Here is a 135,388-nt window from a genome sequence, read left to right as displayed (position 1 = left end):
CCTGTCCCTCTCCGCTGTAAATCCGTAGCATACCAGTGCACGTGTTTGCACTTTTATTGATCAGAAAGTCTTATGCCCCATTAGCAACGAAACCCAGCAGCCGCTCTGCAGAAAATATGACCCCAATAACCCTAATTGGTCGAGCAGCATAATGAAGTCATCACATTGGAGGCCAATTAGCAACCACGCCTAATTTGAAAGGGCGCCTCTTGGCCCATATGATATCACGGGACAAAAACGTTCGGAATGAACCCAGATTTCTCAGGAAGCCATTTGTAACTATGAACTGCAAAGGAAATTCGCTTAATATGGACAGGGTGGGATGACCTGCAGCATATTGTTCATAGACCGCGAAGGCTCGTTGATTCAAGCCGAATATGGGTGAACGTAGTGCGTCCTTGATATAGCCAGTAATTGCTATAATTGCAGTGAACAAAAAAGAGAAAACGAAGAGAAAGAACAACTAAAACTAAAAAATAAATAGCTAAAATGAGTTTGAAAATAAAAACAAACAAAAACTCCTAACGAGGCATTCATGCTTTCACATTCAGAGCACAAAAGCAGTAATTGCCTCCGTAATTATTTATCTTTAGCGATTATATTTCGCAGTGAAAGGGAAGACAAACATTGTCGGCTAGTCGCCGAGGAAGTCGATATGCTCAGCCTCTAATTTTTGGCCGAATAAAAGTCTATCACCACCACTAATACTACTATACTAACACCAATACCATCACTGCCACTATCATCACAACCGCTATCCCTAAGATGACACAGGGCACACTCACGAAGGTTGTCGTCCAATTACCCCTTTCAGGGAAGTTTTCTTTGGTTAGCTTAGCATGCATGTGAACGAAGGAGCTTTCGCTTACGACGAACTGCGCCAAGTCACGGGGCATTGTTCACCTTGATGAAATTCTGATGCTTATACCATTTTTTCTGTAGGGTTCTCTGTAATTTAGTTTGCCCATGACTGGCCCACAACAACTGAAATTAGAGGTAAATATGTTTGCCGCGGTGGATGGAACATGCTTTTTACATCGGCGATGAGAGTAAATATAGCTGCTATTATGGCTAGTTCAATTAAGGGTATAAACCAGAGGCACCGTAAATCTTCCAACTGAGTGTCAGGTGACAAAAGTAAAGAATCTGCATGTTGCTTCCCTGCCGATGTCATGCATATGGGATGCAATGGCATGAGATAGGAGAATATGCCACCCCCGGTGGTGCCACCTTCATGCCCTCGTGTGACCCATAAGAAGTATTCACGAGATGTCAACCGCAAGGGAAGGTAGCGGCCGCTGCGGCATTCGCTATGTGCCAGGTCGTGTGTACGGGCTTCGCAACCAGCCAGAATATTCAACTCGTCGTGATCCGTGTGTGCACCTTTCGAGTCTCTTCAAAATTCCTGCGTGCGCCAGCGAAAACCGCGAGAGTCAGGGGCTACACCAGTGGATTGCGTGGAACAAGAAAAAGGAATTAGGTCCCGATAAAAATTTGTACGACTGCGGTAACTCCATCGTGGTGTTCGGCGTATTACCTCCTCACATTGAATTCACCGACATCGAAGCCTGCCATGTGAAGTGTGGCCTTCCAATATCAAGCGGGCACCTGGCAGCGAACCTGAAACTGCGCGACCCGACGAGCGCCCATGCCACCGACGACCACCAACATGGCGGACAAGGCGTGACGATGGTTGCGCAGTCTGACAGCACGGCCTCAGTGAATACATATCATAGGCGGAGCTTGGAATGGGAGCCAGAAACCCGTACGTACGGTGAAGGTAGTGTGCGATGCCGGCATCGCTATCATTTCTTAGCCTTTGAGGCAGGCTCAGAATCAACAAGGATATTCAGACGGGAATAGTTACATATTGGGTTTGCGTGTGTGTGCGCGCGCGTGCGTGCGCATGTGTGCGTGTGTGCGCGTACTCGCGCGCGCGCGCGCGCGTGTGTGTGTGTGTGTGTGTGTGTGTGTGTGTGTGTGTGTGTGTGTGTGTGTGTGTGTGTGTGTGTGTGTGTGTGTGTGTGTGTGTGTGTGTGTGTGTGTGTGTGTGTGTGTGTGTGTGTGTGTGTGTGCGTGTGCGTGTGCATGTGTGTCTGTGTGTGCGTGTGCGTGTGCGTGTGCGTGTGCGTGTGTGTGTGTGTGTGTGTGTGTGTGTGTGTGTGTGTGTGTGTGTGTGTGTGTGTGTGTGTGGCGAGGGGGGACCTCTTTGCCCAAGAAAACACTCCGATGGTCTTTTTAAACGTGGTACGCGATCCTATGAGTAATAGCTGTATAAGGATAGCTCCATGACGGTCTTCTAGCGTGAATGTAGCGTGGCTGAAACATGAGAAGGGAGCACAGTTAAGAGTATCACTGATTTCTTCCTTTACTATGCGACTGATATTTTTTTAACCAGGCAGTATTTTGCGCTGCACAGCGACGTATTTAAATTTTTGTGATGGGCTTAAAACGGTTATTTAACTGGCTTAGAGGGAACAAATGCATGGTATCTGTTCCACCTATTACTAAGGTGTGACAGAAGGAAAGTGAAAGCGGAAAGAAAGAAAGAGGCGGCGCAGTGCAAGGTTCCAATGTAATTTGGACTTCCTGGGGATCTTTATCGTTCACTGACTTTGCACAGCACACGGACTAATTTGTTTCGCCTCCATTGGAAAGTAGCCTCCAGAGGTCGGGTTCTAACTCGGGTATTGCCACAGCAAGTTAGACCTAGGTTTAGGTGAATCTGATACTGCGGTTCAGTAGCCTGGCGTCTTATCACTCGAGCCGCCACGACGTGGATGTAAAATAAAACGAATCACTCTTCTTTCCGATATCTTGACGTAACGCTCGAACAAACCACGAAAGAGGAGAGCTGTTACACCGAAACAAGACGATATATATATCGTGTCTTGCGGTGTACTGCTGCATGCTCCAGACAAAAATGCTGAAAAGCCTCTGCGCGTGTTGCGAAACAGCCTGCCCCGGCAGACTCCGACCGAATTTCAGGCTTATCACGCCTGCCATCTTTCCGCTGAATCAAGCCTATAATGCCCAAAAACACGACCGGGGGATCTACTGAATACGCATAAGAGAACATACCTTAAATCACGCTGCTTGTGCGACGTGCTAAGCGAACGCTAGAGGCGAAGTCGTTGTCGGCAAAGTCCTGCTGCGTCGAAATCCTGCGAAAGCTGCCAATCGATCGATTCTTCTTCTTTGTACCTTGCTCGCGCTCCGCGAGTTCTTCGTCTTCTTCTACCTTGATAAATGGCGCATGCCTACGAAGAGGGATTGACCCATAGAGTTCCTTACACTAACTAGAGGGAAAGCTGAGGGCGCTGCACTTCAGCCACCATGGGCGCGCTAAGAATCATGGGCCGGTGTGCTACTTGTTGCGGGACAGTCGGTTTTTCTCGAGTACGTGGAGTGGCGTTACTGCGATGTTTCTTTTTCGTCATCATCATCATTTGAAGGTGCGTACATAGACCGCGAAAGCCATAGTAGCGAAGGCGCAAAAGCAGACGTCGCCAATAAATGGTTTCTGTTTCCCGAAATGCCGCTAAAAACTTCCTTAAGTGATTGCACAACCATAAATATTTTCATAACGTTTTTTTTATTTCAAAGTTTGCCTATTAAGTGCGAAATTTTGGTATTTGTGCTGCTCAAAACTAAGCCAATAGGAGGAAGAGCCATCGCTTATATTGGATAAATCTCGCACTGGCATTCTGTTTCTCTCTCTTTTTGTAATTTTTAGTCACAATATTCAATCTTAGGACATTATTTACGGTAGACCAACGTTTATCTTTGCATTAGTTTTGGCCAAAAGTTGTAGTTCTGCACTCGGTAGCTCTCCGGCCCATGATGCTTTGAGCGCCCATGGTGGCTGAACTGGCTGTCTGGTAACTCCATGTAAACGCCCATAGACGGCAGCACAGCTTTCCCTCTAGGTAAGAGTAAGAAACTCTATGGATTGACCAGGGTTCAGCGTGGACTGTCAAATGTACTACAGATATTGAATCATCGTAATAGCTCAAATATATGAAATAAACAAAAACCTAGGATTTAATATCGCAGGATTGAATAAAATGGAAACATATACGGAACAAAAATTTCGACGTTTGTAAATTTTGAATACAATTAGCAAGGGAATATGCCCTTAATTGTCATGTAGTTATGTAAATAATAAAAATTTGAGGCAACGCAAATCCTCTCACAATCGCACCGAAGGAGAGAAGAAGCGGTACTGACAAAGTAAATTCTAATTGTGCTATTGGAATTTCTGAACCTACCCTTCTCTGATGTAAAAATATTCGGTAAGCGAGAAGGAAATGCTCAATATTTTCCATCTCACCGCAAGCCTAATAAAGGTTTGTGGGACTGAACCCGCATCTATATAAGTAAAGGTTTAAGCGGGGGATCCTACATCGCATGAGTCAGCGTTACCTCGCATTGCCGTGATTGACATGAACAAACTCTCCATGAGCACATGAGATGCTGGTAGTCAACTGTAGATAAGAAGGGGTCATTGCATGAGGCGGCTATGTATTGATTGCGCTGAAAACGAGACAATCCAAAAATGATGATATTGGGGATGGCACCGGTGCGGACAAAAGTAAACGGAGCACGAAGTTTCCTTCTAAACATTTTCACACGTTGAATAATTGAAACTTGAAGCCGTGGTATGTGCGTAGTAATAGTAGAACCCACTGCCCTTTCACTTGGACAAATATTGCTTTCTTATCTCTATCTACTTTGAGCGGAAAAGCATTCTCGGTTTACTTATTTCTGCATCTGTATATGTAACACGTGCATCATGAGCTGATTTAGTGAAGAAGTCGGCCACTTCACTTTGGAAAATATTGCATTGACCTGGGACCCAGACGAACCGTATTTTTTTCACCCATCTCCGAATGAAACACTTTAGTGAGAGGCTCAAAAGAGCATTCCATATTGACTCCAGTGACAATAAAACAGAAAGAGAATCTGATAACAAAATTATTTTTGACTGATCCCTGACAACATTTAGAAGTGCGAGCCCGACTGCCATAAACCCTGCTAAAAAGATCGGTGTGTAATCCGGGACGCGCACTGAAAATCTCCAGGAAAGAGATTGAAAAAAATTTCAATCACTGCCTTCTGTGCGGGGCCGTCACAGACGCATCAATGGCGATTACAGTGTGATCCAGGAACTTTTCAAGCTCGTCAGATAGAAGACTGAATATTGAATTTGAAGGTAATAGTGCTTTACATTAGATGGAACTATAGAATCAAAATTGATATCCACAATGGACGTTGTGTTAACCAATAGGACCTATAGAACCGAGGTCCACACCAATGTTGGCTAAAATGCTATGTGAGAAAACAGCCTGAGGCATGCAGAACCTTGGCCACTGGTGAGTGAGAAAGAGGGCGGGGTTGGACACAAAAATAGGTATAACCACCCCGGGAGTAGGCTGAAATGATCACAAGAATGATCTGACAAAAGGCGAAAACGGGAGTTAAGGTCTGGAATACGAGCCTCCAAGTACAGAACAACGCTGGAAGCCGACTGTGAGACCGGGGCAGAGGTACAGCGCCCGTCGCTCTAAAAGCAACAAACGATGCAGCTGATATTTTGGAGAACCAGAAAAAAAAATAAATAGGAATGCAGTCAAATAATAGAGTCGGTCTCACATAGGCTATGTACAGAAGTAGAACTGTCTCGGTACACTCCAAATTTGCTGTTACTTATGCGTATGAGCCAGCAAGTGCGCGCTCGCCTTCTGAATATTAGAATTAATGCGAGGCCTCCAATATATGCTAGCATCAAAAGTAATGCCTAAATACCGCACAGATTCGACTTTACGTATGACGTCTGAGCGGTAGTTTAACGAAACATATAAGGTGGTTTTGGTTGTAAAAACAATAGCACGTACTTGTGCACAAATTTAAAACCCCGCCGGGGTGGCGCAGTGGTTACGGCGCTCGACTACTGTTCCCAAAGACGCGGGATCGAATCCCGGCCTCGGCGGCAGCTTTTCGATGGAGGCGAAAAGCAAGGCGCCCGTGTGCTGTGCGATGTCAGTGCACGTTAAAGAACCCCAGGTGGTCGAAATTTCCGGAGTCCTCCACTACGGCGTCTCTCATACCCTGAGTTGCTTTGGGACGTTAAATCCCAGAAACCAACAAACCAACCAAAACCAAACAAACTTAGTTTTGATAATACCTTAAGTGCATTTAGGTAAGCCTGTAGTGAACGATACAAGGAATGAATATATTTTGCAGAGGCGAAGAATGCTATGTCATCTCCATATGCATATACAGGGACAACTGGATGAACCGGAATATCACACATCAATATATTGAAAAGAAGTGGCGAGAGTACAGAGCCCTGGGGAACCGCTCTTGTCTGTGCATAGGTATACCTGAGGTGAACGAGCCATCACTGCAAAAAAAAAAGAACCTTCATCCTTTCAAAAAATTACCTATCCACGCCTAAATGTAGAACGGTCGATAATGATAACTTGAGTAGAATGGAATCCTCAATGCTGCCGTACGCCTTGGCAATATCGAGCGCAACGCTTATACCTCATGGTAATGGCAACCCACTCCAGTATTTCGTGCCAAGAAAACCCTATGGCCAGTCACAATACCATTATTGATATGGCGCCGGAAAATGAGCCCCTTAGGTTGGAAGGCGTCCCACATGTTACTGGGGATGAACAAAGGGCGATTCCTAGTAGCTCCAGGACGAATGAAGCGGCTGGGCTAAAGCCAAAAGGACGCTCAGTTGTGGATGTGTCGGGAAGCGACCGGAAAGTCTGATGTTGCAAGGAGATATATCACATAGATATATCACAATCTATGACGCAAGCTAAACTGGATGTCGTCAAGCGAGAAATGGACAGATTGAGCATTGATCATATCTTGGGTGTCAACGAGCTCAAGTGGACCGGAATGGGAGAATTTAATTCCGGCGACCATTATGTCTTTTATTGTGGGCACGAATCCAGGAGAAGGAATGGGGTCGCTCTCATAGTAAACAGAAGAATTGGCAAAGCAGTGCTAGGGTACAACCCCAAAAACGACCGAATGATTTCACTTCGGATCCAAGGGCACCCTTTCAACATGACAGTTATCCAAGTCTATGCACCAACCACTACTGCTGAAGAAGCTGACGTTGAGAGATTTTATACTGACCTGCAATGCCTTTTAGACCGCACCCCATCATCAGACGTCATTTTTCTCATAGGAAACTGGAATGCTAAGGTCGGGAGTGAAGAAATATCCGGAATTACAGGCAAGTTCGGTCTTGGTGAGCCAAATGAAGCTGGGTAGAGGCTAGTAGAGTTTTGTCAAGAAAACAACCTGACCATAGCGAATACTCATTTTAAACAGCACAAGAGGCGCCTGTACATATGGACTTCACCGGACGGTCTGTACAGGAATCAGATCGATTACATTCTTTGCCGGCCGAGATGCAGAAGCGCTATACAAGCAGTAAAAACAAGGCCTGGGGCCGATTGTGGCACCGATCATCAGCTTCTTGTTGCCAAAATTAAGCTTCGATTGAGGAAAACGCAGAAAACTAGAAGGCCTTTGAGGTATGATCTGGATCAAATTCCATTAGAATATGCTGTGGAAGTGAGGAATCGATTTCAAGAATTAGATCTAGAAGACAAAGAGCCCGAAGAGATGTCGACTGATGATCGTGATATAATACAAGAAGTTGTTACTAAGGTAGTTCCAAAGCAAAAGAAATGCAAGAAAGCAAACTGGTTATCTGAAGAGGCTTTGCAAATAGCTGAGGAAAGGAGGATGGCAAAAGTTATGGGGGAAAGAGAAAAATACAAGGTTCTCAATGCGGATTTTCAGAAAATAACAAGGAGAGATAAGAATGCCTTCCTGGGCATACGGTGCCAAGCAGTTGAGGACAACAGCCAATTAAGGAACACAAGAGCTCTGTATAAGACAATCAAAGATATCAAAGGAAGCTTCTGTGCTAAGCTGGGCGTGATAAAGGACAAACGAGGCAAGGACCTCACTGAAGCCTCAGAGATAAAGAAGAGGTGGCAGGAATATACAGAAGAATAGTACAAGAAGGACTCGAATGTGCAAACCCAACATAAGACGGTTGTGATTACTGATCTCGAGCCGGGCATCCTGAAGAGTGAAGTTGAATGGGCCTTAGCCAGTCTTGCTAAGAACAAAGCTAGCGGAAGTGATGGCATTCCAGCTGAGTTGCTTCAAAACCTCAACCATGACGCTGTTAACATTCTGCATACATTATGTCAGAAGATTTGGACAAAGCTGCAGTGGCCACAGGATTGGATGAGGTCAGTTTACATCCCCATTTCAAAGAAAGGCAGTGCCAAAGATTGTTCCAACTACCGCACGATCGCGCTTATTTCGCATGCTAGCAAGGTGATGTTGAAAATCCTCCAAGGTAGGCTGCAGCAGTATGTGGATCGGGAGCTTCTGGACGTGCAAGCTGGGTTGCGCAAGGGCAGAGGAACTAGAGACCAAATTGCCAACCTTCGCTGGATCATGAAAAAAGCAAGAGAGTTCCAGAAACCAATCTACTTCTGCTTTATTGATTATGCGGAAGCGTTTGACTGCGTAGATCACAGCAGATTGTGGCAAGGTCTCCAAGAGATGGGAGTTCCAATTCACCTCATCTGTCTCCTCAGGAACCTGTACGAAGGGCAAAAGGCCACAGTCAGAACTGGGCATGGTCTTACTGATTGGTTTCCGATTGAGAAAGGAGTGAGGCAAGACTGCATACTGTCGCCCTGCCTATTCAACCTATATGCAGAGTGCATCATGAGGAAGACCGGTCTGGACGAGTCTTCAGCTGGAGTGAAGATTGCTGGAAAACGTATCAACAACCTTAGATATGCGGATGATACCACTTTAATGGCAGAAAGTGAAGTAGAACTGAAGAGACTTCTGATGCGCGTACAAGAAGAGAGTGAGAAGTTTGGGCTTAAACTGAACATTAAAAAGACAAAGATCATGGCGTCTTGCCCTATCAAATCCTGGAGCATCAAGGGACAAGAAGTGGAAGCTGTGACAGATTTTCTCTTCTTGGGCTCCAAGATTACCTCGCAAGGAGACTGAAGCCACGAAATTAGGAGACGTCTGCTTCTGGGAAAGAGAGCAATGATTAGCCTTCACCGACTAGTAAAGAGCAGAGACATTAGTCTGCCAACCAAGATCCGTATAACTCGTGCTATGGTCTTTCCAGTTGTGATGTATGGATGCGAGAGTTGGACTGTGAAAAAGGCTGACCGCCGAAGAATTGACGCGTTTGAATTGTGGTGCTGGCGAAGACTCTTGAGAGTTCCTTGGGATGCCAGAAGATCAAATCAGTCGATATTGTCGACCATAAACCCTGAATGCTCATTGGAGGGTCAAATTATAAAGTTAAAGCTCAGCTACTTTTGTCATCTGATGAGAAGAGAGGAGTCGCTGGAGAAAGATTTGATGTTGGGAAAGGTTAAGGGTCGCAGGAGAAGGGGTAGGTAGCGAACGCGATGGTTAGATGGCATCCTCGAGGCACTGCAGATGAAGTTATGATGTTAGGAAGATAGTGAGAGACCGGAAAGCGTGGCGTGACATGGTCCATAGGGTCACGAAGAGTCGGACACGACTGAACGACTGAACTGAGTAGAGCATACGCTGTAAAGAAGGTTAGCATAGAGGGTGGACAGTGAGAAGCGTCCTCTGTAAATAATTCCATTGAAGGCTGCTGCTTGCTGCTCGAACCGTGTCTACCAGGTTCCGCTGGTCGTGGAGGTTCATGCTGGACAGCACTTCCTTGCTCTGTTCATTTTTCGGGTTTGGGCATTTTCACTTTTGGTTGGTTTTTAACGTGTCCAAATCAACTGTTTACTCCGCGGAATGGAAATGTGTTATCATCGTTGGACGTATTAACGCGATGGCGTTCAGGCCCCCGTGTCGCAGAAAAGTCGGTGTCGGCGTCGTGGTTGTAACGCGAAAATCAGAAGAAAGTTAAGAAGCAATAAACGTCCTGTGGAAACCCGCGGAGTCAAACACGGTTCTTTCGCAGTCCGAGGCAAGCTCGCAACCACTCGGCCATATAACTTTTTTTCTTTATTACCTAATTTATTTTCAGATTTTACACATAACGAACATTACTCTACACACACAGATAGAGAATATTACGCGACAAATACACAACAAACCACGCGATTCGGGCTGCGTGATATATTACAAATCAGGCATTTGGGGTGGTGGTGGTACAAACTTTATTCATTGAAGGCCAAAAAATTAAAAAAAAGTAAAATTATGTTGCCACCGTTCCGTGGGTGGCCTTCCGGCTGCTGGTCGTGGCCTCCAGGTCACGCCTGGCGGCGACTTCCGCTGCCCAGGTCGTAAGCCGCTGTTGAATATGCGGCTCCGAGCTGGCCAAAGCAGCCTCCCACAGCTGCGGGCTGTTTATTTGCCAGGAGACGGGGGGAAAGTGCGCCGGGCAAGAGTAAAGAATGTGAGCATAGTCTGCTCGGGGAGAGCTGCAAAGCGTGCATTGGGGCGAGAAGGCACCGGGGTGAATAAGGGCAAGGCGTGCAGGGGAGAGGGAAGTGTGGACCTGTAAATGGCGCCACGTATTCTGTTCGATTTTAGATAGGGACTTGTGAGGGGGAGGGAGGGATAATCGGGAGTTGCGGTAGTGGAGGGTGATGTCATGGAAGGTGAGGAGGGAGTCACGCGTGTCCATCCCGGGGTGGAGGGGGCCAGCTCGGTCGGTCATTTCGCGAGCGATAGAATTTGCCGCCTCATTTCCAGGGTGCCCCGCGTGAGCCGGAACCCAAAATAGTTGGATAGATCGGGAAGGGGGGGAGGAGTGCTTAAGGATATTGAGCGCAGAGGAAGAGATTCTACCCTTTGCAAAGTTGCGGACTGCGGTCTTAGAGTCGCTAAATATGAAAAGGGCTGGTGTGCTGGCAATGGCGAGGGCGATGGCTGCTTCCTCTGCGGCAGTGGGAGTGAGAGCATGGATAGTGGCGACGGAGAGGGGGGCTCGTGTATTAGAGACAGTGGCCAGGGCATAGGCGGGATGCGAGAGGTAGGCATTTGGGGCAACACTTCAATTCTCGGAAGCAACTCAGGCACTTCGTCTTGTGTCTTGAAAACTTCAATAACACTCGCAACGGCTTCGCGAAAATACTGGCGTATTTTCCTCGCATCAACGTCTGCATGCCTGAAAGCCATTCTTGATCGCCAGATACTGTGCATGCCCAATAACATGATCATGTCCAGTGGTAGCCCATCATCATCTGCAATGGTAAAAATCTAATTTCGAATACATCCACGGGTAGGTCTTTTTTAATTTTTCGTTATAGATTGTCCCAGAAGAAAAAGGATTCCCAACAGTTTAAGAAAACGTGTTCGATAGTTTCCGGTTTGCGGTATATGAAACACTGATTTCCCCAAGGTACAAAAAAAGCCCTTCATTTCTAAAGATCCACAGAACCTTGTTTTTTCTTCATTGCCAATTTCAGCATTTATTAGGAGAGGGGTAATGCGGCTCTGTAGCAGATTCACTTATTGACTCCGCCAGAGAATCGCATTGCTCCTCTCCGAATAAAGGTGGACCCAATGTATGTATTGCCGTATTCAGCTAACATTTAGGTGCGTCAATAAAAAGAAACTAATTACTGAAATAGTAGTTAAACAAGTAGCAAAGAATATTACTACTTTGCGTACCTGCGTTGCGGTGCTCACTGGAAAGTTGTTTCGATCGTACGGCACTGCGGCAACAGATGGAACGAGACGCCGCCCACTTCAAAGCCTTATACATCTATCCATCGTCTTCAAAGCATTATGGTTTAAGAACCGCGACGGGACCCGGTAATGGCGTTGAACTGAAAGGCGAAGCTTAAGTGTCCTCCAATACTTGTGCACTAAAATGGGGTCAGGTATATGGTTGTCTGCAAGCGTCCGATGGCTTCTGTGGTCAATGACATTTTTTTTATAATGCTGCTTATTTGTTCCGGGCATAAAATGGATTTGTTAGGGGAAAAGGAAGTTATAGACAAAAGAAAAAAGGTTGCCTGATCTAGCGAGGTCTGGGAGAGAGCGAAGTTGAGACCCGCGTCAAGGGATTATAAGATGGCAGGTTGTTGGCGACAGATCCGCTGCTGCCCGGTACGAAATTCTCGTTGGCTTCAGCGCCGGGAAAATCCACAATGGTTGGTTGGTTCACAGGAAGGGAAAGGCGCAGTATCTGTCGCACTTGCTCTGTGGACACCTGAACCGCGCCGTAAGGGAAGGGAGGAAGGTGGGAGTGAAAGTGGAAAGAGAAAAAGGGGAGCCGTAGTGGAGGGCTACGGAGTAATTTCAAACACCTGGGGATCTTTAACGTGCGCTGACATCGCACAGCACATGGACGCCACTTCGTTTCGGTTTGGTTTGGTTTGTGGGGTCTAACGTCCCAAAGCAACTCAGGCTATGAGAGACGCCGTAGTGGAGGACTCCGGAAATTTCGACCACCTGGGGTTCTTTAACGTGCACTGACAACGCACAGCACACGGGCGCCTTGCTTTTCGCCTCCATCGAAAGGCTGCCACTTCGTTTCGCCTCCATCGAAAAGCAGCCGCCGAGGTCGGGTTCGAACCCGGGAACTCCGACACAGTAGTCGGGCGTCTGACCACTGCGCCACCCCGGCGGGGCGGGAAAATCCACAATGGTGAACAAATATATTTTTGCTTAGATTGGTCTTGGGGGAAGAATGCGCAGTATCTCATTTCTTGGTGGACAACTACATTTACAGTTAAACGCTTAAAATTGGAGGTACGGTGGTTCAAATCCATCCTACCGACTCGCGGCGTAGACACAACAGGAAGGTCGTAACAGGGCTTGAGGCAGTCAATGGGCATTGTTTCACGCCTGCGGCGACGCAAATCCGGCGTCGGCGCAAGCGGTTCAAGAATGTAGTTCATTGGACATGTCTGGCAAATAATACAATATGGACCGTGGTATTAAAGCAAATGTGGTAGAGAGTCCAGAGGAAATAGCAGGAACCCAAAGCCACACGAGGGTCTCCGGTGTATGAAGGAGCTGGGCATGTCGGTGCGCGAAGAGACTTCTAGGTACTGGCTCTGGGTTGTGAATAATCGGACAAGCTAGCACCGCCTCTTCGTTTCGCCTCCATCGAAACGCAGCCGCCGAGGTCGGGTTCGAGCCGGGTACTGCGGCACAGGGGTATCGTATCCATAGTAGAGGTAAGTCCACGGCCGTAGAGGAGGAAAAAGAGAGAGAAGCCGGTCATGCTTTGTTATACCAGTATTGTAAGCGTACGTACGTGACTAACGGGAGAAGACGGTCCCAGTTTGAGTGGTCGGACGCAACATACATGACCAGCATATCCCTCAAGATGTGTTTAAAACGTTCCGCCATGCCATTTGTCTGCGGGTGGTAGGCCAAGGTAGAACGGTGGACAATGCGGCACTACTAAAGGAGGGGCTTCAACGGTCTCGGAAAGAAAAATTTATTTGTTGTTTAAATCTGGTAAACCCTTGTTGAATTGCGATAGCAACAGTGGAAGCATCTTTTGCCTGCTACATTATTCCCCTATCACCATTTATCACATTCTTATTTTTCTTGCGGATGTTCAAGGTGAAACGTGGCCTCCGCCAGAACCACGCGACGACTCGCAACCTGGTGCAGTAGTGCTATCGCAATAAAACATGGCCACGGTCACTGAGCAATTTTTTAGGCGAACCGTGGCGCAGAACGAGATGGTGAAGGACGGAAGACACAACTTCTGGCGCCTACGCAGAAGGTAAAGGAGTTGTTTCTGCGTAGCGGGTAACAGGGTCGACTACCACAATGACCCAACGCTTAAAAGCTGGATTCATTGGTAGTGGCCCATAAAGATCAATGCGCAGATGTAGGCAGCCATTCGATGGCAGCTTTGCTTTTAATAGGCAGTGATTTGATGGTATGTGAGTACAGCCCTTCAGATTTCCTGCGTCTGAGTGACGGCAGCAGCGAAAGCATTCCTGACTCGGATCATCCGAAGCACAAACTCATCTGCACGGCTGACACCGCGGGGGAGGCTACGGTTACCGCACACAGACGGGACAAGAACACGTGTGCGGCGCCGGAACGCTGACAATAAGAGTATGGCATCATCCATTTTAAGAACCTAGGTATTGATGAGGGTTAGGTCGCCAGGATGGTTGCAGAATCTGCAACCCCGTACCACCGCACCCAAGCTCTTGAACAATTAGGGATGGACCACCTCGGCCCTTCCTTGCATATGAACGGGCAAAATACAGGTCATCATGGCCACCGATTATATGACCTGCTACGCCGAAGCAAAAGCCCTGTCTAAAGGTACAGCAGCAGAAGTTGTTTATTCTCGATCGAATTCTCCTGCGACACGGTTTCTGAAGTGCTCATCACGGACAGCGGAACTGCATATACGCCGGAGCTCACGCATTCTTATAGCCTCGGTCTCTTTGGGACGCTAAACCATATAAACCAACAAAGCTTAGCATGCAATGTTATCACATGATCATTATGTCGAAATGTGAAAATATGCACTGATTTATATCCTGCGGAAACATCAGAGATATTTATTTCGTGCCTATTTAATTTAGTTCGTGGGATTTAACCTCTCAAAGCGACTCGGGCTGAGGGGCACCGTATTCTCCAGCAATTTCGACCACCTAGGATTCTTTAACGTGACTGACATTGAGCAGCACACGGACGCCTTGCTTTTTGCCTCCATCGAAAAGCGGCCGCCTCGGCCGGGATCCGATCCCGCATCTTTGGATACAGTAGTCGAGCGCCCTAACCATACACCAGCACGGTAGGGATTTTTATGCTTATTAACATAACACATTTTTCAGGTGGATTAACAGTTATATCGCTGTTGAAATACATGATCAGCACGTTAAATCGCGTGTAATACCAAGCCAAAGGTGAAAGCTCAACAAACATATTGAATCGTACGAAGCGGAATAGTTCTCTGGGCCTATTGCACGTATGCTGCAATTGTTTCACCAGGGCACGCAGTAGAGACTGCCGGGTCCTTGCATCAGCTGGAAAGTTTACAGTACAACTAATTGTCATCGTGATGCACCCTTTTTTCGAAACTGCGTAAACAGGCTAAGCGTGGGAAAGCTGTAAATGAATGAAATTATGAACTGGGTCAATATGATTTACCGAACCTCGCGTGCGAACCCACGCGAAATGCATATATCAAACTACGCGGCGAAGCTACTTACCATGAATTCCCAAGCACTGCTTCATTTCTCACCGTTAATATTTGGTTTGTAGAAGCTGCATTGACAGAAGACTGCGTGTCTCATTCTATAAAAATATTTCATACACAGCCGGCAGCAACACAGGGGGTACCATTCAGACGTTCATATATCGTATGTTAGGAGCATTGGAAATTAATGCGCGGGCAGAATCCATGTTTTCAGAAACGGAGAAGACAGAATTATCAACGCGCAACTTATCTGGTATCAAGCCTTTAAAGCGACCTCTGCGATTTCCGTGCTGCGCGTGCGCAATGAGGGTTTTTCTTCGCGCTTTGTGCGTTACTTTTTTTCTGGCCATCATAACAATAGCGGTGGTGGTGGTGGTGAAAGACATTTATTGACTCAAAAGAGCATTCACAGGAAGGTATGACTGGACCAACCCTCAAAAAGCCAGTCCTCACAATCATTAGGGGGGGTCCCTAGTACTGGACTCCAATGGCGTCGGCCGCTGCCCGGGCGCGCTCAACCAAGGCATTTTGGGCCTGTAGGTCAGAGCTTCCGAGCAGGGTCGCCTCCCAGTCCTCCCAGGTGGGGTTGGGATGAGGAGGATAGCAGGGTTGGAGGGGCAGGCCCACACCATGTGGTAAATGTCTGAAGATTAGTCCGCACAGTGCGGACAGCTGCCCGAGAAAGAAGAGTCAGAGTGTTTTAGAGCTGCCGTGCACAGCAAAGTATTAGTATAAAGGCAGAGCAGAAGCCGCTCCTCCGCCTTTGCGAGGCCTTTACATATGGGCGGGGATAAACGCCGTGGCCAGATTGATATAGTAAAACAATATTTTTGAAAGAATAAGCTGGAACGAATTCGAGTTCCTGATCATCGGGGTGTGAGGGCGTCCGTCGCGCCGTGTCGTTGCAGTATAGACATCGGTTTTTGGCCGAATGCCCGGTAGCGTGTGGGCGGCGTCTTCAGCTGCCTTATTTCCCTCGAGGCCAATGTGAGCCGGAGCCCAAACTATATTCCGGTGAGAGGGGTCCCCGGTGTAAACGCTGTTTTGGAGAGGGCGATAGGCTAGGTACGGTACCCAGCTGTGCTCGACATTCCAACAGGCCACCCGCGAGTCGGAAATAATTGTTTTGGAAGTGGGATGAGCTGCAGCTAATGCAATGGCGACCTCATCCGCATGTGGTATGTCACGGGCTAGAAAAGCAAGTTCGTTCACTAGTTCGGATTGGCGGACGACTGAAGCCGTATACCATCCCCCATGGTGGGGACCGCAGACGTCTACGTAGAATACGCCGGGTTTCGATCCATAGTGACGAGCCAGGGCCCCCACCCGCCATTATGGTCCTCACGGGTATGTTTGAGAGAAGAGGGCGCACGTGGAGGGCGCATCTCCACTGGGATCCCGTATACACAGTACGCGAGGACGCTCGTCTTTAACACGTTACCCTATTCTTTCGAAGTTCATATTTGACCCAGCCAACACATAGAACACTAAAGGAATAGTGAATTGGTGAAGGCCATAAAGAACACAAGCATCGTCACCACAACGTTACAATTAATATTCCCTGTCTTTCAACAAATTTTGCAGCCTGCCCTTTTCCTTTTATATAGAGTACTATACTGTATAGTTATGAACTCCACGGCTTCATTGCTTACCTTGTCCTTATTAGTAATTACATTGCCTACCTTATCCTTTAGCGCATACCATTGTCTGCCTGATTACCTCTTCACCGCCTTAAGCTACCATCATACTTTAGAACATGCACGATTTTCTCCCTAGCGTAACTTTTTATGTCGAAAAAATAGGCCTATGGATTATTTCTGATTCTTCTGCAAGGTCTGTCCCGTCTTTGGGGGGAGGGGGGTGGAAGCTTCCAAAAGTGCCGTTTCTTAGTCAAAAGTATTTCTTTTTGCCGGCATCCTCTCTAAATATCCTGCCGCCTAGTTCTACCGCACACTGTAATTATATCTTTGACGTTATCACGCATTGCTCCTACACTAAGAACATCTTTGGTTATAGCTACAAATCTATTCCGTAGTGAGATCCTGAATGATACCTTATTCTCCCTCAACATTAATTCATTGCTGGACTTCTTCCTTGCTAATCTTTTTCGTTCCTTTTCAAATCTACACTAATTCGAGACAGCATCATCAGCTCACCTTTCTAATTACCCTGCGTCCTGCACGATGGCAGGGTTAAAACAAATTTTGAAGCCAATTTCATTTTTAATCACCTCGTTTGGATTTTCTATATATGTTTCCGGTTTTCCTGTTTCATGAAGATAGTATTCATAATTCGTAATTATAATATGTTCTGCGAACTCAACTAATAACTCCAACCTAGCATTCTATTAGAGTCAGTGCCATAGTCTCCAGTCTGTCTTTTAACTACATGACTAATATTTTAGGGCATGGCACGTCTGTTGTTTATAACGTTATAAACAACAGGTGTGCCGCGCCCTAAAATATTTTGCTTACATTTCATTTTGCTTATTATGGCGCGCACGCGCCACAGTAAGCGAAACCAGACGCGCAGCGGTCTGACTGACTGAAATATTACGAGGGACTTAAGCGACTAAAGTAGCGAAAGGCGAAAGCCTGAATGCCGCACTCTGCTACGAAACTGGTACTAATTAATAATTAATTATATTATTTAGTCACGAGTTAAGTTTATAGCATTTAGTCATCAATTTGTTAATCAATTATTTGTTTAATTAGTCACCAATTACTAATTAATAGTAATTGATATTTGATATACATATGGCCATATAAGGCACTCATTCGCGCATACTGTGGTGGTGCTCCGCCTCGGCCTCGGTCATCAGAGCCGCCGCAAACATGGGACACATTTTGTCCACGACAGCATGAGCCATTAAAGGCTTTCGCCCTAAAAACTTTATTCACAAGAGATAATGGAGGGGGATGTGTAGGTGGGGTCCCTAATCCAGGACTCCAGCGGCTGCCGCTGCTATCCGCGCGCGTGTCACAAGAGCCCGTTGGGTCTCTAGTCCAGAGCTGGATATTGCAGCCTCACTGTGCAAATGTTCTCTCGTCCTCATATTGAGCGCGCGTCGCCATTGGCCAAACACGGAGATACTTTCTGAAGACTATGGTGCTTTTTTTTCGACCACTCGCCGCCGCATCTTAGCGATATGGAGAGGGGAGGCTATTTCTCAGTGCCCCGAAAGCTACGCACTCTCCACTCGTAAACAAATGTATGTTAATAACAATTATCTACACGGGAAGTAGTGAGGTGCTTTTAACATGCGCATGTGCGCCTAGAAAGGGGACTCTAAGGACCTTAAAAATTACAGACCAATCAGCTTACTGTCTGTTACGTATAAGGTATTTACTAAGGTAATCGCTAATAGAATCAGGACAACCTTAGACTGCAATCAAGCAAAGGATCAAGCAGGGTTTCGGAAACGGCACTCTACTATCGATCATATCCATACCATCAATCAGGCGATAGAAAAATGCTCGGAATATAACCAGCCCCTATACATAGCATTCATTGATTACGAAAAAGCATTTGACTCAGTTGAAACCTCGGCGGTGATGCAGGCATTGCGAAATCAGGGGGTAGACGAGCCGTACGTGAAAGTGCTGGAAGATATATATAGTGGCTGCACAGCAACCATAGTTCTGCATAAAGAAAGCAACAAAATTCCCATAAAGAAAGGTGTTAGGCAAGGAGACACAATCTCCCCAGTACTATTCACAGCTTGTTTAGAGGAAGTATTCAGAGACTTGGAATGGGAGCAGTTAGGGATAAGGGTAGATGGAGAATACCTCAGTAATCTGCGATTTGCTGATGACATTGCCTTGCTAAGCAACTCGGGGGATGAACTGCAAATAATGATTGATGATCTAGACAGAAAAAGTAGAAAGGTAGGCTTGAAAATCAATATGCAGAAGACTAAGGTAATGTTCAACAGCCTCGGGAAGGAACAGCAGTTTACATTAGGTAGCGAATTACTGGAAGTAGTAGGCGAATATGTCTACTTAGGGCAGGTAGTAACCGCAGATCCGGACCATGAAAAGGAAATAACAAGAAGAATAAGATTGGGATGGAGCGCATTTGGCAAGCACTCGCAGATTATGACTAGCAGCTTACCGGTATCGCTCAAGAGGAAAGTATACAACAGTTGCATCTTGCCTGTACTCACCTATGGGGCTGAAACGTGGAGGCTAACCAAGAGAGTACTACTTAAGTTGAGGACAACCCAGAGGGCTATGGAACGAAAAATGGTAGGGGTAACATTAAGAGATAGAAAGCGTGCAGAGTGGGTCAGAGAAATAACTCAAGTTACCGACATTCTAGTGGAAATTAAGAAGAAGAAATGGACATGGGCAGGACATGTAGTGCGAAGAGAGGATAACCGATGGTCGCTGAGGGTAACAAACTGGATTCCAAGGGAAGGAAAGCGTAGCAGGGGGCGGCAGAAAGTTAGGTGGGCGGATGAGATTAAGAAGTTCGCAGGGGTCAAGTGGATGCAGCTAGCACAGAACCGGGTTAAGTGCAGAAATATGGGAGAGGCCTTCGCCCTGCAGTGGGTATAATCAGGCTGATGATGATGATGATGATGATGATGTGCGCCTAGTTCGCGGTAGTCGCAAAGCGGTTATTGACAAATGCTCCTTTGTAGCGTCTACGGCATCGATCTCAAGTGTTGATATGAGAAATCTGTATTTGTTATGTAATGTATATTATATCTTAATCTTGTAAACTACCATGCGCACCATAGAAAAAAAAACCTTGTGACCTGATGCTGATCAAGCTATTTTGTACTTATTTTAAATAAACTCACAAGCTATCAAACCAAGTTTATCCATTTGCACGCGTTCCATAAACTGATGTAGTCACTTGCATAGGATGTGAGCAATTTCGGACGAAGTGATGCAAGTATACACCTTAGTTTCCTTAATGCTCATCTTTAAAATCGGGGCGCAGCCGCCGAAGAAGGCGCAGCAAGGTTTCACTGAGAAGGCCCTACACCACAACACCCCGCATGCAGGGTCACCCCTATCATTTTACCGAACCGCAGCCACAGACTTAGAGTACCTGAAACAAAACTCGTCTGACGTTGACCCATGAACCATGCACCTGAAAGATGATTGACCTGTGTCCCTTCTGCTTGGTCCGAGAGACTGCGGAGCACATCTTTCTTGACTGCCTAATTACCGCAGCCCTCCTAGAGCGTCTGAGAGATATTTTCGGCCTCCCCGGGATCCCATACCCCACCGTGATTATCAATATGATCACCCCTCCGCTCCCTGCCCGCCTATCAAGCTACATGCTATGTGCAGAAAGACCCAGTTGGCAGTACATAACCGCCCACTTCCTCGATGCACGCCGAGCCTCCCTAATGTGGAGGTTCGCAAAAGGCATCTTACCAATCAAAAGGCGTGCCTTCGTCCCTGCGACGTCAGGAATGATTGACCTGCTTTGCCCGAGAGACAGCGGAGCACATCTTTCTTGACTGCCTAATTCCCGCACCACTCCTAAAGCGTCTGAGAGATATTTTCGGCCTCCCCGGGATCCCATACCCACCGTGCGCTACTTCAACCCGCTTCCAAAGGAAGGGCGCAAGCAGTTTGTCTTGACACTGGCAGAGGTCAACTATCAGGTGCGGTTGGTCCGCTGCAAAGCGGCCTACTCGAACAAGACTCCGAGCCTCCATGAAGTGAAGGCCAAAATCAGAAAAAAACTATGGTTCCACCTAGAGAGAGAGAGACGCCACTTAGGGAAAAAGACGTTTTTTGGAGAATGGGGACACCCCATGGTGATCTTCAAAGAGGAAAACGGAAAACTAGAAGTGAGATATTAGAAGACTTGCTCGCGTCAGGCTTCGACCCACCGGGGTGGTGCGGACGTGGTGCATATGCACTGCGACCCCGCCCCGTTGGGAACAGGCCGGATTGCATGAGCGCCTTGGCTTGGAAAAGCCCGCTCCCCGAAACAAAAAAAACCCCAAACCTTATGGTGCGGGAGGCCTTGCCTAGGGTAGCCGTAGCATGGTGATGGTCGCAGGTTGAGGTCTGTACCCTCAAAGGAAGATCGCACCTAGTGCATCCTTCCATCCATCTGACAAGGCAAGGTTTTAGCACTTGTGTGGTCTTCTAGCCATAATCAGTGAGCGTTTCGTTGCCCGTTCGTGTGCCCCGGCGCTGCGGCTGCTGTCGTTGTGTCCAGGGCTATAGCAATGGATCAACCACCGCCGGTCACTCGGCCTTTGAAGGCCAAGTGCTTCCAATTCACCTTGCCAGAGGCTGATCCGGCGGACAACCCTATCGACGCCATCGAGACAGTCGTCGGTGTCGTGGGGCTGCAATATTTGCAGCACCTCGGCGGGACCAAGTTCCTTGCAGCAGTCAGTTCTATGGCTCAAGCCATGAAGATGGTTGCGGCGGGCAGTCTGCTTGTCGCAGAAAAGGAAGTACCGTTGGTGCAAATGGCTGCACCAGTTGTTTTTGTGGCCGTTTTCCGGTTGCCCCCGTGCGTAGGTGACGACGTCCTCGCCGCTGCGCTCAGTACTTAGGGGAGAGTTCGAGCCGTCCCAGCGCCGGTGTATAAGGGAAAGAGCCACGTCCGGAACGGATGCCAGCTGGTGGAGTTGGACATGCTGCGTGTGCCGCCCAACGTCCTCTCCGTCGCGGGCCACCGCGTAATGCTCGAATACCAGGGCATGAAGCGGGTCTGCTCCCGGTGCGGAAAGGGGGGCCACGTCGGTGCTGAGTGTAGGGCGGTCAAGTGCGGACGCCGCTCCGCCTTCGGCCACGACACCGACGCTTGCAGAGCGGCGTGCAAACGCTGCGGATCCCAGCATGTGACGTCTGACTGCGTGTTGCCCAGGTCATATGTTGCCGTGACAGCCGTGTCCGGGAAACCTGCAGGCTTCACATTTCGAGAGTCTCGGGGCGAGCCAGAGCCTCCAGCCCAGGTTTACGGGGTCTCCCCCATCGAGGTAAGGGACGCCCTCCGTGTGTCCCCCGAGCCCCATGAAAGCGGAAACGAGGACACGGCGTCTACTGCCACCACGCCGACTGGCGTGAACGCCCAGGAGCCACGCGTACCACCCGTGCAGGTCTAGGTCGTGCGGGAAAGGCGCGTTCCACAGAAAACTCCAAGCGTGAACTATCGGCATCCGATGGCAGCATGTCGCCATCCGCGGCAACCACTGCTCCCATGAAACGAGTGAGAAAGGGCGATGACGGCCCATTAATGGATGTCTCGGATAATGACACGTAGCCACCATCAAGCGTCGCCGGCCCCTGTGGTCGCTCTTTTCCCCTTTCCCCACGGCTAGCGGCAGCGCGACCGCTCCCTGGGCAGCTCCCGCCGGTCGCCACTGGCCTCTGCGGGGATTTCAGCGTTTTAGCCTCGTCAACATGTGCACTGGACGATAGACTGCGCGGGCCCTGCTGTGCGTGTGTTTCTGTGCGGGACTGCGTTTCTGCAGTCGCCTGATGTACGCAGCGCTGCAGAGACTGCGTCTTCTATTGTGGAAGCATCTCTCCGGTCAACTAGACAGAGATGGAGAGGCGCGGTTTCTGCAGCGCTGGCACAACTGTTTCTTCGTCGTTCGGGACGGCAGGTTTGTTATGCCAGCTTTGCCATACGAACCCCCCCCCCCCCCCCCCTTCTATTGTTTTCCCCTCTCTGGGGAATCATGTTTTTCATTATGTATATGTGCCATACAGTGTTTTGTATACTGCTTTGGTCTGTGATTAATGTGCGTTTTTATATGTATGTACGTACCCAATAAATTCTCTTTACATCCTGGCCCGACGGGTCTGGGACGGCAGGTCAGCGCCGTTCCATGCGCGATCACAATAGGCAGCGGTGCCAGAAGTTCGTCCGCTATGTACTAACGGTGGAGACTTGATTAGTGGCGGACGTCCCTGCGTGTTTCACGTTAGGGGCGTTCCGTGGTTTTGTCCCCATGGCACCTTCAGCGTAGACTACAAGGCTCTCGCAGCCATTGTGGTTCGGCGCTTGAGGGGTGTGATGGCCTCCCTTATTGGTTGTCATCAGATGTGCTCTGTTCCTGTTGGGGAAATAGATAGTTTGTCGTATGCCACTCGAGACATTATTGATTACACACAGAGACGCTTAGCTAGTGGCATCCTTGTTTCTTTAGATCAAGAAAAAGGTTTTGACCGGATAGAACATGGCTACATATTCGGCGTTTTTCATGCTTTTCAGTTTCCGCAAAATTTAATATGTTTAATTAAAAGCATGCATGATGGCATTCAAAGCACACTGGTGATGGATAGGTCGCAAAGTGCCCCTTTCCCTGTGACCAGAGGTGTCCGGCAAGGCTGTCCCCTCTCGCCTATTTTGTTTGCTCTCAGCTTAGAGCTTAATTATTTGAGGGCAATAATTACAGACCAAAGTATCCGTGGCCTCCCTCTCCCAGGGTGTCAGACGCTGCGTGTGACTGCTTGCGCGGATGATATTACGCTGTATCTGCATGATGAAGCGAGCCTGCTGTGCTACCTTCATCTTTTTGACAGACAGCAAGGTGTCTGGGGTTGCTATCAATTTTGAAAAAAACTAAATATATATTTAATTGGCAGGCCAGAGGCGCGCCTTAATGATGCCCTACCAATTATTCACAGCGGCACCATCCGCATACTTGGCATTGATTATGAGGTATGTGGGATAGCAGCTTCGGTGTGGACTTCCGTCTTAAACGAGGTGCGCAGCAAGGTGACTACAACCAGTTCCTTCGAACTACCCATGTTGGAGAAACGCTACCTTGTTCACACTGTTTTCTGCAGGCGAATATGGTACCTGCACATGTAACGCATCCACCTCTCAGAATTTTGCGTTGCCTTCAGTTTCTTGTAAATTCATTTGTTTGGGCAGGTCACACGGAACTAGTATGCCGTGCGGCTCTCGGCCAGCCACGTTCGAAGGGTGGGTTTGCTTTTTCTTCTTTGTCAGTCTGCTGTCGGCTGCTGGCTCTACGCTTCCTTCTTCGTTTGCTGCAGTGTGATGAGTGCCCAGCACGGATGCTTGCCTTCTATTTTTTACGCACAAATGTGAGGGAGCTTGTCCCTAACCATAGCCTCCTTTATAAAGGAGGCTATGGCCTGAGTCATCTCTTTAAACGTGTGCATGCGCTCCCGGGAGAACTCCGACGCGGGGACCGCCCGTGCCCGGCGTATTAGACCTCGGGCTAAGCTGTTGGCGGCCTCGTTGCCAGGGTTCCCCGAGTGCGCAGGCACCCAGATAAGCTCCACGTGGCGGGGCGGGTTGGCAGTGGGCGAGGTCAGTATGCAGAAAGCAGAAACATATTATTATTATGAACTCGCCCACGTGCGAAATTTAGTAGTGCAGTTTTTGAGTCTGTGAGTATATATTTAGCTCCCGTGTGGGCAATTGCAAGGGCGATCGCTGCCTCCTCGGCCACTTCTGAGGATCGAGGTAACAGAGGGGAGGGGGAGAATTGCAATGGACTGAAGGGTATTGTTCACCGCGGCTGCCGCAGCCTCATCGCCCGAGCATGCGGCGTCCACCCATACGGCATCCGTCTCGGAGCCATAATATTTGTGGAGCGCCCTTGCCCGGGCTCGGCGGCGGGGCTCGTGATGTTGTGGATGGGAGTTTCGGGGAAGGGGTTTGACAAGAAGGTTAGAGTGGATAGGGCGTGGGATGGAGAGGAGTGTGGGGTCGAAACGAAGTTGCGTCCGTGTGCTGTGCGATGTCATCGCACTTTAAAGATCCCCATGTGATCGAAATTTCTCCGTAGCCCTCCGCTACGGTTCTTCTTTCTCTCTTTACACTTTAACTCCCACCGTCCTCCCTTCCCTTACGACGCGGTTGAGGTGTCCACAGAAAACAAGTGAGACAGTTACCGCGCCTTTCCCTTCCTATAAATGAATCAATCAGTCGAAATTATTCCGTAGCCCTCCACTACGGCTCCTCTTTCTCTCTTTCCACTTTCATTCCTCCCTTCCCTTACGGCGCGGTTCGGGTGTCCACAGAGCAAGTGTGACAGTTACTGCCCCTTTCCCTTCCTGTGAACCAATTTAACTTAATTTTAAGTTCAGGTGCTTACATAGCCCAGCGGGTGGTGAAGGGTGGCTGTTCCAGGCCCTTTGGGGCTGGGACTGATAGGTCAACGCCGCTTAGAGGGACTGATAGGTCAACGCCGCCTGCCACCGAATTTGAATGCGAAAGCAATCTACGCCAGGTTTTGATCCTTCAGCGTAGTGTGGTCAGGTAGTTACGCTTTACACCACGTGACTACTGACAATACCAGCGAGAGAGCTGGGCTACCAAGTCGGCTCTTCAGTGTAGTGTGGCTCGTAGCCACGCCGGGTGTTTCGCGCTTTTTCCACTAGGTGCGCTGTAGTCTAACAGGTGGTGTGACGTCATAAGCGAGGCGAAGATGGGCTACCAAGTCGGCTCTTCAGCTATAGTGCTCTAGAATAGCACTATACTTCAGCTTAGCGTGGCTCATAGCCACGCCGGGCGTTTCGCGCTTTTCCCAATAGGTGCGCTGTGGTAAAACAGGTGGTGTCCTCCTCCATTAGACACTTCGCCTCTTTTCTCTCTTCAGTAAGTAGAGGAGGGGAGGCTGCGCTGCGCTGTATAAAGCATGCCGTTTCTTCTTGCGTTCTTCTTCCAGTGAAGGGTGGCAGTTCCTGGCCCTACGAGGCTGACACGGTAGGTCAACGCCGCTTGCGGCGGGTGCTATAGCCAGCCACCGATTTTTATTTGTTGTAGGCCGTCATTGCACCCGCCACTGCTTTGGTGGTGGGCGACGGCTGTTGTTGCGGCGCGCGTCTTTCTCCCCCTTATTTTTCTTTCTTCTCTATTTTCTCTTCTGTTGTTGTTGTGGCTGTAGGAAGACGGAAAAGAAAATACACGGGCTTGCTACTGGCTCTGTAGCTGAGCCGCCTCCGCTGCCTCGATGATGGACGACTGATGATGATGATGACCTCAGGCAAACTAGCACATACCCACGGCTATTTGTAGAACTAGCACATACCCACGGCTATTTGTAGATTGTAAATATATGGTCAAGTACTGGACTATTCAGATAAATGGGTCTGTTTAACTAGAATTTGGAAAAATAAAAAGGAAAATTAATGAAGTCTTATATTGCGACGCGCATCTTTCTCTTCCTCTTCTTTCTTCTCTACTTTCCTTTCTGTCCGCCCGAGGCAGCGGAGTTGGCTCAGCTACAGAGCCGTGCATTTTCTTTTCCTTCTACCTACACTCGCAACAAAATAATTAAGGTCAAATGCCGGCTTCAGGCATCGGGCTTTTGCGAGAATGCAGGTAGTAGTGCTGGAGCACTAAAAAAAGGGATGTGGCTTAGCTCGGCTATGTATACGAAGCGAAAGCTAAGGCATAGCTTGGTTAGCCTTGGTTAATCCTGATTGCAGATCAGGTTAGTGTGGTTGGCTGGCTAAGTCTCCAGTTCGTCGCCTTCGCCTGTTTTCATTTATGCCTTGTTTAAGCCTTTCCGATTGGCTTCCATGGCTCCAAACACGGCGGCGCCAACGAACCAACCGCCTCTTATACAGCGCCGCTACACGCGCCAGCTGCTATCTCACCTCTATAGTGAAATAAAATATTGTCCTATAGTTCACTCTGCTCCCGTCCTACATACCTTCTTATGCTCATTCTATCTTTGCTGCTGCTATGCGCTCTGATCACATGCGCGCGCAACGCACCTGTTGCTCCTCTGCGGTTTCCGCGCATGCGCACTAGTGGCCTGTCTTACACACAGTATAGCCTCCTCAGACAGCTATAGTGAACTATACACACGGGGAAATGCTCTGGTCGTATACATACACCAACGTCACTTCCGATGAGTGCGGAACGCGAGTCGGCCATGCTGGCGAACCACTGCCAGACCGAACGCTTGTGTATAGTGTTCTAGAACACTATAGCTTGTGCATCACTGCGTGGGTTGGATTGCTTGGTGTTCGCCTGCGTCTTTCCGCAGCTACGAAATGGTTTCCTGTGCTTCCAACCGAAGCGGCAGTTCGAGGAGAAAGAAAAAGCCGACAGACTTTCGCCTGGGCCGCTATTACAGAAAGCGAACGCAAACTGAACGCTTTTACGTCACCTGATACGCACTGATTTATTTATTTATAGGAAGGGAAAGGCGCGGTAACTGTCTCACTTGATTTCTGTGGACACCGCAACCGCGCCGTAAAGGAAGGGAGGAAGATGGGAGTGAAAGTGGAAAGAGAGAAAGAGGAGCCGTAGTGGAGGGCTACGGAATAATTTCGACCACCTGGGGATCTTTAACGTGCGCTGACATCGCACAGCACACGACGCCTCTTCGTTTCGCCACCATCGAAACGGAGCCGCCGATGTCGGGTTCGAACTTTCGGTGTGTAGTTTTGCCGAAAGGGAGAGGGGATGCCGTAACGTAAAAGCGTTCAGTTCCGAGGCTTTGAGCAGAAGTGCTTCCAACCAATCACAGAGCGTTCCGAAATTGAACGCAAACTGAACACAGTTTTGTGATACTACCCCTACTGGAAATCATTGCAGACATGTGCGAACGGACCAAGGTGCTGAGTTCCGATCGGCGCATGTCGTAGCTGGCTCGCATTAATCGAGCTGATCTGGACTCCAACACCCGGAATTTACGAGCGTGCGGAGAACACTTCATTACAAGTATGGCCAGTCAAAAAAAAACACCCAAAAAACAATTGAAACCAACTGGAGTCTCAATTGTTACCAATTGGACTCAGTGGGTTCTAGTTGCAATTTTCTTTCCAAATGGGCAGTCCAGTATTGGACTCTCCAATGGGTTCCAATTGGAATTCACAATTCATCTGGAAACCATTGGAAAGTCCATTTCGAAGTCACATTCCAAATGGATAGTACAGTAGGTTCCATTTGGAATTCTCATTCCAATAGGTTCGAATATGATAGGCCAACTGATCTAGCAGCTACTGGTGCAAAGTCTATAGAGTGCCCTTTGTACATATCTATAGTATTAATCAGTTCATGTTCCAAATGAATGCTCAGTTGGATTGGGTCAAACCCATTGCATCCAATGGGTCTTACCAACTGACTCCAATTGATCTGTGTATTGTGTAATTGGAGTGTATTCATGGAAACATTCACATATTTCACAAAGAAAGCAAACACAATATTCTATTCAAAATAAAATTATCAGCAGCTAAACATGTTCAACCACATTCATCATCTGTACTATCACTGTAAACAAAATTAAATGTAATAATTGCACTCAAATGACAAGCCACTAGCCCCAGCATGAAGGTGGAATGAGTTGTGCATATAAGCAGGAGCAGAAGTGTGTTTGGTCAATGTATGCAAAGATCTCATATTACATCATATTACATGTTACTGTGCAACTGTATATTGTGTTTCTTGTGTGAGATGTATGCTTGCCTGTACTTGATTTCCATCAAGCATGTAATTACCAGTTTCCACATGCCTAGTAAACATGCAAACAGTCAGTCCTCCTTTTGTCCCAATTGGTCCCATTGTATGCAATGTGTGTGGCCGGTTGGATTCCATCAGTAAATCTCGTTGGACCCATTGCACACAAATGATGTGGTCTATTGGATCCCAGTGTGTGCAATTAGTCTCGCCCACTGGTTGCAATGGGTTAAGTGTCCGAAAACGCCATTGCTTCCAATTGGGAAATCAAATGGTTCCTGTTGGAAATTTCCAATTGGTTCCAATGGTCTTTGACTGGCTGTGGCTTGCATGCACCGTGAACTTTTTTTGCAAAGTGGAAAGCGAAAGCTGAATGAAGTTAATTGCTTTCAAATATTGCTCTACCTGGACCCTCATAAATTTTGCTGTTTGGATGCTGTCTGATGCAGCACTGCTTCTTTAGGCAAAGCAGCCAGGCTAGCGCACCTACTTCACATTTGATCCCATTTGAATGCGCCTACTTCAACAACCACTATATTTGATTAACTGCAAAAATTGATTTTTTTTTCAGGGATGCTGTCAGGGGTGTCGCTGAGCCTTTGAGAGTGGTTGACCAGCAAATAAAATTATTGAGACTTACATAAAGGGGCACTTTCTTTTTTTGAGAAAAATAGGCACATTCACAGCAGATAAACTGGTCATGGATGAAACAAGTATCCACTGTCCAATGAAAACTATCTTACAGAACTTTCCATTCAACATTGAATTTAAACCTCAGTACTTTTCACAAAATATGTTTCGTTAAGAGTAACCCCGAGCAGTCACTGTTTTTCATCTTTTCCTCTCTTCAGAATCATCCCCGTTTCTTTTATGCTCAAAACTGCGTCTAACAGGAACAACCCATCTTTTGCCGTCTCCATCACGACTCCTCATACATCCAAGGATGATTGTCTTCATGTGCTGTAACTACATGCATTTTTGTTATTTTTTTTTACTCCCACTCAGTGTAATGCCTGAGCAGCCTTTAAAGTAGTAAAATAAAATGTCTATGTAGACGGCGATATGCAGGGCTTATTTTTGTTAAATGCATTTTTTGGTGTGCTCCACAAATTTCAGTTAGCAGACGTCCGATACTTTCTTGTAACAGTAAGCGCAGCCATCACAGCAAGAATTTTTTGTCTTCAAGTCATGGTGATTCATTAGAGTAAACCATTTCATGTAATTTCTTTTGAAAGCTCTTTCTTTCAGTCACAAAGCTGGATGAATAAACTAAATAGCTGACAATACCACCGTGGGTCACTTCAGGGAACACATCAGTGTTGGCTGTTGTGTCGACTCCCGGTCGTAGCGTATATAGATCCATACCACCGCACATTTTCAATTTTTCTTCATAGCGTACGCACCCCTATCCAACTAGTTCAGGGTAATTATAGCTTGCACGCAATGGCTAATTCCTCTGAGGAGGAAGCATTGCGCCCAAAAGAACACGAAAATATCGCCCAAAGCGCCTGTACAGTGGTTCGGCGTAATTGAGCGACCAGTGCAAAGCAGAAGGATGGTTTGGCACTAGTTCAACAGCATGGTCACTCGCGCTAGGCGAGGGCAGAAGTGACTTCCCGTGCAGGGAACCTGTGCTGGAGTTTTCCGCGTACTGCCACGCCATCTAGTGGCTGTCGCGCCACTATCTTGGCAGGACGGCTTAGAATGCTGCGGCTGGAGGCACTCAAGAGCGTCTAATTTATTGCAAAACTAAAGGCATGCTGCTGGGTTTAGAAACGCTCTGTTACGATAAAAAGATTGCTCTGTACTGTATTTCACTGCACCTGCACAAAACACAGTGGTGGCAGAACTCAGCTGAATCAGATGGATGAGTACGGAAAATTGTTGAGCTTCTCGTTTGAGCGCTGAGCTTCATAATGTGGCTTTGCCTGTCCTACCATACTTGTAAAGTTCTACTTATTCACTTTAATCATTTGCAAAACCTGGTGAGAACATGTTGTGAAGGCCACCTTTTAGAACTGGGTGTTAGTATGGACAGCAACTCAAAGCCAACGAAGGGCAAACGTAAGTGGCATCCTGATATGAATATTGCAGTCATCTAATACACAGTATTTTGTCGGAACTTCACAGTAAGGTAATGCCCTAACCGGCATGCTTTCAGACTTCTTGCATTACATAGAGTCACTGGACACTATCACAACTCACCTAGTCACCGTTCAGTTTTTCCATGAGTCAGTAAGTGAGCTGTGATTGAAAAAATTCCACATATAGAGAATTAATTCGTTCGTTGTTTGCTTTGAATAAAAGATGCATTGCTTCACAGAAAGTGCTTTTTGTTTTTAAGTTAGATGTTTTAGTCTGGTCGCTGCAAAAATTTGTGCAATATTTGTTTAGAACACATACAAATCAATAGGTAGATATTCATGTTCAATCCAAAACATTGTAAATATCGCACTGTATTGTAGGGCACGTATGCTGTTAACTGATCCTTACTGCTCGATCCTTTAATTTGGGCATGAAGCAGTATAAGATACGCCGATCTATATTCGCAGTCGGCGCACGGGGTGGTTGGTTAGAGCAGAGGGGGGGGGGGGGGGGGAGAGTTATACGTGAGTGTAAATCACACACTTCACACCTTTAAATGGTGCCTGCTACAATTTTCATTCTGTACAAGGAGCGAAGCATAGCAACTTTGTTGTTTCAAGATTGCACTAATATTTTTTTATGTATTAATCATCACCGATACTAACACGATTCTTCGATGCAATTCATTCTTGAGAGTGTAGGTTTAGACTAAGGAGATTTATGGTATGGCATCTCTGCAACGCTCTCTCATATTGTAGAGCACCGATAATTTCCGCCCAACATTTATCAACGGAACCATTGCGGCCACTTAACTATTTACAGTGCTAGCAGTGTGAGCCTAGCTTTTAGATGCATGCTTCACAGTGTACTTCGGTTTTATTCGCTTGCAATTGCTAGTCGTTCGCTGTTGGTCGGGTTTCGAAAGCAAGTGTCGAAACCAGACTGCAGATTTTTATTTCTCTACAGATGCATTCCACGGCGTTGCCCTTAAAAACGGTGCATTATATTTTGCGACACAGGAGGTACCACAGTTGAATCATTACTGTTCCTCAAAAGGGCAGTAGGTAAGCACTGCATGCATTCAATGCATTTGACGTGCACAGTATTCCCAAATCCTACCGAATGTTAATGTCGTTACATTTTGCTGTGATATATATTTACCCTCCACTAGCGATTCTTCATCGCAGGTGAATGTTATTAGCTAGAAAGTGTGCACGTAATTCAGGGTGCAGAGACGCTCCACTTTTTCAGCCGCCCACAGCAAAAAAAAATAAATAAAAATATATACACAGATTGAACTTGCAACCACTTCAAACCTGCGCATAGCGATATTATAGCTTCGATAATGCAGCGGCTGTGCGGCTCTTAGCCAAGTTGGCAGGCACCTGAGGTGGTTGCACCTTTGAGGCAATCAAAAAGGAAACTCCAAATTATTCAGAAAATTAAATCTGTGATAAAAGCATTATGCACGAAATTGAAAGCTCACAATCCACTGATTGGCGCAGCCGCGGCACGATGAGCGGCGCGCTCTGTCATACTACAGCTTGCTCATTTTTAAACCAGGCGGCACTGGGTGTCTGATCTCAAGAGTGCCCCCGGGCAGCACAGGTTCCTGAGAAGGTGGTTGCTAGTGGTTGCTAGGCAGCAGTGGTGAGAGTGATGCAACCATGGAGGGCGAAGTGACCTCACGTGCAAGCCATGTATACCAAAGAACCACCTAGACTTTTTGTGCACATACATGCTAGATGGCGAGGTGATTGCTAGGCATCGCGGCCAATGTAGCTTTTGCTACAAAACTGCATGCATGTCTGTGCGCACTGAAAATATCTATCAACTAACAGACACTAGTTTTACTTCATTTTGTGATACACTGTCCCAGCTAAACACGACCTCTGAGAGAGCTTTGTATTCCAACTCCAGACGGTTGCTGGAGCTTGCGAGACAGCGTCACTTAAAAAAAAAATGTGCACAGCAGACGACTTCCACCGCTATTCAGAAAATGGGGGAAAAAAGTCGCTGACGTAGAGCCACGTGGGAGCAGCAAGGCGCTGCCCAAACTGGTTTGCCATTGTTCAGCGCCCTTTTTCACATTGTAACGCTCTGACCATTGCGCTGTGTGAAAAACTGATCGCTTTTCCTGCAAAAACCGATTTATCAGTTTTTCAAGCGGCTCAGTAAATTAAACGACAATTTTTAGTGAATTTATTTTTTTCGGACTGTCTGGTATTACAGATGCTTTTTGGCCCCTTGAGGATTTTAAAAATTGCTCGGAGGGTTTGCTTGTCTCGAGCTAGAGGTGGACACATATGTCTGCTCTCTTGTTGACTGATTCCAACACTGCTTGTAATTCAGCAGAATTTTATGCTTAGCCCTCTGGGCAGTGGCTACTATGATGTGTATGATATGTCTCGAAATAGTGGTGCCACTATTTCTGAAGTGGCTGTGAGCATGCCTATATAGAGCCTGTGTAAGTAACACTGTCTGCAATGTTCTCGCTTATTATTTTCTCTGCACCAAGAAAGAGGTGGCATAGCATTCAGCACTGAAGATGGGTGCACAGTGGGGAAGTCTTATTTTCTCCCACCTTCCCCATACCACTGCACTTTCACGCAATCAGCTGTTTTCGAATCCTCCAGTATAAATGTTTGTGAGCCTACTGTCTTTCTCCAAGTGTAAGGAATATTCTTGGATGATATGTTGATATGTTCAGTGGGGAGGGGCAGGGGAGGAATTGATAATGTACGAAATTGTGCAGGTGCGAGATCGCAGTCTGAACAAAAATTGTACCATGGAGCTGTCTGAGGTAATTTGTGTGCATTATGCCGAAATCTTAGCAGGCCTCTTCGAATCGCAAGAGCAGACGTCTTGCAACTTCAGATTACTTCGTAAATATTATTCTACAACACTTTGCAATGACCGGAAAGCTGATGTGTTTTGGCAAGGTTCTCCATCGAAGGTTCATTTGTTTCAACATAAAGGCTAGATGTGTAGGATGTTCTTTATGTACTGGATGAAAGGCATAGAACTGAGATATGAACATGGTCTTGTCTTTTCAGTTGGTTGGTTTGTGGGGTTTAACGCCCCAAAGCAACTCGGGCTATGAGAGACGCTGTAGTGGAGGGCTCCGGAAATTTCAGCCACCTGGGGATTTTTAACATGCACTGGCATCGCACAGCACACATGCACCTAGCTTTCCGCCTCCATCGAAAAGTGGCCCCCGAAGCCGGGATTCAATCCTGCATTCTTGGGCACAGTAGAAGAACGTCCCAACCACTGGACCACCACGGCAGGTCTCTTAGTCTTTTTAGGCATGAAAATCTCGACGATCTACAGACAGCACATCCATAGTCTAAGGTGGAGCAATAGATGTACAGAAGGCATGCTCTATCAGACATGCAATGTTTCAGAGGGAATACTTTGAGTATTTCAGTGATTTAGAGGCTCTTTTAGTGTGTTCATGTGAAGGAGAAATAAAGGTTTATGTCAAAGGTGATGTCCAAGAATTCATGCGCTTGTTTAACTGGTAGTACAGTTCCATTTAGGTGCAGTGAGGTACCAGTCGACCATCCTCTCTTCAACGAGAAAAGAACGGCAATTGTTTTTTGAGGGGAAGCTTGCATGCATTTTTCTAAGCAAAATTACAAGTTTTTGTTTGATCCTTTAAGGGCTTGTGACAAGATCACCACTTTTTATTTATGACAGCCTGAGCTCGTCATGGCTGTTCTGCGAAGTTTCAAGGAGCTTTTGACAAGCCCAGCTCGTTAATTTGTGCTCTTCGGTTTAAAAAATAGATGCCAGCACATGTTCTGTCTCTTGAGCCTTTTATTGAATTGTAGTTTGCACACAAGATAGTGGAAGGTGAGCCCTTTGTTTCGAACACTTCCCTGCGCTTTCAAACAAACATGGCATCATCCGTGCGTCATTTCAGTGTGGGAGATCATCATCCCTCAGATGATGACAGCGCAAGTCATGAAGATGCAGACTTTGTGTTCTGTTCTTCAAGCAAAGAAGGTAGCGACTATGCTTATACTGACAATGAGTCTGAAGCGGAAGAGTGCAGCGAGGAGACGTTTACCAGCTCCAATGAATGGTGTTGGACAGACACCAACAACACCCCAGTAAGACCAGCACGATTTGATTTCAAGGCTTCACTGGGACGGACGCTCAAAGTAAGCTCCTCCACACAACCACTAGAGCTTTTTGAGGCTTACTTTGATGATGAACTCCTGGACAGCACTGTAGTAGGAACAAACCGGTATGCCTCGCAGTTGCTGAACTCGAGTAAACTGGGAAACATTCTTGCTTTCGAAAACAATTTCTGGTTATGCAAGAACTACCGTAAAACCTCATTAATTCAGATCTCATAGGAGTGAAAAAAATGTCCAAATTATCCGAATGGCAAATGAGCAACAAAACTGCCTTTACTTTATGAACCTTTACTTCATGAAGAAGTCAGTAAGTCTCGTTTGCTTTTTCACGGAAAGCTGGGCAGTGAGGACAAGTTTGCAGATATAGGACAACACTTCCAGGGCGTGCGACTACTCTAGCAGTACGACGCACCGCGGGCCCATCACACGGGTCATGCTCATCGAGTGAGCCCTCTTCGTCAGATGCCTCGCCGCACTGAGGGCATCCCCGATTATCTCATCATCGCTTGACTGGCCAGTAACAACGCTGTCATCGATGGAAGTGTAGTCGACGAGATTCACTTCGGTGGGAAAGAGGCTGACGAATGACTCGTCGTCGCCTTCCTCTGCTACTGGCGCTTCAGGCTCCAAGCTTGTGTCAGACCGCACAAATCCACAATGCCTAAAACAAATGGCCACCACTTCTACCGACGCGTGTGCCCGCACATGGGCCAGAGTGTATATGGCGCTCAGAAGCGTGATGACGCAGGCCTGCTTCCGATACATGCAAAGAAGCATACACTCCAGCACCTGCTAACGATACTTTTTTCACCATGTAGAATAATACCTGGGTCCATAGGTTGAAGCGTGGCAGCAGTGTTAGGAGGCAGAAACATAAGCCGGATCGCCTGCAGGTTGGAGCCGTTGCAGAAGAGCACAGTTTTGTTTGCATTAAAAACGTAGCTCGGATCGTAGGCTGCTACCTGTTCTTTAAGCTGGATGTTTTGCCAGTCTTTAACCACGTTTTCGTCCACTTACCCCTTTTCACTGCACACGGCTCTAAAAACAAAGCCGCGCCTTCACGCCTGTCTTATAAATGTCCAAACCAATTCTCCGAGGCATTGAATGAATCAATATTCATTCGAAAGTCATAGGTCTGAGATTTTGTGCAGATCAATGGCCCACTTAACGGGAGCTTCGCATCAATCAACTGCAACAATGTGTTCTCCAGGGATGGGTGGGCTGTGGTTCGCAAGCGCTTCCGACTTGAGTGGAACTTCTCACCTTCAAAAGCTTCCATTATCTGTTTATTTTGATGTCCATTGATGTCCACTGATCGAATTGACGCGTTACCTGTTCTCAGGAAGCGCTGTCCTTCAATGGTTTAAAGGGACACTAAAGAGAGAAAGGAAGTGGGTTTGCATCGATAGAATGCCAGTTCCTGATTACAAAAAGACGACTCTTACTGAAAACAGAGCTGTTATAAGGTAGTAAAGAAGAATAACAGAAATACAGGTATCGCCACCACAGCCAAACGGCCGAGGCTCGCAACTACAAATCACGTGACGCGCTAGGGATCCCGGAGGCTGACAAATGCGAATTACGTTGAATGTTTGAATGCGGTAGTACGTTTTTTCTCAGACATGATAACACGCTTTTATCATACGTAAACGACGGCGAAAAGACAACGTAAACATTGCAAGGCAAATACAAAAACATACTTGGAGGCGCCACATGCGCCCTCTTCAGTTTTGGTTATGTTTCGGCTCAGGCATTTCGTGCGCACTCGGATAGTTTGTTTGAACCTGCAGCGCCTGAATTACGAGCTTGGAGCAGCAGATGCGCCTTGATGGTTCCCATTTGAGCATTCGGAGGCACGAGCGAGCGAAATCCGCTACCGCCGACACACTCCTTCGTTCACACTTCTGCGCCAACATATCGCCGCCGTTGCCGCTTCGACTGCGACCTGACCGCTTGACTGCAGCTACGTACGCCACGAAAAGCATACATATGCTAAGTACCGAAGGAAAAACGCATTATCATTTAATTGCTCACTAAATCATGGCACATCTGACCAACATATACTGCGTCAACAAGACCTTCAACGTGCTATTTGCAGGCGTCGTAAACAAAAGGGGCATACTTGCCGCTCATACCAAGGAGAGCGTCGCTATATTGCGCTCGTCGCCCGACGAAAAAGGCGTCGGGTAAAAAGTAAAAACTAAAAATAACGAAGCACCAGAAATACATTACAAAAGGTTAAAAAAAAAACGATTTGTAAAAAAAAAAAAAAAAAAAAACGCCAGAAGCGGTGAGACTCGAACTTGCTACTGCTTGCTCCGTAACGTTCGGCGCTAACCGCTCGGCTACGCCGCTTTTTTTTTTTTTCTTTATTGGCTCGGCTACGCCGCGCCACAAGAACCTTGGAATTATTTCTAGTTTTTATGCCATGGCCCCATTTACAATAAAGTGATTCTACTGCCGGTCTAAAAATTACAACTTCTTGATCATCGGCGCATGCTGCCTGCTCTCACGTCTTGCAACTAATGTTCTGGATGCCTATGCGCACTGTATTGTGCACTGGATCCATTTTAACATGTGGAATTTCACAGCGCTGGCAAATGTAGTGGCGCCGGCACTTCGGTCATGTTCTGCTACCGTGGACGTAATTTTCGCTGAACACGGAGCTGTAGCACAAACCTTGAAGGAAAAAAGTGCGACGAAGCTTCAAAACTGACAAGCGCAGCAGCGAGGACACTATTTTGCTGGTAACTAAATCTTATTTGTATGTAAACATGTCAGGAAGCGTTGCGATGACCGAGGGCTCGGTTTGTTTATACACAGTGAAAGAAGGAGCGCAAAAGCTTGAGAAACATGTAAAGTATTGTGCATTACAAGCCCTCTATGTTTTTTTTTTCTTCCTTTATGGGCCCATCGCTCGGTAAATTACTCTCTTCATCGTTTTATTTATTTCGGCTGAGGCCGTCGTTGCGAGTACGCTGTTGCCAAGTTGGCCCTTGAGGGATGCGACGCCGCGGGCCGCGCCGGCTCGCTAGCTATCACGGAGTCTCCGCTTACGTCATAGTATGCGTCACTCAATCCAACTACGTAGTTGGAGACCACAGTTTGAATTCAACCGGCGGGAACAAGAAAAAACCTCAACTTCTTATCGCAATATCTCAGCAATTATTCGATTTTTTGCTGCCGGATATGCGGCGACAGTGTCACCAAATGTAGTTTATTAGATTTTCATACCATCTTTGGCTGTCTTTAGTGTCCCTTTAAGGATCTTCTTTCATCGCTAGATCATTAGCCAAGAACTGTGCAAGTTTTGCTAGCACTCTCATTGCGACAGAAAGCAGTCCAGAGTCGCCGGGCACTACACATTTCACAGACCCGCACAAAGCCCCTCGCTCCAACTGCACTATCCAACCTTCCAAGCGTTCATCACCCGAAAAAGTAAAGAAGCTGTAGTAGCGAGAGTCACCTTTTGTACGTTAGCGGAATGCAGTTACGGATGATAGATGATGGCTGTAGCGATGGGCGCTCCTAAAACCCACCTCTAATGCTTCTTTTTAGTTTTGAGCAACGCCACCTTCTGCACGTTTTTGAAATCATGGTTTCCAGCGGTTCCAGTCCTTGGGGAATGATGACGTGTTCTGAAAACTAATTTCCGCAGCAGCCTCAGACCGTCTCCAGACCAAATTAACCGGTGCGCACACAATTTAGCACCGAATTAATAAGAGCTTGCTGCCATAGACCTATGTACACTTTTGAAGGAAGGTAGTGAGCAGGCCAAATTATCCAAATTAACGAGAGCCGAATTAACAAGGTTTTATGTATGCGATTCCTGTAGCTTCTTGTTGCTGCAGGGCATTGTGCACAAGCCGACCAAAAGGATGAACTGGTCAAGAAACAGACAGACCGAGACTAATGTCTCAAAACAGGTTTCAACTAATCATGTGAATGTTGTATTTTGTGGACAATTTGACTATCCAGGACTTGAAAGGACACCTTCAGCCTCCACTCCGAAAAATCTGGCCTCTGTGTCAGGCATAGCAAACTGCGCATCTCAGTCTTGCTTTGCGCCAACATAAATGGCAGCGACAAGCGTAAGCCGCTTGTGACTGGGCGCAGCAACAAGCCGTGGTGCTTCAGGAATTCGTACCAGCTGCAAATAGAGTATGCATCCAACTGAAAAGCATGAATGACACGCAATATTTTTGGTGGCTGGCTGCAAGCCTCCGACGCGGACATGAAGGCTGCTGGACACAAAGTGTGCCTCATCTTGGACAACTGTTCCGCACACCACATTAAGGTTTTAGAGCTCGCTCATGTTGAGGTGAAATTTCTGCCGCCGAACTGCACATCGCTAATTCAGCCGCTCGACCAGGGCATAATAAGCAGTCTAAAGTGCGCATATCGCCGGCGGGTCATTGAAAAGCTTCTGCTTGACCTGCGACTGGAATGCCCCACTAAAGTGGACTTGTTTCAGGCCCTCGAAATGTTAGCCACGTCCTGGACTGCCACCCCAAAGAGTGTTTTTGAGAACTGCTTTAGCAAGGCAGAATTCAAATCAGTTGAAGCAGCTAGTCCTTATGTGGACTTAGATTTGCCCATGCTAGAAGAGGCACTAGAAATGGAAGATCTTTGAGGCGACGGTGCCATGCCAGAGGGTGTCGAACAGAAAGATTATCCTTTTGGGGACTCCTGTGCCCTCGCGATGGAGGAAATGATCGTGAACGATGCGACTGGGAACTTTCAAGAAGACAGCGAAGGCGAAGCCGATATTCAGGATGAGCGTGATATCTCAAACACTCTTGAAGTGGACGACGCAATCGATGTGCTCAGGCGCTTCGCTAGCGCAGAACACAACGAAGAGGCCATCTAGTCTCTGTGGGCATATGAACGGCGTGTAATGCCTTTGCTGATGAAAAAATTGCATAAAAAAATGAGCAGACTATTTTCATCACAAATAAAGCTTTTTACCATGCGTGCACTGCACCCACAACATGTTTTCGAAGTTTCTTTGCATGCTGGGACACAAATTTCAACGTAGAGAAATTTCAATGTATAATGAAGTAAAGTGCAAATTTTTCCGACCTTGTTATACCGAGGTTTAACTGTACCCGTGTATTATTAAAAAGCCCTCTACCATAAGTTCTGAGAGATGGGCTAGCATCTCATAATGGACTCCGTCAGGACTGTCCCTGGCGTTTAAGGGGAGACTCTTGAAATGTTATTCTTTATTTTTAAGCTAAATATAATGAATATGTGCAGACTTAATCAAATTTTTGTGCCGATTTCAATTATTAATTACTTTTCTGATATGTCAATTAGTTTTCAAGTTATCTTACATTTTCCCTCCTTTGTTTACAGAAACAGTTGAGAACAACCCACTAACCAAACAGCTCTTAACATATGGCTAAATAGCACATATATTTAGCATAAGGAATACAACATAGGAATTACACTTTTGATCAAGGCAATATCAGTCATTTTACAACTTGCTGACGTCCTATGCAATAAAAGCGGTTGAGAAGCCATTTAAATTAGAGCATGCAAAAAATTACCAAGCATAAAACGAGAAATCAGTCCCTGGGATTGTATAGTTTAATCACCTAGGAGCATGCTGCAATAAAAATCATTCCTCTGGGTGCAAAGATATCCTTGTGAGCTAGCAAATCACCAGAAATTTCTGTCTTGAGAAAATGAGGAAAAAAAATGAACTGAGATGTGATTTATTCGGCTTGTTTGCACCTTAGAAATTGGAATGAGTGATCTAGAGATTGAATAAATTAGTAGGCACGTAGAAGATGAGCTGTAGATTGTTTCCAAAATTTTTGGCCCTTCAAGAGCCCTGTCTCATGTTGAAGAGCCATATCTTCAGCGTGAATGGCTATGACAATTGCAAAGAAAGAATAAGACTTCACTCTAAATGCGTCGCAATTTTAATTCTCTGCAAGATGATGGCACTTTATGTACACCTATACTAAAATGTCAATTTACAACAGTCTGTGGTGCGGGAACCAGGCCTGGAGGGTCACATGAACAAAATAAAATGCACTAGAAAGGGGGTTACGTCGCCAGACAGCTGACTCAAGATAGGTTTCGTATGACGTTTGTTGGGACTGTTTGAAGCACCTTGCGTGACAGCCGCATCTTGCCGCTCACTGGATCTCGGCCAAAGTACTTGACGGTGATCTCCTGGCCTTCTTCTAGCCCCAAGGCACTTGGGTGGCTCACCTGGAAATCGGTGTATGGTTGTGTTTTTTACAGTTGTCTCCCATGATTATCAGTGCCCTTTCCTTACGGGTGTTAAGCACAAGAAATTCAAATTCAGCACACATTAAGCATTAATTACAATAATAATTATTAATAGTTAATTAAAATGAACAGGGAAGTTCATTTTTAGCTTTTCTACTATGGCTTGGAACCCAAGTTTCTGCAGAAAGAGTGAGTTTCTGACACAGGTCATAAAACAATTGGAACCAAATGCTTGGCCCTTTCCACCAACCAAATTCTCGGCTCTCAGCCCTTTGGCTCTAGGAATACAAGGGGCCTTTGCCACAGAGGCATCTGTTGTGCATGCTACCCGCTCCACTCACTGCTTCCGTGGCAAATGGCTACTGCGATGGAATCTTTTTGGTACCATTTCTTGGCCTCAACAATGACACTTGCTGAAAAGAATTGGGTCTTACGGGGCTCACTAGTATGGCTTTTGCTCTAAAGCATTTGGAATGCTTGTTGACAAAATCTACCACACTGGCCTGCCTTTAGTGAGGAATGCTCTCTCATCATCTGGTGTAAAGTCAACTTTCCTCTGCGTAGTTAACATTAACTACAGTCGAACCCAGATATATCAAATCATGGTTATATCGAACTCACGGAATATGCCCTTGAAAATCCCATGTAAAAGTATAGGAAAGCCGCGTCACATATCGAACTAAATTTCACCGGTCGTTCGATATATCGAACTCCGCACCACGCACTCAAAAGTGTGCCTTCCCCAAACAAGATCGCATTACCCTCGGCCATTTGCTGCGTGACGTTTTCAAGCCACGCGCGGAAGGAACGAGAGGAGACAGTTCGGCGACGACTGGTCTAGGGCAGCATGCGCATCTGTGGTTATCGTTTACCGTGCGCCAGCACGTGAAGTTTGCAAGCCATGTGCGTGAATGAGCCAGAGAGAACCAGTGGGAACGGGAGGGGAAAAACGGCAAAGAACGAAGTGCAAGGGTGTGACCATTCTTTTGTCGAGCTGTCTCTCTCCTTCCTCGCTCCCAGCCTTCGTTCGCAGTAGCATGCGCTAGCATGCGCCAAGCCAGCTCAGCCCGTTTTCAGACAGAACGTCGAATGCTTTCTTCAGCATGTGTTGTAAACCCTCTGCCCGCGGTGGCTGACGTGGTTATGACGCCTGAGGAAGCGGCAGATATCATTTTTTTTTTGTGAGAGTCGTTCATTTTTATTGTTGTGCTGTATGCACGACATAGCGTAAGATATGGCGGCTGCGGACATTAGGAAGCGGCAGTTTTTTTTTGTGGGAGTCATTTATCCTTTCATATATGAATCAATGAAAGCATGAAGTCAGCTGTGATCACGACACCGGCTTTTAGCATTTTTCGCTTCGAACAGCATTTGCAGCTATCACGCTTTCCAATGATTTTGTGGCAGTGGACTACACCCGCCCCAAGCGTGACATGATAAATTGAACCAGGCTTGTGCAATCAAGCCATCACAAGCACTCTGCCAAGTTCGCTCCCAGCCACCCAGCAGGAGCTATCAAAAGATAAGCACGCGGTGACATTATCGCTGCGCAGCATCTTGGCACGCTGCCAAGAAATGAGCTGTGGATGTGACTGAAGCGGAGTGGCGCGCGCCATCGACATGCAAGCGATAACGCTCGCGATTTCTGCCGCGGCGACAAAGAAACCTTTTTTTGAGCTGCCGCAATGGCTCGACCGGCGAGAGGGAAACAGTTCCAACAAGTTGGAAATTTTTCGCTCTGTTGCTGCCGCTCATCGCTGAGATCACTCAATCATCTGCATGTGAGTGAACTGGCCTTAACTTTTTTTTTTCCAAATTCTCGGGTGCAAAAGTGGAGGGTGGATTGATTACGAGAGTGGGTTGATTACGCGAAAAATACGGTACCGTTTTTTCGCATCATATGTGGCGTCACGAGCCGATTTCTGTACATCGAATTATCAATATATCGAACTATTTCGCGACCCCTTTCGAGTTCGATATATCCGGGTTCGACTGTATTGAAAGATGACATAAGCGTCGCGGTAGCAGGAGCACCGCCTATGGCTTAGTAATGGTGCATGCGAGAGTGGAGGGGGGTCTTTGACATCGGGTACTCGGCGCACGCGAACACATTCTCGAGGGCTCCCGGCAAAGCTAGGATCACAACAATTGTTCTCGCCTGCTCGTCCCTTCCGGCCTCAAAGATAACCAGAGATGCTCGCCCATGTGTGGGCGAGCATTCGCCATAACCTTGATGGTGAGTCTGATGACCTATTATTTAGCATGTTTTAGTGCTAGTTGGCATTATTGTTACTGCAGAAATAAATGCCCATTTGTTGCTAGCATGTTTTTATTTTTGTTCCCAAGTGCCCGGCCCATTGTGGTCGGCATGCGCTGGCAATCATGGGGTTGAGTCAGCGGCATGGACTGTCAGCCCCGATTGAATGGGGTAAACCCATATAGCCCCATATTATAACCCCGCACTTTCTAATTAGCTAAAGCACAGCTCATACATGGCATCAGATGTGGAATGTGGACCAGAATTTAGATATTATGAGAACTTAAGCTGAAGCACAGCTCACACAGGTTCCAAAACCACTGCAAGCCCTTCAGTTTATGAAAAGACGCCCAGACGTTAGGGTGGGTAGCTAAAAAGAACATAAGGAGTTACCCTGGACACACACTCACTGATCCTATGAACTGGTAATTTGGTTCTCTCTGCAACAAGTGGATTAAAACAGCTCTCGTTATTCAGAGCACTGCATACTTCCAACAAACTTTCATTTTGTTCCAAGTTTGGATACAGTAAACTGTTGTTAAAACCCACAAAAAACGTTTGAACTATACGAAAGTCATCAAATGTCCCAAGACAAACGCTGGAAACCAATTGCATCATTATCAGACGAATGTCTGGAAATAGGCTGTACGTACATTTAAGGCGAAAACTATGTGACAATATTTCGTGGTTTCGTCAAGTGCATTGCTTTGTGCATGCACACTGTCGAAAACGTCAAAGAGCTGCTCCACAATCGTAAATGTTTCCACGGCCATTTTTGCTATGCGATGTAGTAGTAGTAGTGATGCTTCTTCACAAAAAGCATCGCTGCATCTTTAGGATGCTTCCCCACATAGAGCGTACTCAAAGAGTGGTGGAAGCATGTGAATGAAAAACAGGGAAACTGGCGTTGGCATTAGAATGCCATAAGCTATTTCACAATAAAACTAAAAGACTGGTCATGCGCAGAGCAGCATCCAAAGTGGCATGATTGGGTGATGGCTGCTTTGGGATGGTGCGAGTTTAATAATAACTCGTTCGCAGGAAGGGAAAGGCGCAGTATCAGTCACACTTGCTTCTGTGGACACCTGACCCACACCATAAGGGAAGGAAGGGAGGTAGGAGAGAAAGTGGAAAGAGAGAAAGAGGAGCTCCAGTGGAGGGCTGCGGAGTAATTTCGACCACCTGGGAATCTTTAATGCATACTGACATCGCACGGCACACGGATGCCTCACCCTTTCACCTCCATTCCATCGAGACAAAAAAACTGGAGCTGTGCTGCCGAGCTATATATTGGCAAAGAGAATGTTCCCACCGCCATTATGCCCTCCAGGTCTAACCAAATTGTTTGGATTACTAAAGGCCAAATTGACAAGACTTTACTGCAGTAATATAGAGAGCTAGCTGTATAACAAGTGTAAGCTAGTACTTGAGTATGTTGTGAAACGATAACCTACAATTGAAAGACAAAAAGGGCAGTGCAAACTGCGACACATTTCTGCACTTCTTGACTTGTACACGAGTATAGTTATTCACAAGTACAGCAGCCCTCGTTCACTGTTATCAATGCAGATGCCACCTCGTACACAGACTGCCTACAACAAGGGAAATAAAATCTGTTACTGAACCCAGTTTTCTCTAACAGTTCATTAGTTGGCTGAGGACAAAGTTTAGGACCTTACACTCCTTGAGGATGACAAAGAGAAGCGGGAGATCCCCGTTGCCATACTGGTGGCATTTCAAATCTGTCTGCTCTTGGATACGTAAATTGTCTGAAGCTCACAAGACACTACACTGCAAGCAAAACAGTCAAGGCATGTGCACAAGCAAAGACAGAACCCTACACAGAGTTGTTGACAGTTTACACTTGCAAGAACAAAAGAAAACTGACCTTCCTTTGGTCGAGCTGAGAGATGTGAAGAAGCGTTGGCATCATGGTCGGGTACAACGTCACCATCACACCTGACTCCCTGCAGTTTGCACAGATGAGCAACATTCAGCCATATGCGCTCACCTCGAAAATGGCAGAACATTTCCATCTATATATGCCACACACAACTGCAGTTGATCAAGGGTCAAGACCCACATGAGTCCACTCAGGGTTCAACGCTGGCTAATACACTTTCTCCTTCTTTCAATGTACATTGCCGATTATAAGTCGACCCCCCAACTCGCGGCCCCCTTTGGGCAAAAAAAGTTATACTCCGCATTTAGTCCTAGCTTGCCCAAAAAGTATTCCAGAAGGTGAGTCATATAGAAACATTTATTCTTTCACGAGACATCTGTCGTCGCTTGTGAGGGCATAGTCGCGATCATCATCTTATGAGCCACTGCTGCCACTGGTTGTCGGAAGCAGTGCCGAGATGCCGCACGTGGAGAACGCCGCAGAGACCATGTCTGTTGGTATTCCATACCAGGCATCGTTGACCCATTGAGCCCCTTCGCCCAAAGAAGCTCACTTCAGCCGCCCTGTTGGTGTCTGGGTTTTCTTGCTGGAGCCACTCGTAGGATGCACCGATGCGGTCTTTGAATGGCTTGTTCAGCGCCACATCCAGCGGCTGAAGAATAGGTGTCAATCCGCCCGGAATGATGACCAGGTCGAATCCCGCGTCCGCTACCGCTTTATTCACATGGTCGGTTATGTGGCCATGGAAGGAGTCCAGTATGAGCATGCTGCGGGGCTTCAGCAGTGCCCCCGGACGCCTGCCACATGAGAGGAAACCATTCAAGGACCATTTCATCATTAAAAAATCCCTTGTGTTTCCTGCAGGTCACTCACGTAGCGCAGAAAGGCGCTTCATTTTTCTTCGTACGCTTCGGGCAACCATTGGCATACGGTCGTTCGTCGCCTTAGGCTTAGGCCGTTTCTCTTCATGAAATTCGTCACCCATTTCTTAGACACTTTAGACTCGGTACGTGGGATGCACATCTCCTCCGCGACAGTGCGTGCCTTTGTTTCAATGTCACTCTAGCAAACACTCAGGCTCTTGCTTCGCTGATCGTGAACCCAATCTCGAACCGCCTCCTCAACGGCAGGGTATTGTCCGGACTTCGGCCCGCGAAAGGAACGGCGTGTAGTAGCAGTACACGCAAAAAGCTTACTTCTTTGTTTTCTCCAGCCTCTCATGCACTTTTCTGAGAGATCATACTTCCGCCCTGCTTCGACATTGTTTTCTGACTAGGCATAGAGGATGACTTGCCGCTTGAAATCAGCGCTGTGCTGTTGCCGAGGCATCTTGCAAGGCGTCCGTCGAGTGACACAAACCACATACATCGCTCTTAGCTGTCACGTCGGCTAGAGTCCAGGCGGTGTGACGAGAAGAAATGGCGAAATGCATACAACATTGCACAACACGCGAAAATGCTTCTCGGCTCATGTGACTGGTCGCGTGTGGTCGTTTTAGATTGGATTTATAGCTGTCCCATTTGTATCAAACATTGCCAGTCCGCCTGGCTTTGGCCATTTTTCCGTGTAATGCCCATGGTTTGTCGATAACAAGTTGTTATCGCATTAAAACAAACCTTTGGTGCAAATCTCGATTAAAATTCGTTCTTTTTAAAGCAGATCCACTTTCACATTGTGTCTGACAACTTTTATGAAATTACGAGCGCACTGGCGTGATCTTATCCGTGACTCGGTCGAAATTACTTTTCACCCCACATATAAGCAGACTTTAAAACTCCGCATATATGTCGACCCCGATTATAAGTCGACCCAGCACCTTTTGGAAGGACATTAAAAAAAAAAAGGTCGACTTATACGCGGCAATATACGGTAAGTTGAGCAGGACATTTTACTGCCCAAAATGTTCAGGGGAGGTTCTCACCTCCAGCTTTCAGCCAAAGACCAACAAACTCGTCTTGTGCTAAAAAAAGGACTGAGGAGGTCCCATTTCAACGCCCATAAATTTTTCCATGTGACATGAAAAAGCACCCAGCCAATCTTCACGTGTATTTTATAAAAATAGCCATGAACTGATCTACATAAAGGCGTTTTCATTCTTCTGTGTAATGATTTTATTCCTTTTGTATGAAGAGAATATTGTTTGGTTCGCCGAGATATTTGAATCATTGTATAACGTTCCAGTGGTGTCTTCAGAGAGTGAAATCAACTGAGGGTTGCTGACAATAGCATGGCCTGAAATACAACAGGTACTTTTCTGTCCTGCACCACTGATTGATTATTAAGACTAACTAGGCAACTTTTAAAATACTGACTTTGGAAAAAAAGTTGCCAATTGTAAAAGTTATGGACCCCCTCAAAAATACAGCAGGCTGAAATGTTCAGAAAAGGCCCTGCTTACGCTGCCCTGTTTACTGGCCCTAAATCAAGGCATGATCAATCAAAAACCTACAACATGAAAGTGATGTTACTCGGGTGCTGGAGATGAGATCTGGGAACAAGTGCTCTCTTATCTCGTATTCCGTGTCCATCACAAATGCAAAGACCCGCTGAGCGCAGCGTACGAGAAATTAGTGAATTTTTCTGCAACAGTGGGGCACTCGAGTAGTACTAGTACTGCAAAATGACCACAGACTTTAAATTGCTGCATACTTCAGGGCTGGCAAAGAAAGCTACCCAGACAGTCAGCTGTTGCAACTATCTCAGCTGCTCGTTTTTCCAGGGGACCTACATCTCTCAAGTTGACAGCCTGTCTCTGAAGCCAACACTAAAAACACTGGCTAATTAGTGTGCACTATTGCTGTAAAAACCCGCGTATAATACGAGGTGTAATTTCGGAATAGTAAGTACGGAAAAAAACATTTTCATCCGCATATAATGAGAGCGAGGATAGATCAGCAGAAGTACAGTTTGAGAGGGGGGGGGGGCAACCAGTAAGAAAAAACAAAATGGTTACATTTAGCCGGGGCAACCAGTAAGTGTTGAATACAATATGCTTTATGGTTACATTTAGCCGGGGCAACCAGTAAGTGTTGAATACAATATGCTTTATAGCAGGCTTTTTTAGTTTGCCTTACTTAGAACAGTAAAATATAGTTCTTTTCTTTTTAACGTTTACTCTTAGCACCCCATGTAACTCGCATTTTGTGAGCCTGTGAAGAACAAAAATGTAGAACGTGATAAAAACTTACCTGATCTCAACAATCTTGGCTGTGTACACTGCCCCGAACTCCAAGGTGGGCTCCCGCTGAGGGGAAGAAATGAAAGACATCTCGTAAGCTCATCGAAGGATCAAGGACGAGACACGCCATTAGCCCCAACTTCAACATCATGGTTGATGGTCAGTTTACGCAGGGCAAGATTCTCTTGGTGCCTCGCAGAGGTCCACGTCACCCAGAGATTGCTTCCACAGAAATATGAAACAAAGACATTGCACAAAATGTCAGTTATGAACAAAGATGGTAAATTCTAACTTGTAATGCATTTATAATGCATGGCTTGTTGCAGTATAAGAATAGGAAAACTATTTTCCTGCTGAGAAATGTGTCTGAAAACTCTTCCAGCTGTGGACTGGTGTTAAAACAGAGGCATTCAGGGTGAGTAGTTGGAGCATGATTAGAAGTAATGCGATGGTTAAAACTTTGCTGCTAATTCCCTGAACTTCCTCAAGTCAGGGCAATTCTTACGTTAAGCAGCCCTTGATGCCACAGAGGGATCAAGTGCCAGGAGGCCACTACAAAAAATTCTGGTCCTTGACCCAGCCCAAGATGAACTTGGCTTCACACAGCCTGGTTTAATGTAGCCCACAACCAAGATTACCTTGCTAGAAGTGACCTTGGCTTATATCTAAACAAACATAAAAGCAATGGAAAGAGAGTGGTTGCAGTCAAAAGCCCCTTTTGTGTGTTGAAAACAAGCCGAAAATTGATCTTCACACATTTGAAATATTAACGAGTCAACTTTGGCATTTAAAAAGAAGAGTTAATGCTCTAACCGCAGAATCCTGCATTTTTGTTGCGTTCCCTGTGAGAACAAGCTTTCACTTGCCTTAATTAGGGCATGCACCAGTTGGCATAAATTAGCCACATTTAAAATTAAAAGAAAGTGCAACCATTTGTTGAAAGCAAAGGAAAGATGTCGGGCTAGGCTGATATGTTATGTCATGCAATCACAAATATGCCGTTTATAACAAAAACATTTTTGTGACTCGGAAAACTACCTAAAAGCAATGTACTCGCGGTGTCACCACTTGTGGATGGCCGCAGCTGCCTTGACTGACATAAACACGACAGCTCTAAAGGAATGCCCTTCCCCAGCCTCCGTGGGCAACTACCGTCGGAATATGAGGACAGCAAAGGGGCCTAGTCATGAATGCGAAGACTCAATATTAAAATAGCACTAAACAGATCAACGACAGCATCACGTAGCACCCTACCTAATCCTCTGTGCTGTGATGAAGCCTAAATGCTGCAGAGGTTCTTATAGATGATTGTTAAGCCACCGTTTTAAAAGCTAGTGTAGGAAGACGTTATACGCTTGATTTGGTTTTTTTAATCCTCTCGAACTCAGGAAATTTCAAAATCTGCTTAGTTACAACTTTAGGCGACCTCATTTCCACAAAACTTTTCATGCACTGAGACGATTTGCACCTAGCTCAAAATCTGTACAGCAGAAAAGTGATATGTGATGATTTTCATCACACACATCTTGCATGCGCCTGGTGACAAGTCAACAACCCGTCTAGCAGAATTCATCATGCACAGACATCACTGAATGCAAGCGAACCACATGACTCTCCTTTGGTTGGCATGACACCAGGAACAATAAAAGGCACAAGCAGCCCACTCACTTCTTCCTTGAGGAACTGCTCCACCATCTCCTTGGCCTCGTTCATTGCATCCTGGTTAGGCGCAAACATCTCAAAACACGTCTCGTCGATGGCCGACAGCTGAACACCTGCGGACGGAGAAATGTTCCCCTAAGCAAGCTCCAGTTGGACACACAAACTTACACTAAAAGAAAAAATAAATGTGTTATAAAATGTCATCATCTTCATCACCACCACCAGCATGACTACATCCATGGCATGGGCAAAGGCCTCTCTCTCTCTCTCTCTCTCTAAGTAGTCCTAGCAAACATCCCTTATATAGTTCCTCTGTATAATATGTTAGCATTTCTCTGCAATGAATTGACAGCCTTTATAAGTCCACTCTTTAATTACCCTGTTATGATTTCCCTTCTATGCAGCAATGTGTCAATAAGCCCCATTAATGGGACATTCAGGACAACTCACCCAATTATGCTGTCATGTAGCTTACTGCAACCTTGCGCTACGCTTTCCATTCCACAAGTGGATTGATAAGCTTAAGACAAATGTTCGTGAAAACAAGCCTGAAAGTCAACTAGCACACATTGTGTATGTATATTACATTGTCTGTATATTTATTTGCAGCACTTAGAATTTGTTTTTCAGTGAAATATAGTTTAGTACAACACAAAATGTGTGTTTAGATACTGAAAATCTAAGCGTTCTAAATTAACTCTTTTGTGATTTTCGTAATCTGATCCCCATTTCCCCCCTTCACACTGTTTGTATGGAGGCTCCTAAGACTGCTTTCTCTGCTCCTCCTCTACACAGCAGCTGACGCACAATTGTGTTACAGCCGAGGTCACATGGCTTGCACTGTTGCTACACGATCTATTGCTTATAAAATTCAGCAAAACGCAATTTTGAAGAATGCTAGCAGTAGGGCTAAAGCTCTAAGAAGAAGGCTGCATCGGACCGAGTGAGTGGTGAGGGGCAGGTTTGTGACGCTGGCAGTTGGCACACAAGCAGACGTTGGCAAACATACCGTGCAACGACAGCAGAGATGAAGGTAAGCGTATGCTTTGAAGCTGCCAGGCTAAGCATACTACAGGTCACTGTGAAATAAGGACCGCATTTTTCATAAATGAGGAGAGATGACAGGTAATAAATCCGGCTGATAAAAAATCTGTTTCAGCTGTCAGCCGGCAGCGAGGAGTGGGACAAGGTCTGCGTTTTTTTGTTTTGTTTTTCGACCAGTGCGATACACGAGACAGAGATCCCAACGAATGAGGCAGTGAGTAGGAAGGACATTCAACACAGGAAACGCTGGTCGACAACGAAGTTGGAAGGGTGGCTATAGACCTACGGGTGAAACTTAAGAGATGGCCAAAACAATGAAAAAGCATTCTTCTCCTCTGACAGAGTAGTTGGATTTCAGTTCTGCCAGAGCGCGCCTCATGCCTGTAACGATAAATTTGTCAAAGTCGAGTTTACACTGTGCAAGTACAGCACCAAGGCCATTGCCGTTGTCATTGGTTTTAAATATTTTGGAAGCAGTTGGGTTGAAGTGCCGTAAAATAGGAGGTGGGATGGGCATCTCCATGAACAGGCTTGTCAAAAGTGCGATGACAGCAGTGGCATTTTGGACTTTTTTAATAAGTCAGAAATAAGACAGCTAGTTCATTATATTGAGTTTTATGACGCAAAAGTGACCAGGACTGTCATGCACCAAACGCAAGGTTAGAATTTGAAGTTATGGGTAGGATTGTCCAATAGCTATCATCATCATTATCAGCCTGACTATGCCCACTGCAGGGTGAAGGCCACTCCCATATTCCTCCAATTAACCCGGTCCTGCGCTAGCTGCATCCACTTGACCCCTGTGAACTTCTTAACCACATCCCCTCACTTGATTTTTTTGCCACTCCCTGCTACGCTTTCCTCCCCTTGGAATTCAGCTTGTTACCCTAAGCAACCATCGGTTATTCTCTCTTCACACTACATGTCCTGCCCATGCCAATAGCTAGTTTATTTAAAATGCTGGCTTTACCGAGGAACTTAAAAATTTACGAAGAACCAAAAAGCCTTTATTCATATAAAAGCAGAATGGGGTGTAATGCGATGTGTTCACTGTAAAATTGTTTCCTTTTATCGTGACACTGCTATTTTACAGGAAAGCCAGTGTCCAATGAACTGGCTGTCATGCAGCGAAGCGAGACTAGCCAAGCCATGGCTTGAGGCGCCCTCGTGTGATCTGCTTACCTGCTGAAGGCAACACGGCAATCAACTGTACCATAATTCGAATTCAGTTATTCCACTTACAGGTACCAGATTTAGACCCCTTATGATCTGCCATGGCTCTCCCCAGAGCACCGCCCACTGCAGGTGTGGTGCGAGTCCCAACGACATTAGTGTCGCGCAACGCGAGATGCGAGCAGCGTGAACTACGATGCTTCAGTCTGTCCTGCTACTCATGTGGTGCATGCGCTCCTGACGCGTGAAGATGTGCCCTGTAAGCTTCCTTTTTTGAAGCCTGGCGGGAGGTGGCACACACCGCGCAGGTGCATGCCCATACTCCTCGCGGGTTGCTGCAACCTAGCTATTATACAAAATGTTTTACAGTTCCATTCGAGTTCGACATATCCGAGATCAACTGCACTTCAAAATTTCAAATATCAAACATTCAGATCGAACTGAGCAATTTAGAATTCGAATGACTATTATTAATTATGGTTTACAGTTTATGGGATTTAACGTCCCGAGGCAGACCATGCCATGAGAGACGCCGCAGTGGAGGGCTTGGGACATTTCGACCATCTGCGGTTGTTTAACGTGCACTGACATAGCACAGCACACGGGCACCTTGCTTTCCGCCTCCATCGAAAAGTGGCTGCCATAGCCAGGATTCAATCCCGCATCCTTGGGAGTATGTATTGGTAATTGCGAATTAGATACTGAAACTAGCCTAGCGTATGCTACTCTTTTTGGACTTTCCAATAGATGGCACTGTTTTAGGAAGGAAGAATTCTAGTGAATAATTTCAGGAACAGAGTCGCACCTGTTTCAGCTGTCAGCTTCCTCAGGTTGTGTCCTCCAAGTCCGATCAACCGTGCTCGTTGATGGATCGGGACTTCCAGCCTCTCTGCACAGATGAACACGAAGCACATGCAGGAATTTCACACTGCATTGAGGCTGTAGAAAGGCCACAAATTATAAACAGGGATAACTAGCACCGTATAGCACAAAATTTGAGGTTTTTCATGCATCAAATATAAGCATGATAGCATTGAGCACTCAGGTCAGTAGCAATTATAGTGAAAGCTCATTATTTCGAAGCTCAAAATTTCAAAATAGTGGATAATTCAGGCTGTACTAGATGAGTGTGCCTGGGACTATAACACATAGTATATTAACATCGACAAGATAAGGAAAGGATAGAAAGAGAGCATCTGTGTTTGCATCCATCTCACATCCTGTCTATGCTTCGACTACACTGCAGTCCAAATATGCAGAACCAACTAGCCAACCCCTAGCTGGTGCGGCCAAGCTCCACATTGTTTTTATGAATGCAGTGGTGGAAATAGCTACAGGCATTCTTGTACCAACTTTTATGGCAGAAACAAACTGAGAAACTGAAGAAAGCAAAACTTTGGCTTTTGGAAGCAGCAAGTTTCAACCTATCATTGTGACCACAAGAAACCAAACCTTCCATCCAAATTCCTTCACTGCAGTTATTTTAAAAATAACCAAGAAGTAAATGAAAAAAAAATTTTTTTGTTCGAGAAAAAAAATGTAATAAATGAAAAAGAAAAAAAACGCACAAAATAAAATGCATGCACGATATCCTGGAAAGTAAAGCCCCCGGGTAGTATTCTATGCCTTTCTTTATCGATTCTTAAGTGGCATGAGCGGGTGTGCATTGTCGGCAAAAAACAACGGGGCAACTTCAAAAACTGAGCGGAAGCAGCTGCTCTGAATACAATGCAAGCAGCACCATCCCATACAATTCCCTTGCAATGCTTGGAGACCAATGCTAGCAGAAGAATTTCACCAAAATATTGCTTTCATCGTCATCATCAGCCGGACTGTACCTATTGCAGGGCAAAGGCCTCTACTTTCCCACATTCCTCCAATTAACCCGGTCCTGCGCTAGCTGCATCCACTTGACCCCTGCGAACCTCATCTGCCCACCTGATTCTCTGCCCCCTTTCCTTCCCTTGGTATCCAATTTTTTACCCTTTTCAACCATCAGTTATCCTCTCTTTGCACTCCTCCTTGATTTCCACTTGAATGTCAGTAACTTGAGTTATTTCTCTGACCCACTCTGCACTCTTCCCATCTCTTAATATCACACCTACCATTTTTTGTCCCATAGCCCTCTGCATTGTCCTCCACTTAAGTTGAACCCTTTTCGTTAGCCTCTCCGTTTCAGCCCCACAGGTGAGTACAGGTAACATGCAACTAGTATTGTATACTTTCCTCTTGAGCGATACCGGTAAGCTGCTAGTCATAATTTGCAAGTGCTTGCCAAATGCGCTCCACCCCAATCTTATTCTCCTTGTTATTTCCCTTTCATGGCTCAGATCTTAGTTACTATGTCCCAAGTAGACATATTCACCTACTACTCCCAGTGCTTCGCTACCTAACGTAAACTGCTGTTCCTTCACGAGGCTGTTGAACATTACCTTAAATTTTGCGTATTTATTTTCAAGCCTAGCTTTCTACTTTTCCTGTCAAGGTCATCAACCATTCTTTGCAGTTAATCCGAAAGTTACTTAGCAAGGCAAAATATTGCTTTGGAGTGTTTGAATGGCTCGTGTATCAGTTCCGCTATACTCAGTCATAAGATGAAATCACGCAAACTTGGCCATATTTCAAAGATTGTTATCTCCGATTATTGTTATATCTAGACCAACAAAAATAAAAAGAAAACAAAACAAAAGAACGCATCCTCCCATAGTAAATCGGGTTAAATAACATGAGTCATTGTATGGAACACTGAACAGTTTATTAAAGGATGTAGAAATAGGAATAAAATAACAAACATGTTTAAGAAAAGTGAGAAATTTGTGCTCGCTTGAGCGGCAGCTGAAGCTTGACAATCCCAGTGAATGTCGCTTCCAGTAATGCACACGCTGGTGGCAGTCCTAATTCCCAGCCTTGATGATCCGTAAATCTTAAGAGTGTGAACGCTCATTGTTTTTCGCCAGGCTTCCAACATTGAAACCCTGCCAAAAATCCCAATGAATGTGTTGTTTCCTCTAAATAGGTATCGCGCCATTGTCTTGGTCGCCACCATCTTTCATAGACGCACAATTGGGCGATGGCAATGAAGATACACCCCTACCCTTTGCTAGGCGACAGGCACCGACTGCGGCAACGATAGCGCTATTTTCTAACTGCACGCAATGCCCCTCGTAAATTTCTCAATGTAAGTCCATTTTCAGTTTTCACATGAATCTCTTCTCAGTATTTTATTTTATTTTATTTTTATCATTCAGACATATTGTTACATGGTGGCGCGATGGAACACACAACAGAAGCAGAACGACGTGATGACATGACAATGAAATATGCTTTAATGGCCAGCGGGCCTGGCGCGGGGCGGTTCGCTCCGCCCCGCGCCACTGCCCACTTCGTCACCTTTGTAGCAATATTTTCATGAAAAACATCTTCCAGGCGACCAGAAAGCTATCATTGTACCCGATATGCCGTCAATAATTGATCATTATAGTAAAACCTCGCTACAAGAGATACTCAAGGGACACGAAAAAGATGTCTCTTGTAAGCAAGGTCTCTTGTAATCAAAACATCTAAAAGCGCTGTGTTCATCAGTTTACTGCACGTCAGCATATAAATACATTCACACGCATTAACAGGAAATTGTTAGGAAAGCTTAAAGAAGTTGTCCATACTAGTATGTATTTTTGTGTGTGTAGAGTGTATTCCTTCCCAAATTCCAGAGGTTAAGCACTTCACCTTACAAGCCTTCCTGTTGCTCTAATACCTTTGAAGCACTCTTACATGCTCGTTACCCTCAGGTGCTGACACTTTTCCTCTGAAATGTCCTCATAGTTATCCTCTATGGCACATGTGCCATTTACTTGCGCAAGAATGCACAGTCTGTAGCTTTTTGGGAGCACACAAGATCCACATCTGCAGATACGAATTCCTCAAACGATTCTGGTACCACAGCAGTCTCTTCGATGCTTGCCCAAGCTTCATCATGAAGGAAGGTTTCCACAGTATCCATATATGGGCCCTCTTACATCATGTCACCACATTGAAAGCCTGCTTGTCTGAAACAGTTTTTCACGCCTTCCCTTTTTAGGCTGCGATCACCTGAACAGCAAAGTTCGCATGAATTACTATTGTACAGTCTTGCTGCCTGTCGAGCAACAGGCATTCTACCAACCTTGTTTTGTACAGCAACTTGACAGAGCGCATAATGCCTTTATCTATTTGTTGACGGTAGGGTGTGGAGTTTGGCGGTTAAACATAACTTTGGTGTCTTTCAACACGAGAACTTTGGTGCTGCAAGAAGCAGTGTCCACAAAAAAAGACATCAGGACATCAGGATCGAGCTTACATCTTGTGATCAAATTTTAACACCAAGGAGTTAAAAATGCTGGATGTCATTCATGCATTTTGATTTGCTTCTTAGGTGACAGTAATGCAATGCCAGTGGCTGAAACAATGAGGGTCGTTTTGACTTTCCAATCATGGGGAAGCACTCCTCAGTTCTTGACATATTGCAACATAAAGGATGCTGACATGGAACAGAATTTAATTAAGGAAATCTGAAGTGCATAAAGGTGCAAGTTGGTATGCTTCAGCTGCATTGCATGAGCACACCTGGGTTGTGCCTCTTCTCAATAGTGAAGAATTTACTCTAGGGATCGGAAAAAGTTGTCCTTAGTAACCGAGTGTCTCTTGTAACCATGTCTCTTGTATGCAATGTTGTTAACATGGAAGACCATAGGAAAAGCAACCAAACCATTTTTAAATGTCTCTTATAACCGAGTGTCTCTTGTAACAGTGTCTCTTGTAACGAGATTTCACATGGTTTATTTTTAGAGAAACTGATCCCAAGGATTTGATCGTTATAAGTGATATATCACTATATCCGGTATTGTTATAAGTGGATTAATCTATAATGCAGTTCTTAAATTGTCTGCTGCACACATATGGATCCCAAAGCACATGCCATGCATCCGAAGCAGTGCAGTACATGTGACATCTAGGACCTGCCAACCAAATTTTTGTGTCTCCAAGACCTGGGTGAGCAGCAGAAGTGGTGCACTGACACCTGTGGCTCCAAAACAGATACTAGCAGGATAACATGTCACTACTGGTCATGGCTGCCTTAAGCTTTTGTAACTTCCACCTGTGGAACACTTCTGTGAGTCTGTCGCAATGTTCAGCTTGCGAAAGTCCTCGTGGCAACCCTCTCTATAAGATTACACCTCGCCACTGCTAGCTTGCTCAATTTTGGGCTAACTAGGTAAGGAATAACATAAAACCAATATATTAGCCAAATATATTGCCAGGTGTCACTTTTGCGTTCAACCCAGGCTAATCCCAAACAAAGACATGAGGTGCACTCATCTACCACTGAACATTGCAAAAATTAAAACATGAGCTAAAATGACAAATGGAATAATTATGCCATGAAATGCTTAATGTATGAACAAACCCACCGAAGACAGGCCAGTTGTCTTTCTTCTGTGCCCTTGGCTTGCTGATGACTTCATTCATAATCTTCAGTATTTCGGACTTTCCCTCTGAAGAAAAAAAAAAAAAATGAATATTGGAAATTTGCCACAATTTTGCGTCAGTACTTTTTTCTCAGTGATATAATTTTTTCCTTAGCCAAAGGAAGAGCCCCTATTAATTTCCCTCAGTCCCTTTCATTTCCTTTATATCCTTGTTCAATTTCCTTTATGTCCCTATTCCATTCTCGTCCACTACAGCTGCATCTCTTCTTTTTTTCCCTGAGGCATTAAGGTTGCAAGATATGTACTCACCAGTGGCTTGCTGAATGGCTTCCATGACTACTTTCAGGGGAAGCCCGGGGATCTTGATGTCAGCCTGTCCGCCATCAAGAGGACAAAAAGAACATGTCAAAGATGATCTACAGCACATCATACAACGCTAACACTGTCAAAGCCACATCCTTTTAACAGACTGGTTATAGGTCAATAAATAATATCAAACATTTCCCATAGCTATCATGCATAGACCTGCAAAGAAGTTTGACAAAACTGAGAGCCGCATTAATGAAAAATGCATGCCACAGCAACACGGCGACTCGGAGAAAAATGAAAACCACAGCAACACCATTAAGCTAGTATAATTACATGATGACTCAGAGTTCACATAGATAAATCAACGGTCCGCCTATACTGATGAGCAAACAGCAGCATTATCATAGTCTGTTAGTTGGTGCTAAGGCCACCTTATCCCACCGTGCTTAACGCTCTTCAGGCACTAAACTACCTCCAGTGCCTTCAACGACACTGCAGTAGCGACGCAGCACAGTCATTACCCTCATTGTCTGTGTGGAAAGCCTCAGATATAACTTCTTTACGTACTATAGCACCCATCATGACTCGCAACCTCAAGCAGCGTGGCCGGAGCACCTCCCGGAAACATGGTAGGATTGGTTTGGTTTGGTTTGTGGGGTTTAATGTCCCAAAGCGACTCAGGCTATGAGAGACGCCGTAGTGAAGGACTCCGGAATTTTTGACCACCTGGGGTTCTTTAACATGCACTGACATCGCACAGCACACGGAATTAATACAGTTGAACCCCGTTATAAGAGGCACGGATGTAAGAGACAATCGGGTATAGGAGACACTCTTCACCCACTTGGTTGGTTGCCTTATCTCTCCCATTAATTTGACCTCTTTTGTATCAGACATCGGACATAGAAGACAATTGGTTATAAAGGACAAGTTATCCTTGCATTCTGGTCAACCATCTCGCTTGTAGCAGATATTTTAACCTTCGATGCAGTGCCATCGGTCGCTAATCGCAGTTGCGCCCATTGTGGAAGCAAAGGGGGACGACAGAAGTGCGCAGTCACTATTTATTATAACTTCAGCAAAGCCAGAGTGGGTCGCTCAGCTATAAAATACTGACGAGAAGCCCCTGCAATGGGAATGCAACATAGTAAAGTACTTCAATCTTACCGCCAAGGGTACCAGTGCGACCGCACGTGTGGGCGTCTGCCCGAGGCAGCAATACCGGGAGCGTGAGGTGGGCACTCTCGTTCGCACAGCTCCCAATCAAGAACCACAGGTGTCCTGTCCCTACTAAAAGTACCTATTTTGAAATAAGGGCTGATCATTAAATAAAAACATGGTGCCCTGCTTATAAGAGACCTCTCATATAAGAGACAAAAACTGCTCTCCCGTACGTGTCTCTTATAAAGGGGTTCAACTGTAATTGGTTCACAGGAAAGCAAAGGTGCAGTATCTGTCACACTTGTTTCTGTGGAGAACTGAACCCCTCGGTAAGGGAAGGGAGGGAGGGAGGAGTTCAAGTGGAAAGAGAGAAAGAAGAGCCGTAGTGGAGGGCTACGGAGTAATTTCGACCACCTGGGGATCTTTAACATGCCACACGGATGCCACTCCGTTTTGCCTCCATCAAAATGCAGCCGCCAAGGCCGGGATTCGATCCTGTTTCCTTGGGCACAGTAGTCGTGCGCCGTAACCACTGCGCCACCCCAGCGGGGCGGATACATGGTGGGGCCGACAAGCGACGTGCCTGAAAACAAAAAGGGCTTTGCTTTTCTCGTCGCTTGTCAGCCCCACCATGTTTCCGCCCTGCTGGGGTGGCGCAGCGGTTACGGCGCTCGACTACTGTGCCCAAGGAAACAGGATCGAGTGCTTGAAAACGAAAAGGGTTTCGCTCTTCTAGCACTCCACCCTCACCACTGTGCCGTTTGCTCTTGGCAGCACCAGTGTTACAGTCGAACCCGGTTATATCGAACCCGGATATATCGAATTTTGGTTATATCGAACTCAAGAAATATCCCCTTGAAAATCCCATGTAAAAGTATAGAAAAGCCGCGTCATATATCGAACTCAATTTCACCGGTCGTTCGATATATCGAACTTCGCGCCACGCACTGGTAAGTGTGCCTTCCCCAAAGACGATCGCATCACCCTTGGCCGTTTGCCGCGTGACGTTTTCAAGCCACACGCGGAAGGAATGAGAGGGGACAGTTCGGCGACGGCTGGTCTGGGCAGCGCCGCGCCCATTCCCCAAAGGCGCGCGCACCTGCAGTTGTCGTTTCTCGCGTGCCAGCACATGACATTTGCAAGCCATGTGCGTGGGTGTGCCCATTCTTTTGCCGAGCTATCTCTCTCCTTCAGCACGCGCAATGCATGCGCCAAGCCAGCTGCCCGTTTTCAGACAGACATCGGACGCTTTCTCCAGCGTGTGTTGCGAACCCTCTGCGTGCGGCGGCACGGCGGCTGACGTGGCTATGGCGCTTGCGGATGTTAAGAAGCGGCAGCTCTCTCTCTCTTTTTTTTTTGCGAGAGTCATTCTTTCTTATCGTTGTGCTGTACGCGTGGCGTAGTGTAAGATATGGCGGCTGCGGACGTTTAGAAGCGGCAAGTTTGTTTTTTTGTTTTTTTTATCATTTATCCTTGCATGTATGAATCAGCAAAAGCACGCGGTCAGCTGCTGCGATCATAACGCCTGCCTCAAGCGCAGCGTGATAAATCGAACCAGGCTTGTGCAATCAAGCCATCACGGGCACTCTGCCTAGTTAGCAGCATCTTGGCACGCTGCCAATGAGCTGTGGATGAGACGACCGAAACGGACTGACGCGCCATCGACATGCAAGCGAAAATGCTCACGATTTCTGCCGCCGCGGCGACACAGAAACCTTGTTTTGAGCTGCCGCGGTGCTCGAGCGGCGAGAGGAACGCAGTTCCAACAAGTTTGAAAATTTTCGCTCTGTCGCTGCCCCTCGTCGCTGAGAGCGCTCAGTCGCTTGCATGTGAGCGAACTGGCCTTAACGCATTTTTTTTTCAAATTCTCGGGTGCAAAAGTGGAGGGTGGGTTCATTATGCGGGTGGGTTGATTACGCGACAAATACGGTATCGTTTTTTCGCATCGTAAATGCCGTCACAAGCCGATTTCTGTATATCGAATTATCGATATATCGAACTATTTCGCGATCCCCTTCGAGTTCGATATATCCGGGTTTGACTGTATTGCATAGTTGACGCTTGCATGATGAATGCAAGGCGTATGTCGCAGTTGATTTTGCTACATACATTTTCCCAACTTCCTCTATAAAAACCACGATCCCAGCACGAAAACACATATGTGGAAGGCTAAACGAGCCGTGACCTGTAATAAATAACAAGCTCAGATTTCACTGAGCAGACGATGCGGGGGATGCACCTAGCTGCTGGAACAGCAGAATCCTTTCCACTTAGCTTCCAGGAACACCACTTATCGGCCCCCTCCATGCTTCCGAAAAACACTATAACCACACGCCCGCAGGTCGCAAGTCATATCGAGGGCGACAGTACAACTGCATTCAATATACAAAATTAATAATGCCTTTATATGCCAAAAAAAATATTCTGAAAAATTTTGCGAGAGCAAACACATGCACCTGATACAGCAAGGCGCAACTATGGCTGTGAACAGGTTACTACTCTAGCCTTTCCTAGAGAGCCTTCCATTAGAGAAGAATATTTTGCCACCATACCTGAAGAGCCGTAATTCCTTTCTTGGTGCCAGCCATCTTGAAGTCCATGTCTCCCAGGTAGTCTTCAATACCCTGCAATGTACGGCAAAGGAAATGTGCACTAAACCCAGACGACAGTAAACAGCTAAAGAGTGATTCAGTATTGTGTCCTGTGAATTTCCAGACTAGTTAATGCGGATATGAATGAATGAATGTTTATTCCGCTTTTGTCGTACAAAAAGCGCGGGTGACGAAAAAAAAGCAGTTCGTAATGACTGCTTGACGGGCTTCGCCACCCGTAATGTCGACGATGAACAGCAGCGGCAGTTTGTGCGATATAAAATGAACAACTCACGCGTTACAAAACGAGACAGTGCTTTGAAACAGAAAAGAAAAAGAAAAAATTATACAATGACAAGGAAAAAGTAAAAATGAATTGTCGATAGACGCATTCCTTATCAATACAACCTAATCAGTGGACATTTCTCGGAGGAAAGAAAAAGTCATTTTGTTCATGTTGCTGTAAAGAAAAGTGTTCAAACACATTGGCAGTATATACCTATTTCAACATAGCAAAACCATAGTTTGTTCTACATGTGGGTACCTCAAACATTTCAGGGTTTCTTGTAGCATAGGGCGTGTTGTGTGGCACCAGCTGTATAATGCGGGACATAAATGGGTCATTTCGTGCGGTATGTTTTTTATAGCAACAAGCAAGCCTGTACTCGAAAAGCTTAAGTACTGGAATTATTTTGTATTTCATCCGTATGGGACGGGTTGGGGCGTCATAGGAGGAATTTGTTATAACGCGTAGCATTTTCTTCTGCAGAACAAAAAGCTTTTGCAAATTGGACATAGTGGTATTTCCCCACACCAAATAGCAGTATCCTAAGTAGGAGAAAAAGAATGCATAGTAGAGGTCAAGCTTCGTTTTCGTTGGTAGAATATATTTATTACGAGAGATAATGCCTATGAATTTAGAAAGCTTAGTGCAGACTTTGTTTATCTGAGTATCCCATGACATTGTGGGTGTAAAATCTATGCCAAGTGATGTGAATGATTGGACATATTCGACTTGTGAGCCGCCAAAAAATATAGGTGGCGCATTCCCTACAAGCTTGCCCTTAGCATGAAATATTATTGCCTTTGTTTTTTTTTGTTTACCGTCAAAGAATTTAAGCATGACCATTCCTTCAAAGAAACGAGTACCTTGTTCGCAGAGTTTGTTAGTTGATTAATATCAGTAGAGGAGCAGAATAAGCTGGTGTCGCCAGCGTAAATAATAAATTTTATCTCGTTGCTTATATTAACAATATCATTATTATATACGTTAAAGAGTATAGGACCCAGAAGACTGCCCTGTGGCACGCCATTCGAAATTTGTAGCACATCGGAACGACAATTATTGATAACAACATATTGGGATCGCGAGCACATATACAGTCGAACCCCGCTACAACGAACGTCGCTTCAACGAAATTTTCGCTTCAACGAAATATTTCCAATTCCCCGTCAGCTTGCTATACAAAGTAATGGAACAAATTTCTCATCACAACGAATCATTTTTGGGGCGCGTTTCCGCTTGAACGAAATTTTTGCTATGCGAAGCTCGATTTAAAAATATATCTTACAATAAAACAAGCATATCGCCGCCCATCTATGTACTTCCATAGGCCCACGCTGCTTTGTTTCGCTAAACATTCGCTGGACCCAACTAATCCACTCACTGAAACGCACATGATCACCGCCATAGCTTGGTGTTGATGACAATCGGGCTGGCTGCCTTGCGACAAGGCGCGGGGGCAAGCTCCCATTTTCTTCCAATCCAGAGCCGCAACCAATCCGTTGCCAAAGGACGCAGCAGCCTGGCAACAGCAGCGCGTTTGCCCTAGTTTTTTTCACTCGTGCTTGTGCTGCTAGTGCGCTGTAATGAATGCGAGCATGGCGACTTCATCTAGAAAGCGGAAGTTCCTCTCGCTTGAAGAGAAGGCACGGATTATCAGCGCGGCATCCAGCGGCAGGAAAAAGGGAGATGTTGCAGCGGACTTCGGCATCTCACAGAGCACGCTGTCAACGATCTTGAAGTCGAAAGACGCGATAGCGCAAGCTCTTTCACTCAGCTCACGAGGAGCTGAGTGACGAAGCTATAATTGAGGGCGTTCGCCACAACGACGCATCATCGGATGATGACAGCGACGCGGAGGATTTAGCGCCACCACCTGCAATAAAAGTGATGGATGCTTTTGATGTGATCCGCAGGTTTTTCGGTGCTCACGATGATGACGTCGCGATGCAACTGTTCACTGAGTGCGAAAGTCGCGCCATTGCACTCGTGGCAAAAAAAAAGAAGCAGAAGAAGCTGACCGACTTCTTTGGAAATAAATGATGTTTTGGCACTATGTGGTCCAACCTCACAGTGTTTTTGGGCTGTTTTCGCCTCAACGAAATTTCGCTTTAACGAAATTTTTCGCGCGCCCCGTCAGTTTCGTTGTAGCGAGGTTCAACTGTATGACTTGAGAAGGTTGAGGGCATGGCCACGTATACCACAATGTTCGAGTTTGGCAAAGAGGGTATTATGATTTAGTGTATCAAACGCCTTACTGAAATCTACAAAAATTCCAAGAGTAAGCTTCTGGGATTCTATGTTGCCTAATATATATTCTTTTTGATCAAGTAAGGCATGCTCCGTGGACCTATGTTTGGTAAACCCATATTGGCAGTCATTTATAATAGAGTGTTTTAGAAGGAAATTATGCGTTCGAGAATGAATTATGCGTTCTAGTCCCTTGGAGAAGAAAGGTAAGACAGATATTGGCCTGTAATTACTCAAACTATTTCTGTCTCCCTTTTTGAAGATTACTGCCACCCTAGCGAGTTTCATATCAGCAGGAAAATTTGCTGTAATTAGCGCAGTGTTATATATGTGCATTAAACATGGAACTATTAAAGGCAAGACATTTTTATTGGGCGACTTTGGAGATCGCAAGAGTCCAAGCTTGTCGTATTTTTGAGGCTTTTTAAAATACTGTACACCTCATTTTCATCTGTCAGCTCAAAAAAGAGATTGCAAAACTCTATCGCCCAGAAATTTAGAGAAATCAGGGCAGTGAGATCGACTCCCGACTGCAGTAAAAAATTTGTTAAAAGCATTGGCCAAAGGACGCCCATTTAGGTCAATACCATCTACTGTTAAGCTTTTTATGCTATTGGGATGAGTGATTCTATTTAAAAGTTGATTAAGGCGCCTCCATTTTTCTTTAGGATTATTAGATAGTTCCTTATCAAAGAGGTTATTGTGGTAAGTCGTCCTAGCTGTCCTGATCTCTTTGTTCAAAAAGTTCCGAAATGCTTCCGAAATATGCCTTCATCTAAACCATATGCACCGACATAGAATACAAAATGAAACAAGTTCAAAACAGTGCAGCTGTTGAGAAAAACGGCAGGAGAACCCCCATGGATAGGAAGTAAAAACAAGAAAAAAAAAAAGCCGACAAGTAATGCAGCGAGAAATAAGTAAACAATCAAATCTCAAAACAGAGGAGAATATACGCAAAGCAAGGCTCGTGTCTCCAGCAATCTGAACACAGACAGGCGAAGACATAATAAAGTAGGCACCAAATACACTGGAGCTCTGCTGTACCCAGATGCTGAGTTTTAACGACATGCCCATTTTCACGACCTGGTCCTGTCCACAAAAACCTGCACAATACAAACGTGCATGCTTTAATGCAAAGAACCATTCCCTCTTTGCTCCTGCCTGTCATAAGTCAACGGCTACTCAGAGAGACAGAAGCCTGTAATGCAGGGCGTCTAAGACATTGTGGGCTATTGTGTAGGATATTGTGGCAGAAAGAGTGGGCAAAGCCTACTTCTTTATACTGAAGCTAAAAATGCATGGTGTTAAACTGATTAAAGCTTATGAAAACTGGAATACCGTGGATTTTGTTACACTAAGGTGTTGACAGTACTGACAATGACTCGACGCTGATGTGCACTCTGTTATGCTGAGCCCCTAGTGTTGATCTCGAGTTCCATGCATTGCTCAGCATGGCATAAACACTGGCAATTTACAATGTGCAAGACATGTTCGTCGATTTTACTCGGCAACATGCTATCAAGGAGGCCATCAAGCACACAGTCCCAGTGTTCAACAATGTTTACGGACTGTCAACTTTCGACCACGTGCAGCATTGAAGAAGTGATGTTTTGAACCATTTGGTTGCATCCTGCAGCAGCCCATCCTACTCGATGCTAAAATACTCGCATATAAAAACGAGCTTTGGGAAGTGTGCAGGAGATGGTCACATGATCTCGAGTGATCATGTGCTCCACCACCCAATTGATTTCATGCTTCCCTTCCGCTGCGGTGCAAGGAAGATAGATACAAGTGATGGGAAGCATAAGGTGTCCCATAAACAGCTCATGCTGCAAAAAGCAAAGCATGTAATTTGCTGCCTCTTCCCTAGAGTAGAAGTAAAAACTACAGGCATACTGTGTACTATAAGACTATAACGCTCCTCTTCCCCACCACTCCTTTTTCCTCCCTTTCATCACAAGTGTCAATCCTGGCCTATGAAAAGCATAACCTTACAACCCCACAGAGCTCCTTCCTTCCTGGGTACAATCCCAAAGTTCAGCAGGTGGATGCAGGCGTTTTTAGTTACAACGCACTACGCTGGTGGTGATGCTATTCGTCCTGGAGAAAGCACCACATGCTGCCATCACTTTAAGATCATAGGAGAGTACCCTTTACCCAGACAGACAACGTGCTTAATCAAAGATGGCTAAGGAGTTAGGCCTGGAAAGCGTGAGTGCGTCGTCCCTCACCAAAATGTCGGTAAGCAGCCGATAGTCCGACAGCTCGTAAGAACACTCTGGATCTGGCACAGTAACGAGGCCAACAGCGACGCCAGCGGCCGCTGCCGAGATGGGCACGCCAGCGTCCATCAAGGCCAGGCTTCCACCACAGACACTTGCCATGGAAGAGGAGCCTAAATGGAAACAAATGCAAAAAGCACTGAATGAGAAAACAAGCGAACGTAACTTAAGGCCTCGAGAATAGCGCAACACGAGACACATCATTAATTGTCCTTCTTGATAGAAGCATTGCAAAGTAAGAACAATGTTGGTCTGCAATCGGGAAGTTCCTTCACGACATCTGACAATGGGCACATTCAAAGTGTTAAGTAACGGACGTTCTGTGACGAGTCATTACGAATTAATTATGGCTGCTCACAACTTTCGGCCCTACAACTGTGACCAATGAATCAAAACTGGTACTAGTGCAGTGATTGAAAGATCGCTCATGTGAATGCATAAAAAAAGCTTTGTGTGTACTGCATTTTGTTAATGTGTGCATAGGAACAGTACTGTATAAAAAAAATTGTCATGTTCCCTGTTCCTTCACACACTGTTAGTCACTCAAAAATAAAAAATCTCCCTCTCTACCTCTGGAAAAAAAAAGGGTTAGCGTGAATAACAACCTACCATTGGATTCCAGCACCTCAGAAGTGAGTCTGATGGTGAAAGGAAAATCCTTCGGGACGAGGGGTCTGAGGGCGTTTTCCGCAAGTGCCCCGTGACCGAGCTCCCGTCTTCCGACGGGCCCAGTCCGACCTATCTCGTTGGTCGCATATGATGGGAACTGTTGGGGAAAAAGAAAAACGGCGCATATCAAGGTTGCACGCTGAAACAATACAAGGCACTCCCCCCCTCTTTCTTTAGAGTTTTCATGCCTGAAGAAGCCTTATTCTGTGAAATAATGAGCTTAAGAATAACGACACGAAAGCTGTCACTCTAAGAAACATTGCGTATTACAAGAAGAAAACAGTAATTAAATTGCTGAAAAAAGATATAAAAGCACTGCCTAGATGTCCTTGCAAATGCAACTTAGACTTCATATGGGCCCCAATAATGTGCACTGCTCTCCTGAGTACTGCGTTCAAATGTGGGGCAAGAAAACACTTTGCGTACAGCGTCCAGTTCATATTGTGAATACAAACTCTGTAGGCAAAATAAGCGAGCTGATGCCCTTTACATACCTCATAATGAAGCATGAAGTTCTTCTCCTTGATCCCCCTGGAAGGGACACGAATTTGAGATTAAAGAAAAGCCGTATAAATAGAATTACAAAACTTCCCTAAATGCAAAAGACAAAAACAAAACAAGCATAGCTGTTGCGAGCCATAAAAATATGCGTACTATATGAGCAAGCAATGTCTTCCAAAATAAAAAAAAGTCTCCGAAAGTAACTGAAGAAGTTAAAAAAATATGCACAGCACGGTCAACTGCTAAAGGGAACATGAGGCTGCTCAGCAGTCAGGCTTTACAAAGCACTGCCAAGAAGCTGAGCCACAAATGATCCCGCAAGCAGCATGTGCAGTAAGCATGGCTGGCTGCTATTCCCAAGCATGCACACTGTGCAGTCTATTGTCGCTAGTTATTGGCAGCAGCACTTTGTAAAGTGTTTAGGCCATGCGACTTCACATACCCTTTAACAGTGGGCCATACTGTACATGCAATCAGCTATCTTGAATTGCCCGGCGTCATAGCATGAAGGCTGCAACATAGTTACTTTTTGATGCACAGTTTAGTGATGCACAGCAACAGCAGGAGCAGCAACGAAGGCAGCCACCATTTTGTTGTTAGCTCATACACTGCTTTGAGTTGACTCTCAATATAAGTAGATCAGTGCTGAACTCACTACATTACTTTCCAAAAAAAATGAAAATGAGGCAGACTCTCAACATTAAGTTTGGCAATGTCACAGTTCCAGCGGGACCTTCACATCGGTGCACACACACGCAGGCTAGGATGAGAAAAATTTTAAAAAAGAAGGGATAAAGCACCAACATGGTCACAAGCCAAACTGAAAAAGGCTGACGAAGATTAGACAATTAGTCATATTAAAGCAGCGCCGATTAGGCACCATACAACAGTGCACCTTGGCCACTCCTCAGACTAGCTAGTCTTTCAGAGTGATTTGCCCAGAGAGCAGCAAAGCAAATTGGCCAACTGCTAACCTCTGGTAAGGGGTTGTGGCCTCAGACTCCAACACGCATGCTTTCTGCAAGTTCACAACGATGAGGTCTGCGTTGCAATCGCTCATCTTGCAAAGAAACCGCTACCGTATGTGCGCTCCTTAAAGTGTTTCAATTGCTTGCGTCCAGCACTTAGAAATGTCTATGGCGAGATAAATTTGCACACCAACCGAACATTTTTTTTTTCCTTTTGTTGAGTTTCATTTTACACAGGGGGCAGGACTATGGGGATCAGCTTGAGCTATCCAAAAGCTTGAATCAGTGATCCCTTCATGTGAGCAGTTTATGAATACATATGGTGCGCGGCCCCAAAAATTAGAGCAAGCTAATAAATAAATAAAGCAAATAAAACTGAGTAAAGGTTAGCACGTCTATGAAATATAACATTCTGAGAAAGCTGTTTGCAGGGTCTTTTGAATAAGCCATCCGGAGTCACAAAGGCTGTCTTAAGGTGGTCACAGGTGGCCACTAGGAACCTGCTAGAACCCAAAGCACAGATCTAATGATGAAAAACATTCTACACAGTGAAGGCAGCCAAGGACGTCATCCATTGAGGAAGAGGATAAACATCTTCGTGATCAATCTTGTTCAGGAGGTCATATTCAACAAAGAAAGGTACATAGCCGCCGTTCTTGCTGACCCCGTTGCGGTGGTACAGTGGTTATAATGCCTAACCACTGTACCGGAGTACTTAGGTTCGAACCCGCCCGCCGGTCGGAGCCAAAATGGAGTGGTATCCACGTGCTGTGTGATGTCAGTGCACATTAAAGAACCCAGAACCCCAGGTGGTCGAAATTTCTGGAGCCCTCCACTACGGCGTAAGTCCTGAGTCACTTTGGGACGTTAAACTCTCCAAACCAAACCAAACCTTCTTTCTGACCAAGATGATTGGAAAAGCTCAAAGGCTTAAGAATGGTTGAATAACACTGCGCCTTAGCAACTAGTCGATAAAAAGATCTGCACTTTTTTCTCACCGCAATGAAATGAAGGGGGTAGGGTGGTACTTGTGTGCTGCGTTACGAATGAGAAGTGGCCCCATTTGTCTGGAGCACAGCAACTCTTCTGCATTGCCCCTCAACTATCGTGCCACAAAAGCGGGGTTTTTTTCCATTTATTTAGCAGCGTTTCCTGCCCTGCTGCATGTCAATGATGCCAGGAATCTGAGAAACGGCCACCTGCGCAATCACTGCCTTACTCTGCTTCCCTTCTGCAAATTTCCCTTCTGCAAAGAGATGCTGTAGGAGTGGGAAACATGCCCTCAAAAGTGCCATGCTAACTTGCATGTGTCAATACATAATATGAATATTTTTGCATCCTTAAAATTACCAAACAAACAAAGGGTGCAAAAAAAGGCAATGCTCAACTCACCCAGTGATGACAGAAACAGGATCTGACCTCAAGACGGAGTGCAGGGAGTCAAAAGCAACAGTGCACAACACCTGCAATGAAAAGTGAGCGCAAGGGCAGTAGTTTGGCGAGTTAAAAGCATCGCAGCAGTGCAGTTATGGGTAGGGCAAGTAAAGGAAGGAACTTCATTTCTATAGAAGTGTCCAGACTGCTATATCGTGCCGGTGTTGAATCAAAAGCAAAAACAAGGAGGAAGCCCCGTAGAACGGAAGGAATTACCTGCGTCTGCCCACGCTGGAACAGAGCCGACCCATGAAGCGGCTGGAACAGGTCGATCTGGCACGAAATGTCCCGCAAGGCATTCAGACCTCGGCCGTCAAACCTGCAGGACAGAGGAGAGTTTTTCTGAAACACGCACGCCAGCTTGGCTTTGGCATAAACCACATTAGGTGCACGGCTCCCTCCTCCCCAGTGATGCCACTCGTCTCAAGCCATCAACAGCTACCCCGATCTGTCACAAGCGTGCAGTCCACAGCGGAAAAATGAACAAAGTCCAAAACCAAGCAACTCACTCGTGAGTTTAGGTCTCGCCCTCACGATGCTTGTGAATTTCAGACGAACTGCCAAGTGCTAACCGAAGTAAGAACACGTCAGCGAAATGCAAGTAGCTGCTTGATGCCACTAATAGCGCACAGTACAGCATCATAAGGATTCACTAACACCACAATACCAGCTAAGGAATAAACATTACAGAGGTGCACTTAGGTCTTCTTCCGTATGGAAATGCAAAAGCACTGCAAGTTATGTCACGGTGCCCGATGGATTCGCCCGACACTATGCTCACGGACCCAGTTTGCACTTGCCCAAATAGCATACGTGTATGGCGTACTTACACATGTTAAATGAAGGATAGCAATAGATGGAATGTCGTGAGGACAACGCTCACCGCCCAGCATGAAAGTGGGTCGAAGTTTTACATGCGATGTGACCAGCTGTGGCAATATTACTATAGTGCTGTTGTGCCCGGGCAACGGAAGCAACTATTCCTTCAACATACACTTGAAACCTAGTGACGGGAATGTCTTTATTTTTTTATTTTTGCTCACAGTTCACGCGGACACAATCTGCTGACGCATTCTGACCACAATTCTTACCCCGAGACAAGAAATGCTTTTGCATTAAAACACTGTCGAAGCAGGGCAACGAGAGGCTGACTTGGACCAAGGCCACGTTATTCACAAGATACGAGCCCTTCTTCCTAGCACACTGGTAAGATATTCTCTTCAGCCAGCACGTGAATAATAGGCAGGCCCCGCATTTACCCAAGTTTAGCGGAACCATTAATGCAATGCAAAGGCCAGTGCTATGGGGGTGCAACAGGAAAAAATAATAAAGTCCGGAAATAAAACACAGAAAACAATGCCGAAGCATCATAGAATTGGGTAGCATTTCCTGAACAAAAAAAAAATAAAGCACCTGCAAAATTGACTTTCCTCGACATAAATCGCATTACTAAGCAAAGGTTTCAAGTGCTGCTTCTTTTAGGGAAGCTGGGCACACAATTCTCAAAGATTTTTTTTTATTTATTATTATTATTGTTTTTTGGTGCCAGGAGGCAAGCTTAATGCCTGACATGTCGCAGCAGCATCATAGAGACAGTAGGGAACTCGTCACCAGAAATGGTCCACTTCCACACTAGATGGAAATTTGATGCTTCATCCTGAGGAAAGCAGGATTAGAGCATGCGAGACTTGAAGCCCTTTTTAAGTTTCAGCTGACGTGTTGTACGTCCACATTTCCCTCTATGTCTCATGTTTTCACATTGAAAGATGCTCCCACTTGTTTCCTCGACACACAACGTTTTTTTTTGTAGATGCTATGCTCATGTGCTTCATTGGAAGTAAATGGAACACCTCCCTTTCGCTCACCCACGTGCTAGGTCATGCATCCTGAACATTGGTGACCATTTTCGGTGTCAAGTTTAAACGCCGCATTAAAAATGATGTGATACAGCACATGAGCATAGCATCTACAAAAAAAAACGTTGTGTGTCGAGGAAACAAGTGGGAGCATCTTTCAATGTGAAAACATGAGACATAGAGGGCAATGTGGACGTACAACACGTCAGCTGAAACTTAAAAAAGGGCTTCAAGTCTCGCATGCTCTAATCCTGCTTTCCTCAGGATGAAGCATCAAATTTCCATCTAGTGTGGAAGTGGACCATTTCTGGTGACGAGTTCCCTACTGTCTCTATGATGCTGCTGCGACATGTCAGGCATTAAGCTGGCCTCCTGGGTTGAATGTGAGCAACTCAAAGCCTGCTCTTGATTGACCCACTGACCCTATTATTCATCCTCCGATTTTGTGGGTGGCAGGCTGGAGAGGCTTGCGCACAGAAACCCTGCATCCCAGCAGACGCCATAATGCTGCGAGGTTTGAAACTACAGGGCCAACGTGAGGAGGCAATTTTTGCAAGCAAAAGCAGATAAATACTGAAGGGTGTGCCAGGAGGAAGTCCTGCACAAACAAACGGCCCCAACGGACCTTGATGAGAGCAAATTTTGTTCCATAAACTGAGCTCTGGTTCCCTGAGGGCACGAACTTTACCACCCTTTCCTCCGGAAATTTCACGGATCCTCCCAAGCCTCACTATACCATTACAGAATTATTAACATTACAAGAGATAAAGAATATTACAAAACTGGCTAGTACAGCACAGCATGCCACATGCATACAAATGGCTGCACAGCCTTCACAGCTACTACAGAGGCTACAGCTTTTACTAAATGAGGTGCAAATACCTTTTATTTCTTAGTAATCAAATAAGTTGAGTTTGCAAACTTGCTTTCAAGGAGGCGATGCATCATCATATTGTGATGCCCATGATGGGGCGAAGGGGAAGACGAAGAAGATGAGGTAGAGGTGGCTGAGACTCAGAAGCGGACCCAACTGGCTTTAGTCATTCACTCTCGGGGCAATAAAACACTTTCTCATAATGGCACCTAGCCTTCATAACCAAAATCAAGACTAACCTGACACAACAGCATAATCGTCTCTAAACAATTTCAACTAGAAAAAGTGGTGACAATTTATTCTAATTACACAGAATTCAAATTAAGGAACAGTTTCTTTAACCCGCAGCGCTGAAGCATCAGGACAAATAAACTGAAAATTTGGGCCAAGCAAGTTCAACCAAAAGTTCCACTGCATATGATAAGATCTCAAGAGAATGCCCACTCCCATAAGTTAAATCTTGATATAACGAAGTTGAAGAAACTATGAATTTTTCTTTAAACCTAGGTTTTGTTACATTCAGTTCTTGTGTCAAGACTGGAAAGGTGAATGTGTAAGGTTACAAAAAAAAGAAATAAACGTAAATGAAATCACCTTGAAAATTTTTACTGTAAAAGCGCATTAGCCGAAGGCATCAATGCAGCAGGGAAATGTTTCGTGTAATAGTGCTGACACTAAAACGTTCCTCTCGTGACAGTGCATGTCCTGTAGTCACGGCCCTATCACATTGTTACATCTAATTTTTGGTAACTCAGAATAAGAATAAAAATATCAGCGTGGAGAATTTGTCCCATCAAGATCAATTACCACAACACCCACCTTCGTTATGCAGAGTTCTCAAATAAGTGCGCTCCAATGGGAAAGGATTGGGAAAGTGAGGAACTTTGTGACATCGAGGAATTCGCTACACGGAGGTTTGCAACATTTACAGTTAGCCGCAGTATGTGTGCAAAGCAAACTCTAAAAAGCACACTCGCAGCGCTTAAGGGTGCTCACAGTTTAAATCAGGGCTCTGTGCTTCTGCATTAAATTGAGTGAAAGCTGACAAGACAGCCACTGGACCCTCCAGTGCAAAAGTTAGGTCAAAATGCAATCAGTTCAACAGCCTTCGAAAAGGCCATCGTGGCAACGGGGCCAAGAAAACAAGCATTTAGGTGTGTGTGCCCACCTCTGCTCCTCTGTGAGAACCCTCTGCCTGAAGAGTTCCTTGACAACCGATGTGAACGCTTCGTTCAGGATGTAGACTTCAGTTCCAGGGAAGCTCTCTGGCGTGGGAAATAGATGTGAAGAGGAAAAAAACACGCATCAGGTCGTGACAGACAAATCTTTGGTGAAAAGCCTCAGAGACCTATTACCTTGAGATGAAGGAAGAAAGGCTCAGACTGCCAACACTGGGCGGTAGTCACACTGTCATGCCCTCATATGACAAATCAAAGCACTCATAAAATAAGCATGCAGGATATGGTGTGTACGACCTTGTGAGTTATGAAAACATCTATTGTGCTGATAAATATTCCTGTGTGCAGAAAGTATTCAAAATAAACGCTTAAAAATTATTAAAAAAACATTACTAATTGCTTCGAATTCACTTCAAACCAAAAATCAATATTCGAACCAGCTTATTAAAACTAAATGGTTTTGAAAAGATCAAACTATGTCCTTAGGCCCCTCTTGGCATAAAAAGCTATTTGAAATATTCACTCTGGAATCACATGAAAGAATTCAATATTCGCTTCGAATTTTGGAAAAATAAAATATACTATTCATAGACTCATTAATGCTTCATTATAACTCTCGAATAATCTATGGTTCTTAATCTGGGTTCTGCAGTATCTAGGGGTTCCATGAGCAGCTTAGGAGGGTTTGGTGAACTCTTTTGTTAGCGTGAGAAGGTATCAGCGGTTTGGAGCATGACTGAGAGTCGGGTATTCAATAAAAAAAGTGATTTGGTTTGGTCTATGGGGTTTAATGTTCCGAAGCGACTCAGGAGCGACGCCGTAGTGGGGGACTCCGGAAATTTCGACCACCTGGGGTTCTTTAGAGTGTACTGCTATTGCAAAACACATGGGCGCCTTGCTTTAAGCCTACATCAAAAAGCAGCTGGTGCGGCTCGGATTCGATCCCATGCCCTTGGGCAAAGCAGTCGAGTGCCCTAGCCACTGTGCCACCGCAGCAGGGCATGTAATAAAGCAACTGATTGCAAAAAACAAAAAACAAAAACAAAAAAAAAACAAGCAAGTGTTTACAGAAGTGAGCTTATCCATGAAAAAAACCAAAAGGAGTCCATGAACAAGTGACATCGCCTTACTGCGACAGCAGAGAGGGGTGGGGGTAATAATTTTTTGCCACATATTGATCGCTGTTGAGGTTCCTTGAGGCAAAAAGGTTTGAGAACCCCTGCTCTAAATTACGCAAGACCATGGTCTGAGAATGCAATTTTCTGTAAAGCCCCAAAAATTACATGCTAAATTTTACAAACATTTGGGGTCAGATACAACAGACAAATATGCACTGCTCAAAGAGAAAGTGGCTTTCAAAAGCTTTCTGAAAGTTTGGGCCTTAAACAGAAAAAAGAACACATACCAGAGAGTAGCATTTCTCACAAAATGAAATAAGAAGCATGTACAGTCATGCGCAAAAGTGGATAGACCATGCAAACCACTATACCTACAGCTTTTCTGCACACAATGGAGCGCCTGACAGAAGCTCTTGGGGAAGGAGGCAAGCATATCAGAGGGTGTGCCTCATGTGCATTTAAAAAAAAAAAGCCGCTATGCTGTCACAAGACGCTGGCGTACATGACATATTTGTAGACAAAGGCAAACTCCATTGCACCGCTTTAAGCCAAGGTTCTAACATGGTGTTGGCTGCTCCCCGAAAGCAGCACCAGCCTCATCGTGCCTTCTTCTCTCATCATCTCCATCACCCGGCACCAATATTTATCAACGCTATCTTGAGAATGACCTTTCCAGAGGCAGTATCAAGCAAGCCCAATAACAGCGACAAGATGGTTTTGTAGAAGTCGCAAAAACACACAAGCAGAGCACATCTTGTGACTTATGCAACATCATGAAGCCTCAGCACAGGCAAGGCTAATAACTGTTTGCTGTCCTTTGCTTTTAGTTCTTATATTCACACTCACCCTGGAGCTTCTCCACCACATCCTCCTTCACCGCACTCAAGGCTTCATCTCTGGAAACCTGCCCAGCAAGCAAGAAGTGGAATGATTGTTATGATACTACAAACTACAATGAGATCATTCTCACACGTGGACATTAAACCTATAGCCATCATCAAGTGAGTCACAAGCTCCTGCTATGTGTCATCCACATAGGCTTTTTGAAGTGCAAATTCAAGTAACCACAGAAACTGAGGTCATCAGGCAAGATCAAGGACCCACAAGATGCCTGGGTGCGGCGCTACTGAAGTCACAACCCTGATGAAAACTGCGATACTTTTGCAAGTAAATTGTAACCATCCCTCTTACATTAAGCTGAAAAAGAACAGAGATGTGCCCAGCTCTTTTTTTTTTCTCCTTGTTTTCTACAAAGAACTAAATGCACTTGGTCCTTGTCTGTAATTCACAGCAAACAGATATACTGCAAAAACCTAGAAAGCCTGATTCCTATGGATCGAGCTTCAATATTAACCCTTTCGCTGTCATGGACGTGCCAGTACATTTTCGCACTTCTTCCCCACCCAACAGTGTCACTGATGTACCGATATGTTCTGTATAGTGCAGTCAAACATTCGTGCCTGAATGCAAAGCTGGCCCGACCGCGCAATCTGTAGAACCTTTCTGAAACAAGTTCGTATTTTCGCCCCGCGCTGTGCTGGTACGTATATCGAAGAGTACGGAGTGACTGTGCCCCCATTCCCTTCTTTGCTGGCGGGTGTAGTTACTCCGCGCGTGCTACTTTCTCACACTGAGCGATCGTACAGCCCTCATGTGAGGTTACGGGTTCAATAGTTGTTCTGCCATCTGCAACAAGTTTGCACGCTTTTATTTTTATTCTGTTGCCGTGTCTGCCACGGTGCATCGAGTTCAGGGGCATGCGCCGTTGACTCTTCGAGACACATGACTTGATCACTGCTTTCGCTTTCTTACCGCGCCCTCGCTTGTGGCTAGCAGCAGAAAAAGAGGTTGTTTCAGCCTCTCTCCATCTCTCTGCGTCATCTTGATTTCACAATGTGCCATTTCTCTCCGTCGCGTGGGCCACTGAAAGTGTGCCCTCCGTGCACGCAGTTACTTTCAGATGGCTGACCACGAACCTTTGACTGTGGACTGCAGCAATGGCTCTTATGATTCTGAATACGAGCCGAGCTCGGATACGGACTCTCAGGAAGTACAGTCGCACCTGGTTATATCGAACCCGGATATATCGAATTTTGGTTATATCGAACTTACGGAATATCCCCTTGAAAATCCCATGTAAAAGTGTAGGAAATCCGCGTCATATATCGAACTCAATTTCACCGGTCGTTCGATATATCGAACTCCGCACCACGCACTGGAAAGTGTGCCTTCCCCAAAGACGATCGCATCACGCTTGGCCGTTTGCCGCGTGACGTTTTCAAGCCACGCGCGGAAGGAATGAGAGGGGACAGTTCTGGACAGCGCCGCGCCCATTCCCCAAAGGCGCGCGCATCTGCAGTTATTGTGCGTGGGTGTGCCCTTTCTTTTGCCGAACTATCTCTCTCCTTCAGCACGCGCTACGCATGCGCCAAGCCAGCTCAGCCCGTTTTCAGACAGACGTCCGACGCTTTCTCCAGCGTGTGTTGCGAACCCTCTGCGCGCGGTGGCTGACATGGCTATGGCGCCTGCGGAGGTTAAGGAGCGGCAGCTCTCTCTGTTTTTTTTTTTTTTTTTTTTTTTTTTTGCGAGAGTCATCTTTTCTTATCGTTGTGCTGTACGCGCGACGTAGCGTAAGATATGGCGGCTGCGGACGTTAAGAAGCGGCAGGCTTTTTTTTTTTCTTTTTTTTTTTTTTGGCGGGAGCCGTTTATCTTTGCATGTATGAATCAACGGAAGCACGCGGTTTGCTGCTACGATCATGACGCCCGCCCCAAGCGCGGCGTGATAAATCGAACCAGGCTTGTGCAATCAAGCCATCACGAGCACTCTGCCAAGTCGCTCCCGCCACCGGAGGAGCTATAAAAAGATAAACGCGCCCTGCCGTTATCGCTGCGCAGCATCTTGGCACGCTGCCAAGAAATGAGCTGTGGATGGGACGACCGAAACGGGAGTGACGCGCGCCATCCACATGCAAGCGAAAACGCTCGCGATTTCTGCCGCAGCGACACAGAAACCTTGTATTGAGCTGTCGCGGTGGCTCGAGCGGCAAGGGGGACGCAGTTCCAACAAGTTTGAAATTTTTCGCTCTGTCGCTGCCGCTCGTCGCTGAGATCGCTCAATCGCTTGCATGTGAGCGAGCTGGTCTTAACGCCTTTTTTGTTTTTTTTCAAATTCTCGGGTGAAAAAGTGGAGGGTGGGTTCATTATGCGAGTGAATTGATTATGCGACACATGCGGTAACGTTTTTTTGGCATCGTAAGTGCCGTCACAAGCCGATTTTTGTATATCGAATTATCGATATATCGAACTATTTCGCGATCCCCGTCGAGTTCGATATATCCGGTTTCGACTGTATTGAGTAATGTTTTTTTTCCATGTCGTCTTCATTTATATGGTCAGGCTGATGGTGATAATTAGGCTTATGATCAACACCTGCAAAACACTGAAATATGCATATTCTGTTGACTATGTTATATTTATAGCAGTCATAATAAAAAGTAAATCACTATGCTCGTTCCCTGAACCAAACTGAAACTGGGGGTGTGTCACTGACAGAAACACCCGACAGCAAAAGGGTTAAATGAGCGTACTGATACCATATCTGACCAAGCCACTGAGTTACAGGTAAGGCGATAAACATGACAGTAGCAAAAATATCCATAAATATACAAAACCAAAACATGGCGAGGCCTACCTTGTCATGGTTGGCATCCGAGAGGATGTCCCGAACACGAATTCCAGCCAGCCTAGCAACAAGGAAAGACAAAACTTATGACCCTATGAAATGGTGCCTGTCAAAACATGGCGTGATGACAAATCTAGGAAACATCTGCAGAAACAACAAAGCTCGTTCTTTTTCTGTGAGTAAAGGAATTGAAACAGACGGGGCTACCCAACTATAGAAAATTCAGGAGGTCTGCTTGTCTGTCCATCAATTGTGTTCATGGATTTCCATAAATGTTTAACACAGCACATGACAAAAGTTCAATGTTAATGCATTTATTATTCAAACATAAGCAAGGAGACATCAGATCTCCAAAAAAGCCAATCTCCTGATTAGACAATACGTTGACGTACCTCTATACAAACACAACATACCTCTCCACTATGACAGCTGCGCAGATGAAAAATAAGTCGAAAAAGGAAAAAACCACAAATGATTAAATCAAACTTTACATGCTCAAAGGTTGTGCTGTGCCCAAGCGATTTCATATTTTTTTTTCTTAGCTGCCTTTAACAATGTACCCCTCTCTCCTTCCTTGTGTATGGGTGCCAGACAGCAGACCTTCTTTAGATACAGGGGTTTACAATCTTCCTAGCATTTGGGGCTTTCAAGGGCCCTCAAAAATGGACTGAAAAAGTCCACATTCTTTCAGATCTTTCGGAAATACACGCAGAAGAGCATGAACACACACACACAAAAAGAAGACCACAGTTTCACGGCTGGCTGTACAGTAAGAAAAATGTGCTGTACACACTTGAAAGTAGTCAGCCGCAAAATGAAGTAACTAAAAATGTAAGAAAAAAATTGGCGCATACAGTAGAACCTCGTTAATATGTTCCTGGCTCATACGATTTCCAGTTTCATACGCTCAAAACCATGGGCAGTAGAAAGTCTGCCACAGAGTTTCACTATTTTTATCCCAGTTAATATATCTCTGGATAACACTATTTTCTGGTTACCATATTCAAAATTGTAACACATTGTGGTTGTACAATACATTTTGCGATCAATCGGACAAGTACTAACAGCAGCTCGCGACATGAAATATTTATCAGCAGCGCTCACCTGCCATAGTTGCTGTCCTGCAGTGCATAGGTGCAAAGGACAAAGCCTCAAAGAAAGCCAATGAGCCAAGATACAGTAAAATCTCGGTGATAGGAACTCGCAAAATTTCCTGGCCGAAGTGCATTGTGTACAATGAGCAAAATTTTGGTTGTTCCGAATGCTCTTCCGCACCATTACGGATGATATGAATGCGCGAACTGCAACCGAAACCTTGAGCACTACGCACTGCCCACACATCGCTGACTCCACGATCGCCAGCCGCGCTGTATGTACGCATCACAAGCAGTTTGCAGTTCACACCTTGCTGACGCCGCGATTGTCTGTCGGGCTCATGTCGCGAAAAGCTTTTAGTGGCGCGTTGCCCGCAAACCGCAGACATCTCAACCGCAGCAGCTGGCAGCGCCGTACGCAGCGGGCGTGCACAGACTGCACATCGCTGGCTCCAGAATCTTGATCCGCAAGCAGTTTGTGAAGCTGCGCAGTCTGCATGTCGCCATCTCCTGTCGTGCTGTAAGCGCCTCGAGAAATTCGCGGAGGCACGCGGGCCGCACGTCGCAGACGTTGCGATCGTGCCTGTAGCGCTTCATACGCCACAAGTGGCAAGCTGTGACCGCGCAGCCATAATAAACCTTCTTGGACGTAAACAGAGCTGCGCGACTGCCTTTCCCGCACTTCTGCACACTCAATTTTTTTTGTTTTGATGATACGAATGTTCGGACAATATGAATTTTTTCGCGACCCAGTGAGATTCGTATCACCGAGGTTCTTCTGTAAAGGCACCCATTCCCATAGAAACACGACTTCATGAGGAGAAACGCAGTTATTTCTTTTGCGATACCTTAGGTGCACTGGGGTGAACCATTTGAGAACTACAACTACTTGCTTGCATAAGAGTGGGCTGGGTCTGGCGGATGCAGCATGAAAAAAATATGCAACGACAGTAAGGCATTGCAATGGCTTCTCCGCATGTAAATAGTGTAAGAGGGCAAGTAGCCGGAAGCAACCAAGGAAGCAACCACGGCTCTTCATTGCCTTTTACAAACTGGATTTATTATTAAATATCTTCCACGCTTAGGACAACGCAAATAAAGACTGAGTTTTACAAGAACTAAGAAAGGAGCTGTTCGTACTTGATGTTATAAATGCTAATCTGCTCCTTTACGGAGCGAAAGTCTCTATTCTGATGTCTTTGTACCTCAATCATCAGTTAATGTTTTTCAATATCAGGCAGCTCGGATGATATGTTTTTCCCCGCATTTTTTAAAGAAACATATCAAGAGGTTTCATTGATTAAAGAAGCTGCAGTGGTGGTAACGAACTTGCAGCAAAATTATTGAGAACTATGGAAAGTGATCCTCCAATCATCAGAGGAGAGTGAGTCCATTGCTAACAATGCCCCCAGAATTTTACCAGGAACCATCGGCAGTCAGCCAGAGAAGAAATACCTTGCACCCAGCGGGAAGATGAGGGAGCGTCTTTACTGCCGATGTTTGTCTACGTACTAGTGCCCTCAAAACAGAGCACAAGAACGAACAACATTTCGTTTCGCGGCGCGCCCTGCAAGCGGATGCGCACGCGTATAGCTTGGATGCGTGTTGGTCCCCCGGATGTTTAGCGTAGCACTTTTGGTGTTTGCCTCGTCAGCAGCTCGGGCGAAGGAGACCGCTTTTTCCCCAAACTCGTGCTCCGTTTCATTTTGTGGGCACTAGTAAATTACTAGTATTTACTTAGGCACAAAGCGACTACGTAGCCAGAGGAGAGCACGTGCAGTTGCATGCTGCCAGCTGCAAAACCGCCTATGTCTTCACCCATGTTCCCCACTGTCGGTCTGCTTATCACCACTAACCTAAGCAAACAGATTCTCTAACCTCGCATTGCCAGCGCTCTTTGCTGTCCTTGCTACTGACTTGCAAGGGCTATTTGTGCTGAATCTGGCAAGCAACTACATGACAGTCATAGACACACTGCTTGCCTTTATTTTTTTTTCTTTGTTTTGTTATTTTTGCTACTTTTGAGCATGAACTACAGTCGAACCTCACTATAACAAACACAGATATAGCAAATTATCAGATACAACGAATTAAAATTAAAGCTTGGTTGGTCTATGCCTTATTTCTGTTGGAGTTCTTTCAGTATAACGAAACAAAAAATTTGAAATTTGGCACTAGACCGGTTAAAATGAAGCAGTTTTTTTTTGCATTCACATGGCCAAAAATACGTAAAGGAGCAGGGAAAAGCATCAAGAAATGCCATTTTCAATCTATTGAATTGCCTTATGTTCAAATTACTCGCGCGTTCGCGTGCCGCGTCATCTAGCGGCAGCAAACAAAAACTGCCGCCAGCAGCTTATGGTCTCCGAGATCACATCCCACGCACGGAGATCTCGGAGGTCATAAATGGCCATGGCATGAGCACTGCAGCCGCTGCTTGAGACCGGCCATGCCATGAGCCTCTGCCACTTTGACTGACCTATGCGAGCGCTGCACTGCCAGAGTTTGTTGCTATCCAGTTGCAATCCAACACAAAACAGAGGGCGAGATTTCGCATTTATACCAAGCTTCTAATTAAAAAATTGTGCGTTTTCGCACCTTTTCACTGTCCATATTAGTGTGCATTTTGTATCATTTCATTAGCAAATTTATTTACAGAAATTTAAAACGAATATCGAATATAACAAAAACTTTCGTGCCCTGTGCTACTTCGTTGTAACAAGGTTCGACTGTATTGTAGAGCCGTGTTACAAAAGCAAGAGCAGTGGAGACCATAGCCTTTGCCGAGTAGATGCACCATCAGTGCTTAATAATGACATGTTCCATCTAGTGCAATTGCTTGCTGCAATCACAGACATTCTTCTCACATGTTCAGAGTTTTACTGTCACAAAAAGTTTGCATGGTCCAACCAAATTCTCGCTAACACTAGCTAAGAGACTGCCGGCATAGTTAGTCCATTACATCTGTAGCAACAATATGTTGCATAGAGTTTTCAAATACAAGCACTTCAATAGGGTGGCATTGGGGCATCGAAAAGTACTCGAATATCAAGGAATTTGCTACTAAAAAGTTTGTCACAGAGAGGTTTAACTGTATTCGTATGTCTATACATCTTGGTGTCTATATTTGGGCTGAGCTGGTATACTACGTTAAGGGCATCTCGTGTGAGATCATAACAGCTGCACTCCTGCGCTTTTAAGTATGGACGGAGGTCAAAAAAAAGGACGTCCAATGCCTGCATATGTTACACAAGAGAAAACCTAGGTAGAGGGGTACACGAAGGTCGCCAACTCTTGCTTGGTTGCAGCAAGTTTATAAAAGTTTCATGCAACACAAATCAGAAATAACTGTTTAAAAGTTTAAAGAAATGCCCCCCAAAGTTTCAGTTCTCCTAATGAAAACCCTTTCCCATGTGAATCAACTCACAGCCTAGCTGCATCGATGAGCTCCGGTGATGGCACAAAGTACCGTTCTACGGCACGCTTGGGGCGCCCGCAGGCCTCCTGGAACTGCTGGATCTGCCGCACAATGTGCTGCGTCTCTTTCACACCACAACGAACAGCCTTCTGGAAGTCCTGGATGAGCACGTTGTCAGCCGACGCCTCCAGCATGACTGCGATCAAAGACACACACTTCCCAAGGAGCATGTCTGTGAAATGTCTCGGGGACATCTCAGGGAAAGACTTCATTCCTCAAGCTCAAATCAGCATTTTCTTTTTTTAAATTCCTGCCGATAAAAGCCTTGCAGTTTGAAAAAGCGAAATTGAACACAGGACACAAAGTAGGAGACCAAGATGGGGTAAGCACTCTCTCATATCTCTTATGTACTGTCCTGCGTTTCTTACCACTGCGACACCTGGCACTTGTCAAGGCAATCAGACCAGCAGTGATGCAAAGCTAAGGTAAAATGAAAAGTAGGAGTCAATGAATATTTGAAATTTCAGATTAAAAAAAAAATTGAATAAGTTTTTTATTCAACTCGTATTCGTATTTGAAAAACTGATATTTGCAGTTTCTGAATACACTGAAAATTTTCGAATTCACCGCAGCTTCCCCGCACTATGCGCTTGACTGTAATGCTTCAAGGCATGGGCTGTGCAGTGAAGCCTCCTCAAAACGTGACGGGGCGTTTTGTGAAGACTGAAGTAGGACCTTCCTTTTGTGAAAAGAGCCTACCTAACAGACTGTACAAAGTTGCACTAGATGAAACCCGAGAAAAACGTCGTTCTTACTTTATTTCACCTTAAATGCGAGATCTATCATACAGGTGCACACAAGATTAAAAATACTGTGGTACAAATGGTTTTGGCAGTTTCCATAAGCTCATTCGATAATTCGACCTTGTAGTTAATTCTGATGTTTTTTCTGGTCTCTTGAACGCTGAATTAATGAGAGCTTACTGCATTCGGCTGCAATATGACAGCTCTGCTCAGTTTCACGCAGGTCCTTCCTGTACAAAAAATTGGTACATTTAATTCTCTAAAATCTATACTGCATTTTTCAAAAAGGTACACACTTCTGTGCAATTCTAGCTTAACTTTAATTGCAACTACTACCATGTGAATTTGGAAATAAACGAGACTAACAAAATTTGCTACTTTTTTGCATTTCAAGAGGATTTAGAATAAAGTCACCTTAACACACAAAGTCTGATGCAGCATCGGTCCCGCCTCTTCAGAAGCCCATCATACTAGATAGTAATTTTACTCCAAAGGGCTTGTTGAATATAAAACTCTTCAATAAAATGAAACACCAAATTTTGCCTCCTAAATGAGACCACAGTGTGAATGTGTCAGACACCCTATCGAAATGTGACCATCATGGTGATGTGATCAGCGCAAGCCACTTTGAAGCAAATTTTGAAGCAGCAAAACATGCTTTCAGATTAGGTGCATGCATAGTATATTCAAGATAAATTCGCACATGTTGACATTCTACAAGCTTTTTCTTTTGCATACCAAATAAATCTGCCTTCGAAAAGCTGTAAAAGGTATGTCAGTATGAAAACCAAAGGTGGACAGCACGTAACTAATTTTAAAGCAAGGTGTATTTCACATCCATGATAGAGTGCTTAAAAGGCATACAAACAATTAAATCAGTTGGACAATAGATTTTACCTTTTATTTTTATGACACAAAACTGCACCGAGATGGAGAGCAAGTGTGTTTCACACATGGGCTGAGCTCCCAAGTGGCGAGTACAGGCCATAAAAATTGACCGATCCAAGGATCTTTTGCAAATGTGACACTGCATCGTATAAGTTTCTTCAAGATTTATTTTTTTTTTTAATCTGAAAGAGGGCTGATCAGAGTGCCAGTGCGGCTACAATCAAATGAAATTTTCCTGGCGACGATCTGCCATTTCCAGTTTGTTTCATATGATGAATGGTTTTGAGAACGCTCATACATATGCACATTCTTTCCGAATCAACCCTCAGAGTTAGCAACTGTCCATTCCACTTTTATGTTCTGTGCCTTGTGCGTTCTGCTGCGACAATCTATCTTGAGCATCATTTAGCAGCCACTGAGCGAATGCTGCTAAAGAGTCAAAGCCTAGCTAAAGAACATTACATATGAAAGAACCGGCATGCTTCAACTAGAGGAACCCGAAAGCAGGGCACACAATCAGCCAGTTGTTAATTAAGCACACTGTCTTGGAGGTATGAAAAAAACGCATGACTGTCTTGCTTCAAGGCTTGAGCCTAAAGGCTTGGGTCAAGAGCAGCGAAGGTTAGGCTTGAAGTGGCGTCAGAAAGCATAAACAGCAAACTTCAATGATTCTAGAATTGTGACTGTAGGTAGTATATTGCGCAAACTGCGCCACTTTTCAACTTGAGGCTTAAGAGCTCTGAGGCCCCATTTTCAGCTGACATGATGCCACAACACGCATTATCGCGGGACAGATATGACCAGGTATCGGGGCCTGACCTGTGGTGCACGGAAAGGCACGTGGTGTGCCTGTCGTAAAGAGGGCAATAGCTACGCTGCAGGCAGAGTGAGGTAAGAAAAAGATACAGCTACTTTGCTGGCATGAAAAGCAAACAAATGGGGCAAAAAAAGAAATAAGTGTAGCTGCTGTGGGATACAGTGAGGAAAATGAGGTAGTGAAAGAAGATAACTAGACCAATGCCATTTTCAAGCAGGTAACACAAGTCGTGAGCTCTGCTGTGTAGGGCCACCCAAGATAGGCAGGTCACGGCAGAGAGTTCTGACAAAATGTGATTCACTGGAGAAGGTAATGGCAACCCACTCCAGTATTTCCTGCCAAGAAAACGCTATGGCCAGTCACAATACCATTAATGATATGGTGCCGGAAGATGAGCCCCCCAGGCTGGAAGGCGTCCCACATATTATTGGGGATGAACAAAGGGCAATTCCTAGTAGCTCCAGGACGAATGAAGCGGCTGGGCTAAAGCCAAAGGGACACTCAGTTGTGGACGTGTCGGGAAGCGACCGGAAAGTCCGATATTGCAAGGAGATATATCACATAGCAACATGGAATGTAAGATCTATGACGCAAGGTAAACTGGATGTCGTCAAGCGAGAAATGGACAGATTGAACATTGATATCTTGGGTATCAGCGAGCTCAAGTGGACCGGAATGGGAGAATTTAACTCCGGCGACTATTATGTCTTTTATTGTGGGCACGAACCCAAGAGAAGGAATGGGGTCGCTCTCATAGTAAACAGAAGAATGGGCAAAGCAGTGCTAGGGTACAACCCTAAAAACGACCGAATGATTTCACTTCGGATCCAAGGTCACCCTTTCAACATAACAGTTATCCAAGTCTATGCACCGACCCCTACTGCTGAAGAAGCTGATGTTGAGAGATTTTATGCGGACCTACAATGTCTTTTAGAACGCACCCCATCATCAGACGTCGTTTTTCTCATAGGAGACTGGAATGATAAGGTCGGGAGTGAAGAAATATCCGGAATTATAGGCAAGTTCGGTCTTGGCGAGCCAAATGAAGCTGGGCAGAGCCCAGTAGAGTTTTGTCAAGAAAACAACCTGACCATAGCGAATACTCATTTTCAACAACACAAGAGGCGCCTGTACACATGGACTTCACCGGACAGTCTGTACAGGAATCAGATCGATTATATTCTTTACCGGCAGAGATGGAGAAGCGCTATACAAGCAGTAAAAACAAGGCCTGGGGCCGATTGTGGCACCGATCATCAGCTTCTTGTTGCCAAAATTAAGCTTCGATTGAGGAAAACGCAGAAAACTAGAAGGCCTTTCAGGTATGATCTGGATCAAATTCCATTAGAATATGCTGTGGAAGTGAGGAATCAATTTCAAGAATTAGATCTAGAAGACAGAGAGCCAGAAGAGATGTGGACTGATGTTCGTGATATATTACAAGAAGTTGCTACTAAGGTAGTTCCAAAGCAAAAGAAATGCAAGAAAGCAAACTGGTTATCAGAAGAGGCTTTGCAAATAGCTGAGGAAAGGAGGATGGCAAAAGTTATGGGGGAAAGAGAAAGATACAAGGTTCTCAATGCGGATTTTCAGAAAATAGCCTTCCTGAACATACAGTGCCAAGCAGTTGAGGACAACAGCCAATTAAGGAACACAAGAGCTCTGTATAAGACAATCAAAGATATCAAAGGAAGCTTCTGTGCTAAGCTGGGCGTGATAAAGGACAAACGAGGCAAGGACCTCACTGAAGCCTCAGAGATAAAGAAGAGGTGGCATGAATACACAGAAGAACTGTACAAGAAGGACCCGAATGTGCAAACCCAACATAAGACGGTTGTGATTACTGATCTCGAGCCGGGCATCCTGAAGAGTGAAGTTGAATGGGCCTTAGCCAGCCTTGCTAAGAACAAAGCTAGCGAAATTGATGGCATTCCAGCTGAGTTGCTTCAAAACCTCAACCATGACGCTGTTAACATTCTGCATACATTATGTCAGAAGATTTGGACAACCCTGCAGTGGCCACAGGATTGGAGGAGGTCAGTTTACATCCCCATTCCAAAGAAAGGCAGTGCCAAAGATTGTTCCAACTACCGCACGATCGCGCTTATTTCGCATGCTAGCAAGGTGATGTTGAAAATCCTCCAAGGTAGGCTGCAGCAGTATATGGATCGGGAGCTTCCGGACGTGCAAGCTGGGTTTCGCAAGGGCAGAGGAACTAGAGACCAAATTGCCAACCTTCGCTGGATCATGGAAAAAGCGAGAGTTCCAGAAATCCATCTACTTCTGCTTCATTGATTATGCAAAAGCGTTTGACTGCGTAGATCACAGCAGATTGTGGCAAGCTCTCCAAGAGATGGGAGTTCCAATTCACCTCATCTGTCTCCTCAGGAACCTGTATGAAGGACAAGAGGCCACAGTCAGAACTGGGCATGGTCTTACTGATTGGTTTCTGATTAAGAAAGGAGTGAGGCAAGGCTGCATACTGTCGCCCTGCCTATTTAACCTATATGCAGAGTGCATCATGAGGAAGGCCAGTCTGGACGAGTCTTCAGCTGGAGTGAAGATTGCTGGAAAACGTATCAACAACCTTAGATATGCGGATGATACCACTTTAATGGCAGAAAGTGAAGTGGAACTCAAGAGACTTCTGATGCGCGTACAAGAAGAGAGTGAGAAGTTTGGGCTTAAACTGAACATTAAAAAAGACAAAGATCATGGTGTCTTGCCCTATCAAGACCTGGAGCATCAATGGACAAGAAGTGGAAGCTATGACAGATTTTCTCTTCTTGGGCTCCAAGACTAGCTCTGAAGGAGACAGCAGCCATGAAATTAGGAGACGCCTGCTTCTGGGAAAGAAAGCAATGGTTAGCCTTGACCGCCTAGTAAAGAGCAGAAACATCAGTCTGCCAACCAAGATCCGTATAACTCGAGCTATGGTCTTTCCTGTTGTGATCTATGGATGCGAGAGTTGGACTGTGAAAAAGGCTGACCGCCGAAGAATTGACGCGTTTGAATTGTGGTGCTGGCGAAGACTCTTGAGAGTTCCTTGGACTGCCAGAAGATCAAATCCGTCGATATTGTTGACCATAAACCCTGACTGCTCATTGGAGGGTCAAATTCTAAAGTTAGAGCTCGGCTACTTTGGTCATCTGATGAGAAGAGAGGAGTCACTGGAGAAAGATTTGATGGTTGGAAAGGTTGAGGGTCGTTGGAGAAGCGGTAGGCAGCGAACGCGATGGTTAGATGGCATCCTCGAGGCACTGCAGATGAAGTTATGTGATGTTAGGAAGATAGTGAGAGACCGGAAAGCGTGGCGTGACATGGTCCATAGGGTCACGAAAAGTCGGACACGACTGAACGACTGAACTGAACTGAACACAAGCTGGCTTCATGCTCTCACTCTTCAGCCCACTTCAATGCATAATAAATTAAATGCTCTGTTTACAACTATTCTCTCTCTTTGCAAGGCTATTTTATCGATTGTCTCTTGTAAAACTAGCAAAGCTTGTAAAACACTGAGGGGGAGGGGGGGGGCAGCATTTTCTTCAAGTCGCTGCTTTTGTTGGTGGGGCTTTATTTGCAATGCCCACGTCAGAAAGTTTCTTCAAAACAGGACTTCAAAGGACTTAAGCCATGTTTCGAAGGGAAATAAGTATTTTTCTGCACTCAACACAAGCCCATTGGCCTCATTCATTTAATACACTTCCAGATTCCCACAGTTTACATAGCAAGACTTCTTGGAAGCTTTTATGAAATAAGAAAGCCCAGCAAATGACGAGCTTTAATCTAAATGCATACTAGACATGAACGATCGCACAGGGTCTCCAGCCCCCTCCTTAAAGGGGTCATGCAATGCCTAAAACGGGGTAAAGCAAATCGGTCGAGAGATAGGTGCTCCCTCACAGGTCAATTCACCGCAAGAATTTTTTAGCTAGCTTCATTAACAGCAGAGATATCGGCTATTAAAAATGGCACTCCTCCTCGCTCCCCTCAACTCAACACTCGGAGAAACCAGAAAAAAAACGAAGAAAACAGCTCGGGAACTCCGCCCCGCTAGCCCCGCCCACGCAGCGTCGTCGGGTGACGCTCGGTTCTCAGACTTCCGGTCGTCGCGCCTGTTTTCCCCGAGCTTCGCCCATGCATTCACGGTCTCTGCCTTTCCCGTCCCGTCTGCGTTTGCATGGCTTTCAACCTTGTCTGCTGTCTTCCTCGGCCGCCAGTTTCTTCAGTTTCTTGACCTCTCTGAATTGTGTGCTACAGCAGCCCGAACGACTCGGGTCGTTCGCAAGCGCATACCTGCAGGTGGGAAGCTGTCCACACATACCGGCGGCCGCCGCGGAGGGAGCACTTTCCTTCATATCCCTGTCCCATTCAGCGCAAATTAGCGTGCACTCCTGCCGAGCACGCCTTTCTACAAGACCGCTTTCTTCTCTCGCGCTGCCTGGGTCAGTCTCTTCGGTACCGTCTTCTGCGGTTTGACCAACGGCGGCCGGTGACCCCTCGCGGAGTTGACACGATAGCATCGACTCTGCATGGATGCTAGCAGACGATCGAGCGTGCGAGTTGCCCACGTGCAAACATATGCCGTCGTCGTTTTTAGTCCGGAGCTGCTTTCATTATGGTCGGCAAGAGGCATTTCTTCTGCATAACGAATGGAATGTATACGCGTACGTATCACCGACGAGAGCACGGACTGATGATCACTACAGAGTTTGCATATCGGATGACTAGGGGAGCACGAATTATTCGTCCACGAATCTTAAAATTGAGATTAACAAAAAGGATAGTGTAGTGTAGTTTTTTTTTTTTTTGACGTCTTGTCGCAAATCGTTTAGGAAGTGCCAATGCGTAGCGTGCACGCGTGTTTATCTCATGTGTACGCATCGTCCGAGCCAGAATCGACGGCGCAAAACACCAAGCAGCTCGGCACATTCAGTTCGGCAGCGCAGGTTGTCACTGATTTTCGCAGCGACACGCAAGAATCGCGCACATGAGCATGCGAGCGGCTACGCTAGAGACACAGCGAAGCGGGCGATTCCAAAACACCGTCCGCAGTGGCTTCGACACAAATAAACGAGGCCTAGCGACGACCAGGGAGCAGCGCACGATCGGAGTGCCGTCGGCCGCAGCGCCCGCGGACGGCATCTCTGCAGTAACCTGGCGACATCCGGTGCTGCACATAAGCGGTGCGAATTTGTGTACAGTTGAATCCCGATATAACGAAATTCACGGTGCACGAAAAAAAATTCGTTCTCGCGGAACTTCGTTATCGCAAAAATTTGACGTGAAACGCAGAAAGAATTGCCCAAGCAGCAGCAAAGGCGTTTAATGCCAAAAATCTGTAAGCTTGGTTTGCTTACGCTTCACGGCGAGCAACGCCGTCACGCGATTTTCGCACTCGGTCAGCAAACCCATTGCAACATCGTCGTCTCGGACAGCAACGAAATTCCTGATGACATCAAAAGCGTCCATCACCTGTACGGCGGTTGCCGCAGCCGGCGCTTCCTGTACGTCGTCGTCTTCTTCATCGGAAGAGTCCTTATCATTCCGGGCAGCTTTTATGATCTGCTCATCACTCACATCTTCGTGAACAACAACACAAGCGTCAGCGCCGATGTATTCGTCGAGCTCGAGATTAGGCGGCACGGTTCCTATTTCTCCCAGCGTTTTCCAGGCGGCCGCGATCCCCGGAGCCGGTGACGCCTCTTCGTCGTCGTCTGTAACGCCTGGTGTTAGGCCAGCAGAGTGTACGGGTCGACCTTCGGCAAATCCGGCGTGCCTGAAACAGTTCACAATTACTGAGCGCCCCAGTGTGCTCCAGGCAGCAGACATAATCTGCAGTGCCACGTACAAGTCCACCTTCGTGTCTCGGCCGGTTTCAGTGTTAAAAAGCAGCCGCTGAATTAACCTCCCGCGGTAAGCGCGCTTCAGGCTAAGAATCACGCCCTGATCGAGAGGCTGTAAGACAGACGTGCAATTGGGAGGGGAAAACCTCAGCTCCGTGTTAGTGAGCTTGACTTCGTCGGAGTGATGCGCTGAACAATTGTCCAAAAGCAAGCAAACTTTACGGCCCTGCCGCTTCATGTCGCGGTCGAATGCCATCATCCACTCGGTGAAAATAGCGCGGGTCATCCATGACTTGTTGTTCGCCTTGTACTGCACAGGTAGGCTACGAGTTCCCTTAAAACAGCGCGGCTTGGCACTTTTGCCTATGACTAACGGCGGACGCTTGTCCGAGCCATCCATGTTTGTGCAAAGCAGCACTGTGATGCGTTTTTTGCTGTGTTTGCCGCCGTGACAGCGCTGCCCCTTGAAGTCGAGCGTCCTAGCCGGCAACATCTCGTAGAATAGCCCGGTCTCGTCGGCGTTGTAAATGTCTGCAGGCGCGAAGTTGCTTAAAATTCCGGCCATGTTACTCGCCTTCCAAGCAGCTGCTCCGTCCACGTCTGCTGACATTGACTCGCCGCACAACTTTTCCAACGATGTTATGGCGGGCCTTGAAACAGTTTAGCCAGCCAATGCTGGCTTTAAAATCATCAATGCCAAGTAGGCATGCATAGTTCAAGGCTTTCTGCTGGACGATGCTTCCGGACAGGGGGACGTTGCCGGCTCGTGCTTCCACAAACCACGCATGCACTGCTTTGTCCAACTCTTCATGGAGGGGCCGCGTCACCTTTTTGTGCTTCGAGGATGTGCCTGAAGCAAGTGCCATTCTCACGCTGTCCTTATTGCCTAGAATCGTTGACAGCGAACTTGCAGGAATTCCGAAGTCTTCAGCAATTGCCGCTTTCTTCCTTCCGCTTTCTGCTTGGGCGATTATTTGAGCTTTTTGCTCAAGGGAAAGAGCTTTGCGTTTTTTCACTTGCGTTGCCATCGTGTCCTGCGGATGAAAACTCGTCGTTGTCGAAGAGAAAGGCAGCGAGTGAACAACGCGACCACGACACAAAGCCAAAATGGCGGAACTGCAATCACGTGATTTCATGCTTAATGTGGCTTTGGATTTGACTTGGACTTCTCGCCAATAAAACTAGTTTCGGTTTCGATTTTGAACGCGAAAATTTCGTTGAAGCGGAAACGCTCTGCAAAAATGGTTCGTTGTGCAGAGAAATTTAGGCCATTAATTCTTATAGGATACTCGCGGGGAATAAAAAATTATTCGTTGTCGCGGAAATTTCGTTGTGGCGGTATTCGTTGTGGCGGGATTCAACTGTACTTTCACGATGAAGCTGAGGACAGACTAACTTTTTTGACGCACGCTTTCATTTACACGAAGGTTGATGCTGCTTTTTTAACCGGTACGGTGTTGAATCAGACCAGCTCGTGCTTTTTTCGCACTGCTGCACCGGCGCGCACTTTCAGTCGGACGCACATCGTTTAGGAAGTGCCAATGCGTAACGTGCACGTGTGTTTTATCTCGTGTGTACGCATAGGCCGAGCCAGAAACAACGGCGCAAAACATGAGCAAAGCAGCTCGCCACATGCAGTTCGGCAGCGCAGGTTGTCACCGCTTTCCGATGCTACACGCAAGAATCGTGCACAGGAGCACGCGAGCGACTACACTAGAGACGCAGCGAAGCGGACGATTCTAAAACGCCCTCCACCGTGGCTGCGATGCAAAACAAACAAGGCCTAGTGACGAGCAGGGAGCAGCACACGACCGGATTACCGTCGGCCACAGCGCCCGCGTCTGGCGGCATCGGGTGCTGCACTTACGCTGCTTACACAGTGCGAATTTGTGTACTTTTGCGATGAAGATGAGGGTAGACCTTTTTTTTTTTTTTTTTTTGACGCACGTTCCATTCAATTATCAGCACGCCGCACAAATGGTCAATGCGGCAAAGACGAGACGGGACACGGGACTACAGTACGCTGCTGCGCCGTCGGTTGGTACATGAAGGTTGATGCTGCCTATTAATTCGGTACGGTGTTATTAAATCGGACCAGCTGGTGCTCGTTTCGCACTCCTGCAGCAACGCGCACTTTCAGCCGGACGCCACCACCTTTTCGGTTAACATCGCGAACCGAAGCGCCAAGCTTGGGTTCTCGCATGCATTGCACATGTCATTGCAGCACTCGAGCAGACGACTTTCGCAGCTACCGGAAGTGTGTCCGTGACGTAGTGGCCGTCGCGGCTGCAGCCAATGGCAGCCTGTCGTGGCCTGTCGCTCTGTGACTTCTGACGTAGGTAATCACGGCAGAATAGTCCCGAATCTCGCCGCCACACGGAAATGGCGCAGCCCGAGAATTTCAAAAAACGCTGTTTTTAAAAATTAATAATAATTCGCTGAATTTTTTCCGAGGAGTTTCACTTTGGACGATTGCTCGGAAGCATTTATTCTACACATTAAAAACGTTTGTCAGTGACCTTTCTAGCCGTTTCATGCCCCCTTTAAAGCATGAATAATGGAGGGGAAGGGAGAGCTTTGCACACAAGAATCACTCATCCAGCTTTACGAGGCAGCAACGAATGCAAGTAAACAAACAGCTACTCACCAACCTGGTTATGCTCAGCGCCAGCCACCACAAGGTTGAGCACGCTCTGGGTCATTTGCCGTCGTGTTGGGTTGATGACCACATCGCCGTCTATGAGACCCACACGGACAGCCCCAATGGGTCCGTTCCAGGGAACATCGGAGAGGGACAGGGCGGCCGATGCTGGAGGTCAATGAGGAAGAGTTAATAAAAATAATAATTAAAATAATGAAAGGAATAAAAATAAGTAATAACAAGTGGTAATAATTGAAATAATTATTGGATGGCCCCACCTTCTTTTCGAACATTGCTAGTATTTTGTGTAGTATTTTGGGGTCGTGAGACCACCCATTCCTCGTGCCATCGTTTACATAAAAAGAAAAAAGACATTCAGCAACCTTTGTTGCAAGTCATTTGTGCAAAGTGCTTGAAAATTCTCATTACAAGGTTTTCCCAAATAGTCTGAATTAAATATACTCATGCAGAATACCTACCTGCGTTAATGCTCACAATGTCAGGGTCGTTGATGCCATCCACCGCAAGCAGATTGCACACAAGCTGAAATGAAATGACAACACCTTTAACAAGTTACAAAATATTTAACACCCCCACTTCAGCACAGAGAACCTTTATTAGGGCAGCCAAACATGTTTGCATACCACTGAAAAGCCACTGAGAGGAGTTATTAGAAAATATCGTAGGAGCGTCGTGCACTCTACTAGTTGCAGGTAAAAAAGCCTGCCACATCACCTCAGTCATGTGACTAAGACTATGACAAAGCAGTGGCTAGGAATCCTGCCTACGACAACCACACTCGAGTGTGCAGGGTGATGTTAGTTTACACTGAAGGAGACCAGGTGGTCTAAATTAATCCAGAGCCTTCTGGTGCAGTGCCCTTCATAAGTAGCAAGCAAAGCTCTGAGATGCTAGTTCCCACATATCAGTAGCAGAAAACAAGCATACAAATATACTCACCTGTGTTTCATAGAAGTAACCAGCAGGGAACAGAGGCCTCAATGAGCGGTCTACAACAAATGTGGCAAAAAAATGAACATAAACATTACAGAGTTCCTTACCTCACCACTACAACAGTAAAACGGTCTTTGCTAATAAAGCATGGGGCAAAAAAAACAAGTAAGCAACTATTAATAACTGTACTGTGAAAATCAATATCTGTTTGAAGGTTTTCAAAAATTCACAACACGGCTACTGCATGCAATTCTTTCCATCACAAGGATTAAGTACAAAATGTGTGTAGGGTTCATATTTTGACTAGCTGGTTAAAGGGGCGCCGTGACGTTCGCCAGGCCACTAATTCCAGCCAGCCTCTAGGTTCTCTACACCTTCTCGATGCTCCAAAGACTAATCATAATGGTGAAATCGCAGTGCCTAGTAGTTTAATTCACTTTATTAATCCGTGTTTTGGCACCTACGTGAGCGACACATAACGGCAAAGTTCGTTAACGGATATGACGTTGCCATCTCACTTGGGTACTGCTTCACTGATTAGTTGAGCAAGCGCACTAGATTTTACAATTGAAAGTTCTTCCCATTACTGTCCACTAAAAAAAAAATGTTTTAGTTCCGCATGCGTTCTTCAAGTCCTTGTAAAGATAGGGACTGTAAACTAAGGTAAATTCGGTGTTAATAATAAGCGCGGTGGAACATCTGCTTGCTGTAATGATGGTGAGGTGGCTTAGCCCTTTGTAGCGGGTCACAGCTTCCTTCTGGCAAGGCGCAGCTAAAAACAAAAGAAAGAACAAAGTTCTACGGTCACAAGCACGAAAGTCACACAGCTGTCGCCAACCACCTCCTACGTTGCAGGGCTCCATTGCCACCAGAATTTGAGACGCCGCTTTGTGCTTTCCACTCCTGCTGGCTCCTCAAATCCCAAGGCAGCTTACAACGTTTGTATCTCGGCGGTCCGCGAAATCACTGGACAGTCCAAAATCACGTGGCTGATCGTTTCTGCCGGCGCTCCACAGATAGTACAAGTTGTGTCGAGATCGCTCGTGAAGCGCGTTCGCCACATCGGAGTCCGCAGCCCTGCGCAGCGGGCTTCTGCCAGCAGGCCACTGCCCAGGGAGTTTGGTGGCCCTGTACAGGTCCAGGGTAGGCTTCGCTTTAGCTCCTGTACGCCATTTCTCCGTCTCCACCTTTCACACTCGTTCTCGAACTTTCGCACAAGTAGCGCTCGAGTGATCCGCAGCAGCCACAGCGATGAACGCCAGTGGAACAGCAAAATGGCAACGCAGATTTGCTGATCGTTGAGTCCACCTTGTCGACACCCCCGCAAAGTTGGTGTGGAGCAGTGTCTGGTGGCCTAGGCTAGCTTTGGGCAGACGGAGAAGCCGGTCCTCACAGCAAAGCTCCGCAGCGTCATTACCATGGTAAAGTCACTGCCAAAGCGCGGCTGCAGGTTGAGTCGAACAGGCAACTGTGGTGGATAGCTTCCGATACATCACAGAAAGCTGCGTTTCTCATAGGTTCCGCCCAAGTCGAGCACTGGGTGAGCAAAACTGGAAAGGGGCTCCTCTTCTAACACCGGCTCAGAGGTGTTCTTTTTTTCTTGTATTTAGAATTTTATAAACAGAATACCTCTAGATTCCGTGCACCGATTTTTGTAATTCTTTTTGAACTGATGTTGGCACAGCGCAAAGAGCCTAGAGGTTAGCTGGGATTAGTGACCTGACAAATGTCACTGTGCCCCTTTAAACAGGATGCAAAAAGTAGCATAAAGCAACAGCTAAAGGGAGAATAACTGCACTATACTGACTGCTCACCATTATGTAATGTCTGTTTGTTTGCTTGTTTGTTGTACCTTTTTTTTTGTTGGTGTGAAACTGGCTTTCCCAAAAGAGGTTAAATTAAGTATGTTTATGTAGAATACCTTATAGGCCCCTGTAGGAACCATTGATGATGCAACGGTTACACCCAAAAATTTTCTCAAACCAGCCAGAAAGAAAAAATGTAGCAACAGCTGCTGCAAGTTTCTTAAAGACCAGTTCATCTACCCTGAAAATATTATAAAGAATGAGTTTTGTATTTAACTTCGCAAGAGTTTATACGAAAAACACTAATTTGCCTTCAGAACCACAACTTTGCTACAACTCAGGATATTATATATCCCCTATATATTAAAGTGCAAAAATATTGCATTTACTACAGGCAAAACAGTCAAACACTCATCTATTTTTTAAAGGTGCTTCTATGAGGTGCACAGCAGGAAAGGAATCATATTTCTGCTCATGAATCGCCACTTGCACCAAGTTATTGGCCAAGCCTAATGAACTGGAGATCATACTTCCTAGCTGACAAGCTGAGAACTACCCCAATACTCCTCAATGTTCCTCAATGCAAGCCTTCGGTTGTCAAGCAACCCTGTTATCCCTCATGAACAAACATTCATGAAAGCACACATCAGTGTTTTCATGAATGTGTTTCATGAATGCTTTCATGCCATACACACCAATCACACGACTTGTAAGGATCTCCTTTTCTGTGGGACCAAGCTCCCTGCGCAGGAAGTTTGTAGGTATTCGGCCAGCAGCAGCTGCCTTCTGTCTGTAATCAACCTGGAAAAGAAGCAAAGGATGGAAGTCAAAGGTTTGAAGTGAGGCAACACCAGTGAGAGAAAGCAGTTTAGTACTCAAAACAACAATGAAAATAGGCTTGCTAAGAGCAAACATTAAAAAAAAATGTAGCCGCGTCTTCAGTGGGATGTTCAAAAGCCAAAGAAGGGCGTTATCCATTGTTACCAGCAACGTGGTTCACACAGTGTGTGGCTGCATTTCTCCAATTAACTCTAAAGTTTGAACAGCTTCCAAAAAAACTAACTACTTTTTTTCTACACACAACTGAAACATTCGTTTCGTTGTGCCTTAGTTGACTCTTAACTAAGTTGATGGGTAGGCACCGTACCACAGCCAAGGCACAGTGAGAAAAATTGCTTCAAAGAATAAAGATATTTGAAGATATTTCCTTTCATGGATCCTTGGAGCCGACACAATGTCTAATACGTGGCGTGCATTGTGACCCCAGCGCATTTTCACGAAGCGACAACTCCATCTGCACTCAACACACACTGCTGTCTACAAGTAGTTGTCTACCTTTGCCGATGTTAACGGCCATTTTTAGCTCTCATGTTAAAGAACTACAGCACCAGAAACATTTTAATGCAAGACAAGCTTAACTTTGCAAATGAATTTGTGCTAGTGTGCAGAATGTTCAAATTCCTTTTCAAAGAGCCAGATTGTAGCACTGTTAGACCCAATGACAGATGTGCAAAAAAAAAATGAAAACAAATAAAGAAATAATACATACACAGGCACCAAAAAGTTGTCAGGCTGGTGGCCGCTTTCATTTTAATTCTAACACCTGTGTTTAGGTTATCAAGCCAATATGCAATAACTATGGCACAGAACGCTCAACAGGATTACACATAATTAAAACGAAAATAGAAATAATTGAGGCACCTAGTAATATAAACATTTTAAAATTATACAAATCCAAATACTAACAAGGCAAAGGTCACTGCTAGGGCCTTTAAGAGAAAACATTGTGTTATCTAAAAGCATTTCATTGCTATTTCATTTTCCAGCAACTTTGGCACAAAAATGTTGCATCTATAGCCCCCAAAGTCAACATGTTTTTTTTCTGCAAGAAGGAACGCTCAAGTGTTTACATACCACAAGCGGTAAGAAAGATGCTGATGGGGAAGGCTTGTGCTTGCTAACCACAGTGACCATGACCGACGTGTCACCAATCTGCGCAACTGCGGAGCCATCAGCAAACTTGGCCAAGCGCCCTGCTGACAATCTGAGCGTTTGACTGCAAGATTGATGAACAGTGTGAAAACCAATTTCACATACAGTTACGCACACTATATGAAAGAAGAAGAAAACACAAACTATGCCTACATCTGCATGAAAACTTAAGATAAGAAACCGATTAAGTTAAACAGTAATCTTTACAGTCTGTGATTTCAAAAGAAACATTTTGTTAGTGACAAGACAGTGTTTATACTGCTTTGCATACCAAGGGAATTAGGTTGACATGTGTAAAGCGTGACAAATGTTTTTATAGATTTCAGCTAACATTTTTTGTTGCGCTGTCCTACACCCTGGGGTCTTTTTGTTTCAGTGCTACCCTTACTTCCAAAGCCTGAGCTCCCAATTAGACCTTCATAAAGTTCTACTTAAGAAAACCTGCAATGCCGATCAGTTGAAGCATAGATTGAACAAGTTCAATAGGAAAACGAATGTACAAATCGAAAGTATAAACATAAAACCAAACTAGGCAAAGAACCAAGGAATGACGACTCCACTAAGTTGCGTCATACATAACAAGCGGAAAACCTACAATGCTCTGAGGCACAAGCATTCCACAAGTGCTGAAGCCCGCCTTAAGTGCATGACAGTACCAGTAAAGCTTGCATATTGTGGCTATCGCCAATCAATTACTGTCGGCGAAAAGTGTTGAGCGTGTTAATGGGATCGTTGTGCAATCTCGTTACCTAACGCTAAACGTCCACCTCCATATGCTGCGCAGTCGTACCTCACATAGATTAGGACCAAACAGAAGACAGTATGTCCAACTGTATTCTAATTTATCTGAGGTGTTACTACGCAGCGCACTGAATGCATAACCTTCTACGCAACAGTAAACCAGTAAGAGAAGTCTGCAACTTACTGTCAATCACGAGCATTCGCGAGCCTTCACAAAAGACAAAAATAAATTGAAGACAAACAGAGTCACATTGCTTGGAGCAAGCAGAAATGCGGTTTGGGCGAGCACGGCTCATAACCGCGCAACTCACTCGTTGGAGAGCTGGACCTCAGTCCAATGTTCGCCGAGTGCGGACGCGCTGTGAGCGTGCCTGACGCAGCCATCGTGCCTGTAGAGTACGAAGGGATGTCTTCTGCAGCCGTAACCAAAGACATACCCAACTCTGGAAAGGCACAGGCGCCGAGATATGGACTTCACACACGCCGCGGGCACTTCCATGCTCCTTCCAAGTGGTGCGCATGGGCGCCGCCATGTGCTCCTGTACTGACAGAGGGCTCTCACAACCACTGCTTGTTTTTCTTCCGTAAAGTGCGCTCAGTACTGCTCAATTCGTCTCGTATTATCAATAAAATGCGAAAATAGCAATTTTCTTGACAGATACAATGTTTGGCAAAGGACTAATTATAAAAGTAAAAAGTACCCATCACTGTTGAAATAAAAAGTATTACAAGTATTTCTGTGTAAATATAGACGTATATAAAACCTATATGGTGAATGGTGGTGTTTTATTTTGGTATTTAAAATCAAATATTTTTTTTTATTTTTGTGTTTTTGTGTTCTTTTTTTAAACAAGAACGCGTTTGTAGCGGCGTCTGTCGACAAGCGTACTCTACTGGTAAACAATTGGCCGCGCGTGATTTGAAAACAACCATCTCGCCACTCCCGTGGCATAGAAAAAGAATGCATGTTTTCTTTCTCTATGCCCGTGGAGTGTATGAAACATAAGAGCTAGAAGCCAGCACCCCTCCTCAGAATTATTTGGTAGCAAATAAATGTGTAATCACTTAAGTCACTGCCCTCCTGCAAAGCAAATCCAACCGCAAAACCTTGATCAGAACCCCGTCCCTGTCTGCTGTCCCTAGTACCACGGCTGCTCATACCAGGAGAGTCAGAAAAGAGCTGAGCCCCACCTCCCCTTCTATTGTTGCAAATAAACGTTTTCTTAACTCATAAGGCTTGGAGGCAGTCAGGTGCCAAAAACGGCGATGCAGCTCTGTCATGGTGCGACTAGAATAGGCAGTGAGGTGGTCGCAAATTTTAATCTCAGACAAACCAAATAGTATTCTCAAAGGTAGGCTTCTACCGGTCCAGAAGTCCGTGGGCGGGAGGTTGAAAGAGAGCTCTGTCCAATACCGATGTTCGGCTAGGTCGTTGAACAAGCCGCGGAGCGTACTGCCACGCTGATAGGCTGTTGGGCATCAGTGATGCTAGGGGATCGGGGGGGGGGGGGGGGGGGGGGGGGGGGGGGGGCTATTTCACAGGAAGTGTATGAGGGGCCTTGGCCACCCTACGTGGAATTTTCGGGACGAGGCAGCAACCTTGTTCCACGTGGTGTGGATATGTCCGCTCAGTACGCGACAGCTTGCGCAATCTAGAATACTGGCACGCTGTTCTTTGCAGCCAAAACCTTAAAGGGGTCTTGAAACGTTTTCCAGAAATTTTGCACGGCTTGTGTAAATGTAATCCTTATCCTTCGTCATATAATATACCTCGATTCGTTTCACCGTCCGCGTTGATTTAATAGCGACAAAAACAGAATTTCGGTTTCCTAGCATGCCTCCTCTTCAACTCAGGTGGGAGATGTACTCCTGGGGTTCATGACTGGTGTTTCAATAAAGTTGCTTCTGTCTTGGCGACAATCTTTCTCGCATCTTCCACGCGGCCCCGACCTCAATGGCAGCAAAAGCACGGAGGCGGGTATTCCTCCGGTGCTTCTTAGTAAGCCAAGCAAGTATGTACAGGGTGATCCACTTCTAGCTATAACACGGCCACTGCTTTCAAAGCATCATTGCGTCCAACCCGGCCATTCCGTAAAGCTAGGCGGCAGGCCATGCGAAGCCTCACCTTCGCGTCCCACTATGCATCTATCGCTTTGCTTCGATAAGTGCCTGCGTCCGAAGCAATGCTGCTTTGAAAGCAGTGACCGTTTTATAGCTAGAAGTGGATCACCCTGTACATTTGTGCATGTCGCTGCGTGCATTTCTTTGTTTCTTATGTGGCCTCTTTCCTGTGTTATTAAGTGTGGGTTGCACAACCGACACTGCACACAGAACACGCTGAAGCCTACCATGGACATCAAGGAATTCAAGCTTTTTTTTGTATGGTTGTATGCGTGTGCGAAAACGAAAGGAGCAAAAGAAAAGCGCGATCGTCCACGAGGCCAGCACCACTCTCGTACAAATGTTTGGATGCTAACCTGTTTGCTCCAAGTATTACCGAAATGTTCGGGAAACAAAAACAAAAGACACATCTTAAAGTAGAACAATGACGTCGGCATCTGATAATCGCCAGAACGCACAGCGCTAAAATCGAAGGAGGGCGAATTTCTCTTGCGGAGAGGGGTAAACCTTGGAAAGGGGACAGTAGAAAAAATCATGACTGCGAGGTAGATTGATAGCGATGACTCTGAGTCGTCTACTGTGCTTTAAAAAATTTTTAAAGATCGTGGCCGCGCGTTCCGGAAACTATGCTCCTAGCTACTGAGGTAGAATAGAGAGAGAGAAAGAGAGAGAAGGCAGAGAGGTTAACCAGGAAAGCTTCCGGTTTGCTACACTGCACTGGGGAAGGGGAATGAGGAGTTTAAAGGAGTAAGATAGAAGAGAATGATAGGAAAGGTAAGGCGGCGAGGAGCACAGTCACAGTTTCTCACTGAGGTAGAATACATTTTCGGTCTGAGGACCATGATCAGTGACGTTTTAAAGAAAACTTCGCAACTTTTTTATTATCTTGATTTCATAATCGCATCATAATCACTAGAGCCACCTTTCTCCAATACAAAAACCGTTTTCCATAATACAAGGTAGAGTATTTTATATCAGAAAAAAAAAAAACCAAAGGTAGGTTTCGGCCAGCTTATGACGTCAAGTACGACATACCAATATGCTGCCGCATACCATTCAAATCTTTATCTGTTACAGCCGCTGGAATGTCGCCTTATGAGTGTTATTGTAGCACACGTATCAATTCTGTACTCCTTGTCTTTTCATGCTTGTTGTCGCGAGGTGCAGTTTATCGATCAGTCTCTTCGTCGCGTAAGATGCGCCGAGATGTGTCTCGAAGATTCCTGCCGACGGCTGACGGGCACGCTTGGTTTTTTCGCCGCCGCCACCGATTCTTTTAGTTCTTTTGCGGGAGCAAGTCAACCCAATAAAGAAATTCTTCAGTGCACTCCCAGACTCTTCATTTGTGTCATTGCCTTGTCACAGCCACGTGACTATACGATATGTCACGGAAACGGCAATGAAACATGCACTTTGACGTTGATTAGATAAACTGGCGCCTGTAAGTGACTGCTCGGGTCACCATCCTTCGGTAATGAGTAAGATCAGACAAAAAACTTTGTCTTGCTGCAAACACATGCAGAGCGAATTTACAGACGGCCGCACATCCTGAGAATACGCACCTAAGGTTGCCAGTAGAAATCTCAAAATTTTTTTCAAGAAGGAGGAAATTTTTACAATGCCTTTCACCTGCAACGAAATTCGGTAGCGACACGAAAGCATTACTTTTTGCGCGGTCGCGACTTTGAGAGTTGTGTCGTAACCGTGGAGCCACGCCTTTTCAAAAGACGAGACGCGTCGAGCCATAATTCATTCGACTAACAACGGCAACAGTGAATAAGAAAATTCTCACGGCAACAATATTGCTTTCGCAAACACTCGGGGAAGTTACTGCAGTGAGCTCTAAGATTAGCGCAGCTCTTCGGCGCCCGTTTCTTGTTTCGCGTCCACCTTCCTTCCTTCCCTTACAGCGCGATGCGATTCAGGTGTCTACATAAAAAATTAAAGAGCACTGCAGAATCTGCATTGGAGTAATTCGAAAGCACGGATGCTGCTGTTGGTGGCTTCTGGTTGCTGCTAGTTGCTTAATTCACTTCTTGTTTACCCATTTTAGTTTTATGCGAAGCATACTAGCCGCACAACCGAGCTCTTCCTTGCTGCGCCGCGCGCGGCCGCGTAGCTACCACTTGACCTACATCGGCGCACCACGTGATATGACGTCACAACAGCTGTGAAAGCTGGGGCTCAACTCGTGCGCTCGCTTGCGGACGCGCAGCCTCCGGCAGCGGCCTAACTCCCGCTCCTACCGCTAGGAGATACTGAAGTCACGCAATCGTATAAAAGACGACGCACTCGAGTCAGTTGAGCAGCGAGATGTCGGCCAAGGAAAGGGCGGCTCGCCAGACGGCAAAGCGCAAGTTACAAACAGCCACGGAACACGAGTTGTTCTTGTCTATGAAATGGCTAACAAGGTATAGCCAGGTAATGTTTAATTTTTTAGGCTAGTATGCTTCGCATCGTAGCCTTAACCATAAGCTAAGCCAGACCAATTTTTTGGGTATACTTTCAAATTGTGCACCAATCCCTTGCTTTGCCCTTTTTCATCTCTATGAATGAATGAAAACTTTTTAATCTCTACTTTTGGTTGCATGACGTCACATTCTTGATGTCATATCCACTACGACACCCCTTTCTCTTTTTCCGTTTTCACTCCCACCTTCCTCCCTTGGCGCGGTTCAGGTATCCACGCCCCGCCGGGGTGGTGCAGTGGTAAGACGCCCGACTACTGTGCCGGAGTACCCGGGTTCAAACCCGACCTCGGCGGCTGCGTTTCGATGGAGCCGAAACGAAGAGGCGTACGTGTGGTGTGCGATGTCAGCGCTGTTGTTGTGGCTGTAAAAAGAAGGAAATGAAAATGCACGGGCCTGCTACTGGCTCTGTAGCTGAGCCACATGCGCTGCCTCGTGCAGAAGAGAAAATAGAAAAGAAAAGGAAGAGGGAGAGGAACCTGATTGCTCTATAGGAAGGGAAAGGCGCGGTAACTGTCTCGCTTGTTTTCTGTGGACACCTTAACCGCGCCGTAAGGGAAGTTAGGAAGGTGGGAGTGAAAGTGCAAAGAGAGAAAGAGAAGCCGTAGTGGAGGGCTACGAGCAATTTCGACCACCTGGGGATCTTTGGATGGAAAGAAAAACCACAAGCATAGCGCTCTCGAGGGCGGAGGCTCTCTCGAGCAAGCGTACCCGACCGCATCAAGAAATAGCACAGAGAACAGCAGATATCGTTTCCATTTTTGTGTGTGTGTGTGTGTGTGTGTGTGTGTGTGTGTGTGTGTGTGTGTGTGTGTGTGTGTGTGTGTGTGTGTGTGTGTGTGTGTGTGTGTGTGTGTGTGTGTGTGTGTGTGTGTGTGTGTGTGTGTGTGTGTGTGTGTGTGTGTGTGTGTGTGTGTAACGTGCGCTGACCGCACAGCACACGGATGCCTCTTCGTTTCGCCTCCATCGAAACGCAGCCGCCGATGTCGGGTTCGAACCCGTGTACTCCGGCACAGTAGTCGGGCGTCTTACCACCCCACCACCCCGGCGGGGCGAGGGAGGGAAAGACGCGCGCCGCAACAACAGCCATCGTCCACCACCGAAGCGGTGGCGGGTGCAATGACGGCCTACAACAGATGAAAATTCGGTGGCAGGCAAGCCCCCGCCGCAAGCGGCGGTGGCCTACCTGTCGCAGCCCCATCAGGGCCAGATCACCAGGTGCTCGAAATTAATCCGTAGCTATCCACTACGGCGCCTCTTTCTCTCTTTCCACTTTCCCTCCCACCTTCCTTTCTTCCCTTACAGTGCAGTTGAGGTGTCCGCAGAAAACAAGTGAGAATGTTAGCGCGCCTTTCCCTTCCTATAAATCAATCAATCAGGTATCCACAGAACAAGTGTGGCAGATACTGCGCCTCTCCTTTCCTGTGAACCAGTTATTCTAATTATTTACCTATTAACTTATTGGCCTATTTAGTTTTTAGAACACAGCATTACGTCATCCTCTATCAATTGACACCACTCATTAATCTCTGCCGCTTTTTAATTACTGTCAACTGCCGCGGACCAACGCGGACACGATTTTGTGGCCACATTCTGAAGACACGTGCGCGGCCCTAACGGGGCTGGGACGGTAGGTAAGGGCTAGCCTGCCACCGAATTTTATCTGTTGTAGGCCGTCATTGCACTTGCCACTGCGTCAGTGGTGGACGACGGCTGTTGTTGCGGCGGGCGTCTTTTTCTTCCTCTTCTTTTTCTTTCTTCTCTATTTTCTCTGGTTGTGGGAGGTGGTGAAGGGTGGTAGTTCCTGGCCCTACGGTGCTGGGACGGTAGGTCAACGCCGCTTGCGGTGGGGGGGCCAGCCAGCTACCGAGTTTTATCTGTTGTAGGTCGCCATTGCACCCGCCCCTGCTTTGCTAGTGGACGACAGCTGTTGTTGCAGCGCGCGTCTTTCTCTCGCTCTTATTTTTTCCTTTCTTTTCTATTTTCTCTTCTGTCCGCACGAGGCAGCGGAGGTGGCTCAGCTAGAGCCAGTAGCAAGCCCGTGCATTTTCGTTTCCTTCTTCCTACAGCCAGAACAACAGTATGGGAACCCAAGCTCAAGTTTCTGGCCCTACGGGGCTAGTACGGTGGGCCAACGCCACTTGCGGCGGGGGCTAGCCAGCCACCAATGTTTATCTGTTGTAGGCCGTCATTGCACCCGCCACTGCTTCGGTGGTGGACGACGGCTGTTGTTGCGGTGCGCGTCTGTCTCTCCCTCTTCTTTTTCTTTCTTCTCTATTTTCTCTTCTGTCCGCCCCGCCGGTGTGGTGCAGTGGTAAGACGCCCGACTACTGTGCCGGAGTACCCGGGCTCGAACCCGACCTCGGCGGCTGCGTTTCGATGGAGGCGAAACGAAGAGGCGTCCGTGGGCTGTGCGATGTCAGCGCACGTTAAAGATCCCCAGGTGGTCGTAATTACTACGTAGCCCTTCACTACGGCTCCTTTTTCTCTCTACCCACTTTCACTCTCACCTTCCTGCCTTCCCTTACAGCGCGGTTGAGATGTCCACAGAAAACAAGTGAGACAGTTACCGCGTCTTTCCCTCCCTATAAATCAATCAATCAATCTCTTCTGTCCGCACGAGGCCGCGGAGGTGGCTCGGTTACAGAACCAGTAGCAAGCCCATGCATTTTCTTTTCCTTCTTCCTACAGCCACAATAATAATTTGTTCACAGGAAGGGAAAGGCGCAGTATCTGTCACACTTGCTATGTGGACACCTGAACAACAACGTTTCGCAGCGCGACGGCAGCGCCGCATTCCTGGCGTGGTGGCGAAATGTGAAATGACGGGACGCCGCCTGAGCAGACGCTCCGCTAGCTTCCTGTGCACGTGCGGTGATCGAGCTGCGCCTGTCGGGTATTTGGCAATAGAAAAACGCTTCTGCTGATGCGAAAGGGAGGTGGTAATAATAATAATAATAATAATAATAATAATAATAATAATAATAATAATAATAATAATAATAATAATAATTGGTTATGAGGAAGGGAAAGCGTAGTATCTGTCACACTTGCCTCTGTGGACACCTGAACCGCGCCATAAGGGAAGGGAGGAGGGCGGGAGAGAGGGTGGAAAGAAAGAGGAGCCGTAGTGGAGGTCTACGGAGTAATTTCGACCACCTGGGGATCTTTAACATGCGCTGACATCGCACAGCACAGGCGCCTCTTCGTTTCGCCTCCATCGAAACGCAGCCACCGAGGTCGGAAGAGGGGCATCAAAAGAGTACAATGGTTTAGCACCATACATAAAAATTGAAGAGGATGAAGGATTATCCTGATCTTCGCTACCCGCGTGTCTTGTTTTGTCGATTTTCTCTGCTCTCCGTACTTTGCGAGTGCTGCGGAAGCAACCAAATTTACAGATATCCAGAGCGCGATGACCGCGATCGACACTCATGTGTAAACTTGTCGTGTCCATACCTGCGTTTTTGTTTTTAAACGTCCAAAAAATATCTAGGAACGAGGCCTTTTTTTTGGAGGGTGGGGTTTGAAAACATGCCTTGCTGACACGCTTTTAAAGATTTCCGCAAATGGACCAATAAGTGAACCAATTATTATTATTATGAACGAAATATGTCGTAAGTGCAATACAAAAGCGATCCTAGGTATGGCTCGATTGACACTGCCCGCACCTAGCACCACAATCGCGTCACAAGTTTCGTGACTGCAAACGGAATAATATTAAATGAAACACAATCATTTAATAACAACCGAAATAAAACAAGAATCTAGTACAAGCTTGGATTTCACCTGCGTTCCGAGCCAACGAGGCGGTTATGTAGCGTGCAGCGCACGGAGCACACGTGTGCTTTTGAGACTGCTAGCGTACTTGCCTTTGAATGAACACCTCCTACGGACTATATACTTATTATTGCGAAAGCAATACTAATTTCACTTTTCAGCCCTTTGCGTAGCGAGGCGGTAGCTACCATTGACCTTTAGCATGACCTTTGGCGCGCCGCCAAGCACAGCTGCGTAAAAACAGGGGCCCCAACTCGCGCCGTCAACTTGCCAGCGCGGTAGCTACCAACCGCGGCCTAACTCCCGCTCCCTCCGTGAGGGAGCGCTACAGCCGTAGTGACGTCATCCCACCTGCCGCAAATACAGGGCCCCCAACTCGCGCCGTCAACTCGCGAGGCGGTAGCTACCAACCGCGGCCTCACTCCCGCTCCTACCACAGCTACCGCTGGGGGTGCAACGTTGGATACTATAGGAGGCGACCTAGCGGCAGGTGGAACCAACGCAGTCTCCAGGGATACTTTCATTTTTGCTGGCCTAAAGAATGCCGTTGTAGCCGGTGCCGGAGCGGCAGTTGTACATTCTGCCTTAACCTCCCCCACAACCTAGTTTATCGTTGCATCCACGGCACTCCTTGCCTCGCTGCTAGTTATACATAGAATAACCAGGTAGCACCCCGCAATAAACAATAGCTGAATCATATGCCGTGGCCAGAGTGAATCACTGCATAACCATAAGTACAACCACAAGCACCACAACCAGCTACACCACCAGGTGAAGCTATAGGCGTAGCCATAGCTATTGCTTTCGCAATTACCAGGCTTAACCAAGCTAAGCCACAGCCAATTTTTCTTCTACTACAAGATTTGCTTTAGTAACGTCCTAATAATAAAAACAAAACCGTAATAGGGCCCGTATTCCGAGTTTGCGTCGTTATCGAAGTGTCGCTATCTCACGTGACCTCGAGTCATCTGATTGGTCGAAACGCCGGAACCGGGTTTTGCCACTGCAGAACCGGAAGAGGTTGCAACATCATGTTCCGGCGTTTCTACCAATCAGATGACTCGAGGTCGGGGAGATAGCGACACTTTCGATAACGACGCAAACTCGGAATACGGACACAGCATGCTACAGGCCAAAACGATGGTAAACGAGCGAGCCGCTTTATTTTGCAGTAGGGATAATACTTTTGCAGTTTTTAAACATATTATATACGACAATATAATTACTTAGCGGACTTATCTCGAGATACATTTCCTACGTTTTCGCTAACGAGGGAAACGCATTCGCAATCGATATTCACTCATCGCTTTCTGTCGTGTGCTCTACAGCGCAGACGTAAATAAAAAGTTTCTCGCCTATAATTAAGTTTACTCAATACGTGGTAGGTTGCCAATCATCAAGACGGAATGCAGGCGGCATGTCGCGATGCGCCTGCGGGGGCGCGTCAGGGCGCGTGCTCGTGCGAGAGAAGCGCGTGGCGCACACTTCGAAGGCAGCCAGCTGAGCCAGCGGCATCCAAGTGTGTGCTTTTCAGTCACTGATGGCGCTGCCCATGAAGAACAGCGCAGCCTAGCGATGCTATGGGAGCCAGGACTGAAAAACTAAAAAGAGGAGACAAATGCCTTCACTCGCGCATTCACAAGCTCGAGCACCGCACACGCATCTCGCTCTCTTGCCGACATTGCCACTGTCTTTGTAACTATAGCAGCCATGTTGATAGAAACGCACAAGAAAAAGAAAAAACGCGCTCGCGTGAAGGAACTAACCGTGACAACTGAAAGACGTTACATGTACAATGCAGCTTTTCGGGTATAGCCGAAAGCGCAAAGCGGCCTGTCTTTTAACGCGTGTTTTCTAGATTGATATTTGGTGTACTAGTTTGAACGCTCGGCTCGGCAGTAGTCTTCCACTGCTATCAGGTTTTTCTTTTTATTGTAGTGATCGCTGCCCCGACTGCGGTGCGCGATAGAAACTAGTTCACGTGTTTTATTCCAGTATTCTAGTCCACTATAATTGCAGTGTACAGTGGCACGAGTGATGTAGCACTTTAATTTTTGTAAGCCGCATGCTTTCAGTAAGGTACGGACCAGGCGTCCGCCGCCCGCGAGGGCTGTTCGCGTACCTAGTAATTTGTTGTGTTTTAAGGCGAAAGCCTTTAATGGCTCATACTGTCGTCGACAAAGCTGTCCGCGCGAGCGGCGCATTTGATTGGTTGGCAGAGAAGTGACGTCACCAGCCGCCGAATTCGAAGCGACCAACCAGAAGTCTCATCTTCTCTATAGCGCTCCTACCATCTGCAATCCCACACCTCAATGCGCGCCAAGGAACGCCATGCGACAGGAGCGATGGTGTACCGTCTTAACGCACACTTGTCGAGACTGTGTGACAGATACTGCGCCTTTCCTTTCCTGTAAACCAATTATAATATATAGCACTGCAACGAACGCCGATAAAAGGCAAATGATAGGTGGGAAAGGTAATATAATAATAAATTGGTTCACAGGAAGGGAAAGGCGCAGTAACTGTCACACTTGCTCTGTGGACACCCGAACCGCGCCGTAAGGGAAGGGAGGGAGGTGGGAATGAAAGTGGACAGAGAGAAAGAGGAGCCGTAGTGGAGGGCTACGGAGTAATTTCGACCACCTGGGGATCTTTAACGTGCGCTGACATCGCACAGCACACGACGCCTCTTCGTTTCGCCTCCATCGAAACGCAGCCGCCGCGGTCGGGTTCGAACCCGGGAACTCCGGCACAGTAGTCGGGCGTCTTACCACTGCACCACCCCGGCGGGGCTGGGAAAGGTAGGCGTTCGTCATTCTCCTCTGAAGAGACGTTTAAGACACCCTCTAATTTTTTGCTGACTGGCCGACGCTCGCAGGCAACCGGTTCGTGCTATGCATCCGGTGCTGCAGAATCTCCTCCTCCTGCGCCGGACTTTTTTATTGCGAAAGCAATACAGCTAGCCCTTTTCTGCTGTCGGTGGAGGTCGTTCCTTCGCTCCGGCGCACCACGTGACAGCGTGACGTCTCGACCAGAGGAGAGCATGGGGCCCCAACTCGTCTCTTCGGCCGTAGTCGTTCCTTCGCTCCGCGCGGCGGCTACCACGTGACGGCCTCCTCGGCCCGAGGATAACGGGGCAGAGGATAAACGGGACGCCACAGGCTTGCTCCGCTTAGTAATGTCTGAGGAGTTGTACAAGGTGTCGCTGGAGCGACGTGCTGCGCACAAACGCCGGTGCCATGCAGAGACAGATGAAGAAAGGCAAGAGCGGTTGGCTAATTAAGCAACGCGCCTATGCCGCAGAATAGCGAGCCCGGCGGCATTCTACAAGTTCAGCGAGCGAGAGTAGTTTTCTGGACTCTCTGAATGCCGAAGAATCGTCTATGAGTAGTGCAGAGCGAGAGTACTACCCAATGGGGTAGCAGACGGTGATGTATAGACATTCGGACCCAATGGAGTAGCTGTCTAGATTTGGTGATGTATAGACATTCGGACGATTATGTAATTACCAGTGTTCAGACCAAGAGTCACTACTTTACGGACCACCAAAGCGTGTTCATTGGAATAAACAAACAGTAGAAACCATGTTGTGTCCAGAGTAAATTCTTAGGTTGCACAAAAGGCGAAGCCATGCCAAACCACCTGCAGAGCCAAGCGCAGCCAGGGAGTTATTGCTTTCGCAATCACTCAGGCTTAACCAGAGCTAAGCCACAGCTATTTTTTTTTATGCGAGAAGTTTGCCGTCAGGCATAGTGAAAACGTGGGAGGAAGCTAGAAGTAGGAGTGTAAACAGCTCTCCCTTAAATAATCGCATAGGTTGCCGATAAACTGATTGTTTAGCGTCCATTTCCTGTTGTCGCAGCCAAGGTCCCACCGCAGGCCTACTTTCCGTAGGTAGCACTGTCTCACGGATGCTGCAGCGGGGCAGGTCCCCAATAGATGCCTCCCATCGCGCAGTACAGATGAAGCATCTCTATGCGGACACTTTTCGATCACTTGAAATCGTTGGTCATGTCACATAACACACAGAAGGGGTCTTATCTGTTCGATTTTCTAGAAACAGACGGGGAGGCGCGGTTTCTGGAGCGCTGGCGTACACGTTTCTTTGTTGTTCGGCCGGATGGTTTGGCCATGCCGGCACTGATGCATTAGACGAGTTGTGGCTGTAGGAAGAAGGAAAAGAAAATGCACGGGCCTGCTACTGGCTCTGTAGCTGAGCCACCTCCGCTGATTTAAACTAATTTATTTATAGGAAGGGAAAGAACTGTCTCACTTGTTTTCTGTGGACACCGCAACCGCGCCGTAAGGGAAGGGAGGAAGGTGGGAGTGAAAGTGGAAAGAGAAAGAGGAGCCGTAGTGGAGGGCTACGGACTAATTTGGACCACCTGGGGATCTTTAACGTGCGCTGACATCGCACAGCACACGGACGCCTCTTCGTTTCGCCTCCATCAAAACGCAGCCGCCGAGGTCGGGTTCGAACCCGGGTACTCCGGCACAGTGGTCGGGCGTCTTACCACTGCACCACCCCGGCGGGGCCCACCTCCGCTGCCTCGTGCGGACTGTAAAGAAAATAGAGAAGAAAGGAAAAAGAAGAGGGAGAAAAAGACGCGCGCCGCTACAACCATAGAGTTTCTTACTCTTACCTAGAGGGAAAGCTGTGCTGCCGTCTATGGGCGTTTACATGGAGTTTCCAGACGGCCAGTTCAGCCACCATGGGCGCTCAAAGCATCATGGGCCGGTGAGCTACCGAGTGCAGAACTACAACTTTTGGCCAAAACTAATGCAAAGATAAACGTTGTTTTACCGTAAATAATGTCCTAAGATTGAATATTGTGACTATAAATTGTAAAGAGAGAGAGAAACAGCGTGTCAGTGTGATATTTATCCAATATAAGCGATGGCCCTTTCTCCTATTGGCTTAGTTTTGAGCAACACAAGTACCAACATTTCGCACTTAATAGGCAAACTTAGAAATAAAAAAAATGTTATGAAAATATTTATCGTTGTGCGATCACTTAAGGAAGTTTTTAATGGCATTTCGGGAAACAGAAACCATTTATTGGCGACGTCTGCTTTTGCGCCTTCGCTACTATGGCTTTCGCGGTCTATGTACGCACCTTCAGATGATGATGATAACGAAAAAAAAAACATCGCAGTAACGCCACTCCACGTACTCGAGAAAAACCGACTGTCCCGCAACAAGTAGCACACCGGCCCATGATTCTTAGCGCCCCCATGGTGGCTGAAGTGCAGCGCCCTCAGCTTTCCCTCTAGTTAGTGTAAGGAACTCTATGGCTACAACAGCCGTTGTCCACCACCAAAGCAGTGGCGGGTGCAATGACGGCCTACAACAGATAAAGTTCGGTGGCTGGCTAGCCCCCGCCGCAAGTGGCGATGACCTAGCGTCCCAGCCCCGTAAGGCCAGGAACTGCCATTCCACTCGCATTAGACTTGAATGTGAGGGCATTGTGTGCCGTACTTCCATGTTGTTTCTTGTAAGCACTCCCCCCGCCCCCCCCCCCCCCCTTCGCAACCTTCACCCTCTCTACCTTTACGGGTGTTTTAGTGTCGCCGGGGATTAGATGGCGCTCCAAATGTGATACCGCAAGTGCAGCCTGCGTCTGCGCCTGCGCCTTATAATTGAGAATATGTGGAAATGTATATACATGTAACCATGCAGTCTCTGTATAGATGCATCTTTCTGTTTGGAGTTGAATAAGCTTTTTTTTGTGTAAGAGATGTCGGTACTAATCGTTACACATATTTAGTAGACCATGTTGCGTACTGCCATCTGCGTTACTGTGTTCAGTGATCCATCCCACCGGAAATGCGCACCCGCTTCATTGGTCCCGACATGTCAGCTCGCCTTGAGGGTGCCAGATGGCCCTAATTGCCCGTCAGCTTCGCGCACGCCCATCGCGTCGGGACCAATTAGTGCTCCCAGCTGTAGGCTTCCGCCGTTGTAGAGCGTTATCAGTCTTCCGTCCTTGTGAACGGATGTTTCCAATCATTGGGCACCTTCTGTATTGCCGTCTGCATTACAGGAGTTGCGGTGTTCCTCCCATCGACAATGCGCACGCACTTTCTTGGTCCCGACACATGGCAGCTTGCCTTGAGGACGCCAGATGGCGCTAGTTGCCCGTCAGCTTTAGAGTCACTCTAATCAGCTTGGCGTATGCCCATCACGTCGGGACCCATTAGTGCGGGAGCACTGCCGGCGGGAAGGATTCCGAAAACCTAATAGCGCAGACGACAACACCAAACTGCTAAAGGTGTCTATTGGTGGGAGTTATATGGACGATGAGTTATGTGTGACTCGAGGCCCGGCAGACAGAAAAAACGCAAAGGAAACGCGAAGATGACATTTTAGGTTTGGAAATCATGCGCATGTTACAGGATAGAGGTGAAGAAATAAAGAAATTAACATTTGCGAGCAGACGTCTGCTGCTGTGGTATCCCAGTGACATACTGGGCAGCCGAATTTGCCTCCTCACGGGTGAAGATGTCTGCCGTCAGATTGCCAAAAAAATAGGCTGTGATTTAACTTCAGTTAAACCTAGTGTGGAGGGAAAGCTGAAGCATTGTTACACATGGCAAAGTAAAGTTCTTTATTACGAAGATTTTTCTTTTGTTATGGCTAGGAAGAGGCTCCGGTGATCCGTAAAGAAGTTGATCTTTGTTTCAACTTGACGTACTCCGAGTCCATGGCTGTGCACTCGATATTGATGTCAGCGATTGTGAACATCAGCGTCTAACCAGGCTAAGATCATGTCTTAATATTTTTCTTGTATATTGTACACTGGTTTATAAGAAAGGAAAGGAGCAGTATCTGTCTGACCTTCAGACTTCAAGACTGCGCAAGATGACATCGCGCAACCCAGGGCTGCCTCTTCGCTATTACAAGGGTAATCCCAAAAGTAAGGTCTCCAAAGGACTGCAGCCGCATGGTAACTATTTGCGTGGCCGCTCACCATACTGCTATGTCCATTGTTCCCTGTCTTCCAAACAAGCCATGACTCAGTGTGAAACGAACTGCCAGTCTTGGGTACGGCAGTCATTTAACATGGAGCTCCCGTTTGTCGCTACCACCAGGTGCGAAGTTCGCGCAGGTATTCGATTTTTGAACGCAAAAGGCGTTCAGTTAATCGAAATTCATTGTCAGTTGACGGGCGTGTATGGAGAGTCGTGCATGGATGTTAAAAACGTCCGCGAGTATGTAGGGAGTTCGCAGCTGGTCGCACTGAAATTCACGACGAAGAAAGAAGCTGGAGACCGTCAATTTCTGACGAAACAGTCGCTAAGGTGGAAGAAATGGTGCAGCGAGATCGGAGGATCACACTCGACGAGCTCTGCATATTGATTTCTGGCGTTTCTAGAAGCACTACTCATAGGATTTTGAGAGCAAAGTTGGAATATCGGAAGATGTGCGCAAGATCGGATCCGCGAATGGTCACAGACGACCATCAACGGCAACGCGTTGACTCCTCCCGCGAATTTCTTCGGTGTTTTGGAGATGAAAAGGACAATTTCTTGGGTTCTAGTGTTATGGGTGACGAAACCTGGGGCATTCCATTTCACACCTGAGACCAAGAATAACGTGAATGGCCGAATTCGTCTTCACCCAAGCCGTGAAAATTCAAGCGAACACAGTCTGCCGGCAAAGTCATTGAAACTGTGTTTTGGAATGCATGGCGGCGAGCTGGTATGACATGGGTACACATAGACTGCCCCAGTGTGTGCAAAAATGCATAGACCACAACCGCGATTATATGAAAAAGTAGAAGAATGATCTGCCTTTTAAGTGATTTGTAAATTGCTTAAAATAAACATTTCTTTCGATTTATAAAAGAATTGAAGACCTTAATTTTGAGATGACCCAAAACGGCAGTGCCTTTGCTCAGCTAAGCCAGGATATACGTAGCGAGGTTACGGTTAAACTTGAGTACATCTTGTCATTTAGCTTGGTTTCTCTCCGTCTGCGTCCAATGTTTAGCTTTCGTTGTTATCCCCTCCCCCCCCCCCCCCCCCCCCCGTTGCGTCTAATTGCGGCTACATTAAGCATTAAATACGGGGCATTGGTTATGCAGCTAAGTGTGACCGGTGCCAGGTCTTTCCTATGCCAAAGTCGCCGTTACACGCAAAGCCGAACTGGTTGTCCTTAAAGTCTGGAACACGCGCGTCACACATGAAGTTCCCGCAAAGCGAATCACATGGTCCGCCGCGCGGTGAGCCTTGACTTCATCGTGCACTTCACCATCGTTGACTTCAGATAGCTAAGCGCACTTTCCTAGCAAAGTCGCTCTTCTGTCTTTTCGAGACGCTAAGCACGCTCTTCCTCTGTCACGTCGGCTCGCCGCTGTCTCTTGCGTTCGTTCCGTCGTAGAGCCATGGCTTTGACCCGAGACGCCGAGCTAGACGACGAAGCACCCTCTGAGTTCGTACATGCCACTCGCCTGGCCGCGTCGTCCTTACGACGCTTCTCGAGGTCTATGGCTCGTTCTTCCTCCGTGTCCTCGGCTCGCTGCCTCCTCTTGGTTTCATTCCGACAACGAAGCCTGGTTTCTTTTAGTCTCCGACTCACCATCCATATCTGTCGACGGCTCCACCGAGCCGCCTTCCATATATATATAGCTGCTGCAACCCTCCTTCTCCTACAGCGCATGCTCACATCTGTTGCAACTCGGTTTTGCGGAACACCGCAACACCGGCTTCTTCTGTGACGTCACGTCATATGGCACGGTGAGTGGCGGGTGGTCGAGGAGCGGACGTGCCTTTCATGGGCTCCGCCAATTTCGGTTATTTTGGGCAATTCATCGGCTCGGCGTTTTTGAATTTTGTGTCGAATCGACGGAACGCATCAAGAGGACCACAGGAATACCAGTTTTTCCGAGGTGGGACTTTGTTTCCGATTTTTTAGGACTTTGTTCGGTGGACTACGTGCTGAAGCTAGGCCTAACGTGGCCTAGCGTCTCGCGGCGCCCTGGGATCGCGGCGGCCCCGTCGGGGACCCACCCCTAGCCTCGTGAAGCTGACTAAAGCTTGAAAAAATGGAAATTGTCGAAGGAACGCCGGTAGATCCGGAGGAATTTCAAGTGCCTGGCCAATGGTATACCACCAAGAAGAAGAAATATGTGCCGCTCGAGAAGACCGTGCAACAAGTTGAGAAGCAGCGAGCTGCTGAGAAGAATGCTGGAAGAAAAATGGCTGCGAAATCGGTGGAAAAGCAGCATGCTCGCCTACCCGATGGCGCCGAGAAAATCATTTTGAGGCCACGTGGCGGCCTCGTGCGTCTGCTCAAGTTTGGTAACGCAATCTTGGCTGACGCAATAATCGTGGCAGCTGGTATCCACCCAGGCGAGGCCGGGGAGGACGTCATCTCGACGAATATTAAGCAGCACTCGATCCTCGTGGCAACTACAAGCGCCGAAAGGAAGAGACGCTACGCGAGCCTAACCCACCTCGTGTTCGAGGGGGAGAAGATTGAATTGACTGCCTACGTGGCGACGCCGGAAGATTGCGGCAAGGGCGTGGTACATGACGTGCCACTTACTTATACTGACGAGATCATCATGGAGAGGCTGAGAATCCACGGCAACCCGCCAGTTTTGGGTGTGCGGAGACTCGGCAAAAATTCCAGAACTGTACTAATTCTCTTTGAAGAGAGAGAAGTACCACGATGGGTTCGCCTGACTCCGATGGCGCAGCGGTGTCAACTTTACCGCAAAAAATATGAGGTTTGCAATGCCTGCGGAAGACTCGGTCACAGGGAGGACGTCTGTCCGGACCCGAGCAACCTCAAGTGCAGAAGCTGCGGAATGGAGAGGCCACCGCAAGGTCACCAATGCGAGACAAAATGCCAGCTATGCGGCAAGGGCCACCTGCTTGGTGACCGAAAATGTAAGGAAATGTTCAGGACTCCGTACGAGGTGAAGAAGAAGCAATGGGAGCGAAAAGTCAAGGATAAGCCAGCGCACGACGACAACAGAGGGCGACCGAAAGCCAAGCAAGAAGGAGGAGGAGACTTCCGCGTTAGAGAAGACTCTTTCCCAAGGTTGGAATCCACCGCTAACGAGACGCCACCGCAGCAGCGAGGGCGTTCCAGTTCTCGCTCCATGGGACGCTCCAGGTCTGGGTCCAGGAGACGGTCGAGTTCGAGGGACGCGGCCAACCCATGGACCAAGCGGAACGCCAGCGGAGACCAGAAAAATGTAAGCTTCAACAGCGGGGCCTCCCAGGCTAAACCTAGGAAAGATAAGAAAGGCGAGGAAGTCGAAATTCTTAAAAAAGAAATTGAGGAGCTTAAGGGGGTGATTAAAAAGCTAACGCAAAATCAAAATTCGAAACAGCATGCGGAAAAGCAAGGGCCTCCCACTCCCGCGAAGCAGCTGCCACCTGCTCAGCCAGTCGCCCCGCCACAAGCGGCGCCACCGGCGAAAGGGGATGAGCAAATGGCGACTGAGGCGTCTCGCCCGCCCCCGGTGAAGCGCAAAATTAATGAAACCGACCCGTTCCAAGCTCTCGAAAATAGGCTTGACGAAAAATTGAATTCATTCATGAGCCAAATGACCCAATTCATGAACCAAATTCAGAGCCAGGTACAGGCACTTGCAGGGGAAGTGCAAAGAGTTCGAACTGAACTCGTAGCCGTCAACACGTGGCAGCAGAATGTCGAGCAAACGCTAACCCAGCTGCAAAATGGCCAGGCGCGTAAATGAAAACCAAATTTGGCAGTGGAACTGTCGCGGCTTCTGCAGCAATACCTTCCACTCATAACTGAGACCCCCCTCGCAATCGCCCTTCAGGAAACAGGGAAGGGAGCCAAACTAATGGGATACCAGGTGTTCAACAGCGATAGAGGCGTGAAATCGACGGTGGCGACCTTTGTCAAGCGCAATGTAGCGGTGATAGAACACGATTTGAATTCGAGAGATATCGAGAACGTATTTCTCGAGATATTAACGGGACGAAAGAAGGATCCCAGTCTATTCCTTCTTAACCTTTATAGCTCACCCAAGCAAAAGAAAATTAGATTTAGGGCCCTTATGCGCAAAGCCATCAAGGCGGCCGGGAATAATCCCTTGCTGATTGTTGGTGACTTTAACGCCAGACATCAAGAATGGGGCTATGCTTTACAGGACACCAAAGGTAGGCCGCTATGGGAGGACACGCACGAGCTAGGTCTCACCCTCCATACGGATCCCGATCATCCAACGAGGACGGGTAACAGCGTATGTGCGGACACATCCCCAGACCTGACATTTTCAAAAACTTACAGGGTTTAGACTGGCAAAATTCTGAGCAAAATTTTGGCAGTGACCATTTCATTATCGTTTCGGTCCTCAAAGAGGGTGTCAAGACGCACAGGGCGTGCCAACCGGCCGTTACAGAATGGGATCAATTTAGAGAAATCAGGGCAACCGCGCAATTAGAACGAATTGAGAACATTGAGGAATGGACGGAGGCACTCAAACGCCACGTTGGTGAGGCGACAAAGACGCTGGTAGGAGACGACGCTCCTGGTATAGCAGATAGCCGACTGCTCCACATGTGGGACGCTAAACAAAGCATGGAACGCAGGCTGAAGAAACAAAAGTGGAACAAGAATCTTAGAAGACGAATCGCGAGGCATAACAAGGAAATTGAAAGCTACGCGATCAAATTGTGCGAACAAAACTGGCTCAGCAGATGCGACGAAATGGAGGGAGGCATGAATCTCTCCAAAACGTGGGGCATGCTCCGGCATCTGCTGGACCCAACAAATTCAAAAACTCAATCGGGAATAAGATTGGCAAAAGTCAGGCACACCTTTGAAGGTGACGATGCGGCGTTTATGAATAAGTTAGTAAAAACGTACGTTGCAGACAACCAGCGTTCCCCACTCCCGAGCTACGGTGGCACGCCCAATGAGGCTGTTGACGCCCCCATCACGGAGGCAGAGGTAAGGGCGGAAATTGTAAGACTAAAAACTAAATCAGCCCCGGGCCCCGATGGGATCACCAATAAAATGCTAAGGAATCTAGACGATGACTCTATTAGTCTACTAACGGAATTCATTGGAAAAGTTTGGGAAACGAGCCAGTTGTCAGATCAGTGGAAAACGGCAAACATAATACTAATACCCAAACCGGGAAAACCCCCGCAATTGGAAAATTTGAGACCAATTTCCCTAACCTCATGCGTAGGGAAGTTGCTGGAGCACGTAATACAGACGAGATTAACGTGCTTCATGGAGCAAAACAACCTGTGGCCGCATGAAATGGTCGGTTTCCGACCACACTTGTGCACGCAGGACGTAATGCTCCGACTAAAGCATGATATCATAGACTCGCGATCGAGAGACGCCAAAGTGATCCTGGGCCTAGACCTCACCAAGGCCTTCGACAATGTCACGCACGAGGCTATTCTCGAAGGGCTCGAAGTGCTCGGAGTAGGGGAGAGAACGTACAACTACATAAAAGACTTCTTATCGGGCAGAAAAGCCTGCATGATATTTCAAAATTTAGAATCTCCTACGATAGAGTTAGGAAGCAAAGGCACACCGCAGGGCTCAGTGCTATCGCCTTTTCTATTCAACGTGGCAATGAGAGGCCTCCCGGGTAAACTTAACCAAATCAAGGGGCTAAATTTTAGCATGTATGCGGACGATATTAACCTCTGGATTAACCAGGGGAGCGATGCGAGTACGGAGGAACGCCTGCAAGCAGCGACCGACATCATTGTCGATTACGCGGCTAAAAGGGGACTTTCGTGCTCCCCGCATAAATCTGAGTTGTTCGTTTATAAACCAAAGTACCTCCGCTGCAAGAATAGCGGGGAGTTTCATATTCAGGTGGAGGGCAAACCGGTGCCAAAAGTAGATCAGATCAGGATTTTGGGGATGGTCATTCAATCCTACGGTCACAACGGAGAGGTCCTGAAAAAATTAGAAAGTTACGCGATGCAAACCCTCGGGCTCTTGAGGAGGGTCGCCACTAAAGGAAGAGGCCTCAAGGAGAGAAATTTACTAAAACTAATCCAGGCATACGTAATAAGCAGAATCAGTTACGCCACGCCCTACCTGGACATCAAGGCCGGCGAAAAAGAGAAGTTAGACTGCCTGATTCGAAGATGCGTTAAGAAGGCGCTAGGACTGCCCATGGGTACCTCGAGCGAACGACTGCTCGAACTCGGGGTGCATAACACGTGGGCAGAATTGGCGGAGGCAGTGCGAGTCTCCCAATTAGAGAGACTAAGCACGACCGAGACGGGCAGGGTAATCCTTGCAAAAGTAAGCCTCAACCCAGACAGGGGAGTTCAAAAAAAAGTCACAATTAATAGTGAAATCAGGAATGCCTTGGTAGTCCCGCCCTTCCCTAGGAATATGCATCCAGAATTTAATGTCGAAAGAAGGGCCAAACGAGCTGAAGCTCTAGAGCGACGGTTCAAGAACATGGGAACAAAGGAAGTAGTCTATGTTGATGCGGCAAGTGGCAGAAGAGGTGCGGCGGTAGCTTCGGTAGTCGATGGCCGAGGGGCACCGGTATCCGCGGCAGCCATCAGAGGCCGCAACATAGAGACTGCGGAGGAAGTTGCGATAGCGCTAGCTTGCGTAGGAACAGAAGCCAAGTTCATAATTAGCGACAGCAAAACTGCCATTCAAAATTTTGGGAAGGGGAGGATGTCGCCGGAGGCGGCCAAAATCCTCACCCAAAGAACAATAAATAGGAAAATTCAGTTAATTTGGACACCCGCTCACGCTGCCGTCCCTGGTAACGAGGCGGCTCACGAGCTAGCCCGAGCTCTCTACTTCCGGGTAGCCGTCGAGCCCCCCGAACACTGGGCATACGACGAGCGTCTGCAAAATTATGGGGAAATCATCGACCATTATAAATTGGGACGTAGACTGGTACCCCCGCCAGATGTTAGGCTAAATAATAGAGAAGCTGTCGCGTGGAGGCGGCTACAAACTAATACGTTCATGAACCCGGTCTGGGCGTTTCACGCGCTACCAGACTTTAGGGACAATGATCTCTGCAAACACTGTGGGGCGAGAGGGACCCTCGACCACATAATTTGGGAGTGCCCACAATCTCCAGGGATAGGGCAAAATATTACAAGTAGAGAAGCCTGGGATACCCTGCTGCAAAGCGCGGACCCTGCGATCCAGCACCGCACCGTCCATCTGGCGGAAGAGGCCGCAAGAAGCCAAGGGCTACCTGCCAGCCTCTAATCCGCGGGCGCACTACTCCCCGTTTCCGATGGAAATAAAAGTTGTACAACCAACCAACGGTGAGTGGCGACCGACCTAAAACCTCTAAATAAACTAAAAGTAGCGCCATCTCCTCTCTCCTCCTCCGGCGCCGTCGCTCCTCCTCGCGCATTTCGACCGTGGCTCCATCTACGCGGTGCACGCAAACACTTGACGGCGCTCGGCCAATGGGAGGGTCGAACGCCGAAGGAGAGCGCCGGAGAGGAGGCGGGCACCAATGTTCACAAGTTGGCGCTACTTTTAGTTTATTGAGGGGTTTTAGGCCGACCTACGGCCAGCAGTTGCTGTGGTTGCTAGGCAACGGCTCAAGGTCACGGTGTGGTCATGGCAAAACAGATGCGACGGCGAAGAGGCGATCAGAGCGTAATATAGCTCACCTAAAGCGCACAAACTCACAGTAGGAACCGCAAAACACAAGACAGAGGCGCCTGTATGTGCAGTGGCTTACTTTATAAAAAAACAGAGGGGCTCCCGGTTCCGCGCTTCGTCCGTTAGTTGAGATCGGACAGCGGCTGCGCAGCCGAACGAGCATACAGCATGGCATACAACCAGCTTAAGAACAGAGATCGTGCCCGCCACTTTGACTGCAAGCTGAAAACGTAGGCGAGGCCCTCAGAGAAACAAACATGTAAATGAAAACGGCAGTCGCTCATAGGGTATGAGAAAGGGATGAGTGCATTAAAAAAAGAGGGGTTTCAGAACTTTCTTGCAGTTCTCGCCTGAGATGGTTCCCACCTTTCTATGCGTGGATAGATGTTGTCTTTCCGTAGGCAGTTGCCAGTCATCTGTCTTTCTTTCAATGATCCTTCAAAAAGTGCCCATTAAACTCATATTTTTACGTAAGGGTTAGTTTAACATCTACCGACAGAGTAAACTAATAATAAAAATAGTAATAATGATAAACAATGGATTGCACTGATACAACTACGATCTACCGTCTTATTGCTTTCTTTCGGGTTAACTCGTAGGATATACTAATAGCGGAAGCAGATTTTGTTTAATAAAATTCAGGGTCTTCGTCGGGCGACTTCGCATCAAGATATTCATCGCTCGTCTGCTTCCTAACTTGCATGCCCCTCTGAAACCTCCTCTCTCGCGCTGTCATCCCCGAGCAATGCCTTGGTTGCTGGATCTTGCGCTTCCCTCTTTTCTACTATTCTAGTTTTTTCTCTATATTTCCGAGAAGGTGGCACACCCACGTAGGTCTGGAAACCATTAGAGTTTGCGCAGACTTACTTTACTTCCTAAACCCGCTCGGAATATCGGCGGTATCTTGTTTCACCTTTTTAGAAGGCTTTTGCAGCCCTCGTCCAGTCCTACTGGTCTGCCGCACTACCTTTTCCGACCTCCACCACCCTCTCCCCCCTCTTTTCGTATCGAACGCAATACACACACACACAAACCGTGTACGTGCGCGTTGGTAACCAAAAGAGTACACGTGATAAGCATATCGAAAGGTGTTTTGCCGGCTGTTTTATAGCTATGGGAAACAATAACAATTTCGACCTCACAAGCCGACCTCACTAAATTACGACCGCACTCAACTTCAAACTCACGCATGAGGTTGAGGTTTGATTTGCCGACCTCACTCAAATAAATTTCATCTGTGGTCGACCTCACCCGAACCTCACCTCACCCCATTCCGTGAGGTTGAGGTTGACCTCATGAGGTCGAAACATCATGAGGTTGCCCGCCTCTGCCCACTGGTAAAAATGAGTAAGTGGACTTGAAAGAAGCTCCGCAAGCGCCACTGCGTCATCAGGGGTGAAAATAGTATCGGGCACTTCAGCCTGCTGTCACGAAATCGGCGCCCATTTTCATCAAGCCGGTACAGCGCTAGGCGCGCGCGGCGTCGCGTGGAGAGCATGGAGAGAAAAGCCCCTTCCCCGCGCGGGAGAGCGCGTAGCTTTGTACGCGTTGCCGTGACCCTCTTTCCCATTGCCCGGGGAGGACGGTGGTTCATCGGCCTGGAATGTGCCAGGCCTTTCGAGAACTTTCTATGGGACCTGGCCAATGGCGACGCGCGGCTCGACGGGAGGTAGAGAGAGCGCTATAACCAGCGAAGCTAAGTGTGTGTGCGCGCTAGCTTTGACGCGTGCTAACAAACAGACGCGGCGCGCCCTATTTAAAGAGACCGCGCCGTTTGATGAGTCAGTCAGCCAGTCAGTCAGTTTGTCAGTGCTTTGCGACGTGTTCGCCTGTGCTTCGGCTGGACTCCCGGGGATCACCCGCTGCTGGCAAGCCCACGGACTTTCAAGGGAGCGGCGCTCGTCTCGTATGGCGGCCACATCGTGACTCTTGAGGCGTCGGACTGCAACAGTGCCCGGTGAACAATTTGGTGTTTGTTTATGTAACTCTCTCGTGTTTGATCTGTTGTAAAGCCTGTGTTATTGAATCATTCTGTAGTTGCATGCTTAGCGTTGGTATTCTGTGAACCTCTCGTCTATGTATTTCAAGTGATCTTGTGTATTCCTTTGTATCGTCTCTTGCTGTGCATAAATTGTGTTTTGTTTGTTACTTCTGACTCCGATCCTTTCTCTGGTTTGAACCGGGGACCGCTGGGCACCAAACGACCACCCCCTTCTGTCACCACAAGGTAGTTGAATTCCGGCTGAGCTTGCCACGCAGGTCGAGGGCATCTCCTTTGCGACCGGAACAGCTAACCCCACTCACTCAAAGGGTGTCTGGGAGTGTGCGCACCGTTAAGGGCGCATCGTTAATAATACCCCCATAATTATTAACGGGTGACACCTGCAAAGGTGGTTCGAGATTCAGTTGAGCAACGTTGGAACCTGGAGAATTCGATAATGAACTCGACCTCTCAATTAGGGTAGTAAATTCAAGACTGGCGAAGCTGTCGAACAGAGTTTAGACAAGCTGTGATGGCGTGGCAACTGCCGGGATGACATGACACTTGTGACGCCAGTCGTTTTCGGTACAACCAAAGCAGCGATAAAGGCATGCACCACAGGTACTCCTGCGCCAGAGCTCTGCCCGCCTGATCGCTTCTGGTGAATCATTTGGTGTTAAAAGATCACTAACGTATGGGCCTCAATATGACGCCATATTTGGGTTCTTTTGAATCAAATAGTATGATGCAGCCATTATTTGTACAGTGCTGCGGGTGGTGTTATATACTATTTGACTGCCGAGGTGCTCAAGTGAAACTGTTAGTGATTCTTTATTCAGCGAAAAGAAAAACAAAATGAAATCAGTCTTAAGGAACTCACAGCTCCATTCCTGCAGCGCATGTAGCTTTTTCTCTACTATAAGTACTAAAAAGTTTGGAGTTTAAAAGTAGTTATAGCAAACGCCATTGATCCCAAATCGTGGCATGGTATAGTTTGCAAAAAACGGCACTAATCTATGCTGAAACAAGTGTCACAAACTAAAACTTCTGAAATATAAGTGCGCATCTTTGCACATCTTTGCAGACTCTTCTGGCACTCAAGCTTTAACGCCCCCATAGCGCGCGGTCTCGGTGGCTGCCAGATTACGCACCCCGGTTAAATGCAGTCACCGTACTACCTTCCAGCATCACGTGATAGTTTTGCCCCACGTCTCGTGACGGTCTGCAAGGCTGCGAAATGGCACAAATTGTTACGGGTAGGCCCGGGCTCGCCGGTAGTCTAATGTTCGCCAACGCATAGGACACGGTCAAATGTGTACTGAGGGGAAGGAGCCTCTGGAACACGTCGCGGCTCAAGATGCAAATGTGATACAGCGAATACACGGCGGCGTTGAATGTGACGAGGGTTATGGCGCCCACAGTAGTCAGCTGGATCTCTAAGTATTTGCAGTCCTGCCTGGGTTAGGTGGGGAAAACAATGGAGAGGGTGGCCTAAAAAAGGCACGTCTGAGTCGCAGCAGTGGGGCGGCCGACTACCGTGAGCTTCGCTGCAAAAAAGCTCAGAAGAGTGGCCGAATTGCCCTTAGTCTTGGCAATGTTCAAGTAAGTTAATTGAAATCTTTTTCTAGACGAGTACGTGTGAGCGGGTGGCATAAGCTTCCACCTTTTTCAGTGAAACGCGCCGCATTATCACATGCTCGCTCTTCTGTGTCAGCAGAGATGATCGGTGACTTTTCATGGTGCTAGATCCCACGTCGACCTTTTTCAGATACGTTAACTTACAATTTCGCCTCCGAACTGGTCTCGTTAAATTTGTTTTGCCTCAAATGCGTTCAGAAATCGGCCTAAACGGTATCACGCTCGATGAATAGATGGTATGAATTCTGGGCTCTTTATTGCTGGTGTTAAAAATATAAAGAGTACTCTTTCAGGGAGGAACTTAACCGCTGGTTTATTCGTTCAACACGCAAGGCTAATAGATAGGCTATGGAGCGATGAAGGGGAAGTATACACTTTTTAGGCATTATGCTTTCAAGGAAAATGAATTATCCTAAGAGATATATTATACTTCCTTTAATACTCTTCCTGCTCTGCTGCGCATCCCCAATTTGGTGCTCTTCAACAAAGATGTCGCTCTCTCGGTTTCAGTCGGGGTTATCTGAAACAAAATACATTAAGGTCATTCACACTTACTATTGAAGTAAGGTAACCATTTAGGGCACACTGTACAGAATTATGTGGAAAGAAATCGCGGGTTAAAGTGCAATATCGACAAGCGATATCTTTCACCGTGGGAAATTCTTCCGCCCTGTCACAACTGAACTTCACTTTTTTTCGCCATATAGAGAAGTCAGCAAATACAATTTAACAGACGCTCGTTTACTGCCTGCCTGGTCGTGTTGACGCAGTGTTGCACGTCTGATAGCTTACGTTCGCTATTCTAAAGAGCGAAAAAATAACGACAAAAAAGAGCACACTTGAATACAAGACACCCTGTTTTCGTCTGGCTCGCTTTCTGTGCTATTTCGAAAATTCAGCGTGAACCAGTAAAACATTCAACAAACGGTGAAGTGTCGGCGGTGGATGAATATTTCTTCCACCCATGGGAGGCTCAAGATGCCTTACAAACAGATAGAAGAAGTAGAAGCGAATTCGGCAATTAATTCTCCGTATCCCAGCCTTGACAAAAAAGGCACAAGAATGTTAGCTCGGAGGCACTAGAACTTTTGGAACTCTATGAAGAGCACTCTTAGGTTGCCCAAATTTTAAGAACACCGAGCAGTGTGTGGCATCTGCAGGGAACAAGACTCCAACAGAAGTGCCGAGGAGCGCGAAGATTTGATGGCATAAACAATGATCTGATGGAACCCCTCAAAAAGCGGTATATTGAGACATATGTGTGCCCCAGAACTTACATATAAGGGACGCGTAATCGCGGAATTGGAGGCACCGAAATTCAGGGCAGAATTCTCTGCTGCAGAGAGCTAATCCACATGAAACACAGGACAGGAGAGCGTCGCATTACCATTGCAATCAATGGAAATTTGAGTAAAGAGTATCCTGAAGCACCCTTCCCTAAAATCATTGAGAAGGTCTGAAAGGAAGGTCAGGTCTACAATTATGACGGCATTCGAAGGTAATTTCTCGAAACTAGGCGACGCACCTTATGGTGCGTCGCCTGATGCGTCGCCTAGAAGGAACGCAGGGCCCCTTATGGGGCCCTGCGTTCCTTCGGTAACATTTTTTTTGGGCAAGCTCTGCAAGACAGTCGTTCACATTCGATTGCAAAAGTACGCAGAGGACAATGATCTCCTGCCTTACATAATTTTGAGAATTCGTAGTGGGTCGTCGGTGCACAATGTCTTTCTCGTCATTTAGAATGAAATCGGGCAAAACATTGCCAACCGCTCCGGAAGATCTCTTGCTAGCCTTGGTTAGCCAAGTGTCACATGAAGACATCCTACAGGAGCTAAGTAACCTGCGCAGCTTAGATAGAACGCGCCAACTGTGTGAAGGCCTTTCTAACGAACAGAACGACAAATGGTATAACGGACACGTGCATCCCTCGCGTACAAACAGCGAACGATGCCAAGCCGTGCAGAGGTATTTGGCCTTTAAGATTAAATATTAAAAAGAACCGGCTGGTTCGAGAGCTGGGCAAACTTCCACAAATAGGTTACGTTATACAGTATACGCAGATGACATCACAATTTAGACAGTCGAAGGGCTCTAGGCCTGAAAGTGGAAACCATACAATTGGCGGTCTATGGAGTAGCTGAGATTGCAAGCGAAGCTAGAATCGAGTTTTTCCCGGAGAAGTCGGGGGTTATGCAAATGAAGGGCGAAATACGCGTCCCAAAGTGAGAGGTTGACCCCAACAAACTTGGCAGGCAACGGAATGCCGGAAGAGGTCGAGACCCGAACCCTGGGAATGCGAATCCAATCAACTGATCGTGCGAAGCATGCCATACAAACTAACCGAGCTTCCGTTCAAGTAATCACCAGTATAAGAGTCAAAGTAAAACGCTGTGAAACAGGTGTGAGAGAATAAGACACTGTAAGATTAGTGAATGCACTAGCTGTCAGTCAACTCACCATGAGCCTACCAGACCACCGCCTCAAACTCTAGCGGAATTCAAGTCTATAAACATCCTTCTCAGCGGAGCTGCCTTCAAAACAACTCTCAGCCTTTCCAACTAAACATAAAATAAGAAGATCTTTAGTCTGTGAGTTCCTAACGCATTTGAGGACCTCAGGGAAGCCCCATTCACAAATCGGACACAGCGCCTCCGTGTGACAACGGCGGGTAGGATTTGCATGACAAGCTTGGCAAGTAGCAAGACTTCCGAGCCATCCAAAGTAAGTCATTCCTAAAGTAGCATATACGCGACAACCTAATCACTGGCGTTCATACCATCTCATACGCATCACACCTGCCATTAACAGGAGCGAGACTCACACATCCTATTCATGGACACAGGTGCCTGCCTCAAGCCAAAGAGATTCGAAGTGACATGTACTTAAAGCTTCAACCTGTCATACAGGCATCAATTTGTGCGAATCACCCAGAGGAGGCAGACCACAGCGGCGGGCCTGGGTATCAGATACAGAGAGAAGGCCCGCCACCCCCCCCCCCCCCCCTTTCCCCCATAGTAGCAGACTCTGAGGTATCTTGTCACTATCCCAGACAAGTCCGAGTGCAGGCAAGACTATCGGTTCTTCTCATCTAAAACTAACCAGATGATCACGCCATATCGAAATTCAAATTCACAAATTTTCGCCTTGTAAAGGTAAGAAAGCGCTGGCGCCCTAAAGCTGTCTGGTAGAGCAAAAGAAAATGATTGGTTTGTAGGATTTGGCGTCCCGAAGCGACTCAGGCTCTGAGAGACAAAAAAAAAAACTGATTCAACGTAATAATATATTGAAACAATATGTCAATGAGTGATTAGAGGTATCGGTACAAAAAAGTAAAGAGGACAGAGGAAACAATGCTACCAATTAATATCTACATAGACCTTATATGCTGGTTTTACGAAGTGTACTGTTAAAAATTATATTCATACTCATTCAACCTGGAAAGAGGAGTGATGTTGAGGCGTTTTCTAGCTAAATTTCTAACCCCTTTGTTAATCTTAGAAAAAATACAAAATCGTGCTATCCGCTTATTTATTCTGATTATTCATGCTAGACTAGTGTGTCTGCTTTAAAATCTTGAGCCAACTTCCCAGCTTTGAAAAACGAAGAAACATTTCTCGATTGTGCCTCTTTCATGTCTTCTATCATTCATGTTTAGGATAATCAGTCACTGGCTTATCGCCTCTCAAACTGTATTAATCATCATAAAGCTGTCTAGGCCCCCACTTCAAGAACTGCTGCTTATTCTCGATCTTTTTTCGTCACGTCATCTCGGGACTAGAATGATCTACCACAGGACGCCGTGCATCATATTGCCACTTGCCTAGCGCTGCGCGACTGCCGTGTTTGGTACCGACGACGACGAAGTGGTTGTTGGCTCGAGAGGCGCGCTGGTGCTGGACTCTGTGATCGGAACTATATTGCCGCGAAACCTTCAAAACAGTATTTGTTGTTTTTTTAACAGCCGCCGGCATACAGGCTTATCACTCTGATTCTGGACCGCGTATCAGTTCCGTAATCTTTGTTAATGCTCGATGCCACGAGTCACACCTTTATCAGTTTTGTTGTAGCACAAGATGCACCGAGATCTGTCTCGAAGGTTCCGGCCACTCGGGTGTCTTTCCACAATGTTCCAGCCCGTGCTGGTAGCTGCTTGCGACGTTATCTAGATTGTTCTGTGCAGCCTTTAAGTTGAGCGTTGCCGAGTGTGACGGGTATTCTTTGTTCGACGATCGACGAGCACGTTTGTTTCTATCGCCGCCGCCGAGTTGCTTAGTTCTTTTGCGGGCGCAAGTCAGCCCAAATAAACAGTTTCTTTAGTGCAATCATCGACCCTTCAATTGTGTCGTCGACCTCGTCACCACTACGTGACATCTGGTGGAGGTGCTGCCTTTGATCCTTCAAGCGAAGACCCAAGCCGTGTTCCTGTCGCCCTGGAAGACCAGCCTACAGGTCACCGAGCCAGCCGCCGACTTCAAGGCCTACAACCCGAACACGGTCTGCTGCCTGACCCCATTCGATCTCGGAAGGCATCGACGCTGACAATGGCCCAGCCTACAGCACCGGTTGTTTTCGTCCAACCCCGTGAGACCCCCTGCTTCCATGGACTACCGGATGAAGATGCGGGAGATTGGATGGACGTTTTCGACCGTGTGGCAGATTTCAACGGCTGGAATGACGCCGCAAAACTTAGGCAAGTCTACTTTGTTTTTCAAGGACATGCCCGAGTTTGGTTCGAAAATCATGAGGCAACTATGAAGGATTGGGAGACTTTCAAGGAAGCGTTTTTGACTGCCTTTTCAAGTATCGTCCAAAAGGAAAAAGCCCAGGCCCTCCTTCAGTCAAGACTGCAACTTCCTAACGAGTCTGTCCTGGCGTACGTTGAGGAGATGAAGCGCCTCTTTCGCCGCGCCGACCCTAACATGACTGAAGGTGAGAGAGTCAAACTTTTAATGCGAGGCGTCAAAGAATCGCTTTTTGGAAATCTTGTCCGAAATCCGCCAAAAACAGTGGCGGAATTTGAAACGGAAGTGTCTGCCATCGAGAAGGCGTTGTACACCCGGATGCGCCACTACGAGCGGCCACTTCAGCCAGACTACTCAAGCCACTACCCCAGCGCATCTACAAGTGGAGAGAACCTTCGTGACCTCATCTGGGAGATCGTGCGAGAGGAGCTCCACCGAATGCAGCCATCATCGCAACAACCCCAGGTGGCGACGCTCGCGGACGTCGTCCGTGAAGAAGTGCAGCAGGCGCTGGGCGTTCCTGAAGCGACGGCTGCGACTGTTCCAGCACAAGAGGCAACAGCGATGAACTACGCTGGTGCATTACGTCGCCCTCCGCCCCGACGTGATGACTTTCCGAGCCCTCGCCGCTACCGGCCTGTTCCTGAAAACCGCCCCTTGGCTCCCGCCCGCCAAGCCTACCAACGACCAACAAGCCCCAGGAAGTGCGACGCATGGAGGACAGCGAACAACCGGCCATTATGCTTCCACTGCGGTGAGGCCGGCCACATTCTGCGGCACTGCCCGTACCGACGAATCGGTCTCCGCGGATTTGCAGTCGACGCTCCACGACCACGCCCAGGTGAACGACCGCAAGAAATCGACAACTATCTGCGTAGCGGTTAGATTGCGCCACCAAGCCGTCGATTCAGGTCTCCATCGCCGTACAGGGCCCGCTTTGCGTCGCCAGGACGTAACTATGATGATAGTGTGCGCGGAAGGTCCCCAAGCCCCCATAGGGGAACTAAAGGCAGCAACCTTTGGATGTGAGGTTGCTCAAAGGCGAAAAGACGAAGATCCTCCGCCGCCGACGACCACTAACAACGACGCAGCCGTTTCACCGCCGCTCCACACGACGTCATCGACGACAACACGACCAAAGTGCAAGCAGACACCGCCGCCCAGCGAAGTAACAACGGCATGCCCCGGCCATGACCTGAAGAAACGACGGAGCCGAGATCGGACACTAAGGCCCACGTGCAATGCGAGGACGCGAACAAGTGACCTTGAAGTTGATGTCGACGGTCGCAGAGTCACTGCCCTAGTAGACACCGGAGCTGACTATTCAGTCATTAGTGGACCGTTAGCCTCTCAGCTAAGAAAAGTTACCACCTCTTGGGATGGCCCGCTGATTCGCACAGCAGGTGGCAACCTGATTACTCCATCGTGATGATGCACTGCAAGAATAACCGTAAATGGGCGTACTTACCCCACCAGCTTTGTGGTCTTGCAGCAGTGCTCCCGCGACGTGATTTTAGGCATGGACTTCCTAAATGAACATAGGGCTATCATCGACCTGCGAACCAAGCTCATCAAGCTCTCGGCAGACAAAGCCATTCCTGCTACGACGACGTCGATGCAACACATCCCTCTAAACGTCCTCGACGAAGAATTGAACGTCCCGCCCCGATCAAGTATCGCAGTCTGCGTAGGTAGCGCCAACATCGAAACCGCTGAAGGCATCGTCGAAGGAAATATGCAATTGCTCTTAGAACGAGGTGTCGGCATCGCAAGAGGCATCACGAAATTCCGGAGAGGTCAAGCTCAGGTTCTGGTAACAAACTTCACCGAAGAATACCAGCACCTCAACAAGGGCACGACGATCGCCTTTCTCGATTAGCGGACCTCAAAGATGTATTCACCCTCCACGACCAAACGCTGGAAGACGCACCGGACCTATTCCGTCAGCCCACATTTGACATCAACCCGGCATTGTCCCACAACAGGAAAGACCAGATTCTCAGTCTGCTTCGAAGCTACGGGGAATGCTTCTCATCGTCATCGAAGGTACGACAAACACCACTGGCCAAGCATCGCATAATAACGGACGAACACGCCCGACCTCTGCGCCAAAGCCCTTATCGTGTATCGCCGCGAGAACGCCAGGCCATTCGCGATCGAGTTGAGGAAATGCTGCGTGATGACGTAATCCAGCCATCGAACAGCCCCTGGGCAGCACCAGTCGTTTTGGTCAAGAAGAACGACAGCACACTTCGCTTCTGCGTTGATTACCGCCGCTTGAATAGCATAACGAAGAAGGATGTCTACCCGCTTCCCCGCATCGACGACACTCTCGACCGGCTCTGCAATGCAAGGTACTTCTCATCGATGGACCTGAAGAGCGGATATTGGCAAATTGAGGTCGACGAAAGAGATCGCGAGAAGACCGCATTCATCACACCGGACGGCCTTTATGAATTTAAGGTGATGCCATTTGGCCTCTGCTCCGCACCAGCCACGTTTTAACGAGTAATGGACACAGTACTGGCAGGCTTGAAGTGGCAAATTTGTTTGGTATATTTGGACGACGTTGTTGTCTTCTCGTCAAACTTTGAAGACCACCTAAAACGACTACAGACAGTGCTGGAAGCCATCAAGTCATCGGGGCTAACGCTAAAAGCAGAGAAGTGTCACTTCGCCTACGAAGAACTCCGATTCCTAGGTCACATCGTTAGCAAGGACGGTATTCGCCCAGACCCGGAGAAAACAGCTGCAATCGCACAATTCCCACCGCCTGCCGACAAGAAAGCTGTGCGCCCATTCCTTGGGCTGTGCGCTTATTATCGACGATTTGTCAAAAACTTTTCGCGGATCGCCGAACCGTTGACGCAGCTTACAAAGGCTGACGTACCTTTTAAATGGGAAGAGCCGCAAGGAGAAGCCTTTGACGAACTTAAGCGCTGCCTGCAATGCCCTCCTGTACTTGGCCACTTTGATGAAAACGCCGAGACCGAAATTCACACCGACGCGAGCAGTGTAGGCCTAGGAGCCATTCTCGTCCAGAAGACTGCCAGACAGGAAAAAGTAATCGCCTACGCTAGCAGGTCTCTCACAAAAGCTGAAGTCAATTACTCGACGACAGAGAAGGAGTGCCTTGCGATCATCTGGGCTACTTCTAAGTTTCGTTCATACCTATACGGCCGACCATTCAAGGTGGTAAGCGACCATCACGCGCTCTGCTGGCTGGCTAATTTGAAAGATCCTTCCTGCCGCCTTGCCAGATGGAGCCTACGACTTCAAGAATTTGACATGACTGTTGTCTATAAGTCGGGCCGGAAGCATTCCGACGCAGACTGCTTATCCCGCGCTCCCGTCGATTCTCCCCGAAGGACGATGACGATGGCGCCTTTTTGGGACCGGTAAGCGCCAGCAGTTTCGCAGAGCAACAGCGTTCAGATCCTGAGCTGAAAGCGCTTGCCGATTACTTGGAAGGAAGGACCGCTTCCCCTCCTGGTGTGTTCAGGCGACATTTATCATCCTTCACGTTAAACAATGGCCTCCTCGTGAAGAAGAACTTCGCACCCAACAAGACCGCGCAGCTTCTCGTAGTGCCTAAAACCCTTCGGCAAGAAATTCTGCAGGCGTTGCACGATGAGCCCACAGCAGGCCACCTCGGATTTGCGCGCACGCTGCGTCGAATCCAGGAGAAGTATTACTGGCCGCGACTGCCTGCCGAAGTTGCCCACTACGTGAAGACGTGTCGTGAGTGCCAACGACGCAAGACGCCACCGATCAAACCAGGAGGACTACTAAACCCGATTCCGCCCCCAATCCTGCCCTTTCAACAAATTGGGATGGATCTCCTCGGCCCCTTTCCATATTCGTCTATGGCTAACAAGTGGATCATCGTGGCCACTGACTACCTTACCCGTTACGCCGAAGCAAGAGCACTACCAAATGGTACCGCGGCAGAAGTCGCCAAATTTTTTGTCGAACAAATTCTCTTGCGACACGGCGCCCCAGAAGTGCTCATCACGGACAGGGGAACGGCGTTTACGGCAGAGTTGACGCAAGCCATCCTGGAATACAGTCACACAAGCCATCGACGAACAACTGCGTACCATCCCCAGACCAATGGCCTTACGGAGCG

At 46.9% G+C, this 135,388-nt stretch overlaps 1 protein-coding gene across 1 annotated transcript; it reads right to left on the bottom strand.

The window, feature by feature from the left end:
* Positions 1-40,736: 40,736 nt before the first annotated feature.
* PNPase (polyribonucleotide nucleotidyltransferase 1) lies at positions 40,737-100,501 on the bottom strand. Its single transcript, XM_084582978.1, has 23 exons — positions 100,224-100,501; positions 99,094-99,235; positions 97,875-97,980; positions 95,381-95,430; positions 94,900-94,963; positions 94,427-94,588; positions 83,435-83,621; positions 78,923-78,974; positions 76,076-76,133; positions 74,102-74,198; positions 70,420-70,522; positions 70,162-70,232; positions 67,795-67,831; positions 67,241-67,397; positions 66,581-66,744; positions 61,775-61,846; positions 58,062-58,125; positions 57,735-57,818; positions 53,093-53,176; positions 50,077-50,183; positions 48,419-48,474; positions 45,216-45,294; positions 40,737-41,049 (listed from the first exon to the last, which is right to left on the bottom strand). Exons 1-23 carry the CDS (start codon positions 100,409-100,411, stop codon positions 40,903-40,905), a joined length of 2,331 nt encoding a protein of 776 aa, XP_084439104.1. The 5' UTR covers positions 100,412-100,501; the 3' UTR covers positions 40,737-40,902.
* Between the last annotated feature and the right edge of the window lie 34,887 nt (positions 100,502-135,388).

This window comes from Amblyomma maculatum, chromosome 10, assembly GCF_055883805.1.
Source record: "Amblyomma maculatum isolate TAMU_Amacu chromosome 10, ASM5588380v1, whole genome shotgun sequence".
Lineage (NCBI taxonomy): Eukaryota > Metazoa > Arthropoda > Arachnida > Ixodida > Ixodidae > Amblyomma > Amblyomma maculatum.
The sequence above is the reverse complement of the archived record's forward strand: the minus strand, read 5'-3'. Positions and strand labels throughout refer to the sequence as shown.

Coding starts and splice junctions, on each gene's coding strand:
- PNPase (XM_084582978.1), bottom strand. CDS start 100,411: ATGGAAGTGCCCGCGGCGTGTGTGAAGTCCATATCTCGGCGCCTGTGC. Junction 48,475..50,076: donor AGCAGTTCCTCAAGGAAGAA/GTGAGTGGGCTG, acceptor TCTTCCCCTCAG/CGGGAGCCCACCTTGGAGTT. Junction 45,295..48,418: donor GCCAAGATTGTTGAGATCAG/GTAAGTTTTTAT, acceptor TGCAAACTGCAG/GGAGTCAGGTGTGATGGTGA.